This window comes from Aquarana catesbeiana, linkage group LG04, assembly GCF_042186555.1.
Source record: "Aquarana catesbeiana isolate 2022-GZ linkage group LG04, ASM4218655v1, whole genome shotgun sequence".
NCBI classification, from domain to species: domain Eukaryota; kingdom Metazoa; phylum Chordata; class Amphibia; order Anura; family Ranidae; genus Aquarana; species Aquarana catesbeiana.
In genome coordinates this window covers 74,820,110-74,964,288 of record NC_133327.1, presented here as the reverse complement: position 1 = coordinate 74,964,288, position 144,179 = coordinate 74,820,110, and positions in this window count along the sequence as shown.

Below are 144,179 nucleotides of genomic sequence, written 5' to 3'. Positions count from 1 at the left end.
TGAGTCAGAATTCATATTTAAAGTGTTACTAAACCCACAACAGTAAAATCAGTCTTTAGTAAAGCATGCTTGTAATACTCACTGTGGGACTGAAGGAGTTAGTCCTCTGTATTGTGTAAAATGGCTGTTTGATCCTGCCTTCTCTGATCCTCCCCTTCCACTGTCCCCAATCTATCTCCTGATAAGACAGAGCCTTTGGAGTCACTTTGCACATGCTCAGTTTGATGTGTATTGCTAGATAGTTTTTTTTTTTTTTCTTGGGAGAGTGCATGTGATCAGCACATGGCCAATCAACACTGTCCAGACAGAGGGTCGGGGGTCATGCAACCTCATAGGACAGTCAGAGGAGAATGTTAACTCCTCCTACAAGCTTTAACCAGATGCTGATAGAAGTCACAAGACTGCTATATACTGCTAATTAGAAAAGGTATTTAGCAGTTTATATTTACTAAAACAATTGCATTTTCATGTTCTGTGGAGGACAAGATATAGTGAATGTAGGGTCCTGAGTTTGGTAGCACTTGAAATAGTTAAATAGGTATTGCACATAGTAATAATATGCATTTGTAAAAAAAAATAATTAGTATACCTTTTCCAATGCTCTAATCTGCAGGTCACGTGATCGCTCTTCTTTGCTGAGTACATCACGGACCTGCAGGTGGGCTTGTCCGCCTCTGATTACACGTCACTGGTGACTGCAGCTTCCCTTCGAGGCTGACTCGGGAAGCCGATGTTAGAGGAGCAGAGATAGACGAGAGCGAGGGGAAGGGAGGCGGAGCTTCCTACAGAAGACACAGGCAAGCTGTGTGCTTGCATTTCTTGCCTGTATCTCAGAACGCAATGACAGGGAACGCAGACTGACCACGCTAACGCAGATGCTTAGCATGGTTAGTTTTTAGCCATAAAGTGGGGAACCGGTGGGATCAACCAGGTAAGTCAGAGGAATAACAGTAACATCTTTATGTAAAAAGCAAATATGAAACAGAGAAAGGGAAAGATGTATTTAATTAGATTTTTGGGGTTTACAAACACTTTAAGAGCATGCACCACAAGATAGTTAGTTTTACCTTTGCTGGCCTAAAAATTCCTTTGATGTGGTGGCTGCACCAGTTTTTTTTTTCAGGCTTTCTTCCCTTTATGCTCACCTTGTCATTATACCAGTAACATGCTTTCCATGCTAGGGTAACAACTCTCATTCACTGTACTGTATTTATAAAGGATCAACATGTCACCCAATTCCAGGAAGTGTTTTAGGACTATCAAACATCCCATTCTTTTTATTTCCATAACATAGGCAGGAGGTGTTCTATAATTACAGAAATTGCTGGGAACAATGCAACTGATAGTGGTCTGCAGAGGCAGGATCAAGAGAAGCTCATTGTTATGCTGGCCATACACTATACGAAAAATCGGCCAAACCCATTTTCGAAAAACGAACGTTCGGCCGTGAGCGCAAACGATGGTGCCATCATGTAATGACCGATAAATCGTTCAGTGGACATAAATAAATAAATACATTTTTTGTTCGTTTTTTTACATATACCTAGTGCAGGCAGTTCGGACGGGAAACACATTAACCTTTCAATTTATCGTTCGTTCGGCAGAAAATGTCCAAACTTGTCCTTCGTTTTTTTGGCTCAAAAACATCCAAACAATTATCGATTTTGTACCCATTAACTGGCCGAAAAACGAACGAACGGTCTAAATGACCGAATTTCGGACGATTTTTCGTATAGTGTATGGCCAGCATTAGAGCTTACATAGACCTAAAGTGGTCCTAAAGGCAGAAGGTCTATGCTCATTCTATGCATTAAGATAAAAACCTTCTGTGTACAGCAGCCCCTCAGCCCCTATAATACTTGCCTGAGCCCCATCTTGATCCAGCAATGTTACATGGGTGCCTCGGCTGTCCGGGGACTCTCCCTCCTCATTGGCAGAGACAGCAGCAGGCGGCATTGACTCCCACTGCTGTCAATCAAAGGCAGTGAGCCAATGAAGAGAGAGAGGGGGCAGGGCAAAGCTGCGGCTTCGTGTGTGAATGGACACACAGAGCAGCAGCTCGGCCCAGGTGCCCTGATAGCAAGCTGCTTTCTGTGAGTGCACTCAGTGGGAGAGAGGGGCCAAGAGCGCCGGCCAGGGACCCAAGCAGGATCATGGCTGCTCTGTGCAATACCACTGCATAGAGCAGCTAAGTATGACATGTTTGTTATTTTTTACACAAAAACCCCCCATGACTTTAATATCACTTTAAATGAAAAGGTAAACGAACACCCTACATGACCCCCAGTCCCTGCTGCACTTACCCCCATGGGTGATAGTTTCACTGTCCATGCAGCCCAGTGCAATGGTCCTGGTGTTTGTATATTTAAACTGCCCTGTTCTTTTTTTTCTTTTCCAATGGATACCATGACAGACTAGAGCTGTTCTGATTGGTTAGTGCGGTGATGTGCTGGCACTTAACGGCTGTTATCCGTCCTGGCATCCCTAGGGAAAGAGAAAATTATTTAAGAGAAACCTCTGTTGGGAGTCAACGCTGGAAACCCATGCCACATCCCTTAATAGAAATTTGCAAAAGAGGGAAATGCCCCAGGGATTGTGTGGGCATGGGAAGTAAAACCAGATCATGCAGAAGTATATAAAAAGTATACAAAATGTATTGAAAATACACATAAGCATAGAAATATAGAAATACCTATGGAAATAATAGTATATAACACCAAAATATAGTATATAAACAGTACAAAATTTTGCTAACATACACATGAGGTCTAGACCAGTGGTTGACCAAAATGTGTTTGCAGTGTACCCAGGGCTGAACTGGAACACACATGTGGCCCTGGAATTCAACCAGACTGGCCCACTTTAATTTTGAGTGTCCCTATCAGCACCCCCTTACATCAAAGTGTCCCCATCAGCACCCCCTTACATCAAAGTGTCCCCATCAGCACCCCCTTCACATCAGAGTATCCTCAAGAGCACCCCCTTACATCAGAGTGTCCCCATCAGCACCCACTTACATCAGAGTGTCCCCCCCTCTCCTCCACCTCCCATGTGTACTCACAGTTCTGAAGGCAGCCTCTCGTTCCTCTTTCCAGTCATGTGATAAGTGACAAGTGATAAGGGGAGAGAGGAAGGGAAATCTGCCCGCTGTCTATCTCCCCCTGCAGGCTGGAGGGAGCAGAAAGCCTAATCATCTCTCCAGCAAGTGTAGGCAGCTGCTCCTTGGTGACAGGAGTGAAATCCCCATCACTCACTGTCAGTGAGGAGTGGCTCCAGGACTGTGCCTGACTGGCCCACTGAGCCATCGGCCCACCGGGAAACTCCCTGTAGTCCCAATGGCCAGTACATGCCTGAGTGTACCCAACATGTTTCGGATAGATGGTATAGTGTATATTTCCTATTTCAGGGGTTGAACTGGGGTATGCTATTTTGTTCTATTAACAAAAGAAAAAACAAAATAATACAAAATAGATATAGGGAAAAAAGAAGGAGATCAGTGCATTTTTCAAACCCCAGGACCGTTGCATCAGGCTGCGTGGATAGTGAAACTGTATAACCCGTAAATGCAGCAGGAACTAAGAGGGCGGGGAGGGTGTAAGGTGTTAGATATTTTCCTTTTTTTTCTGAAACGATGAACTGACCTTTTAAATTATGTTATCTGTCTATTGGTAAAAGAGAAGTAGGGTCAATGCTCGCCATGTCGCCATCTATTGTCTTGTACAAGAGGATGAGGTCTTTGCAATATGCATATGCCACTTAAAATATACAAGCAGCTATATTTTGTACTTCATGATCTGTGGTGTTTGGATCCTAACCACTTCTTTGCCCTACCAACCACCATGCCACTAGGAATAGGTGAAATCATGAGTTTTCATTTCCCCAAAACAACTATGAAAATCTGTAAATTTCAGCCAAAGGAGGAAGCAAATTAGAGCGGTCTTTGGTTTTTAAGGGTGCAATGGTCTTAAATGGCTCCTGATTATAGAAGCTCCTTTCAACCATTCTTAACCTTTTCTTGTGCCAATAAATGGCCCTTCATTTGTCTCATTATTTTACTTTTTCCCACAGAAAGAACAGACAGACAGTAAAAATAAGAATAAAAAACATATAAATTAGTACTCGAATATGGATCAAATATGCACACAAATATGAAAAAAGAAAAAATATAAAGAGTATTATGTTAAATATTCTAAACTTTTTAATCCTTCCAAATCCTTCCAGCCCTGGAAGGATTTGCCCCCTTAATGACCAGGACATTTTTTGCGATACGGCACTGTGTCGCTTTAACTGAAAAACTGCACGGTCGTACGAAGCTGTACCCAAACAAAACTGATGTCCTTTTTTACTCACAAATACAGATTCTTTTGGTGGTATTTGATCACCTCTGCGGTTTTTATTTTTTGCGCTATAAACAAAAAAAGACCAACAATTTAAAAAAAGAAAAAAAAAATTACTTTCTGCTATAATACATATCCAAAAAAATATATATAAAAAAAATGTATTCATCAGTTTAGGCCAATATATATTCTTCTAAATATTTTTGTTAAAAAAAATTGCAATAGGCGTATATAGATTGGTTTGCGCAAAAGTTATCGCGTCTACAAACTGCGGGATAGATTTAGGGACTTTTATACTTTTTAAATTGTTTTTACTGATAATGGTGGCGACAAATCTGACCCCAAATGACACTTTTTGGGGACCAGTGACATTATTACATTGATCAGTGCTATAAAGATGCACTGATCAATGTAAAAATGACACTGGCAGGTAAGGGGTTAACACTAGGGGGCAATCAATGGGTTAACTGTGTTCCCTAGGTGTGTTCTAACTGTAGGGGGGATGGGCTTACTGAAACATGACAGAGATCAGTGTTCCAAATCACTGGGAAAAGTAGATCTCCATACCTCCCAACATTTTGAGATGGGAATGAGGGACACCTACTAGCAAACGTATGTAGGCATAGGACACGCCCTCTGCCACACCCCCCTTAAAGGAGACCTAACCAAAAACAAAAGGTTAATTAAATCCACAAGGGCTTTTTTTTACCACTACTATTCCTTTATATTGGTTTTTAGAATTTACAAATGCAGCCATTTAGAATTTCGATGAAAGGTTTAGCAAGCACTGGGAAACACTTTTTGAAAGATAAAAAGTGCATTTTATATACTAATATATAGATCAGACCAAAATGAGGAGGAATGAGGGACAGAGGGACATTGCTCCAAATCAGGGACAGTCCCTCGAAATCAGGGACAGTTGGGAGCTATGGATCTCCATCATGTCATCTGGCAGAATGAGGAATCGCCTTGTTTACATAGGCAGTTCCCTGTTCTGTCTCTCCTCAACGTGATCGCGGGTTGCCGGCGGACATCGAGTCCTCCTTGCACGAACCGACGTACAGGTATGTCGATTCGCGCAGGAGAGCCGACCTGCCGCAGTTTATCTGTAAACTGAATATCTGTTGTAAATCCGCAGGGCATGCTGTAAAAAAACAAAGGCACCATAATAATGTGCCCGCACATCTAAATGCAATCTATGTCTTTTTCCCTTCAAATTCTTTTTCCCTGCACCTGTTTGAGCCCTGTCAATATCGGAGATCAGTGGGTCTTAATGCTGGAGCTTGGAAGGCAGAGTTGTGACCTCACAGGGCTCTCCTCCCATCTCTACACTACCCCCCGGCAAGCAAAGTCGCTCATCTTAGCCTCACACACGGACATAGTAAAGTGCATGCATGGCAGTCACCACGTCCAATCGAACCTCGGAAGGGTAGCCAGTTGTGGGAGAGCTTGAGGAGAAAGGGGGAGTGATCTGCTGCTGGATTGCTGCACACACTCCTCCTGCTCTCATGCTCCTGCATGAGAGAAATACAACACATGCCAGTCGCAGGGGCGTGGTGACACAAATTTTTCTCATGTGTCAGCTTTTAACTCAGCAAGAAAGCAGAGAGGATTTCTCCGTGCTGGATTCACTGTCTGTGGCAAGACTGGGCACAGATGACTTGTGATCCTTTACTGTACCAGGTAAAAAACTTAATCCATTTTTTTTCAGGTTTACAACCACTTACAAGAAAAAACATATATACATTATATATAAATTATATTAAAAAAAATTCAAGCAAGTTTCACCCAAATGATCAACACCAAATGAGTTGAAATTTTGTAGATGGTGGAATCTATAATTTTGGTGCAAAATAATTCCCCTCATCCCTACATGGCACTCTCATAGAGAAGTTTGCTGGCTTCTTTATATTCTGGGTCGCCAGAGGCAGTAAACCTGAATCTGATCAAATATACTTTGAGGGGAATCTTTGCAATTAGTATGCTGCTAATGGCCAACTTCTATCAGAGCCTTCTATCCTTGGTGCTTTGGTTCATGACAGATTCCCTGCCTATATGCATACTGTTTTTATACCTTCCTTTAATTTCCTTTAAGGTGTATCGGGGGTGAATACTGAGGTTTCATTGTATTGCTGTGTCTAGCAAAAACATCTGGTCTTGTATAGTCTTACACTGAGCGTTTTGTATACATTGGGAGGGTATCACAGTTCATATATTATGTTTTGATAGCAGAGAAGTATTGTATCACATACTTTCATGCAGTAATATAATCATATAATAAACTTGGATAATACAATAACGCTTGCACATAGAATGTTTTAGTTTTCATTTTTTTCAGGTTCTTATAGGTGTTAAAGTTACACTAAAATCAAATGTGAAATATCAAGTTTTAAACCAACTTATGGGTCATAACTCACCTGATGAATGATTCAAATGTGCATCCCAGAATTCACTTTCTGCAGTTGGGACCCTGATAACTAAATCTCTATACTTTTGGTACTTTTTTTTTTTAATTGCCCTGAAATTTTGTCTCCAAAACTACAGTCAATGTAATTACTTGTTCATGGTATATTCACTCTGAGTATACTATGGCCATGGCAAGCGTATCTTTAAAAAAACCTTTTTACTGCAGAGAATTTCTCCCAAGCTACAAGTTTTCCACATCTCTGACACTTGCTGGAGGTGTTGTACACTGGTACTAGCTTTATGGAAATTAGTTTTGAACTAGATAACTCAAAAATGCCCCAACATACAGTATGTCCCAACAGATATCCCTAATATAAATCATTGCAGGCCCTAATACACATTTTTTTCTGCTAGCAGCTCATGCAGTCATCTCAAAACACTGGAAGATAAGGGCCACACCACTTTAAAGGAATGGATTGTGGAACCTACAGTAACAAACTAATGCGTATGGAGGAACTGGCAACCTTCTATGACCAATACCATGTGTTCACTTGGAGGGCATAGGTCCTCTTCTGGAACATTACGCGATTATTGAGTATCTATATTCTCTGTAGGTTGAGAAAAATTTGGAAAATTAGTTTGGTGTTCTTCTCCCTCAACACTCTCTATTTCTTCCCTCCAATACTCTCCCACTTACATTTACCTTTATCTTACACCTCCATACTGCATTATGATAAACAACAGAAATGTGAAAGAATACACGAGCAACATTGGAACATAAATTAGATGGATTTACTATTGTACAACATATCACATACACGTCACACCCTGTGTAGTTGGTGGAGTTGATTTGTACCTCCCATTTATATCTTCTATCTACTTCACCTTGATTGTGTTGTAATTGTTGTAATATTTCTAATAATAATTAGGTTCTTAACGTCTCTGTACATGCAACTATGATCCTTGTGGTTATGCCATTCAGGCCCTGGAGGTATCTCTGTTTCCTACAATTCTAATATTTAGGCTCAGGAGGTAGCTGTGATCCCTATACCTCTGCTAATCTGGCCCCGAAGAAAGCTGTGATCCCTATACTTCTGCTAGACCCTGGGGGTAGTTATAATCCATGTATCATTTCTACCTAGCCCTGGAAATAGTTGTAATTCCTATACTTCTTCTATCCAGTTCCTGAAGGTAGATGTGGTCCCTATACTTCTTCTATCCAGGTCCTGCAGGTTTCTGTGATTCCTATACTTCTTCTATCCAGGCGCTAACTAATTGTAATCCCTGTACTTCTTCTGCAATCCAAGTACTGGAGGTAGCTGAGTTCCCTATACATCAGTAATCCTGAGCTTGGAAGTAGATGTGATACCTCTTTTCTCAAGGACTTGGAGATAGTTGTGATCCCTATACTTCTTTTATCTAGGCCAGCGGTTCTCAACCTCAGTCCTCAAGTACCCCAACGGGCCACATTTTCAGGTTTTCATTTACTTTGCACAGCTGCTTTAAATAAATATCAATGACATTGTATTGATAAGAGCTATTTTATCTAAAGGATGTTCCCAAAACATGGCCTGTTGAGGACTGAGGTTGAGAACCACTGATCTAGGCCACGGAGGTAACTGTGATTCTTGTACCTGTGCTATCCTGGCCTTGGATGTAACAGTGATTCTAATACCCCTGCCATCTAAGCCATGGAGATAGCTTTGATCCCAATACTTCTGCTAGCCTGACCCTGTAGGTAGCTGTGATTCCAATACTCCTGCCATCTAAGTCATGGAGATAGATGTGATCCCTATACTTCTGCTAGCCTGACCCTGAAGGTAGCTGTGAAACCCATGCATCTGCTATTCAGGTCTTGGAGCTAGTTGTGATCCATGTACTATTTCTATCCAGCCCTGGAAGTAGCTGTGATCCATACATGTCTTCTGTCCAAGCCCTGGAGGCAGCTGTATTCTCTTTACTTCTGCAATCCAAGTACTGGAGATAGCTGAGTTCACTATACTTCTGTAATCCTAAGCTTGGAAGTATATGTAATATCTTTTATCCAGGACTTTGCGTTAGTTGTGATCCCTATACTTCTTTTATCTAGGCCCTAGAGGTAACTGTGATTTTTGTACCTGTGCTATCCTGGCCTTGGAGGTAGCTGTGATCCTTTTACTTTCGCTATCTTGAACTTGGAGGTAGTTGTGATCCCTATAATTTTGCTAGCTTGGCCTTAGAGGTAGTTGCGATTCCAATACCCCTGCCATCTAGGTCATGGAGATAGCTGTGGTCCTTATACTACTTCTAGCCTGACCCTGAAGGTAGCTGTGAAACCCATGCTTCTGCTATTTAGGCCTTGGAGCTATTTGTGATCTCTTTACAATTTTTGTCCAGCCCTGGAAGTAGCTGTGATCCATACACTTCTTCGATTTAGGCCCTGGAGGCAGCTGTATTCCCTTTGCTTCTGCAATCCATGTACTGGTAGTAGTTGAGTTCCCTTTATGTCTGCTATCCTGAACTTGGAGTTAGTTGTAATTCCTATACCTCTTTTTTTCCAGGCCTTGGAGGTAGTTGTAATCCCTATATCTCTTTTATCCAGGTCCTGAAGGTAGATATATTTCCTATACCTCTGCAATCCAGGCTATGAGGGTAGTTGTGATCTCTATACCTCTGCTATCCAGGCCTTAAATGTAGCTGTAATCCATTTACTTTTGCTATCCTGAACTTGGAGGTAGCTGTAATCCCTACAATTTTGCTACCCTGGACTTGGAGGTAGCTGTGATTCCTAAACTTTTGCAATCTAGGCTCTGGAGGTAGCTGTGATCCCTTTACTTATTCTAACCTGACACTAAAGGTAGCTGTGATCCCTATAATTGTTCTATCCAGGCCCTGGAGGTAGCTGTAAACCATATACTTCTGTAATCTAGACCCTGAAGGTAGCTGCAATCCCTATATTTCTGCAATCCAAGTGCTGGAGGTATCTGTGTTCCCAATATGTCTGGTATCCTGAGCTTGGAGGTAGTTGTGATCTCTATACCTCTTTATTCCAGGCCTTGCAGGTAGTAGAGATCCCTATAACTCTTTTATCCAAGCCCTAGAAGTAGCTGTGATCCCTATAAATTTCCTATCCAGACCTCAGATGTAGCTTTGATCGCTTTACTTTTGCTATCCTGAACTTGGAGATAGCTGTGATCCCTATTCCTTCTTCTATCTTGGCTCTGGAAATAGTTGTTTTCTCTGGACCTCTGCTAGTTGGACCTTGAGAACAGCTGTGATTCTTGTTAGCATTTCTCACTTTCCAACTGAGAGACCTAGGTTGAGACATTTGTACTCTTACCACCCCTACGATGAACATATAGCCAACATGCAATGGATATAAAAAACACTTATCCAAATTGTTAGTTCTAAGACCTAGCCATAGCGAAGACCACCAATAACTCACTGTAAAGGAATTTTAAGGACATCCCTGACTAGGAAAAGATAACACATTTGTTCCATTCAATTTATATACATTAAGTCTCTTCATTTCCATGAAATAATTTTCTGCAGTAAATCTGCAGAGCACTTGGAAAATGGAAAGAAAAGGAAAAAAAAACAAAAAACATCAGAGATTGATGGCTGAAACCAATCAGCCACTTCTTGTACCTGTAATCCTTACTGGTTTCCCCCCTCCAATACACAATGATTTAATATCGCATAATGGTCTGCTGCATCTCATGCGCAAACTCGGTGCAGACAAGATGATTGATTCCCATTTACACTGGAGGCTTTAAAGAGGAGGAAGCAATGAATTACCTATGTTTCAGTAGCTTTCCTACTTCCCAGTCTGGCAAGGGAATGTGTCCAACAGAACCATTTTATTATGTTTTTAATATCACGTCAGCTTTTGGATGGGGGAACAAAATAACAGTGGAAGGAAATAAACTGACATGATCCCATTTGCACTCACTGGCAGAATTAAGTTGAATTTTATGTCCAGTTATTGGCCAAGCAAAAAACTGTGAGATGTTTGTTACCCTCAGCATTGCTAATTAATAGATTTTTCACCTCCAAATGAACAGAGAGTAATGGCAAGAGTCCCAGTTCTAGCATATACTGTCTACCGAAAACTATGGGGACAAAAAACTATAGAAGGAGGACAGATAGTAACAGATGTGCTAACATACTTTCAAACTACCGAGCGCTTTGCACATCAGCCTGTGAGCTTGTTTGTGTCCACGGCCTTGATCTGATGAAGTGACAGCTAGTAACAAAACTATTATTTTGCTGTTTAATAAACTTAGCTTTTAATAAGAAGCTCATGCTCTCTATGAACTGATCATTATTGTCCATCTGGGTGCCTCTGCCATGAGACAGGTTTATTTATTTATTTTTTTTGCATCTTTTCTCTTACGACTTGACCATTCCAAAGCTTCATCAGGTTACCCAGATTTAGGCTGTTCTAGAGCATTGAGAGTGACTTTCTCCAAGAACTTAAGAACCACATAAGGTTCCGAATACCACACATATGGTCATCCACTACCCCTATTTCTTTATCAAAAGCATATATGATCTCTAGGCAGAAACTGCGTTTATCTCTCTGGCCATTATTTAAAGAAGTGAAGTCCATTACCCAGCAGATCTCAAGAACCAGTTCACTAAGAGCAGAAAATGCAGTGTCTCCCACCTTCCCTCCTATACTGGAATCCTGCACTCACAGCACAGGCTCCCTTCTTCAAAGTCTCACTTGGGTTTGCTTTTTTAAAAGCTCGGTCCACCTTTGTGACAATGTTTCATGCTACCCTGCACAGGGTTCCAGGGATGGGTCTTGGATGAGTGGTATATTTCCCCACTATTTGGGTTATTGTCTTTTTAAGGGGGTCAATGCAAACACATGTTTAGAACTCAGGGATTCTCACCATGCAGAGTGAGGGGTTCCAGGGTAGTCTGTTCAAAGAAGAAAGGACTGATTTGCATTACTCTCTGGAATGGTAAGTCCTCATTTGAGACCCAGAATTGGAACGTTCAGAGAGACTTTGAGTGGAAAATAGCCTCCAAACCCTGATTACAGGGAGTTTGGTCCCAAAAGGGTTAACCTGCCTGCTGTGAAGGACCTGAAAATGAACAGGTAGGGGTTAGCACCTATCTGTGAGGTAGAGTAGAGTGGTTTACAACTGTGAGCAAGTGTGGACTGTAGACGCTGTTTGCTGAACTCCTGCGGCCTTTGCGGTACCCCAAAGCAGATGGGAACCCAAACCCCTGATGTGGGATTGGTGTGCTGGCGGTGAGCCAATGTGTTATTTTTTCATTATACCATGAATAAACCAATAGTCATGGACTATTTTGCTTTTGTTTGTTTGCTAAATAAAGCTGTGTTGTTTGCTGATTTTTGAGGGTACAAAAAAGACTGTTTACTTTTACAAAAGGCTGGCTGGTGATCCCGGGCTCCCCATATTACAACCCATATGTAGGGTGTAACAATAAGCATGGTCACATTCCCCAACCCCACCCTCACCTTACCTTAATCACAGTGTTCTTCGCCTTGCAGCATTCTAGTTTATTTTTAATTCAGTGAGGCTGTGCGTGGTTTCATATGCACATCTGCATCAATCCATTCACAGATCCATTTACAGGGATTTATGAATGAAAGACTACTCCCACCTAAGCAGAGGGACTCATAGATCTCAACAGGACATAAGGGCAGTGACCCCACTAGCAGTTCAATATTTCCTCCAGCCACATAATGGTAGGTCTATACCTTCGTACCCATACCTGATGCAATGTTGGTGCATTTCTTTTTTTTTTTTTCCAAAAAGTAGACTACGTGCTTAACTTTACAGAGTGACACCACTGCCCTAATAAGGAAGCACTATACTTATACCACAAAAAAAAAAAAAAAGCAGACATTGATCTTTAAAAATCCCTGTTTGCCCTGATTCTCTACTGAGGGTGTTGTGAGCTGCCGTGTCCATAGCTAGGTCTTCCAATCTAGCCATTTTGGTTCTAAACACAGCAAGTCTCCTTTATGTTCAGATCTGTTGCAAAAAGTAAAATTTGTAAGGGAAACATTAAATATAACATCCTCCCTCCAAAAAAATGTTTAAAACGAAAAACAGTGGGGCATAGTTCCTGCCACTGATGCCAACAATGGGGCACTATTCCTCCTACTGACACCAATGATGGAGCACTATTCCTCCCACTGACACCAATGATGGGGCACTATTCCTGCCACTGACACCAACGATGGGGCACTATTCCTCCCCCTAATACCAAAGACGGGGCATTGTTTACTGCCACTAACACCAGGACATGTTCTACTCCCGCTGGCCATAGTCTGTGCTTCCTAAAGTTTGAAGGACAGTAAGCTGGCCCTTTGTTTAGAAAGCTATGATATACTTCTGTAATATTAGGATATACTATATATTGTATTTTAATAATATTTTTATTAAAAAGGAAGCTCCAGGTAAATATAAAAACTTTTGTCATGTTATATGTTACTTCTAAATTCATTAAATGTACTGTATGGTACAAACTGTAAGTACAATTGTACACTGTCACATTGATAATGACCACATAAACATGCCATGAGCACTTAAACAGAGTAGTTCACATGAAGTATTTTTAGGTATAATCTGGCTTTGCTTCATCCATAGAATGGTCAATTCACGCAGGCAGTTTGTGTCCAGGGCCGGTCACTCGCATGTGATCGCTGCATGAGCGATTACATGCGAGTGAGCGCAATTAGCTGCAGGAGCTGGCAGCCTCCCATTGTTCTCAATAAGGCTGCCTCTAGCAACTAATCGTGGGAACGTCCGCTGGGATTCTCGCATGTAATTGGACTGCAGGTGCATTTTCCAGTATGAATGCACCCTAAATTTACAAAAGATAACTACAGGGTCCTGTTTTTTTTAAAATTACAATTCAGTCACTACTAATTCATTTTTAGTATAATTACTTCATACTCAGTATCTCATGAAATTGGAAATATTGTCTACTCTTTACTCCCTTTTCTGCGTGTCTGTCTTCTCAGCTGATAAACAGGTCTATAATATCCAAGCAGCTGAAATTCAGTTTCTCACCCCCAAACCACACTGGGATTGCTCAGGGTCCAAAGCCAAGATACAGGCTGTTTTGCTAATACTGGAATCGGAGAGAATTTGGCCAGAGATGTCTACAAGCAGATGTAACCTAGTTGCAGTCATCATAGTGCAAATTTTACAGCAAGATCGCTGCTGCGCTGGGTGTTAAAATGGTTTGCTCCCTACTGTGAATATAGACCTTAAGTGGCTTATCCAGCTGCCACTTCAACAGCTTGACTCCACTAATGAATGTCTAATATTGTTCTGGAACACATGCGCTGTTTGGCCTTCTTGTTGTGGAAGAGTTATGGGGCTCTGGACGTCTGCTTTTAACCCTGTAACTGCCAGAGAGTAAAGAGTGTCATTTTTTTAGGTGATGTAGGTCTAAAAAAAACACACTCACTAAAATCTCATATGCACGTTAACATTTTAATTTCATTTCAAAAGTTGTTTTTAATTGTTTTAAATCTGCAGCTTCCATTAGAAAAATCCTGCAATGAGGGTCCTTATTTAGACACTTCCTGTAATAGGGTAACAACTGTCTTCCAATTGTACTTTTGTGTGGGTTATTTTATTAAACTTTAATTAGACAGTGGCTGACCCAGGCTAGGGGAGGGGTTAAGTTATGTTCTCTGTTCCCAGGCTTTTTGGGCCCAGCCTATCAGCCCTGTACTATAAAAAAGGAGAATTGTAGGTTCCGAGAGTCCCGCTCAAGGAGAAACGATGTGATCGCTGCAGAGACCAAAGAAGGACTGATGCGCCTTGCAGTCCATTGGAAGGCACTGGGATGCCTAAGATCTACCAGTTCTGGAGAACACCAAGCATGGACTACTACCTTGTAAGGTATGCCTGGGCAGCCTTATAGAGATAGTTAGGCACATTCTATAGCCCAGTGTTCTCATTGAATGGTATTATCGAGGTGTTCTAAGTAAAAGTTGCATCAACTGTTCTCAGCCTGGTCTGAAGTTATTTAAAGGGGTGCATGAAGGTTCCTGGCATATGAAAGAACTTGGGTCAGTATAGCACACGTGGGGTATAAAGCAAAGCTGCTACAGAAAGTATAGTCAGCATAACAAGTAGGAGGAGCAATGCAGTTGCTGTGGGTAATCAGAAATAGCGCAAGGTACATTGCAGCCAGCCGCCAGGCGTGGTGCCTGGTGTAAGTAACGTGTCCTCCAGTAGCAGCTTTGAGGATGATAATGCAGGCTCCCTCCCGATCAGTCATTTTTCCAAAGCAACCGGGAACTAACCCACGTTATGGAGACCCATAACCTGGCCGCATGGTACGGGAGTAAAGGAGTTAAAGCATGAGGTCTGTACATGGTGGGACCCTATTCTGTCACTAGTAGGAATGGGCGAACGGTTCGGCCCAAGTATAAATTCAGGCTGAACTTTCGTTGTACGGACGTTCGGCGAACATCCGAACAACCGTGTCGTTCAACCAATTGTTTGGCCCCCTGAACCGACTACAATGCATTGTGGTGCTGAACAGTGCATTGCAAGCCCTGATTGGCTGAAGCAGTGAAAGCTTCAGCCAATCAGGGCACAGAGCACTGTCAGAGTCATGATTGGACACTGTCATCATGACTTTATCCAATCATGGCTCATTCCCTCCCCACAGAATAAAAGTATTCTTTCAATGGCAGCCATTTTCAGTGTGATTTCGGTGTGGAGAGAGATAGAACAGGGCTTTGTTCAGTGCTATTAGTTAGTTAGTGTGCTATACTGTGCTATTTTGCTTCAATTGTGAGTGTAGAATATTAGTTTAGTGTCAATCTAGGGATAGTCTGAGTGTAGTGAGGAGGACTATCATTCAGCTTTGTATAGTGTTAAGCTAGAGTAGGGACAGCTGAGATAGTTTCACTGTAGTGTAGTGAGACCGTGCTCAGTAATCTTTTCATTAGTATATAGCTAGAGTAGGTACAGTTCAGATAGCGTCAGTGTAGTGATGGTTGAACACCGTCTATTTGATTGCGTTACTGCCAGTTTAACGCCATTTACTTCTGTGTGCGTTACTGCCAATTTAACACCATTTATTTCTGTGTACTTTACTGCCAGTTTAACGCCATATATTTCTGTGTGCGTTACTGTCAGTTTAATGCCATATAGTTTTGTGTGCGTTACTGCCAGTTTAACGCCATATAGTTATGTGTGCATTACTGCCAGTTTAACGCCATATAGTTATGTGTGCTTTAAGTTTAACGCCATTTACTTCTGTGCGTGTTACTGCCAGTTTAACGCCATATAGTTTTGTGTGCGTTACTGCCAGTTTAACGCCATATAGTTTTGTGCTTTACTGCCAGTTTAGCGCCATATAGTTTTGTGCGTTACTGCAAGTTTAACGCCATTTACTTCTGTGTGCATTACTGCCAGTTTAACGCCAAATGCCCTGTACTCACGGTCTGATTTTCCAACGGAAAATTTGTGATAGGACCTTGTTGTCGGAAATTCCGACCGTGTGTGGGCTCCATCACACATTTTCCATCGGAATTTCAGACACACAAAGTTTGAGAGTTTGAGAGAGAAATCTGTTGTCGGAAATTCCGATCGTGTGTACACAAATCCAATGCACAAAGTGTCACGCATGCTCAGAATAAATTCAGAGACGAAAGCTATTGGCTACTGCCCCGTTTATAGTCCCGACATACGTGTTTTACGTCACCGCTTTCAGAACGATCAGATTTTCCGACAACTTTGTGTGACTGTGTGTATGCAAGACAAGTTTGAGCCAACATCCGTCGGAAAAAAATCCATGGATTTTGTTGTCGGAATGCCCGATCAATGTCCGACCGTGTGTACAGGGCAATATAGTTTTGTGCGTTACTGCAAGTTTAACGCCATTTACTTCTGTGTGCGTTACTGCCAGTTTAGCGCCATATAGTTCTGTGTGCGTTACTGCCAGTTTAATGCCATATAGTTTTGTGCATTATTGCAAGTTTAACGCCATTTACTTCTGTGTGCGTTGCTGCCAGTTTAACGCCATTTACTTCTGTGTGCGTTGCTGCCAGTTTAACACCATATAGTTTTGTGTGCGTGACTACCAGTTTAACGCCATATAGTTTTTTGTGCGTTACTGCCAGTTTAACGCCATATAGTTCTGTGTGCGTTACTGCCAGTTTAAAGCCATATAGTTTTGTGCATTACTGCAAGTTTAACACCATTTACTTCTGTGTGCGTTACTGCCAGTTTAATGCCATATAGTTCTGTGTGCGTTACTGCAAGTTTAATGCCATATAGTTATGTGCGTCACTGTATGTTTGGCACATTATATTGCCATATATTATAGTGTATCTGTGGAGTGTGTCTGCGTAATGTGAGTACTCAAATTAAAGTGCACCACTTTACATTAAAGTACACCACTTTATATTAATTAAAGTGCATCTACGTACAGATTTTCACGTCTTCTTTTTATTTGCTTATAAGCACCGCACCCTCCCTCCCAATAATGTCTGGGAGGACAACAAGGAGAGGCAAACATTCCCTTGGCACTGTAAGGGGGGCAGCAACAAATGTGTCCACAGGCAAAGGTGGACGTTGTGGTCATCGGTCCTCAGGCAGGGCATCATTTCCTCTGTTTAGTGAGTTTGCCCATGTTATCCAACCACAGCATGCAGAGGAGGTGGTGGACTGGCTTAGTATACCTTCCTCATCCTCCTCATCTTTTGTCATGCAATCAGAGACAAGTGTGCAGTCCCCTGCAGTTGCCAGAGTGGATAAACCTGCCTCCTTGTCCACATCTATTCCTGAGTTATTTGACCACAACGTCAGCCACTTGCTCCTTGATGATGCCCAGCCATTACTGAATTCAGATGTTGGGTCTGAGGTTGACGATTACACGAACATGAGCCTAGAGAGAGGGGAGAACACTGGTAGACAAATTGGCATTCATGTTCCCCTAGCCGCATCATATTGCCATGTTGTCTCCAGTGGTAATGATGATGATGGAGGAGATGAAAATGATGATGATGATGATGAGAAGGAAAGAGAAGGAAACTGAAGGTGAGGTGGCACAACCCCAAGGAGACCAACATCAAGAAAGAGTAGAGAGCAGCCACCCTATTCCATCACATTCTGTACCTGTTATCTCCCGGCCCACTCCCCAAAGCTCAGCTGTCTGGGCCTTTTTCAGCACATTTGTAGCAGATCGCACTGTTGCTATCTGCAAATTGTGTCTCAGGCACATCAAACGTGGCAAAAACACCAGCCATTTGGGTACCACATGCTTAACAAGGCATTTAACGTCCACTCAGCCCGTTGGCAAGAGCATCTAAAAGCCACACAAAAGGGGCACAAATCTGTCCCTCCTCCTCACCCACTTCAGTTTGCCCCTGCTATACAGAGTCATTACCTCTCAGCAGCCTCCACTGGCAGGGATGATGGTATAGCACAGGGTGTCCCAGGTCCTAGCAGCACATCTGCCAGCAGCACACCACCAGCTGTAGACTGTAGCCGTTAAATTTCTCTGCCCCATATACTGCAGCGGAAAAAAAATTCAGTCCCTGCCACCCACATGCCCAGTGTCTATATGCAAGCTTGTCAAAGCTGTTGGCTCTCCAACTCTTGCCTTTCAGCCTGTTGGATTCTGCCCCCTTCTGTGAATTTACACAATGTGCTGTACCACAATGGCAGGTTCCCAGTCACTACTACTTTTCACGTAAGGCCGTTCCATATCTCTACCATCACGTGGAAAGTAATGTTCTGGCATCATTGGGCAAGGCAGTCAGCCGTAAAATCCACCTTACTGCTGACACGTGGTCCAGCAAGCATGGGCAGGTGTCAGAAACCATTAGTCAGAGACAGAAGTACAGTTAAATCTCACTTCTTTAATAATAATAAAAAAAGTTAAACAGAGTAAACGTAGTCAAAACATAGCCAGAGTTCAGGAACCAGGACGAATAGTCAGACAAGCCAAAATGTCAGGGAGCCAGAGATGAGTGTAGTAGAACAGCAAGCAGGATCTGGAGCCAGAAGGAATGTCAGCCAAGCAAGTCTTTAACACGAACACAGGAGAGCGTCTCTACAGATCTGACCAAGGCGAAGGCAAAGATAATCTGGGCTGGACGGCTTAAGTAGGCAGGACTGACAAGCAGGATATCAACAGGGGAGTCACTGTGGAGAGATAGGAGCTGACAATTAGGCAACAGCTGTGCAGCCAGATCAGAGAAAGAAGGGCTGTACCCAGCCCTGACAGCAGGGGCGATATATTTTGTTCACAGCACACTGGGTAACGCTGCTTGCAACTTGAAAGGATGCAGGACAGGGCTTAGTGCTGCAGCTTGTTGTGCCCCCACGTCTCCATACAGCTGGTGGTAATGATGCCAGACCTGTGAGCTCTACCGCTCCTCCTCCTCCGCCACCTCCGTGCCCTCCTCTGCAGAATTGTCCTGTAAACATCAGGTACCCCCTAAGCGTTCAAAGGGCTATTCCATGAGTCAGGCTAAAAGGTGCCATGCAGCGCTTCAGCTGGTGTGTTTAGGGGGCAGTTACCACACCGGAGCAGAGATTCCTGCAGCTCTTTAGGGACAGGCCCTGAGGTGGTTCACACCACACCAGCTGGAGCCAGGAATGGTGGTGTGCGATAATGGCTCAAACCTCCTGTCTGCCCTTAGACAGGGAAAGTTGATACATGTGCCATGCCTGGCACATGTCCTCAATTTGGTGGTGCAGCGTTTCCTAAATACGTACCCAGGGTTACAAGATATCCCTAAAGCTGGGCAGAAGAGTCTGTAGCCATTTCAGGAGGTCATACACAGCCAGTGCTCGGTTGGCTGAAATTCAGTGGGAATTCTACCTGCCCATAGACCGTCTGATTTGTGACATGCCCACCAGGTGGAACTTGACTTTGGCAATGCTGCAGTGGCTATACATGCAGCAGAGGGCCGTCATTGAGCACCTGTGCGAGTACGACACAACGACAGGCTCAGGCCGCCTCAGCTTTTTTTCCCCACGCCAATGGCTGATCATTAAGGATGCATGCAGTGTATTGTCACCATTTGAGGAGGCCACAAGGATGGTGAGCTGTGACAGTACATGCATGAGTGACACAATCCTTGCTGTGTTCCTGCTGGAGCAGACTCTGCATGGCATTATGGACAGGACACTGAAGGAAGAGCAGCAGAGGAAGAGGAGGACTTCCTTTCCTCTCCACATCCCATCGGCAGAGTCTGCATCATATGGTGGACGATTACCTCGAGGCCAAAACAGAGACGGAGAGCTTTCCAGCTGATGATCCACTGACTTACTGGGTCATGAGAATAGACCACTGGCCAGAACTTGCCCAGTATGCTATTTAGTTGTTGGGCTGCTCTGCATCCAGTGTGCTTTCAGATCGGTCATTCATTGCTGCAGGAGGTTTCGTTACTGATCATAGAACGCGTCTGTCCACAGACTCCGTGGACCACCTGACTTTTATAAAAATGAATTAGTTCTGGATTACCAGCTATTAAGCCCCTGATGCCAATGTCACTGATTAAGTCTTTTTGAGATGTGGAATCTCTGCAGGACTTCGAGGCTGCCTAGCTTTGAGGGTGTGCAATCATTTCATCTGGAAGATGTTTTGGTATAGGTTTCATGGGCACAATTAACACCCAAAGACCAATTTTTCAGCACCTGTTTGACAGGTGCATATCACTGAAATTGTTTTTGCCTTCATCAAGAGTACCTCTATAGAGTTACGGTGGGAAGGTGCCCCCGACACCCAAAGAGTAATTTTTCTGCACTTGTTTGACAGGTGCATATCATTGCAATTTTTTTCAGCAAGGCCAATTCTTGCTTTCATCAAGAGTACCTCTACAGGGTTACGGTGGGAAGACGCCACCGACACCCAAAGACGAATTTTTCTGCACCTGTCAAACAGGTGCATATCATTGCAATTTTTTACAGCAAGGCCAATTCTTGCTTTCATTAAGAGTACCTCTATAGGGTTACGGTGGGAAGGTGCCACAGACACCCAAAGACCAATTTTTTTTTTAATTGATACATATCCCCATGGCAGGACCCAGACCCCTATAACCATTGTATGCCAAATTACTTGCATATAAGCCTTCAAAATGGGCACTTTTGATTTTTGACGTTCGGGTCTTATTGACTTTAATGGGGTTTACTATTCGGATCTGAACTTTTGCGGTGTTCGAAGGTTCTGATGCAAACCAAACAGGGGTCCGTTTGGCCCATCCCTAGTCACTAGTAATTAAGTGGTAGTGAAGTGGCAGAGGTACGCCAGACTGGTGGGAAGAGCTTAGGCTCAGCAGTGTCATTCCTAATTGCATTATACCTAAGGAAAGTGTGTGTAGTGACATAGGACGTTACTTTACAGTGGAAATCTGTACATTTATTACTGCACATGGTGTAACACTTATCTCTAAGTCGGGGAACCGTCATAATGTTTGAATCTCACATGATTACACTCCCCGCCTGGTCCCGGGCATTGATGAGCACCAGTGGCGGTGCATTCATAAGGGCGCATGGGCACTTCCCCCTCTCTCCAGCCACCCCCATATGACCAATGGATAGATTCATGCATTGCATTGCATGAATCTATCTATGGCCGCCGCTGCCACCCCCTATTCAGGCGCCCGGCCTCTTTTCAGGCGCCGGGCGTCTGAATTACAGCAGCGGAGGTAGTTTTTGAAGCACCTGATTAGAGCCATAGGCTCTAATAGGTGTCAAAAAAGGTGACCTGCGAGCGCCATGCTTGGCGCTTGCAGTTCACCCAGGTGTGTTAGAAAATCGAATGAATATTCACTTTCCTAACACTCAACCGCCTCTCTACCAATCAGGTGCTTGGGTCTGTTACCCATCACGTGATTGGCTGAAACGACAGGCGCTGTGATTGGACACCTATCAGGTGTCCAATCATAGGAGAGGACGGGAGAAGACATCGAGGACATGGAGGAGCATAGAGGACACCGCTCGCCGCCGTCACCCACTGCCCCACCGAGACAGGGTAGGTGCCAGGCAGACGGCGAGCGGGTGGGGGGGCACAGTGGCAGCATTTGATGGGCACAGCGGCAGCATTTGATGGGCACAGTGGCAGCATTTGATTTCACAGAGGGAGCATTTGATGGCACAGTGGCAGCATTCAATGGGCACAGTGGGAGCATTTGATGGGCACAGTGGGAGCATTTGATGGGCACAGTGGCAGCATTTAATAAGCACAGTGGCAGCGTTTGATGGCACAGTGGCTGCATTTGATGGGCACAGTAGCTGCATTTGATGGCACAGTGAGGCTGCAATTGATGGGGTTTTTTTCAGAATTTTTCAGTTTGTTTGTGCCCTCTCAAAAATTTTGAGCACCAGCCGCCACTGATGAGCACGCTCCGCACGACATGTACCCCGTGTAGGTTGAGTGGGCCACATGCTGATACCTTCGGTTTTACAAGGACTCTGCTGTGCTTCAAACTTTAGTAGAGGGATTTTTAGTTCCTTTCAGACCACTTAACCATAACGTGTTTGGTGATACTGTTTAAATGAATTGTGCAATTTTTGTATTTGACATTAGACTAGAACTTCTTAAAGTGGTAGTAAAGTAATTTTTTTATACTTGTGTCTACAGGTAAGCCTACATAAGGCTTACTTGTGGGTATAGTGAATATATCCTAAACTGTTTAGGAGATATTCTCACGGCGTGCAGCCGGTGATGTCACCAACACATGCACTCTGAAGGGACGGCATACCCGTGCCGTCCCTTCAGAGCTCTGTGCCATGGCTCTGACTCCTGCGCACATGCGCGGGAGTGGCATCATCGCAGCTCAGCCAATCAGAAGGTCGGAGCACACAAACCTGGAAGGAAGACCTGATTGAAGATGGAAGCCCTGTTAACGGTGACAGCACGCTGCTGGAGGACTTCATCCTAAGGTAGGCATTTCATAATGTGCTAGTATGTGATGCATACTAGCACATTATGCCATTGTCTTGCAGGTTTTTTTTTTGTTTTTTTAAAGGCTGTGCTATACTACCGCTTTAACTGGGGTTATGCACTAGGCACCTAGCTCTCATTACACTAAAAGGGAAAGGTTGTCACCTATAGTATGTCCGCAATCTCTGATTGTCACCTGTAGTGTGTCCGCAGTCTCTGATTGTCACCTGTAGCATGTCCAAAGTCTCTGATTGTCACCTGTAGCGTGTCTGCAGTCTCTGATTGTCCCCTGTAGTGTGTTCGCAGTCTCTGATTGTCACCTGTAGCGTGTCCGCAGTCTCTGATTGTCACCTGTAGCGTGTCTGCAGTCTCTGATTGTCACCTGTAGCGTGTGCGCAGTCTCTGATTGTCACCTGTAGTGTGTCCGCAGTCTCTGATTTGTCTCCTGTAGCGTGTCCATAGTCTCTGATTGTCACCTGTAGTGTGTCCACAGTCTCTGATTTGTCTCCTGTAGCGTGTCCACAGTCTCTGATTGTCACCTGTAGTGTGTCCGCAATCTCTGATTGTCACCTGTAGTCTGTCCGCAGTCTCTGATTGTCACCTGTAGTGTGTCCGCAATCTCTGATTGTCACCTGTAGTCTGTCCGCAGTCTCTCATTGTCACCTGTAGTGTGTGCGTAGTCTCTGGTCATCTCCTGCAGTATATTTGCAGTCTCTGACCCTCTCCTGTAGTATGTGTATTATTCTGCCGCTTTACTTGCTCAATTATTTGGGATTGCTCCACTGCTCAGTGAGCGGTAATGATGTGCATTAACCTGTAGCAACCAATCAGTGAACAGTAGTGATCTGCTGTAATCTCTAGCAACCAGTGAGTGGTAATGAAGTGAAGTAACCCCTAGCAACCAATCAGTGAGCGCTAATAATGTGCAGTAACCTCTAGCAACCAATCGGCAAGCAGAAATTATGTGTTGTACCTCTAGAAATCAGCTAGTGATCGGTAAGGATAGGCTGTAACCTCTGCAACCAATTGCAATCGCTGCGTGATCTGCTGCAGTAAACTGATTTTGAGTCCACCTGCTATTTTTTTGTATGTCTCAGAATGTTTGCCCAGGTCCCAATCAATATTAAAGACGACCCTGAGTGTTTTAGAATTAGGGTGAGGCCAGGTTACAGAAAGTCCTGAATAGGGATGGGCTTTATGTTCTGGTCAAACATTGGCTGTTCGCCCCTTCGCCGAACAGCGAACAATTTGGGGTGTTCGCGGCAAATTCGAAAGCCGCGGAACACCCTTTAAAAGTCTATGGGAGAAATCAAAAGTGCTAATTTTAAAGACTTATATGCATGGTATTGTCATAAAAAGTGTTTGGGGACCTGGGTTCTGCCCCAGGGGACATGTATCGATGCAAAAAAAGTTTTAAAAAACGGACGTTTTTTCGGGAGCAGTGCTTTTAATAATGCTTAAAGTGAAACAATAAAAGTGTAATATTCCTTTAAATTTCATACCTGGGGTGTCTATAGTATGCCTGTAAAGGGGCGCATGTTTCCTGTGTTTAGAACAGTCTGACAGCAAAATGACATTTCTAAAGGAAAAAAGTCATGTAAAACTATTATCGCAAGCGCCGGCTATAATGAATTGTCGGTCCGGCAATACACATAACAGTTCATTGATAAAAATGGCATGGAATTTCCCCACAGGAGAACCCGAACCAAAATTTTTTAAAAAATGCGTGGGGGTCCCCCTAAATTCCATACCAGGCCCTTCAGATCTGGTATGGATATTAAGGTGAACCCCGTGCCAAAATTTAAAAAAAATGGTGTGGGGGCCCTTCAGGTCTGGTATGGATTTTAAGCCCCCCAAAGCACCTTGTCCCTATGTTGATGGGGAGAAGGGCCTCATCCCCACAACCCTTGCCCGGTGGTTGTGGGGGTCTGCGGGCGGGGGGCTTATCGGAATCTGGAAGCCCCCTTTAACAAGGGGACCCCCAGATCCCACCTCTCCGTGTGAATTGGTAATGGGGTACAAATGTGCCCCTACCATTTCACAAAAAAAGTGTCAAAAAGGCTACCTAGTTCCCTCCTCTGACACACGGGGACTTCCCGGGGACTTCCCTGTGGCTTTCCCTGTGTTGTCAGAGGGGGGCGGGGTGACCCCACCGCCTCTGACAACACAGGGAAAGCCACAGGGAAGTCCCCGTGAAGTCTCCGTGCGTCAGAGGAGGGCGGGGTCACCGGGTGGCCCCGCCCTCCGTTATATAAGAAGTGTCAGAAGAACCGAAGCGTCACACGGCGGAAGACTCCCACTGAGGTGGATCATGCGGACGGAGAGGAGAAGAAGCCGGAGGAAGATGTGGGACAAGAAGAGCGGAGGAAGAAGAAGATGGAGAAGAAGAAGATGGAGGAAGAAGAACACCGAAGGAAGATCAGAAGAAAGAAGATGGAAGAAAAAGAAATTAATAAAGGACAAGTCTCTTGTGTTTTTTAACCTTTTTGACACTTTTTTTGTGAAATGGTAGGGGTACTTTTGTACCCCATTACCAATTTACCCAGGGGGGCGGGATTTGGGGGTCCCCTTGTGAAAGGGGGCTTCCAGATTTCCATAAGCTCCCCGCCCGCAGACCCCCACAACCACCGGGCAAGGGTTGTGGGGATGAGGCCCTTCTCCCCATCAACATGGGGACAAGGTGCTTTGGGGGGCTACCCCAAAGCACCCTCCCAATGTTGAGGGCATGTGGCCTGGTACGGTTCAGGAGGGGGGGTGCTCTCTCCCCCCCCTCTTTTCCTGCGGCCTGCCAGGTTGCGTACTCGGATAATGGTCTGGTGTGGATTTTTGGGGGGACCCCATGCCATTTTTTTTATTTTGGCGCGGGGTTCCCCTTAATATCCATACCAGACCTGAAGGGCCTGGTATGGAATTTAGGGGGACCCCCAAGCATTTTTTTTTAATTTTGGTTCGGGGTTCTCCTGTGGGGAAATTCCATGCCGTTTTTATCAAAGAACTTTTATGTGTATTGCCGAACCGACAATTCATTATAGCCGGCGCTAGCAATAGTAGTTTTACATGACTTTTTTTCCTGTAGAAATGTCATTTTGCTGTCAGATTGTTCTTAACACGGGAAACATGCGGCCTTTACAGGAATACTATAGACACCCCCTAGGTACGAAATTTAAAGGAATATTACACTTTTATTGTTTCACTTTAAGCATTATTAAAACCACTGCTCCCGAAAAAATGTCCGTTTTTAAAACTTATTTTTGCATTGATACATGTCCCCTGGGGCAGGACCCAGGTCCCCAAACACTTTTTATGACAATAACTTGCATATAAGCTTTTAAAATTAGCATTTTTGATTATGCATGTTCGTGTCCCATAGACTTTGGTGTTCGAGTGTTTGAACACATTTTTGTTGGAACCAGGGGGTATTCGGCCCATCCCTAGTCCTGAATAAGAAAAAAGAGGAAGCTCTAAGGGCATGGGATGGACTGGCATAATTGATGCGGTGGCCGACTGGGTCGCATCGCCAGGTGTAGCAACTGTCTGAATCGCATCACTAGAAAATCCAGAATAAGAAAAAGCAGTAAGCTCAATGGGCATGGGCTGGACTGGCATAATTGATGCAGTAGCTGCCTGGTCCACATCGCCAGGTGTAGCGACTGTCTGAATCGCATCACCAGGTGTAGCAACAGTGGAACTTGTGGACAAGTTAGCCTGGCTGTGTATCCAAAGGAGTTTAGTGACAGACAAAGGTAGGGGCAATCCAGGGGACTTGACTTCTGGGGGCTTAGAGGAAGTTTCCAAACAGGGCTCAAGGCTTCAAGTCAACTGATAAGTTTGGTTTCTAGGAGGAGAGGGTTCAGGCTGTGGCAATTGGCTGGAGAGGTGACCTGCAGAGAATTCAATAGACTTGTCAGCATCTTATGTTATAACAGAGTCATATAAAGGCACATGGTTATGTAAACTGTAGTCACATTTGGAAACATTGTCATGATCAGGATCTGAATAGGACTGTAATAAAGGCATGTGACTGGTACACAAAAGCGTTATAAATGGGCAACTGGTCAGCAATTTTAATGCAATTCTGGATGCAGGTCTGGGACCAGGACCCAATCTCCTCTGCAGCCCAGTCTATGTGCGGGTTGTGAAGTTTAAGCCAGGGATACCCTAAGATAAGGGGATAAGGAGGAGACGAGATCAAGTAAAAGCTGATTGTCTCCCTATGAAATTCTCCAATGGTCAGGGTAATAGGTACAGTGCACAAGGTCACCAGGCCCATGGACAAGGGAGAGTTATCAACGGCTAAGACTGTGAAGGGTCTGTGCACCTTAGTCACCGGAATCTGTAGATGGTGTGCTAGGTCGTTATCAATTAAATTGCTAGCAGGACCAAAATCAATGAAAGCTGAGAGGTGATGAGAAAACTTGGCAGGGCTAAGTTGTGCAGGAACAAATAATTTAGGGAAATGGACACAGTATGATCTATAGAAGCGGAATATTATTTGACAAGGTATGGCAGGAAATGAGGAGAATTACTGGAATAAAGGGATATACGTTATATACTCCAATATGGAACAAAAGTAGCTATATGGAACTGTTGAAACTGGAAGGGTTTTAGATTTGGAGGCAGAGGGGACTAAGGTACATGATATAGTTATTTCAGGAAGATGAGATGAAAACCTTTAGTGAATTAAGAAATGAATATAATATCCCAAACCAAAGATTTTTTCAATTTTTACAGCTCAGGCATGCATTAAAAGCACAGGGTCGATCGCATGAATTGAAGTTTAATAATTCAGTGGAAATAGCCTTGCTTGATAAGATGGAAAGAAAAAAGGGTTTGATATCACAATTATATGATATATTATATGGCACTGTTGGCAATACCCCTAGCCTCTCTAGCTCCAACTCAAAATTTAACACAACTATTCATCCTACATAGGGTACATTATACACCAGAGAAATTATTTAAATGGAAACAGAGGGATACAGACCAATGCCCTAGATGTAAAGGGAGGGCAGCCAACGTAATACACATGATATGAAGATGCCCTAAACTCCATTGCTATTGGTACGGGATGGTATCTATGATTAATAATGTATTTGAGATTGAGATGTCTAGAACCGGGGGGATGTCTCCTGGGTATCCTGGATGAACTAAGAACTCCAAGGGAATACAAGGTATCAATAAATAGAGGTTTATTTCAGGCTCGTAAGCTTATAGCACAAAAATGGTTGTCACCATATCCACCTACAGTAGCAGAATGGAAAATGCAAGTAAGGGAAACCATAATTAAGAAAAATATACCTTTTTACACAGAGGCAGTCTAGGGAAATTTGAAAAAATATGGAGAAGATGGTTTGATATTCTGGATGTATGACGAGAGGGGTCCGGATAGATGCGGGAGCGATGGGGAGAGAGGGGGCGAGCATGGGGGCCAGGGGTGATAGGTTTTCTTTTTCTTTTCTTTTTTTTTTTTTGTTTTGTTCCCTCTCTATACGTGCTTGGGTTGTATGTTGTTATCATTGTCTATGATGTTTGTATATAAAAGAAATAAAAAAATGATTTGATTAAAAGAAGCGGACCCCGCCCGCACTAGACTATTGCCGTTTCTCGGCCTATTAGGACATTCAGAGACAAAGTGGCCGTGGTTGCCACAATATAGGCAGTGTCCCTGAGATCTCTTTCTAGCCTTTTTCCCATGGGATAAATGGGTAGCACCAATTTGCATGAGCTCATCTTTCTGAAGAGGTTGAGAGAGCTCAGAAAATGAAGAAGAGGTGGGCAGCGTACTGGGGGGCATAGAAACAAACCTCTCTGTGCGCCTTTCCTGTAACTGCCTGTCTATACGGATGGCTACTTGCATGGCTTCATTCAATGACTTTGGTTCAGGGTAGTGTACTAAGGAGTCTTTGATGGAGTCTGATAAACCTAACCTGAGCTGACTTCCTAGAGATGGGTCATTCCACCCAGAGTCAGGTGCCTAGCGGCGGAAATCAGAACAGTATTGTTCAGCGGTGCGTTTATCCTGACGTAATAACCTAAGGTTAGCTTCACATGTCAGTTCACAACTTATTGCATAATAAACCAAAATGTGCAAGTATTAATAGTGTACATTGCATACATACTTCTGTACAGTATTCAATCATATCCTATATAGGTTAAAACAACACAATAGAGGGCGAGATTAACAGATCTAGTCAGGAAATTACTCTCACCCGGACCTGTGAGTCTTGGATAAACTTGGGGGGGGGGAGGCAAGAAAGGAGAAGGGGGAGAAAGGACAGGAGATCAGCAAAGGGGGCGGGGGGGGGGGGTACACAGGCGACTCTCAGGTCATGGTCCACCCAGCCCCAGGGAGGATCAAACTAAGGATCCTCATCTAGATCGGGTGGAGCCACGTCCAATTGTAAGGATCCCCAGGAATCTACCCAGGAGGACCAGACCTTGTCAAACTTGCTCAAACAGTTCCTGTTGATGTATGTTATTTTGTACAGGGATAATACAGTATTCAGGGTGTTCCTCCAATCGGTGGCGGTGGGTGGTGCCCCACTCCGCCAGCAAAACAAAATTTCCCTGTGGGCATAGAAGGTAGACTATGCTATAAACAATTTGGTGTACTTTCACACCGTGGGGTCAGCTAATACATTTAGCAGCATGATTTCTGGGGTCTGGGGGAGTGAGGTCCCCGCCGCCTGGTTAATATCCTCCAAGACCTGGTCCCAGAAACCCTGCAGGAGGGGGCAGGACCATGTCATGTGCAAAAAAGAGGCCTCTGGGTCCCCACATCTAGGGCAGGAAGGGGACGTCTCCGGGTAAATGGCAGCCAGCCTGTGTGGTGTATAATAAGCCCGGTGCAAGAATTTTAGTTGTATAAAACGATCTCTAGCAGAAATCATATTGGACACATATGAGGAGACAAAAGTCCTCCAAGGCCTCTTCCGTGAGGGATGGGATGTCCTGCTTTGTAAAGGTTTTAGTTAACTTAGCAGATGAGGATGCTGAGAGGCGGAAGTACAATGCGGATAGGGGGCCTATCAGGACCTTAGAGGACAACAGACTTTCCACCGGGTCCGTCCCGAGGGTGACACCATTGGGGAATTGATGCTGGAAGGCATGTCTCACCTGCAGAAACCTAAAAAACATCCAATTAGGGAGGTTATGTGCTGCCTTGAGTTCTGGGAATGTATGTAACCTGCGTCCTGTCACTAGGTGCTTCAGTCCCACTATACCCCTGGCTGCCCATACCTGCGGGTCAGCCACACTGCGCATATGAGGGAGATTAGGATTGCCCCATAGAGGTGTGTGGGGGGAGAGGGTGTCAGGGGAACAATAAACTGCCCTAGCCCTATGCCAAACCTTGACTGTTGTACGCATCAGTGTTGTCAATTCCGGATGGGCTTTGACTCCGCGGAAAACTAGATTGCTAAGTGCAGCATATGATCCCAGGAGCACTGCCTCCAGGGTCACTGCCAAGTTATCCTTAAGCTGCGAAAACCACCAGTGAACTGTCACCAGGACAGCCGCTCAATAGTACTGTTGGAAATTGGGGGGGCCAGCCCGCCCTGTGCTACCGACAGCTGCAGCGTGTTCAATGCTAGCAGCTGCAACTATTTTTAAAGTTGGAAAACATATGGGGGTCACCAGAAACATGGCCAGACGGGTTAACTTTGGGCTCTGGCTCCAGCGTTACTGCTGGAGGTGCGTTTGGAAGCACAGACAGTTCCTGGACTTGGCGTATCAGTTTGCAAATTTTCCTCAGCAAATAAGTGAGCCTATGTAGAGTCCATCTTAACAGAATTTTTTTTGTTAAAGGCTTGTGATAATGTCACGAATGTCACGTCTACCCGAACGCAGGTGGTCAGACACTATAGCTAGCTACTGTGTGCTTCACCTATAGCAGCCCCCTTTCCCTTAAGGCAAGCAGGCCTACTGGTACTTGGTTGCCCCAGGACTTATACACAATCCTATAGTTCCTGGCCACCACGCCAGGGCAGATGTGAACAGAGTAAACGAACAAACTACTTGCAGTTAGCAAACTGGTAGCGTGGTTCAATGACAGTCCAGGTAAAAGGCAGGCAAAGTTCAGGGAATAGTCCAATATCCGATCCAGGTCATACACAGGGAAATCCAGACTAGCAAAGCAGGGCAGACAAACGGAAGGGTTGAAAAGGAACAATGCAGGTGTAGCACTCTGGGGTTTAGTCAGGGAGCTCCTCACAAATTTACTTGCCAAGAGTAGTCATCTTGGTCAATTGATAGAGATCTATTGATTTCTCCCTAAGTTTGGCCTTGTTGCACTTTTCTCTTCTATCACTAGGTGGCCGGGAACTTGCTGGTACTAGATATGAGAAGGGCACCCCAAGGTCAGGTTATGGGTATATGGGGTATCTCAGCCAATAGGCAGGGGTTTTCTTGAATCCCTTGGCCTGCTGGGAGGTCAGGTGATCGTTATTTTGTGCCATCTGGACGGCTGTCTGGGTGGATGTGTGTCGTATGCCCCGGGCTGCTAGGCCGGAGATTGGGCCTATCCTGGGGGCATCTGGCTGCCAGTCCAACGGAAAGTAATGGTTCTGTGGCCAGAGAACCTGTCAGTGGTCGGAGGTAGAAGGGAAGCTGTCGCCACAAAGAGACAAACCACCTTTAACAGGGACCACAGTAACTGAAGAAAGTACCGGAACCATATTCTCACCGAACGGGCATGGTGGAGAATTGGGAAACTTCAGGCGGTGATCAAGTCAGGGATCCAACCCGCAGAGGAAACGCTTGTAGGGCAGCCTTGTGAGTCAAGCCAAGGACCTTGCCGGTTAGCAGGGGTGAAGCTTGAAAAGTATCTGGAGTGCCAAGCTAGGGACCCAGCAGGAAAGCGTGGGTGACGCTTGAGGGAGATACCACCGCTAACCTTGGAGGAGCTTAAGTGATTCAGAGTCAGTAAATCAGTGGGTCTACCTAGAGACCGGGAGCTCAGTGTTTAAGAACTACAAGAGGCAGTTGTAGTGGAGCTGAAAGGACTGGTACGTTTGAGTTAGGAACTGTTAAAGGACTATTGCCACAGGAGACAGCATTCCTGCATGTGTAGATGTGACGCCTTGCTGGGGCCTTTTCCTGTACGGATGTCCTCCTATTGGATACTGTCTCTATCACAAGCAAGCGATAGAGCATTCGGTTTGCCTATAACAGGTGACTGACCATATCAATCACCTTGCAGGTGAACACAGACAGGGAGAATGCAACAGCCAACACCCGGATGCTGGAATAAGGAGCAGGAGCAAAAAAGTGATCCTGACACCAGACCTTTCACTAATTGAAAATATTTGGCACATCGTGAAATGAAAAATACGACAAAAGAAAACCCAGAAGTATGTAATTCACAGAATGCAGGGGACAAGATTGTTCCATGCATAGTAGGAGTACAGAGTACAAGACAAAAAAGTGCAGGGGTCAGGAGAGTGCCAAATCCCCCCTCATGAAATATTCTTCTCTATTTTATCCTTTCAGCAAAAGTCCCCTCTCCCTCCCCTCCAAAAACAAAACAAAACACTTCCCTCCTGCACAAATCCGTAGCTCTGTCACAAATCATCCCACCCAGATCCCCCCTCCAGAGATGCTGGCTGCAACAGATCAGGAAATATAAGGTGGGGGCCCTTAGATTTCCTGATCTGTTGCAGCCAGCATCTCTTTGATTTGGGGAAGAAAAGAAAAAAAGTGTACTAAGTGTACTATTTAGGTGCAATTTATTATGGCCCCCATAATGGGTTACTCACAAAAAGTAGGTAGTATACAGGCTCTTCAATATAGGTACTGTCGGGGAGGTCTGTCTGTCTAATCCTCATGCGCTGGGCATCTGTGTATCTCAAGCTGTGGGTGAGAAGAGCTGTAACCGGATAGTAGCCACAGAAGCCCTCGAGCGGTTCTGGGATCCGGGGTGGACTGCAGTGTGGAGCGAGTGGTGAGGAGGATGCTGACGTCACAGTTCCCAGGATGCTGTGCAACACGTTTCGGAGCATGCACCGTGCTGAGTTCGAGCATGCACACTCCTTTTTCAAGCTTGAAAAAGGAGCTCCGCTCCCCCACAGCATGGGATACACAGCTGTCCAGCGCACGAGGATTCGACGGACAGACCTCCCAGAGAGTACCTATATTGAAGAGCATCTATACTACCTACTTTTTGTGAGTAACCCATTATGGGGGCCATAATAAATTGCACCTAAATACTAAACTTAGTGGCGCTTTTTTCTTTTCTTCCTGTCTGTTTACTACAGAGTGAGCTGGATGGACTTCCTTTATGAGACTAATGCCACGTACAGGCGATCGGACATTCCGACAACAAAACCGTGGATTTTTTTCCAACGGATGTTGGCTCAAACTTGTCTTGCATACACATGGTCACACAAATGTTGTCGGAAATTCCGAACGTCAAGAACGCAGTGACGTACAACACGTACGACGAGCCAAGAAAAATTAAGTTGAATAGCCAGTGCGGGTCTTCTGCTTGATTCCGAGCATGCGTGGACTTTTGTGCGTCGGAATTGTGTAACACATTCTCGGAATTTCCGACAACAGGTTTTGTTGTCGGAAAATTTGAGAGTCAGCTCTCAAACATTTGTTGTCGGAAATTCCGACAGCAAATGTCGGTTTGAGCATACACACGGTCGGAATTTCCGACAACAAGCTCATATCGAACATTTGTTGTCTGAAATTCAGACCGTGTGTACGGGGCATTATACTACGAACATCACTGATTAATATTTGTGTGTTTGACTTTGTGCCTATTACCCAGTTTAATTGTTACATGTCTTTGATTTGGGGGATGGGGAAGAGGATGTGCTTGAGGGGGGTGGGGGTGCTATGGGAGGGGAAAGGTGCAATATCCCACATCCCTGGCTCCTCCTCCTCCTGTCTGTGTGTATATGAGAATATCAAAGCTGGGCTGGAGGAAGTGGCTTCAGTCTGCTGTGCTGTGAGTTGTGCAGGCAGCTGGAAAAGAGAGACGCTGGCTGGCTTCAAGAGATGTTGGGTAGGTGTCCCGGTGCCCACACTAATGCTCCTCTGCCAGGCCAGTTACTGGTATGCAGTGCCAGCACAAGTGCCGGCACTGGGCTCGAGGGTTCATCACAGATGCGCAGGGACACCAGGATTTAAATCAAATCTTAGGACAGTCTCAGCAAATATGGGATGGTTGGGAGATATGCACTAGAGGAGAATGTAAAGAGGAAATGCTTCCTCTTTCCTGCAACAGATTGATGACATTATCTCAGCCTAGGTAAAGTTGATGAGCTGGAATTCAAAAGCTAAAAGGTAGAGCTTTTTGAACCATGATACTGTTGCTGTAATTATGGATGACCTTGGGTTTGGCCTGAACTAGAAGGGAAGCTGTCAATTCTGGCCCAATCAGTTGCAGCCATAGCATTTGCCACGCTGCAGCTGCACCTATGCAATGGGGCGAGGATGCTCGTGACATCATTGACCTAATATGGACACAGTAGGTCAGTGATGTCATGAGCATCCCCTACTTTTTGTGTACATGCAGCTACGGGACAGGGAATGCCTCGCCTACAGCTGATTGAGCCAAGACTGTTAGCTTCATTCTGGATTGGGACAAAACCCAAGCTTATCTCTAATTGTATTATGCCAGGAATGTATTTATGCAGACATTGGCTAAAAAGCTCTCTTATAGACTGATCATTTTTGTATTAAATTCATGCGCATTGCATTATGAGTCTCCAGCAGCTAAGACTATTTGCGACTGCATTGTGCACCTTTCACATAGTGATTGCGCATTGAGCTGGCCCTTTGAAGCTGATGGGTGACTGTTGAGTCATGTCAACTGCACCCAGACCTAAGGGAGTGCAGCTACAGTCCTGAGCGGTAGACACTGCATGAGATCCCTCTCCATTTACTCCTCTCCTCCTCTCCTCCATCACATGTGTGGCTGGACTGAAAATACATAGAAAATAGGAACAGAAAAGTGCAATGTGAAAAAGCCATAAAGAGGGGATCAAAGGATAACATCCATATGTGAGGGAGCAATTTACAAAGCAAACAATCCGGTAAAAGTGATTGCTCCACTTTGCCTCATATCCCCACTGTTTTTACAGAGGCAGCGTGCACTCTGCTACAGGGAGCTGCGTGTGTCTGAACTCCCGAAACCGTACAAGCAGATGAGTTTGTTTTTCTTGGCCAACTTCATCCCCGAGCAACATGTCACAGCACTTATCAGCTATATTTCTTCCACTCTGGAAAACTGCAATCCTTATTGCTCATCTGGCTTTAATATTTCTATACAGGTTCATCAATTCCCATTAAATGGAAGGATTACTATGTTTCTCTAATACTTCTGTACAGGCGAGTAGAAATAAGATTAGTTAAAAAAGGCAAAAAATATTTTAAAAGCTAAGCCCATTTTGGATTGGTATTTAAGTTTTCAGCAGATGTACGTGAATTCAAGCAGTTGCCAGCTTCTTAGGAAGAAAAGGGGAGTGTCAGGGGCTACTCCATAATAATGCCCCACGACAACAGAGATTGTTATGGACTATCTCGGTACCCAGGGAATGGACAAGGTAAGTATAAAATTATTAATTTATTGAAAAGAACATTGCCTATTATTACAAATAGTACAAACGATGTGAACCCCACAATATAGTGGGGAAACAAGAGATGTAGGTCCAAGCGTGACCCTCAACATGTTTTGCGCAAAAAATCTGCTTCTTCAGGAGGAGTTGACCTTAAACATCTATAAAGAGATACAATCTTATAGTTATATGGTCACATATAGTGAAAAAAGGTACAATTTACATCAATATGAATAGTCTGGTATATATCTTTTATATAACCTTCAGATTGAGGCATCATTCTAGCTTCTTAGGAAGGTCCACTTCCCTGCCAGCCCCCTACCGCCCAAACAAATAGGCTGTAAATGAAAGGGTAACAATAACGATTTCACAAGCAATAAGATAAAAACACGACTCACTTCGGCTCCAGGCTTGGGGTGACATAACTGTTCCTCGGTGTTGTCAACTCAAAATCCAGAGAGAATGTAATCTTGCAATGGGTTGGGAGGATTTCAAGTTTCCAGCAATCCCGGAAGTCAGCGGTCTGCAACAGTGACATCACACATGCTTTTCAGAAGCCAGGAGGGAGATTTTTAAAGTTTTTTTTAATTATTATTTTTACTGCAAGTTTTGCAGTGGGGGGGGGGGGCAGATCTTCTGTTATTCATTTAAGGTCTGCTTCAAAGCCCAACTCTGGGCACAAAAAATATTTTAGCAGTGCCCAACCCCTGCACTGCATGGGATAAATGTCTGCCTGTGTGCAGGGTGAGTAGGCCCCACCCACAAGCTCACAAGCTTTCGCACAGAGCGCGCTCATTAATGCCTGGGATCAGGTGGAGACTGCGGTCCTGTGACAAAGCGAACATTAAGGCAGTTCCTCGACTTAGGGATGAGCCTTCACACTGTGTGCAGTAATAATACAGAGTTCCTCTGAAAAGCATCTTGTTCCATGTCACTACACACTGTAACTTAATGTATGTTGCATTAGAAGGGACGTACTAAGCTTTCACCCACTCCACCAGTCCAAAGCACTTCTGTTACCTCACTCCAAGTAACAGAATGGGGTCCTGTCGTGCGCCTAGCACAGATCTCATGCATGCACTCATTCACGCCTTCACTTCCCGTACCTCATGACCAGGCCATAAAGCTCCGTAACGTGGGTTCAGATTCAGTTGCTATTGGATACCGACTTCTAGGGAGGGAGCCAGAACATCAAACTCCTCATTACTGGAGGACCTATCACCTTACCAGGTACCATGTCTAACAACTGGTTGCTTGTAGCTTGTTCCTTCACTTGGTTACCTATAGCAGCTACACTCCTCAGCTACACTCCTCTTCTTGTCTTGCTGAGTTAACCCTTTTTTGTAATGATGTTACTTCATACCCCATAGTGTTTTACAGACCCTGGTTCTTTAGAAATGCCAGAACCAACATGCACTGCTTTGAATAACTTCAGACCAGTCTTAAGACAATTAATATAACTTTACTGAACAGGTGTAGAATAACAGTTCAATATGCACAACGTCCTTCTCCCTAAATAAACTAATGGAGTGTGGCTGCCCAGGCATACCTCTGTGAGGTGAGAGTCTGATATGGCATTATCCTTGGCTTGGATGTCTTTGAAAATCCCATTGTCTTCAGCAAACTGCAAGACGCAGCAGTCCCGATACCACAAGCAGAACAGAGCCAACCAGTTCAGCTAGGAAAAGCCCTGGACCTCAGCCTTCCCCCTTTTTATAGCACAGGTGGGCTGGCTAGAACCAAACATCTGGGAACTGAGCTTACAACAGTTAACCCTTTCCCCAGCCTGGGCTAGCAACAAAATTGCTAGAACCAACACATTTCAATCTGCCTACATGCTCATTATATCTGAAGAAATACTTTCCTTATTCCATACTCCAGCATGATGTCTCCAGTAGTGAGACTGAAACCCTGCAGCCTCCTCTCAGTACAGGAACCCCCCACACAGTACAGAGTTCTCCCACTACTCACCTAAAGTTCCATTCACACCTAAGTGTATCGATTTACTGGTGTTTTTTGGGCCTTTTTTTAAGCTTTTTTGCAACTTTTTTCAAGCTTTTTTAAAGCATTTTAGAAGTATATTACAAGCATTTTACAGCTTCAGGCATTTTTGTTTAGCCAATAGAAAGCACTAGGGGGAGGAAAGGGAGAGGGAATTATGGGTGGAGAGCTGCTATTTAAGCATTTTACGAGCGTTTTACAAGCGTTTTTCTGCTTAAGTCAGGTGTTTCTATTGAAGTCTATGGGGCCAAAAAACGCTTGTACTCTGCACTAGGGGGAGGAAAGGGAGAGGAAATTAGGGGTGGAGAGCTGCTATTTAAGCATTTTATGAGCATTTTACGAGCGTTTTTCTGCTTAAGTCAGGTGTTTCTATTGAAGTCTATGGGACCAAAAAACTATTCTAATCTGCCACAAAGAATCTCATGTAATTTTTTGAGCTTCAGGCATTTTGCTTCAGGTGACAGAATGCTCAGATATGAACAGGGGCCATTGAAATTAATGGAATTTTACAAGCTGAAAATCGCTCAGGTGTGAACGGGGCCTAAGAGTGCCAGGGAGAAGTCTGCAGGTGAAGCGGAGGTGGCGGAACGAAGTTCTGCCACATTTAAGCTGGAAAACAGCCTGCATTTAACTACTGCAATTTAGTACAATGAACTGGCAATAAAGCATGCGCCAGTTGAAGTCAGAACTCCTAATCTGTATGCCTATGTAAGGTCAGTAACTCAGGCAGTATTGACGTTTGATGACAGCTAAGCAACTATTATTTTCAGAAGAGGATATCAGCAATGGTAGCCCCAATAGACAGATTTTTTATTTTTATTTTCTTTCTCTTATAAGGCAGTATAACATGTTCCTGTTAGGTTTGTAACATATCATTACCCCTATGTGTTTTTGAAAATACAGAAAGCATGCACTGAATTTTATTTTTTTCAGTCGTGTAGCGACAATAAAGCCCAAAATCAACAGGATGGTACATTTCCACGTGTGCCCTTTCCTCAACTTTCCTGTTTTATTCCTTTTATTCTTTCAGAATTTGTTGTAAAAATATTTATTTTGAAGTAAACACAATCAATTATATTGGTATGTACTTTGGACTCACAGCCCCTCCGGTTTCCTTTTTGCCTCCCTCTACCAGATTTTTTTTTTTTTCGCTATTGACATCCTCTTGCTGCTTTCCAAAATACGCATCTGTGCTGTGTGATCCTTGGGTGTGAACTTGACTAGTGCTGGAGTGTGCCCAATGCCAACATCTCACAGAGAGTTCCTGGTGCTCACTCCATCCATCCCTCTCCCTACACACTCTTCAAGTGACCTCAGGGAAGTATGAAAAATGGCTCAGCTATGCTGAACGCACGACCCACCAGAGTCACAAAGACATGTTACCGCTGGACTTTCCAGTCCAAAGCCTGCATTTGATTTCAGCAAACCTAAAGTGGTATGCTGAGCAAATATAAGTAACATATCCTTAAAATTTGCTATGTATTGATTTAAAACTCATCAGATGTATTCAAAATATTACTAGAATAACATCCTGAAGTGTAAAATAAATATGACCCATAAACTCAGGCAGCATTAAAGCAATAAGGGCTCATTTACACTGGTGTCACTCTCTGAAGAATGATCTGCAGTGGATTGCTTTTCATAGGGCATTTGACTGGCTGTGGCAGTTATGCCAAATCCTCACTGCCAGTTTTAACCCAAAGCATGTACATTGGAAGCAGTTATTGGGTGGTTGTGGCACAGCCCTATTCAGTTGCATGGGTCACCTACAGAGTTTGGTACTGCTGACAGTTTGCTCGGCCTGGCGTGTCCTTCTTACCATCCTCAATCCAATGGACAGACTGAGAGGAGTTAAACAGGAGTTAGAAGTCTTTCTCCGTACATTAGTTTTGGCTCATCATGATGATTGGTCATCACTACTCCCGTGGGCAGAGTTCTCTCACAATAATCATGGTAACTAGGGATGAGCCGAACACCCCACTGTTCGTTTCGCACCAGAACCTGCGAACGGACCGAAAATTTGCACGAACGTTAGAACCCCATTGACGTCTATGGGACTCGAACGTTCGAAATCAAAAGTGCTCATTTTAAAGGCTAATTTTCATGGTATTGTCCTAAAAAGGGTTTGGGGACCTGGGTCCTGCCCCAGGGGACATGTATCAATGCAAAAAAAAGTTGTAAAAACTGACGTTTTTTCGGGAGCAGTGATTTTAATGATTCTTAAAGTGAAAAAAAGTGAAATATTCCTTTAAATATCGTACCTGGGGGGTGTCTATAGTATGCCTGTAAAGTGGCGCGTGTTTCACGTGCTTAGAACAGTCCCTGCACAAAATGTCTTTTTTTAAAGGAAAAAAAGTCATTTAAAACTGCTTGCGGCTTTAATGTAATGTCGGGTCCTGGCAATACGGATGAAAATCAGTGAGACAAATGGCATGGGTACCCCCCAGTCCATTACCAGGTCCTTTGGGTCTTGTATGCATATTAAGGGAAACACCGCACCCAAATTAAAAAAAGGCAAGGTGTGGGGCCACCAGGCCCTATATACTCTGAACAGCAGTATACAGGCGGTGCAAACAAGACAGGGACTGTAGGTTTGTTGTTAAGTAGAATCTGTTTGTAATTTTGAACGGGTACATTTTTAACGTGTTTAGCTCCAACCAAAAAATCTTTTTTAAGCATTTTGGAAAACATAGGGACATTTGTTTTGCTGTCTGTGCTCCTCTTCAGAAGATTTCACCTCACTTTTTGTCCCAATGACAAATGTTTTTTGAAAATTTGGGGTTTTTTGTGAAACAAGGATTGGTGATAAAGCATCAGTGGAAAGGAGAAATGTTTTTCCCATATTAACTCTTAATGCCCCATACACACGGTCGGATTTTCCGATGGAAAATGTCCGATCGGAGCGTGTTGTCGGAAATTCCGACCGTGTGTGGGCTCCACCGGACATTTTCCATCGGATTTTCCGACACACAAAGTTTCAGAGCGGGCTATAAAATTTTCCGACAACAAAATCCGAATGCGTCAATTCCGACCGTGTGTGTGTGGCCTGTTCCGACGCACAAAGTGCCATGCATGCTCAGAAGAAATTCCGACACAGAACAGCTCAGTCTGGTAAACTTAGCGTTCGCAATAAATATATATGAAATCGCTGCGCTTAGGACAGAAGGTAAGGTATGCAGCCCCCCTAAAGAAGCTTCCCTAAGGAAACTCCACAAAATGTTTGAAATATATAATGGGGTATGGCACTCCCTATAGGATAAATGGGATGGTATAATGGGAGAGAGGTTTTATTGTATAGTCCCTTATTTTTCTGGCATAGGCTGAGCTGGAAGCACTTTTTACCTCCAACTGTGCCCCTAGTGGTGGTACAAAATACCAACACCCTATTATGTGCAAGAGGGTTCTAATGTGCAAAAAGTGCAATCTTCAGTGAGAAGTTTAACGGTTCCAAAAATCATAAAACATACATGTGACCACACTAAAAAAAGGGGGGTTATATACTAAACCCCTAATTAATGATAAATCTTCACCAACAGGCCACCACTAATAGTGATGACTTATTACCAAAGATATACAATGCACCTTGGAACAAATACACAAATTAACTAATAAAATAAAATAAAAAAACAGTGATCTTAATCCTTAGTGTACTAAATCATTGACATTCACCAAATCCCTATAACACATAAACCTCCAAATTGCACCTTAACTCAATTAGTGCAAATATGTGCAAAGCAATAGATAATTAATGATCATAGTCCGTGTAGTAATATAAATCTTCAAAACCAATGTTCAAAATTATTTCCAGAAGAACTGTGACTGGAGTGCTCTCAGATGATATTGGCGACTTTAGTGTGCTCCCCCTCAAGGGTCCCCACTCACCGAATCCCACAACCCCAAAAGGGGCAAACAGCATAGGGTGTCATGGCCACAAGCTCCTCTCCACCACGATCATACGAGGTATCCGAATTGGTCTCCGCTCACCGTGTTGTGTTTAAAGTATATTCCCATTGGTTCCCTCATGGAAAAAGGAAAAGAAGGCTCCCATCGTGTAGTAGGTAAAAAGTTTTATTTAACTCTCCATATTATTACACCATAAGAATAATTAAAATAGCTACAATAAAAAACTAAAAACTAAATAAAATCCAGCACTGATAAGTCCAAGCACCATCCCAGGGTACATAAGCCAGATGGAACGTGCCTGAAATCAGGCTAATGTGGATGCAGCAGCGTGCGCTAGTACCAAGGTGTTTGCACTCCACCTGCGTTCCAAACAAAGTCCGTACCCGGAAGTGACGTAGCATGCGTGGCGGCACGCCGGCTTCACCAACTCCAGCAGTTTCTCCAGCGCTGCCTGCCTCTTTTGTTTATGATTATAATGGGGATGTCTCACCTGCCACAGACAGGGCAGCTCCCTGTATTTTTCTATGAACAGGGGGAGGAAGTTGTGGTCATTGAAGCCATCCATTTTCTCTGCAAGACACAACACAAGAAAAACCCTAAGGTCAGGCTAAACTCTCCTAATCTTGTTACAATATAGGCTTCAATTTCGAAGCAGTATAGGCCCAAGTTTAGATCTTACCTTCGTTATCACGATTGGCGCCTCCGATGCTCCTTCCTCCGCTCACAGATCGTACGTAATACGCGTGTTACGCTTTATACACACTGCGCATGGGGAGATGTTGGAGATGGTCGACATCCTGAAGAAGGCCGACTATGATGGAAAGTATGGACCTTACCCCAACCACAATGTCAGAAAGGCCAAGATCATGGCGAAAGTGGTCAGGAGTCTGCATCGGCATTTCGGGGTACGTCGATCGAAAGATCAGCTCAGGAAACGGTGGTCGGACCTCAAATTAAGAGAACATGAGCAGTACAGAAAGATCCGGAGAGTGCTGCAAAAAAGTAAGTAGTTGTCCTGTGTTCCTATTCTTTATGTTTATTACATTTGTGCTGCTCCATGTGCTTTTCTTACAAGTGTACATTTTTAAATGGCAACTTTCATGTTCATGGGCACATTATTCGTTCGTATCAAACATTTTTCTTTCGGCCTATAAAACACCATTGTTTTGGCCATATGCATTTGGCCACAATTTTTACGCCCTACTTGTATGAAACTAATTTGGTTGTGCAGATGGCTTTGTTACTAGAATGAAATTCAAACTAGATTCTGTGTAAGGAGAGGACACAGAGCAGCTGTTTTCACATCTGGACACGTCGATGTGTGGGACACAAGAACACCCTTTTTATTAGGGGGCCACACAGGTGCTCCAGTGTATACTATAGGGGGGTCTCCATCTGTGAAGCTTGTACAAGACAGGTAAAGTATTGAAGCTTGACAAAGAACACTGAAAATGCTCCATTTTGGAAATCGGCCAAAATAGACAATTGTACCCCACTTCCAAGCAATGTTTCCTATTTATAGTTCTGCCATCAAATATCTGTGTGCTAAGTATACCATTTTTGTTTTACATAGGGGAGAAAAGACTCGGAGGACACCCCTCATCCGAGGAGACCACAGACCCCCCACCTCTGGAAGAAGGAGAAATACCCCAAACACAAGAAGGGCAGGAGGAGGAAGAAGATGTGGTGGAAATTGTCACCACAACAGGTGAGTGTCTGCGACCACAGACTCAGGTAAAAGATGGATGCCGGCATATTTTTGATACCTGTTTTTTTTTGTTTCTTTTTAGGTGATCGTGATGTTGTGGATCCAGATCCTTTCACATCAGAAAGTGCCCAGATCCTGATCGGGGAGATTATGGGCTGTAATTTACAATTGGAAAACCTCAAGAAAAATATCAATGATGTTATTAAAAAAAATAAAAACATCATTGATGTTTTGGGGCGAGTTTAAAACCCCTCCAAATCCCTTTGTTTTTTTGTGTGCTACAATGTTAAAAATCTTTTAGCAATTTTTCAAAAAGCCAAAATTGGAGGATGCACACAGTGTGCCAACATGTGCTATCTGCCATCACGGGAGATCAATGGATGCGTTTTGGGGGTGCAACCCCTTCCTCAATAATAAAGTAGCTGAGAGGAAGGGGTTGCTCCCCCAAAACACGTCCCTTGATCCTCCGTGATGGCAGCTAGCACATGTTGACATTGGTAAATTTGTGTGCATCTTCCAAATTTGGCTTTTCCTGGGGTGAATTCACCCCATCTGAATGCAATATCAAGCACAGTTCATGTCTGATATTGACTTCAAGTTCTACCAAATGTGAACTTTGTAAGTTCAAGATTTGTGTCTTTCTTGTTGGTTTGACACATGCCTGTTTTATCTTAAATGGACATTTCTATTTTTTATAATGCTACCCCAAAAATTGTTATACAACAAACATGTTGGTTTGTTTGAAAAACCTTTTCTAAATGCACATGTGATTGTGCAGGTATTAAAAAGATTGTGAATCAAGAATGTGTGGATTATTGTCTCAACGCTACAACATTTTTGTGGTGATGTAATTGCTGCTTTCTGTGAAAATGGGGGTTATTTCCTAAGGGCAAATCCTCTTTGCACTACAGGTGCAGTTTCAGTGCATTTTCAAGTGCACTTGTAGTGCAAAGTGTATTTGCCTTTAGTAAATAACACCCAACAGTGCTTTGTATAAGGTTACACAATCACGCCATTTTAAGGACTCACCACATTTCGGTAAGCTAAAACAAACACAAGCAGTAAATGTCAACAAAGATTTGCTTTTTTTTTTATAAAGGCTTCACAAATTTGCTGGCATATTGATGGCCCCCCTACCCGCAAAGATCTCAGCATAGTTGGCCGAATGTTGGCATAAAAAGTTATGTAGAACACAGCACGCCAGGATTATATGATTAAGTTTATACTCCGCCATATGAATGTGTTCTCCACCACTCTTCTGGCTCTGGCCAGTCGGTAATTAAAAACCCTCTGTTCCGGGGTGAGGGTCCTCATTGGGAATTGCCGCATAAGATGGTCCCCCAGCACAAATGCTTCATCCGCAACGAAGACGAATGGGAGTCCTTCCACATTGTCTTCTGGAGGTGGCAAGTCCAAGCTGCCATTCTGGAGATGCCTGCAAAACTCCGTCTGGGTGATGACTCCACCATCGGACATCCGGCCATTCTTCCCCACGTCCACATACAGGAAGTCGTAATTAGCCGACACCACCGCCAACATCACAATACTAATTGAACCCCTTGTAATTATAATAGTACGACCCCGAGTTGGGTGGTGGGATGATGTGGACGTGTTTCCCATCAATTGCCCCTCCGCAGTTAGGAAAGTCCCACCGCTGGGCAAAGTGGGAGGCCACAGTCTGCCGTTCCTGTGGCGTGGAAGGAAACTGTTGAGGAAAACAAAAAAAAAACTTAGTATTTTTGCACATAAACATGGAAAGCAGATTACACACAAACATTCTTGGCCAACATCCAGATAACATTTATTAAGGGGAATTTTACAACACCAAAGTATGAGGTACACCTATAATATTCCCCCCCCCCCCCCTCATGGGCCATTTCTAACATTATAGGGGAGAGATGAATGCCTAAATACAGGGTATTACTTGGAACAGCCCCTCCTTAGTTACACTATTGGCAGACCACTGGACAGGTAAGAAGTGTCATAATACAAAGATATAAATACATACTGTACACATTTGAGCACATTTGGACATTCTGCTATTACCTTAATAGGATACCAAAACTCTAAACAGTACCATTTGAAAGTATACAGGCAGGCCCTTGCACGACATGCTTTGGGGAATTCATCCATAAATCTGACCAGTAAAGAGATGGGTATAGTGTGTATGGGTTTGGCTCAGTCAGCAGATAGATGATTGAGGATAGATAGAGAATTGGAATCAGCTGACTTAGCAGTTGGGGGGAGGGAGGGTTAATAAAAATGATTTGGGGACACTACAAAAAAAAGCCTCTGCCACTCTGCCTGAATTTAAAGCACAAATCACATTTCTAAACATTTTAGGGGTTGTTTGGGGTAAAGCACTACTATGGAGCCGACAAAATACATTGTTAAGTGACTACATGAGGTGAATATAGGGCAGGAGACCATGCCAGGGAGGTTAGTGAAGGCAAATATGTATGAAGGACATAAAAATCCAGCATGCATGAGGACAAAGGGGACATTCACAGCATATTCCAATCATGGTAATTAGGGAATGAGGAAAGAAATACAATATATTATCAAACATTCAATACAATAAAATGTGATATTAAAGGATAAAAATCTTACCTTCATATACTCCTTCTGCAGGACCTGGATGATGGCAGAACAGGTCTCTGGGATAATGATCCCCAGAGCCTGGGGGGAGATGCCTGTCGAGAACTTCAAGTCCTGCAGGCTTCTCCCTGTCGCCAAGTACCGCAGGGTAGCGACCAGCCTCTGCTCCACAGTGATGGCTTGCCTCATGCAGGTATCCTGCCTGCTGATATAGGGGGTCAGCAAAGCCAACAAACGGTGAAATACGGGGTCCGTCATCTGGAGAAGGTTCCTGAAATCATCAGGATTATTCTCACGGATCTCATGGAGCAAAGGCATATGAGAGAACTGATCACGCTGAAGCAACCAATTCTTGGTCCATGAACTCCTCCCCACCCTGTTCATGGACTGGACTTGTGTCAAGGTCAGGACCCCAACACCAAGCCCCCGCACAGCACGAACTCTACGAGGAGTACGTATACGAAACATGGCTAGAAAACGGTCGGCTGCTCAGAACGAAGTAACAGAACGCACTGAAGAACAGCAAGGCCTGTGAAGAGCGACCTGAAAAACAGTAACGAACGAACAAGAACACAATGACTAATTAAAGTCACGCGGAACTTGCTTGCACGCACTGTAGAGCAGATACAAACCCACAAGCACAAACTGAACCGCAGAAAACGATCTAAAAAGCCACGAGTCTGAAAAAGCGCGAATCGTCTCTCACCAAACTTTTACTAACACGAGATTAGCAAAAGGAGCCCAAAGGGTGCCACGCTTGGTTCTGAACTGGCCTTTTCTAGTCTCGTCGTACGTGCTTGACGTCACCTCATTATTGGCGATCAGAAATTCCGACAACTTTGTGCGACCGTGTGTATGCAAAACAAGTTTGAGCCAACATCCGTCGGAAAAAATCCTAGGATTTTGTTGTCGGAATGTCCGATCAATGTCCGATCGTGTGTACGGGGCATTACAGGAGAGAATTTCCCTTCCTAGGGGTAGATTTCATCTCACTTCCTGTTGTCTCTTTCCGTTTGCAAGTAGGAGTCGTTTGTAAGTTGGATGTTTGAAAGTAGGGACCTGCCCTATAAACTCAGCAGAAATTTGGGCCTTAGGTGTTGTTGTGGCCACAACACTGTAAGCCCTCACAGGGCCCTGTTGTGAAATATTAGATCAAGAATTGTAATTACATGCCCCTGTTGAACAGGGGCAGAAAAATTGGGCCTTTGGTGGTAGTGGTGGTGCTGGTGCCACAACACTGTAAGTCCTCACTCGCTCTTGGTGGGCGCAGAAACGGGCCCTGCTATGAAATATTAGATCAAGAATTGTAATTACATGCCCCTGTTGAACAGGGGCTGAAAAATTGGGCCTTAGGCACCGGTGCTGGTGCCACAACACTGCAACCCCTCACAGATACTCTAGTTGGAACGCAGGAACGAGCCCTGCTGCAAAGTATTGCATCAAAAATTGTAATTACATGCCCCTGTTAAACAAGGGCTGAAAAATTAGGCCTTAGGCACTGGTGCTGGTGCCACAACACTGCAACCCCTCACAGATACTCTAGTTGGAACGCAGGAACGAGCCCTGCTGCAAAGTATTGCATCAAAAATTGTAATTACACGCCCCTGTTAAACAGGGGCTGAAAAATTGGGCCTTAGGCACTGGTGCTGGTGCCACAACACTGCAATTTCTCACAGAAACTCTAGTTGGAACGCAGGAACGAGCCCTGCTGCAAAGTATTGCATCAAAAATTGTAATTACACGCCCCTGTTAAACAGGGGCTGAAAAATTAGGCCTTAGGCACTGGTGGCGGCGCCCAGAACCAAAAATGTTCTTACAAGCTATCAGCGTGATCATTGAGGAGGAAGAGGATAATTACTCAGTATAGTCACTCAGCATCAGCATAGGCAGTCTTTGATGGGGTCTGAGATTTCAAAAAAAATTATTCGGTTACATCAGCATCAGGTGCTTGGTAGCTGGTGGTGATCCAAAACTGATTCATCTTTATGAAGGTCAGTCGATCGACCGAGTGGACAGACGCACCCTGTGATCGGTTACAAAGCCTCCAGCAGCATTGAATGTGCGTCCGAAAGAACGCTGGATGCAGGACAGGCCAGTAGCTCAATTGCATACTGTGCAAGCTCTGGCCAGTGATCCATCCTCAAGACCCAGTAACCCAGAGGATTTTCAGTGGGAAAGGTGTCCAAGTCAGATCTTGCCCCTAGGTATTCCTGCACCATGTAAAACAGACGCTGGCGATGGTTGCTGGAACCGATCATACCTTGGGGCTGCGGACTAAAAAATTGTCTGAACGCATCCGTCAGACGGCCACCTTCTCCACCGCTCCTTCTTTGACTGACCGAAGCCTCAGCAACACGTTGTCCAGAAACAGGAGTTTGTAACCTCCCAGTCTCTGGGAACGTGTTGCACAGACTTTTCTGCAAGGCCTCCTGAAGATGTTTCATCCTCTGCTCCCTCTGCAATGGCAAGATAAGGTCCGCAACCTTACCCTTGTAACGTGGATCAAGGAGGGTTGCCAGCCAGTATCGGTCCTTCTCCTTGATACCACGAATACGAGGATCCTTACGCAGGCTTTGCAGGATCAGGGAGGCCATGCAGCGTAGGTTTGCTGAGGCATTCGGTCCGGAGTCCTCTGGGTCACTAAGGACGACATGGTCCACAGCCACCTCCTTACAGCCACGTACAAGTCCATGTGTTTCTTGGGACTGATCCCTTAAAGACTGCTGCTGATGCTGAGTGCCAGGCTCCACCTCCATACTGACACAATCCTTCTCCTCCTCGTCCTCTTCCTGTGTGATCGGCGGGCACGCAGGAACACTGTCTGGATAAAGGGGGCCTTGAGAGCTAAGGAAGTCCTCCTCTTCCTGCCTCTGTTCTGCCTCAAGTGCCCTGTACATTATTCCACGCAGCGTGTGTTCCAACAGGTGGACAAGGGGGACAGTGTCACTGATTCATGCACTGTCACTGCTCAGCATCCTCGTGGCCTCCTCAAATGGTGACAGGACAGTGCATGCATCCCTGATAATGGCCCACTGGCATGGGGAAAAAAAAACAAGCTCCCCTGACCCTATCCTGGTGCCATAGTCGCACACGGGTACTCATTGATGACCCTCTGCTGCGTGTGCAGCCGCTGCAGCATGGCCAACGTTGAGTTCCACCTGGTGGGCATGTCACAGATTAGGTGGTTCTTGGGCAGGTTAAACTCCTTTTGGAGGTCCGCCAGCCGAGCACTGGCATTATATGACCAGCGGAAATGCACACAGACTTTCCTGGTCTGCCTCAGGACATCCTGTAAGCCCGGGTACCTGCCCAAGAACCGCTGCACCACCAAGTTAAGGACGTGAGCCAAACAGGGCACATGGGTCATTTGTCTCTGTCGGAGGGCAGAGAGGAGGTTGGTGCCATTGTCGCAAACCACCATTCCTGCCTTAAGTTGGCGTGGTGTCAACCACCTCTGAACCTGCCCCTGCAGAGCTGACAGAACCTCTGCTCCAGTGTGGCTCCTGTCCCCCAAGCACACCAGCTCAAGCACCGCATGGCATCTTTTGGCCTGCGTACTTGTGTAGCCCCTTGAACGCCTACAGAGCACCGCTGGTTCTGAGGACAAATCACAGGAAGAGGCCATGGAGGAAGAAGAAGAGGAGGGGGTGGAGGAGAGAGGTGTGTCACAATCATTAGTAGTGGCATTTTGGAGGCGTGGTGGAGGAACAACCTCCAACACTACTGCGCCTTGTCCTGCATCCTTCCCAGCTGCCAGCAGAGTCACCCAATGCGCAGTGAAACTTAAGTAATGTCCCTGTCCATGCCTGCTGGACCATGAGTCAGCGGTAATATGCACCTTACCGCTGACCGCCCTGTCCAGCGAGGCATGGACATTGCCTTCCACATGCCGGTAGAGAGACCCGCAATCGCCTTCAATGAGAAAAAGTGGCGTTTGGGTACCTGCCACTGAGGAACCGCACATTCCACAAACTCGCGGAAGGGGGCAGAGTCTACCAACTGAAAAGGCAGCAGTTGTGCTAGCAATTTTGCCAAGCTAGCATTCAACCGCTAGGCATGTGGATGGCTGGGAGCGAACTTCTTTCGGCGGCGCAGCAGCTGAGGCAAGGAAATTTGCCTGGTACAATCTGACGTCGGAGTACCGAAAGCAGATTGCCCACAAGTACTTGGCTGTGACACACCTAATTCTACACCTTCATTCCTCTCAGTGCAGGTCTCAGAGAGGACTGAAGGTATAGTGGGGTTGGAGATCTCAGCTGATGAGGAGCAAAGAGAGGTCCTCTTTGTTCTTTGGTGTGGGTCTTTTAGATACGCTTGCCAACGAACTGCATGGCAGGTCAACATAAGTCTGGCCAAGCATGTGGTGCCCAAGCGGGAGATGTTTTGGCCACGCGAGATACGCTTGAGACATATGTTGCAAATAGCAGCGGTGCGATCTGATGCACTCGTCAAAAAAGGCCCACACCAAAGAACTTTTTGAATAACTTGCAGAGACTGCAGCGCCCTGCACATGCGGAGCTTTGGGGTGTGATGCAGTCAGTGTGCTGCCCTTAGGCTGGCCCCTGGAGGGCATCCTGCCTCGTTGGTGATGTACCTCCTCCTCTCTCCTATCAGGCACCCACGTTGAGTCAGTGACCTCATCATCCCCTCCCTCCTCATCACTGGAGCAAACCTGGTAGTATGCTGCAGCAGGGGGAGCATGACTGCCAGATTGCTGTCCTTCTTGGGCACCCCCTCTGTCCATGCTCACGTTACTGCCTTCATCTAGCTCAGTATCTTCATCAGAGCCTTCCAAACGCTGGGCATCCTCCTGGAGCATGTACCCAACACTGTGGTCAAACAGTTCGAGGGACTCCTCAGGAGGACATGGTGGGGCTAGGGAAGGAGTCACTGATGACATTGAGCCGAGGGAAGAGGCCGCTGCTTTGCCAGACAAAGTACCCTGAGCATGGGTGAGAGACGATGAGGAGGATGAGGACGGCTTGGTCATCCACTCGACCAAGTCTTCCGCATGTTGCGGCTCAACACGGCCAGCTGCCGAAAAAAAGACCAAGCGTGTCCCACGGCCACGTGCTGATGAGGATGTACCGTCTCCACAACCAGCACTGTTGCCTCTAGGCACAGAGCCTGCTTGCCCTCTTTTATTGGCTTGTGACTGTCTGCCTCTCCTTGTTGGCCTTCCAGACATACTAATGGCCTGTAGCTGCACTAAGCTGGGATATATATATATATATAATATGTACTGATACTGCAGCTAGCAAAATCAACTGCCTGCCTGTAGTATGAGAACACCGCCAACCATTTACAGGTAGCTTTAGCTGAACACTGTGCAGAGCTCACAAAAAAATAACTTGTAGCTTATTTAGTTGCCTGCGGTAGTGATAGGATCAGGAAAACACCACCAACCTTCTACAGGTAGCTTTAGCTGAACACTGTGCAGAGCTCACACTACACTAACTTGTAGCTAACTTGCAGCTTATTTAGCTGCCTGCGGTAGTAATAGGATCAGGAAAACACCACCAACCTTCTACAGGTAGCTTTAGCTGAACACTGTGCAGAGCTCGCACTACACTAACTTGTAGCTTATTTAGCTGCCTGCGGTAGTAATAGGATCAGGAAAACACCACCAACCTTCTACAGGTAGCTTTAGGTGAACACTGTGCAGAGCTCGCACTACACTAACTTGTAGCTTATTTAGCTGCCTGCGGTAGTGATAGGATCAGGAAAACACCACCAACCTTCTACAGGTAGCTTTAGGTGAACACTGTGCAGAGCTCGCACTACACAAACTTGTAGATTATTTAGCTGCCTGCGGTAGTGATAGGATCAGGAAAACACCACAAACCTTCTACAGGTAGCTTTAGGTGAACACTGTGCAGAGCTCGCCAAAAAATAACTTGTAGCTTATTTAGCTGCCTGTGGTAGTGATAGGATCAGGAAAACACCACCAACCTTCTACAGGTAGGTTTAGCGGAACACTGTGCAGAGCTTGCAAAAAATAACTTGTAGGTTTAGCTGAACACTGGACGCACTACACTAACTTGTAGCTTTAACTGAACACTGTGCAGAGGTCGCACTACACTAACTTGTAGTTTTAGCTGAACACTGTGAGGAGGACGCACTACACTAACTTGTAGCTTTAGCTGAATACTGTGCAGAGGTCGCACTACACTAACTTGTAGTTTTAGCTGAACACTGTGAGGAGGACGCACTACACTAACTTGTAGCTTTAACTGAACACTGTGCAGAGGTCGCACTACACTAACTTGTAGTTTTAGCTGAACACTGTGAGGAGGACGCACTACACTAACTTGTAGCTTTAGCTGAATACTGTGCAGAGGTCGCACTACACTAACTTGTAGTTTTCGCCGAACACTGTGAGGAGGACACACTACACCAACTTGTAGCTTTAGCTGAACACTATGAGGAGGACGCACTACCCTAACTTGTAGCTTTAGCTGAACATTGTACAGAGGTCACACTAAACTAACTTGTAGCTTTAGCTGAACACTGTGAGGAGGACGCACTACACTAACTTGTAGCTTTAGCTGAACACTGTGCAGAGGTCTCACTACACTAACTTGTAGTTTTGGCTGAACACTGTGAGGAGGATGCACTACGCTAACTTGTAGCTTTAGTTGAACACTGTGCAGAGGTCGTACTACACTAACTTGTAGTTTTCGCTGAACACTGTGAGGAGGACACACTACACCAACTTGTAGCTTTAGCTGAACACTGTGAGGAGGACGCACTACCCTAACTTGTAGCTTTAGCTGAACACTGTGCAGAGGTCACACTAAACTAACTTGTAGCTTTAGCTGAACACTGTGAGGAGGACGCACTACACTAACTTGTAGCTTTAGATGAACACTGTGCAGAGGTCTCACTACACCAACTTGTAGTTTTAGCTGAACACTGTGAGGAGGACGCACTACACTAACTTGTAGCTTTAGCTGAACACTGTGCAGAGGTCGCACTACACTAACTTGTAGTTTTAGCTGAACACTGTGAGGAGGACGCACTACACTAACTTGTAGCTTTAGCTGAACACTGCGCAGAGGTCTCACTGCACTAACTTGTAGTTTTAGCTGAACACTGTGAGGAGTACGCACTACCCTAACTTGTAGCTTTAGCTGAACACTGTGCAGAGGTTACACTAAACTAACTTGTAGCTTTAGCTGAACACTGAGAGGAAGATGCATTACACTAACTTGTTGCTTTAGCTGAACACTATGCAGAGGTCTCACTACACTAACTTGTAGTTTTAGCTGAACACTGTGAGGAGGACGCACTACACTAACTTGTAGCTTTAGCTGAACACTGTGCAGATGTCGCACTACACTAACTTGTAGTTTTCGCTGAACACTGTGAGGAGGACACACTACACCAACTTGTAGCTTTAGCTGAACACTGTGAGGAGGATGCACTACCCTAACTTGTAGCTTTAGAAGAACTCTGTGCAGAGGTCACACTAAACTAACTTATAGCTTAAATGAACACTGTGAGGAGGATGCACTACACTAACTTGTAGCTTTAGCTGAACACTGTGCAGAGGTCTCACTACACTAACTTGTAGTTTTAGCTGAACATTGTGAGGAGGACGCACTACACTAACTTGTAGCTTTAGCTGAACACTGTGCAGAGGTCGCACTACACTAACATGTAGTTTTCGCTGAACACTGTGAGGAGGACACACTACACCAACTTGTAGCTTTAGCTGAACACTGTGAGGAGGACGCACTACCCTAACTTGTAGCTTTAGCTGAACACTGTGCAGAGGTCACACTAAACTAACTTGTAGCTTTAGCTGAACACTGTGAGGAGGACGCACTACCCTAACTTGTAGCTTTAGCTGAACACTGTGCACTACACTAACTTGTAGCTTTAGCTGAACACTGTGCAGAGGTCACACTAAACTAACTTGTAGCTTTAACTGAACACTGTGAGGAGGACGCACTACACTAACTGTAAATAGTCTAGCTGCCTGACTGTGGTACTAATAGGATCAAAAGAACACCAGCAATTTTCTTCAGGTAGCTGTAAATACTGTTACAAGACAAGCCTGCCTGTCAGTAGGAAGATAACACTAACGGATCTAGCTAAATTGAATACAGTGTATATATATATATATATATATATATATATATATATATATATATATATATATATATATATGCAACACCTGGGATGCATATATATACACAATACACTGTAAGTGCAGCTAACTCACTGACTGTCCTGCCTAAACTAGCTAATTCAAATGAAATGACAATGTCTCTCTTTCTCTCTAAGCACGCCGGAACACACTACACAGGGCCGCCATGCAGGCGGCCTTATATAGTGTGGGGCATGTTCTAAACCCCCTGAGCCATAATTGTCCAAAGCCACCCTGGCTTTGGCCAATTACAGCTCTCTCTACCGACGGCGCTGTGATTGGCCAAGCATGCGGGTCATAGTGCATGCTTGGCCAATCATCGGCCAGCAATGCACTGCGATGATGCAGTGAATTATGGGCCACACAAATTTGGCGCAAACGGCCCATATCGTTCGCAATTCGACGAACGATCGAACAGCCGATGTTCGAGTCGAACATGCGTTCGACTCGAACACGAAGCTCATCCCTAATGGTAACATCAGTTCTCAGAAGATACCCTTTGTCACAGTTTATGGAAGACATCATCAACTCCCTCTTCCTATGACCTGTTCTCCTGACATCCCAGCTTTGGCTATCGTTCGGGAATCATTCAATTCCATTTGGGCTTTCATGATTTCCTCCAGGCAGCTGCTAACAAATTCAAGGGTTTTGCTGACCGTCGCAGGCGTAAGCCGCCTCTTCTACAGCCAGGAGACAAAGTTTGGCTTTCCACCAGAAACATTGAACTCCGGGTTCCTTCTCTGAAATTTGCCCCAAGATTCATTGGTCCTTACACTATAATTTCTAAGCTGAATCCCGTTTGTTTTAAACTGCAGATCCCTAAAGGCCTCAAGATCCCAAACTCCTTTCATGTATCCCTTCTGAAACCTTTAGTTCTCAATAAACTCTCTCGTCCTCACCCTACCACGGCTCCGGTCCCTGAGGATGATCAAGAGTACGAGGTTAGTCAAATTTTGGATTCTTGCTTCTGTAAAGGTGTTCTTCAATATCTTGTGGATTGGAACGGTTTTGGTCCTGAGGTCTTGGATTCCTGCATCTGATGTCTTTGCGCCTTGTCTTCTGCGGAAGTTTCATTTGAAGTTCCCCTCCAAGCCTGGTCCCAAGCAGGGGAGGGGGAGGCCTCGTAAGAGAGGGGAGGGGGGTTACTGTCATGAATCTGCAGTAATGTTTTATGCTCTATCTGCTTACCTCTCAGGTCTGTGTCTCAGCTTTAGAGAGCATGCCCCCACACCTGGCCGTTTAAGTATGAGCTCTCAGCATGGCTCCACCCCAGCCACTCAACAGGAAACACTATTTAACCCTGTGCACTGCAAGCCAGCCTTGCTGAGCAAAGTTGCAATTAGTCTTCTGGTGTGGTGTCCTGCTGTATGTTTATCTCTGACTCCTAACCCCAGCGGTGTGCATCTGTCACCTGGTCTCAGGTGACCTGACACAAACAGAGCCAACAATTAGATAGTTACAATGCAGAACAGTCGTGTAACGACCGGAAAGACGTGCGTAATCAAATTTCAACACCTAACGTTATTTGGAACTATATATATATATACAATATCTCACAAAAGTGAGTACACCCCTTACATTTTTGTAAATATTTTATTCTCTTTTCATGTGACAACACTGAAGAAATGACACTTTGCTACAATGTAAAGTAGTGAGTGTGCAGCTTGTATAACAGTGTAAATTTGCTGTCCCCTCAAAATAACTCAACACACAGCCATTAATGTCTAAACCGCTGGCAACAAAAGTGAGTACACCCCTAAGTGAAAATGTCCAAATTGGGCCCAGAGGGTCAATATTTTGTGTGGCCACCGTTAGTTTCCAGCAGTGCCTTAACCCTCTTGGGCATTGAGTTCACCAGAGCTTCAAAGGTTGCCACTGAAGTCCTCCTCCATGACAACATCACAGAGCTAGTGAATGTTAGAGACCTTGCGCTCCTCCACCTTCCATTTGAGGATGCCCCACAGATGCTCAATAGGGTTTAGGTCTGGAGACATACTTGGCCAGTTTATCACCTTTACCCTCAGCTTCTTTAGCAAGGCAGTGGTCGTCTTGGAGGTGTATTTGGGGTCATTATCATGTTGGAATACTACCCTGAGGCCCAGTCTCTGGAGGGAGGGGATCATGCTCTGCTTCAGTATGTCACAGTACATGTAGGCATTCGTGAACTGTGGCTCCCCAGTGCCGGCAGCACTCATGCAGCCCCAGATCATTACACTCCCACCATCATGCTTGACTTTAGGCAAGACACACTTGTCTTTGTACTCCTCACCTGGTTGCTGCCACACATGCTTGACACAATCTGAACCAAATAAGTTTATCTTGGTCTTATCAGATCACAGGACATGGTTCCAGTAATCCATGTCCTTAGTCTGCTTGTCTTCAGCAAACTGTTTGCATGCTTTCTTGTGCGTCATCTTTAAAATAGGCTTCCTTCTGGGACAACAGCCATGCAGACCAATTTGATGCAGTGTAGGCGTGTGGTCTGAGCACTGACAGGCTGACTGCCCACCTATTCAATCTCTGCAGCAATGCTGGCAGCACTCATACATCTATTTCCCAAAGACAACCTCTGGATATGATGCCGAGCACATGCACTCAACTTCTTTGGTCGACCATGGCAATGCCTGTTCTGAGTGGAACCTGTCCTGTTAAAATGCTGTATGGTCTTGGCCACAGTACTGCAACTCAGTTTCAGTGTCTTGGCAATCTTCTTATGGCCTAGGCCATCTTTATGTAGAGCAACAATTCTTTTATTCAGCTCCTCAGAGAGTTGTTTGCCATGAGGTGCCATGTTGAACTTCCAGTGACCAGTATAAGTGAGTGAGAGCGATAACACCAAATTTAACACACCTACTCCCATTCGCATTCACACCTGAGACACTAATGAGTCACATGACACCGGGGAGGGAAAATGCTTAATTGGGCCCAGTTTGGACATTTTCACTTAGGGGTGTACTCACTTTTGTTGCCAGCGGTTTAGACATTAATGGATGTGGGTTGAGTTATTTTGGGGGGACAGCAAATTTACACTCTTATATAAGCTGTACACCCATTACTTTACATTGTAGCAAAGTGTCATTTCTTCAGTGTTGTCATATGAAAAGATATAATAAAATATTTCCAAAAATGTGAAGGGTATACTCACTTTTGTGAGATACTGTATGTATGTATATATATATATATATTTAGAAAAAAAACGGTGGGAGGGGGGCAGAATGCAGGGAAAATAAATGGCCGAGACAATTCTGGGTTCATGTTTTAACATGGAAATGAACATTGTAAAAACATCCGGCCTTAAGACGGGATGCACATACGCAGGATCCTACTAATTTATAAACAGAGGCGAAGAAATCACAAACATTGCAACCATCCAGATAGACCAGGGCAACGTCTGGTGGCCAGATAAGCATATAAAATAACCAGAAAAAGAAGGGCAGAAGCAGCGGAAAAGTAGAAACAGAAAAAAAAAAAAAGAATAAAGAGGGAGGAGCAGGAAAAAAGAGTCTCACAGGGTCCACGATGGAGGATCACTAAATTAACAGAAGGGTATTGTGGAAGCTAGAGAGCTGACTGTTTTTGACAGCTTCAAAACTGACTACAGGGGTTTTCCAAGCCTTCGCAATAGTTAATTTGGTAACAGTGAACATATGCAGAGCCAATTGTCACTCCGGACGAAGCAATTCGGTAATCAAGAAGAGAAGAGCTTCATAGGGATCTCTCTTGAGGTCAGTATGAAGTAAAGTGAGAAGTGCATAGACCCTAACCCAGAGTCTGCACACCCTCGGACAAGACCATCAGATATGTGCCATTGTGCCTATCTGTGAACATCCCCGGGAGCAAAACGGAGAATGAGCAGTAATGAAGGAAGCCAGTCTAGCCGACATATAATACCATTTGTATAAGATTTTGTAAGCATTTTCCAATATAAGTAAATTTTTAGAACTTTTAGAAAGTGCCAGGGTCATGATCTGCCAGTCCTCCGGATCCAGTATTTTTCCCAAGTCACTTTCCCATTGGAGATAATAGGGCCGCAACAATGGCCTTCTGGAGGATATTATAGAAGAATAAATCAGTGAAATTAGGCCAGGGGAGTGGGGCCGGGCTCTACAGAGGCTCTCAAATGGAATGGACTATTTATTTTTTATCTTGTTATTGCTGGTTGAAATTCTGTGAGTGAGGCCCGGTTCACACTGATGCTTTGTGAATTTAGCACAATTTTGACCCGATTGCGTTGCAAATCTTCTATGCGAATTAATTACGTGTTTGTTGCGAATTTACTGCGATTCTACTGGAATGAGTTGTCATTTTGGGAGGTGACTGCAATTCCTGTCTGGCCAATGGAACCGAAACTTCCTGTTCTCTTCTTGGTTTTTGTGGAGCATGTGAAGAGTGTGGAGGAGGAGCTGGAGGTGACGAATTTGTGAACCGGGCCTGAATGTTGTCACCTGAGAACAGGAAGTGGCAATCCCTAAGCCATAAGTACCTGAATCTGAAGATAATACTGAATTTATCAGCAGAAAAAAAAATAAAATAAAAGCAATAGGTCATAACAGTCCAGGTGCATAAACAGCCACATATTCTGGTTGTTGAGGTTTAATTTTTTGGTTCCCATACAATTTAAACCTGGAACTAGAATTGTCCTCTGCTAAGTCTTGCTGAGTACCACCCAGACTGCCTTGTCAGACCTGTATTATAGCAGACAAGATAATGGAGCCTGATATATGTTTTCTCTTCTCCAACTCTACAAGTGCACTGCTGGCCTAGCCCTTGAGATTGTGAAGTCATGTCAGTATGAGTCCCCCAGGTCTTTGTGCCTTTGGTTTGCCTCCAGTCCCTTTCCATATTATTTCTGACACACCGACAGGCCATAATTTACACAACCTTTTTACTTATCTGTCTCTGATCAGAATATGGCAGAGATTTCAAGCCCTGATTGAGGCAAAGCTTCAGCTGTTTTTCTAGCTAAATGAGCGTATTGATTTAATATGGTATCCTTGTGATTTACAAGCATCCCTCATGTAACAACATCTTAGATTCTCTGCAAAAATCTTTTTTTTTTTTTGAAGCACGGTTCCATAGGCTCTGGATTGATCTTGTACAGTTGTTATTCCTGGCACAAGATCCATTTATGTTCCAGCCGTTCACAAACTGCATTTAGGTGCAAACTATTTTATGCAGCGTCCATAAAGGGGGTGCTGCTGGATGGATATCAGCTGATGCCCTGGAGCATCTCCAAAAACATCAAACCCTTGATTTAATGTTGTTTGGGGTATTCTCTAAGGAGAACTAGGTAAATAGATTGCAAAACTGTCATAACTAGCCCAAGCAGAATAAGATATTAAAGTAAACCTGTCATTAGAATAAAATCCTAAATCCATGCTGCAATAGGCACCTCCTCTCACTCACTGATCGCCACTGATCCCATGCCGAATAGTCACCAGAAACTACCAAAAATAACTAATTAAAAGGGTAATCTTGCGAACCACAAATGGACTAGTGCCTACAGAATAAGATTGATGATAATAATAACCAGCTGCAAACGCAGATCACGTTTCATAACCGTGCAGTGGTAAGATAAATAAATAAATGCGTTGCGCTAGAAAAAAATTATAATAAATAGTATCCAAAGTGCATAATTTAAATATAAATCTATAGGTGAATAATAAAATAAATACCCATGAATATTTGAATTTCATAAGTAATAATCTGTGATGAAAAACTGATTAATAAAGTGCGGCGTGCATAAATAACGCTGGAACCAAAGTGCATTCATAAACTACAAAAGTGCACGCTATTTCCAAAAAAATAAATAAAATGAATGAAAATTCATAAGCGATGAATGTAAAATATCAAACATATAACACAGTGTCCATCAATGGTGTCATCCAGCATGCTCTTTCAAAGTGTGTAACCGAAAAACCATGCTTCGGTGCACTTCAGTGACCCCCCAAAAGCTTATGCGCTCACCTCAGGGCGTGTGACACAGTAACTAAACTATGTCCAAACACGCTTTGGAGCCACTCCTGGGCTCTATAATGAAGTGCAGGTGCCGATCTCCAGCGTGAGAAAATCGGACGAAAAATACAGTTTTCGAAGCGATCGGACCATAATCTGATCTTTAGTACAAAGCTTTCGGGAGCCGATCACACCAGTTTATGCAAAATTATCAGAAGGGACAAACATTTTTCTCATACGATACCAGAACGAATGGTTTTCATTTAATCAGTAACAGTATTCATCTCTTCTTATGCCCCGTACACACGGTCGGACTTTGTTCGGACATTCCGACAACAAAATCCTAGGATTTTTTCCGACGGATGTTGGCTCAAACTTGTTTTGCGTACACACGGTCGCACAAAGTTGTCGGAATTTCCGATCGCCAAGAACGCGGTGACGTACACCACGTACGACGAGACTAGAAAAGGCCGGTTCAGAACCAAGCGCGGCACCCTTTGGGCTCCTTTTGCTAATCTCGTGTTAGTAAAAGTTTGGTGAGAGACGATTCGCGCTTTTTCAGACTCGTGGCGTTCAGATCGTTTTCTGCCGTTCAGTTTGTGCTTGTGGGTTTGTATCTGCTCTTCAGTGCGTGCAGTCAGTTCGTATCGGAGTTTTCTGTGCGATCTTGCCCGCTCGTTGCTGTTTTTCAGGTCGCTCTTCACAGGCCTTGCTGTTCTTCAGTGCGTTCTGTTACTTCGTTCTGAGCAGCCGACCGTTTTCTAGCCATGTTTCGTATGCGTACTCCTCGTAGAGTTCGTGCTGTGCGGGGGCTTGGTGTTGGGGTCCTGACCTTGACACAAGTCCAGTCCATGAACAGGGTGGGGAGGAGTTCATGGACCAAGAATTGGTTGCTTCAGCGTGACCAGTTCTCTCATATGCCTTTGCTCCGTGAGATCCGTGAGAATAATCCTGATGATTTCAGGAACTTTCTCAGGATGACGGACCCCGTATTTCACCGTTTGTTGGCTTCGCTGACCCCCTATATTAGCAGGCAGGATACCTGCATGAGGCAAGCCATCACTCCGGAGCAGAGGTTGGTCGCTACCTTGCGGTATTTGGCCACAGGGAGAAGTCTGCAGGACTTGAAGTTCTCGACAGGCATCTCCCCCCAGGCTCTGGGGATCATTATCCCAGAGACCTGTTCTGCCATCATCCAGGTCCTGCAAAAGGAGTATATGAAGGTAAGATTTTTATCCTTTTATATCACATTTTATTGTATTCAATGTTTGATAATATATTGTATTTCTTCCCTCATTCCCTAATTACCATGATTGTAATATGCTGTGAATGTCCCCTTTGTTCTCATGCATGCTGGATTTTTAGGTAATTATTATTTTATGTCCTTCATACATATTTGCCCTTCACTAACCTCCCCAGCATGGTCTTTCCTGGCCTATATTCACCTCATGTAGTCACTTAACAATGTATTTTATCAGCTCCATAGTAGTGCTTTACCCCAAACACCCCCTAAAATGTTTGGAATGTTATTTTTGATTTAAATTCAGGCAGAGTGCCAGAGGCTTTTTTTTGTGGTGTCCCCAAATTTTTTTTAACCCTCCCCCCAACTGCTAAGTCAGCTGATCCCAATTCTCTATCCTCAATCATCTATCTGCTGACTTTGCCAAACCCATACACACTATACCCATCTCTTCACTGGTCAGATTTATGGATGAATTCCCCAAAGCATGTAGTGCAAGGGCCTGCCTGTATACTTTCCAATGGTACTGTTTAAAGTTTTTGTATCGTATTATTATCTTGATAGGTAATAGCAGAATGTTCAAATGTCCTCAAATGTGTACAGTGTGTATTTATATCTTTGTATTATGACACTTCTTACCTGTCCAGTGGTCTGCCAATAGTGTAACTAAGGAGGGGCTGTTCCAAGTAATACCCTGTATTTAGGCATTCATCTCTCAATGAAGTGAAGAGGGTTACCTGTCCAAGAGTTCCCCCCCCCTATAATGTTAGAAATGGCCCATGAGAGGGGGGGAGGGGGAATATGATAGGTGTACCTTATACTTTGTTGTTGTTAAATTCCCCTTAGTAAATGCTATCTGGAGGTTGCCCCATAATGTTTGTGTCTAATCTGCTTGCCATGTTTCTGTGAAAAAATAGTAATGTTTATTTTTTTTTCCTCAACAGTTTCCTTCAACGCCACAGGAATGGCAGACTGTGGCCTCCCACTTTGCCCAGCGGTGGGACTTTCCTAACTGCGGAGGGGCAATTGATGGGAAACACGTCCACATCGTCCCACCACCCAACTCGGGGTCGTACTATTATAATTACAAGGGGTTTAATAGTATAGTGATGTTGGCGGTGGTGTCGGCTAATTACGAGTTCTTGTATGTGGACGTGGGGAAGAATGGCCGGATGTCCGATGGTGGAGTGATCGCCCAGACGGAGTTCTACAGGCGTCTCCAGAATGGCAGCTTGGACTTGCCACCTCCAGAGGACAATGTTGAAGGTCTCCCATTTGTGTTTGTTGCTGATGAAGCATTTGCGCTGGGGGACCACCTGATGCGGCCATTCCCGATGAGGACCCTCACCCCGGAACAGAGGGTTTTTAATTACCGGCTGGCCAGAGCCCGAAGAGTGGTGGAGAACACATTTGGAATCCTGGCCAGCCGGTTCCGATTATTTCTGACACCCATCCATATGGCGGAGTATAAACTGAACCATATAATACTTGCCTGCTGTGTTCTCCATAATTTTTTAAGAAAACATTCAGCCAACTATGCTGGCTCAGTTGGGCCTGAGGCCGGAATCCCTAATCCATCAACACTGACGGCGCTTGAAAGTGGCCGTCCTGGCTTGCCCTCCCAGAATGCCCGTGATGTCCGGTTACGCTACCTGGAGTTCTTTGTGGGTAGGGGGGCTATCAATATGCCAGACAATCTGTGACACCTTTTTCAAATAAAAAACAACCAAAAGAAATTCTTGGTGGACATTTACTGCTTGTGTTTGTTTTAGCTGACCCTGACAGAAATGTGTTGAGTGCAGAAAATGTCGTGATTGGGTAACCTTATAAAAAACAGTGTTGGCTGGTACTTCCTAAATGCAAAAACACATTTCACTACAAGTGCACTTGCAACTGCACTGAACCTGCACTTGTAGTGCAAAGTGGATTTGCCCTTAGGAAATAACCCCCATTTTTGCATAAAACAGCAATTACATCACCCCAAAAGTGTTATAGTGTTGAGACAATAATCCACACATTCTTGAGTAAGGCACTTTTTTATACCTGCACAATCACATGTGCATTTCCCAAAGGTTTTTAAAACAAACCAACATGTTTGTTGTATAACAATGTTTGCAGTAGCATTATCAAAAATCGAAATATCCATTTCAGATAAAACAGGCCTGTGTAAAACCAACAAGAAAGCCAAAAAACTTGAACTTACAAAGTTCACATATGGTAAAACCTGAAGGCTATATCAGACATGAGTATTTATGAACTGTGTTTGATATAGCGTTCAGATGGGGGAAAATCACCCCTGGAAAAGCCAAATTTGGAAGATGCACACCAATTTACAAATGTCAACATGTGCTATCTGCCATCAGGGGGGATCAAGGGACGTGTTTTGGGGGAGCAAGCCCTTCCTCAACGCTACTTTATAAATGAGGAAGGGGTTGCACCCCCAAAACGCGTCCATTGATCTCCCGTGATGGCAGATAGCACATGTTGGCACACTGTGTGCATCCTCCAAATTTGGCTTTTCTAAACATTGAAAAAATTTTGGTACGCTAAAACAGGTGATTTTGTGGGGTTTAAATTCGCCCCAAAACATCAATGATGTTATTATTTTTTTTAATAACATCACTGATTTGTTGCTGGATGTTTTGCAATTGGAGATTACACCCCATGATCTCCCCGATCAGTATCTGGGCACTTTCAGATGTAAAGCGTTCTGGATCACGATCACCTAAAAAGAGATAAAGAACAAAAAAAAAGTCTCAAAAATCTGCCACCATCCATCTCTTTTACCTGAGCCTGTGGTCGCAGACACTCACCTGTTGTGGTGCCAATCTCCACCACGTCTTCTTCTTCCTCCTGCTCTTCTTCTTGTGTTGGTATTTCCCCTTCTTCCAGGGGGGGGGTCTCTGGTCTCCCGGGATGAGGGGTGTCCGAGTCTTTTCTCCCCTATGTAAAACAAAAATGGTATAATTAGCACACAGATATTTGATGGCAGAACTAGAAATAGGAAACATTGCTCGGAAGTGGGGTACAATTGTCTATTTTAGCAGAGTTCCAAGATGTATATTTTTTATTGCCCTTTGTCAAGCTGCAATACTTTACCTGTTTGGTACAAGCTTCACAGATGTAGCCCCCCCTATAGTATACACTGGAGCACCTGTGTGCCCCCCCTAATAAAAATGGTGTTCTTGTGTCCCACACTAGTGCTCCAGTGTCCAGATGTGAAAACAGCTGCTCAGTGTCCTCTCCTTACACACAATCTAGTTTGCATTTCATTCTAGTAACAAACCCATCTACACAAACAAATATTTGGCATCCAAGTAGGCCCCCAAAAATGTGTGAAAATGCATATGGCCTAAACAATGGTGTTCTAGAGGCCGAAAGAAAAATGTTTGATACGAACGAATAATGTGCCCATGAACATTAAAGTTGACCTTTTTAAACGTTACAACTAATAAAAGCATATGGAGCAGAACGAACGTAATAAAGACAGAAAGAATAGGAACACAGCACAACTACTTACTTTTTTGCAGCACTCTCCGGATCTTTCGGTACTGCTCTGGCTCTCTCAACTTCAGGTCCGACCACCGCTTCCTGAGCTGATCTTTAGACCTTCGTACCCCGAAATTCCGCTCTAGACTCCTGACCACTTTCGCCATGATCTTGGCCTTTCGGATGTTCGTGTTGGGGTAAGGCCCATATTTTCCATCATAGTCGGACTTCCTCATGATGTCGACCATCTCCAACATCTCCCCAAACGACATATTTGTGGCCTTAAAACGTCTCCTTCTGGATCGGGACGTGCCTGGATCCGCCCTTTCCTCCTCCTCCTCCTCGTTGCTACAATTAGCCCGCACCTGCTGTATGTCCGCCATCATGCTCTTCCCCCACTGCGCCGAACGAAAAGGGGCGGGGAATACACTAGAAAGAACGTCAGGGGCGGGCGGAGTTACACGCATGCGCAGTGTGTATAAAGCGTAACACGCGTGCGTATTACGTTTGATCTGTGAGCGGAGGAAGGAGCATTGGACGCGCCGATCGTAAGAACGAAGGTAAGAGACAAACTTGTGCCTATACTGCTTCTAGATTGAGGCCTATATTGTAACAAGATTAGGAGAGTTTTGTCTGACATTAGGCTTTGTCTTGTGTTGTGTCTTGCAGTGAACATGGATATCTTAATGAAAGATAATGACTTCATTTCAGTATTCATAGAGATGCTAAGGGAGCTGCCCTGTCTGTGGGAGATTAAACACCCCCATTACAAGAACCAAGCAAAGAGGAAGGCAGCACTGGAGCAATTGTGTGAAATTGTGAAGCAGGTGATCCCCACGGCAGACATCACTTATTTAAAGATTTTCATTGGTGGCCTGAGGAGCACATATCTGAGGGAGCGCAATAAAGTCCTGGATTCACAGAGATCCGGAGCAGCAGGTGACATCTATGTCCCCAGGATGTTGTACTACGACAGGCTGCACTTTCTGGTAGGCCAGACTGAACCCAGGCCATCCCTCTCCAGTCTTCCTTCCACGCTTCCTTCCCCCCCGGCTGAGGCTTCTGACGCCCAACCTGGGCCTTCCAGGCCACATGTGGAGGAGCCCAGATTGAGCCAGGTATAGCATTCCTCTAAATATTTCTGCTTGTCCAATCAATGATGTGAACTAGATGTTAGTTGGGAGTACTAATTAAGGATTGTGATTGATGATGCAAAAACTAAAACTATGTCCCTTTTTCATACACAGGGAAGTCTCAGCCAGGAGGTGGCTGATATCAAGGTCCCTCCACCCCCCCTGAAAACAGAAAGTGACAGTAGGAGGAGTGCCCTAGAAGAGGCGGCTATAGCATTCTTTTGGAGGGCTACAGAGGTCCTGGGAGCACCACACACCAGGCAGGAGAACATTGCTGCGTTCATAGCCTATAAAATGCAGAGGATGGAGGAGGGCCAAAAAGCCATGTGTGAGGCCCTCATATCGGAGGCTCTGGAGAAAGGTATGAGGGGCCAAATTACACCTCACACACAGCTTTGGGATGGTCCTCCTCCTGCAGGTCCTACTCCTCCTCCAGGTCCTACTCCTCCTCCTGCCACATCTCCAACTGCACAGCCACAGCCGGGAATGAAGCGTGAAAGGAAGACCAGACAGTGAGGATCCTGGATCCAGTCTGTTGGGCAAAAAAATGCAGCCTCTTGTGGTACCACAGCCTGCGGACACACATGTCATCTGCTGCTATCCAAGTCTCTGTGAATCCCGGACCAGACTGCCCTCCCTTACATATGGACTCCTCAGGCCACCAATTTTGATGTTGAAGAATTGATGTCTGCCGTGGGGGTCCCAGGCTTCGCTAATTTCTCTTGTTGATCCAGTGTTGCCTTCCTCTTTGTTTGGTTCTGATCCCTTAATAAAGGATTTTTGTTTGGAATTATACTCTCCTATGTGTTTTACTTCAAAAAGGACAGTTTGTTTGTGAGGATTCAGGTACATTTCAAATATACAATGTGAAATGAACAAGGGACACCAACAACAAACAATCTCCTTGAGATTAAATAATAAAAGATATCAATGGTGTTGGGGTAACTTGACACACAAAACACACTCAAAAATATTCTGGAGTAAAAATAAAAATAACATTGAACAAAGATCAGCCTTGGAAAAAATCCAAACATTAAAGAAAAAAAAAGGCTTAAAATCCAAAATAAAAAAAAATTAAAAAATATCAAACTGTCAGATGTGACAACTAATAACAATATATTCAGGGAATCCCACTAAAAAAACACAAATAAAAGTTTGTGAGAAGTGTGTGTGAATACGAGCAGCAAAACTACTTAATTCTTGTCACATTATAAAGAAGAAGAGAGTGCGCTGTATTAAACCATTTTTAACATTGCAGCGTGACGAAAGTGCTGTATCCATTGCGAACGCTAAGTTTACCAGAACGAGCTGTCCCATGTTGGAATTTCTTCTGAGCATGCGTGGCACTTTGTGCGTCGGAACAGGCCACACACGGTCGGAATTGACGCGATCGGATTTTGTTGTCGGAAAATTTTATCTCCTGCTGTCCAACTTTGTGTGTCGGAAAATCCGATGGAAAATGTCCGATGGCGCCCACACACGGTCGGAATTTCCGACAACACGCTCCGATCGGACATTGTCCATTGGAAAATCTGACCGTGTGTACGGGGCATTAGGCAAAATTCCCAGCAGATTCGCCCACTCATCGACTTCCCATAAGCTAAGGGTGTCAAGACTCTACCTGTGCTCTGGACTCATAGGAAAATGCTTCAGAGAGCAGCAACACATCATTGCATGGCACCTTTTTCTAAAGCAATTAGGATCTGAGGATGTGACTGAAGCTGCACAAATATTCACAGTAAGTCCCAAAACCAGCACCAGGTAGTTCCAAAGACCACAGACTTTCCAATGTGACTAGTAGACTACTAAAATAAAAGTAAAATTTAGCAAATTAGTAATTTTTCTTCATACATTTTGGCCACAATTTATACTGCTACAAATCTTTGGTAAAAATAACCCAAATTAGTGGATATTATTTGGTTTGTGAAAATTATAGAGTCTACAAGCTGTGGTTCTAATCATTAAAAATTGATCACACCTGATGTACTGACGGTCTCATTTCTTGAGACCCTAAGTGCCGGTTCACACAGGGGCGACTTGTCAGGCGACTTGGCCGCCTGACAAGTCGCGTCCCGTTCTGTACTACGGAACCGTTCTAATAGGAGCGACGCAAGTCGCTCTGACTTAGAAAAAGGTTCCTGTACCATTTTTGGGGCGACTTCAGGCGAATTGCATTGACTTCTATACAGAAGTCGTTTTGCAAGTCGCCGCTAAAGTCGTGTGCAGGTCGCCTCTGTGAGCGGCCTGCAAGTCGTGTTGCCCCTGTGTGAACCGGTAGTTACAAGCCAGGAAAGTAAAAACGGCCTCCAAATGACACCTTTTTGGAAAGTAGACATTCCACGGTATTTAGTAAGAGGCATGGTGAGTTTTTTTGAAGTTGTCACTTTTCACCACAATTCCTTGCAAAATGGTTTATTTATTTTTTCAGGAAATTGTCATTGTAATAGGTTATTTCTCACACATGGCATATGCATACTTGCAACTACACCCCAAAACACATTCTGCTACTCCTCCTGAGTAAGGGGATACCACATGTGTGAGACTTTTACACAGCCTGGCCACATACAGAGGCCAAACATTGAAGTATTCTAGGAGCATACACTACACATCTCATTTCTCAACCTCCTATTACATTTGTGAAGGCCCTGGAGCACCAGGACAATGGAAACGCCCACAAAATGTTCCCATTTTTGAAAGCTAACACCTCAACGTATAACCTATGAGGCATAATGAGTCTTTTGAACATGTCATTTTTTTCCAGAAGTTTTTGGAAAATGTGGAAAAAAAATTAAAACTATTTATTTTTTTTACAAAGTTTCCATTTATAAGATATTTCCAACACATAGCATGTACATTGCAAAAATGACACCTCAAAATACATTCTGCTACTCCTCCTGAGTATGGCAATACCACATGTGTGAGACTTTTACACAGCCTGGCCACATACAGAGGCCCGACATGCAAGGAACACTGTCAGGGACACATAGCATGCATATACCAAGAATTACACTCCAAAATACATTCTGTTGAGCAAAGGGTAAACAAAAGATTACCTGTGGTTTTAGTAGCGTGGTTGTCCACAGGAGGATAGCACTGGTCCAGGCAGCAGGCAGGGACTTGATCAGCAAATTGTCCAATTGTCCAGGCAACAGGCAGGAATACTGTTCACAGTCAGTAGAGGCAGTAGGCAGGGATACTGTCCATATACAGTCCAGGGTCAGTGCAGGCAGAGATATTGTCAGCAGTGCCAAAACATTGGTCCTGGTAGTAGGCAGGAACATGGTCCATAGAACAGGTAGCAGGCAGAGGTGTGGTCAGTTCATGCGACAGGCATAGGCATGATGGCAGTAAGTCCTACAGGCAGCAGGGAGAAGTAGGGCCTCATTCAGGATAGAATGGGGACAGGGGTAGAGGCTTCTCCCACCAAAAATCTCTTTGAAGCTTCCGGTCTCCAGACACTAATCTGGGAATGAAAAAGCAAAAAAAATTGTTTTCTTCATCCCGAAAAACAATTCTGGAGCCCCTCACATATGTGAGACCCCTGTGTTATGAATCCCACTACTCCAGTAGCAGGGTACAAGATCAGTCCAAGAGGCAGGCAAAAAACATGGTCAAACAGTATAGGGTCAGTTCCAGATCAGGCAGAGGTATGTACAGAAGCTGTAGGCAGAAGTGTGGTCGAATAACAGTTCAGTGTCAGTTCCAGATCAGGCAGAGGTATGTACAGAAGTGGCAGGCAAAGGCGTGGTTGAATAACAGGCCAGGGTCAGTTGAGGAGCATGCAATGGCATAAGGGGTGTGAAGGTAAATGGCAGGAACTGAGGGTTACGTTTACCATACTTCACTAATAATGTAGTGAAGTATGGTAATGGCAGAAATAGTCACCTATGCAGAGGCCTGGTTGGGAAGGACACTGGGGACAATAATAAGAGTTGGCTCTTCTAACTCCTCCACTGATACACACCTTACATTTTTTCTGACGTCTTAGGCCTGTTGGCCTGGGAGGGATTTTATTGGGAAAATGGCGTTCGAAGAGTCTAATAATAACATCAGATCGAATGTTTTCTGGTGGGCTGTTCGGGAATATAAGAGCCGTGATAATTTCCTCCTGGTAGCCAAGGAAGGGTTGAGGGCTTTCGGCGGAGTTGCGGTAGATTATATAGGAGTTGTATATGGCCAAATGAAAAAAATAAATTGATACTTTTTTATGCCAATGGTGTGTTCGTCTTGTGGCAAGGTAGGGTTCAAGCATTTGGTCGTTGAAGTCGACTCCCCCCATGAAAAAATTGTATTTGTTGACACATGTTGGCTTTTGAATGGTGCCATTCCTTTTGGGGATTTCCACGTAGGTGTTATTGTGGATCAAAGACAGCATGTAGACATCCCTTCTGTCCCTCCACTTCACTGCCAGCGTTTTCTCGTTTCGTAGACTCGCAGTCTCCCCTCTTCTTGACTTCATATTGAGGAGCCTTTGAGGAAAGCCCTTCCTGTTCTTTCTTACAGTGCCACTTGCTGGCATCTTCCTCCGTTGAAGGTTGCGGAACAGGGGCAGACTCGTGTAGAAGTTATCTAAATACCAGTGATAGTCTTTCCCCAGTAGTGGGTATATGAGGTCCCAAACAACTTTCCCGCTTGATCCTAAGTAGTCTGGGTGTCACGGGCATGGCCAGAGCGGAGGCTGTTGGAGAGGACTGTGTGCAAGCCTGTTGCCCACCGATTATGGGCCCTAGCATTTGAGGTGAATGAGAAATCCAGTCTGAACTGTATTAATCGGACTCAGTCATGTATATATTGTATGGGGACTCCTTACTGTATATTTGTGTCCCTGAAGAGGGAGGGGGGAATTCCTCCAGCAGCCCCCTGCTGATAAGACTGATTCATTCTGCTGGGACACATCCTGTGAGGAGATGCTGGTGTTATCAACATGTGTTTATGTTAAGAGAGATCACATTAGCCACCAGCCCTGGCTAATAGACGAATGGTCTAGGCTGAGGAGGGGGGAGATTGTTGTTTGTATTGTTAATTGTATTAATGTGTGAAGCTCGGTGCCCACAAGACTGTCATCTGGTCTGGGTACATTTTGTAGTAAATTAGGTCATGTTAATTAGGTTAGCTTTGAGTCATCCCTGCTGTATAAAGGTCTGTGAGATCTCAAAATAAAGGCAGTTCTGATGTACTCCAAGACTGGTGTTGTCTAGTTCTTGGGGTTCCTATAGCCAGATCCATTGGACTCGTGTTCCAGAACTTAGGAAGCGGTATATGACGGAAGCACTCAAGCGGAGTGTGGGGCGTTCCGTGACATTGGTGGCAAGCAGCGGGAAAGCTTCCTGAAGTCTGAAGTCTGGGACATCCAAACCTCCAACTGGATCCAAGATCAGCATAGCAGACTTCAGTCACCCCAGCGGAGATATGGACCTGGCATCAGAATTCCCGGGGCTGCTGCGGATCATCCTTTCAACGTACACCAGGACTGTGTCTGAGGATGAATACCTGGAGCTCAGGCAGCTGATTCGGGTGGAGCTCTGGATTGCATCCCTCCGTCTCGCTGGTATAAAACAGGGCAAGTGCTTTCCAACCCAAGAGCAACGGGCCAGTGACCAACGGGCATTGCGGATGGCATTCCTGGGAGAGCAGCCCCAGGAGCAATGGGTGACTGAGTTGGACAGGTTGGTCCAGCAGGAGATAGAGCTGGACAATCGATATCGGGCTCTGCAATGGCACGCAGAGGAGGGATATTTAGGGGAGACAACAGAATGCTCTCCGGAGGGATATGACTTTGGCGGCCCTGGATTGCTGTGGGAGAACCTTACAGATCTTTTTATGTTTGGCGATGAAGGGGAACCTGACCTTGAGGACATGAGAGACTATAGAGAGTCTATGCTCGGTCTTGCAGGGGTCTCAGAGCTCAAACCTGATCTGGACCATTTGCTAAGGAAGGAGCAGCATCTGGAAAGGGCATACAGGAAACTGCTAGAACAAGTTCAGCAGCATGCCAGAGAATCGGCAGTGGAAAATCCGGAGATTGCCGTCCCCAAACCTGAAATGCTGACAACAGGGCAGAGCTCTGCTAACCTCTGTCCAGAAATGATAACATCTTCTGGGTTCCATGGACAGGAGATGGTGAACCCCTATTCCCCGACATCAGTTGCAGAGACATGGGATTTGATAGACTTTTCTGCTGAGGAAGAACAACCTGATGAGCCTCCAGCAGAAGAGCTGCTATCAGGGCCAAAGTTCACTGTGTTCTGCCCAGCACCAACAGTGGCTTCGGCCTTCCTGAGAGAAGAGGTAGTCGGCCTTTCTCCCACAACACTGACAGGGACATGTGATTTTCTGCCAGCAGCATCTATGGAGTTAAAACAAACTTCTCCAGCTGAAGATCTGGTAACTGAACAGAGGGTCCAAGACCTCTGTCCCACACTTTTACCACTTCCAGAGACTGGGGATTTAATAGACATTTCTGTAGAGGAGGAACCACCTAGCAAACCCCCAGCAGAAGTGCTGGCAACCGGACAGAGGGTCCAAGACCTCTGCCCCACACCTGCAGCAATTGTGGAGGCTCAGGGTGAGAAGATGGCAATCACTTCCCAGCAGCAGATACAGGGGGAGAAGGGAGAGGAGGTGTGTGTTGTCCCTCCCCAACAGTTGGCCAGGGTGGAGGAAGTGGGCTTTCCTCCCCAGCAAAGATCCGTGTACCTGGGAGACAGTACCATCGACATGTCGTCCCAGCAGCCAGATGAGGGAATGGAAAAGGAAGCAGCCGGCTCACCTCCCCAATGGCAGCTACACAGTTTGGGAGTGGAGGAAGCCAGCTGCCTGCCCCAACAGTTAGCCGGAGCAGAGGATGCGGAGTCCCCAGCAGAAGTGCTGGCAACAGGGCAGAGTGCTACCAACCTCTGCCCAGCACCGGCAACAACTACAGAGTTCCAGGGAGGCGGGGCAGTCGGCCTCCCTCTCCAACAGTTAGCCGGAACAGATGGTGTGGGGTTTCCAGCAGAAGGGCTGGCAACAGGGCCGAGGACTGCTGGACTCTGCCCTCAACTAACAGAGGATGGATTTCCTGTGAAGGTGGATGGGACTTCAGTCTCCACCTGTATACCCCAGGGATGCTGGGCAGTGGGCCCAGATCCCCAACAGCATGACAGAGTGAGCCCAGTCACCCTGTCTTCTCTCCAGCGGCAGATATGTTCTCTGAGAGAGGCAGAGGATGGCTGGGTGAATAATGCACTGTTTGGGATAATTTGTTTGGGGTACTGTGTGGGTACAGGCAGTAGAGGACTGGAGCTGTTTACTAACTTCGGAGTCAACCCGTCTGGGGTCTCCTCCTGTGTTAGTCTCCTGCCGAAAGGGGAGAAATGTCACGGGCATGGCCAGAGCGGAGGCTGTTGGAGAGGACTGTGTGCAAGCCTGTTGCCCACCGATTATGGGCCCTAGCATTTGAGGTGAATGAGAAATCCAGTCTGAACTGTATTAATCGGACTCAGTCATGTATATATTGTATGGGGACTCCTTACTGTATATTTGTGTCCCTGAAGAGGGAGGGGGGATTCCTCCAGCAGCCCCCTGCTGATAAGACTGATTCATTCTGCTGGGACACATCCTGTGAGGAGATGCTGGTGTTATCAACATGTGTTTATGTTAATTGAGAGAGCTGATCACATTAGCCACCAGCCCTGGCTAATAGACGAATGGTCTAGGCTGAGGAGGGGGGAGATTGTTGTTTGTATTGTTAATTGTATTAATGTGTGAAGCTCGGTGCCCACAAGACTGTCATCTGGTCTGGGTACATTTTGTAGTAAATTAGGTCATGTTAATTAGGTTAGCTTTGAGTCATCCCTGCTGTATAAAGGTCTGTGAGATCTCAAAATAAAGGCAGTTCTGATGTACTCCAAGACTGGTGTTGTCTAGTTCTTGGGGTTCCTATAGCCAGATCCATTGGACTCGTGTTCCAGAACTTAGGAAGCGGTATATGACGGAAGCACTCAAGCGGAGTGTGGGGCGTTCCGTGACACTGGGCAATTAGGGGGATGCAGCTGGGTGTCCTTCCCTTCGTACACTATAAAGGCATATGTATACCCTGTGGCTGGGCCACATAATTTATACACTTTCACCCCATAGCTGGCCCTTTTGCTGGGGATAAGTTGCTTGATTCCCAGCCTGCCGCTAAATTTGACAATTGACTCATCCACAGGGGGGAAGGGGGGGGATTTTTCTGAAAAAATAATTTAGAAGTGGCCGAATTTTATAAAACTTGTCATAATTTGGGTCATTTCGAGGAGGGCACTGGGCAGTGGCGGCCCATCCATTAGGGGCACCCAGGCGCCGCCCTCTCTATCCACGGCGTTTACATTTGAGATCATCTCTCATTGAACACACCGCTCATGTGGTAAATGGCCACTGTAATTGGCCATTTACCACTATCTGTGATTAGCTGTGTCCAAGGGACATGGCCATCACAAACTTTCACCGATGCACGCCCGCGAGGGTGCTTCGGGAGCATGCAAAGGGGAGGACGTCTATTGACGGCCTCCTGGCAATTAAGGCCTGCGCTGTAGCCGTCATTTGGCTATAGCATGGGCGTGAGGTGGTTAAGGTCATTACAGAGGACAAGGGGGCACTCTTTTAGTCTGGAGGAAAAGAGATTTAATCTCCACATATGGAAAGGATTCTTCACAGCAAGAGCTGTGAAAATGTGGAATTGACGCCTTCAAGAGCTGGTTCTGGCCAGCTCAGTAGATTGGATTCTTTCCTAAATGTACATAATATAACTGAATACTAACATTTATAGGTAAAATTGATCCAGGGAATATCCGATCGCCTCTCGGGGGATCAGGGAGGAATTTTCTCCCCTGCTGTAGCAAATTGGAGCATGCTTTGAAGGCTAGGGTTTCGCCTTCCTCTGGATCAACTGTGGGTATAGGACTGTATATATGGGATTGTATGATTTTTTTTTTCTTTTTCTCTTATTGGTTGAACTAGATGGACTTGTGTCTTTTTTCATCCTGACTAACTATGCAACTATTTAGGAGATGTTCATTTTACTTACAGGTAAGCTTTATTATAAACTTACCTGTAGGGAAAAGTTGCAAAGTGGAGTTTACTACCGCTTTAGAGTGATATTTAAGGCAATTTTTTTCTTTTAAAAAAATGACAGACATGTTATACTTACCTGTTCTCTACAGCAGTTTTACAAAGAGCAGCCCCACTCCTCCTCCTCTTGGGTACCCTGCCAGCACTCCTGGCTCCTGCGAAAGCCCCCAGAGCAAGCAGCTTGCTATAGTGTGTACCCAAGCAGGCTCGTGTTCATTCACAAACAGAATCGCGGCTTGGCCCCACCCGCTTTCTCTCCTCAATTGGCTCACTGGCTAAGATTGTCTCATTGGCTCAATGTCTCAGCCAATGAGGTGGAAGAGTCCCAGGAGAGGCGAGGCTCTCGTGCACATCGCTGGATCATGATGGGGCTCAGGTAAGTATTAGTGGGGAGCTGCTGCACAGAATAGGTTTTTTACCTTCATGCATTGAATACATGAAGGTAAAAAACCTTGAGCCTGTAGAACCATGTTTTACCACACCAGGTGACACCAACCCTAGTGACGCCACTGCTTGGACACCCTTTAGACGTGTATGTTTCAGGGTGGAAGCTGGACACTGCATGGTGCAAACTTTGACTATACCATCTGCTCATTAATTCCGTGATTACATTCTCAGGCCTACTTCTGGAATGGTAATCAAGCAACTAATTATTACAGCTAAAGTCTGCACCATCCAGTGGTCATCAGAGAGGAACATGGTTGTGTAAAGGGTTGCCAGATATGTGCTCTATCACTCGGGCTCATCACGTGCACTATTTTCTCCCAGTGCTTCTTAGTGTCCATGCACACTAGGCAGCAGGAAAAATGCCAGAACTACTGGCAGAAAAAAGCAGCATAAAATATGCTCATATGGAGCATATTGTGAACACGTTTAGGCGCGTTTAAACGCATTTGCGTTTATAAGTGTTTTTCCTCAAAACACTAGAAAAAAATGTACACTTAAAAATGCTTGACACACCTAAATGCCATGTTTAGGTGCACAAAGCGTTTTTTCTGCCCAAAAGCTCCTCTCAAAAACGCACATGTGGTGGGGTTTTTTTTTTGAGCCTGTAAACGCTTATACAGACCGTTCAGTCGATGGCAACCCCCTCCCCAGGAGGACGGTAGGGACATCAAAGCCCCACACTTACCCCATCTAGGAAGCAGGCGAGCAGCGTGTCCGGCGAGCGACAGCTTTCTTTCTTCCTCCTCCTGAGGATCACAGCAACCTCCGCCGTGCATCTCCTTCCTCCTTCTAGGCTTCCAAAAGGATCATCTATCCTTTCAGCCAATTGGGAAACGGTTATCAGACCCGAGCTTCCTGATTGGCAAAGAGGCGATTCAGTGTTAGAAAAGCGAATATTCATTTGCTTTTCTAACACACCTGGGTGGGCTCTGAACGCAATGCTCTGCGCCACAAGCCCACCCTATTTTGAAGCATATTAGCACCTCTGACTCTAATCAGGTGCTTCAAAAAAACTCCCCTGCCGCTGTAATTCATGCGCCCGGCATCCTAAAAGGGGCTGGACACATGGATAGGGGGTGGCAGCAGCGATGGAAAGGGGAGACGGCGCCCGTGTGTCCTTAATGGCCTCTGCAAATGGGGATCTTTGGAAGGATTTATGGGCATTTTTGGGGACTAAACACAGAATTTTAAAGAAACAGGGTAAAACAATTGAGAATTTAAACTTAGAGAATATATAATTTTTTATTTTATTTTTTATTTTTTTACATGAGTTATTGTTTAAATTTATGGGATTGTTGGACAGTAAATGTAAAAGGGTTGATTGGGACTAAAAAACCACCTAGAGCTAGTTGAATTTTTAAGGGCTACTCACCTACAGTGGTAGCACCAGAAATGTTTTATTGCTGGAAGATTTAGAAATGTTCTGCTTTCTTTAAAGTTCCTGTCACAGACAGGCCCGGACTGAGACAAAAAATAGGCCTAGGCATTTTAGATTGGGCAGCCCCTCCGGGGACTCCTGATTGGCTTTTGGCAGCAGCGGGAGCCATTGGCTTCCGCTGCTGTAAATCACAGCCAGTGAGCCAATCAGAAGACGGAGGGGGTGAGCCGAGCTGCGGCTCTGTGTGTGAGGCTTGAGAGCGTGTCTGCTTGGGTGCCCCCGGAGCAAACTGCTTGCTGTGGGGGCACCTGGCAGGAGGGAGGAGCCAGGAACGCTGGCTTGGGACCCAAAAAGAGTAGGATCGAGGCTGCTCTGTGCAAAACCACTGCGTAGAGCAGGTAAGTATAACATGTTTGTTATTTAAGAAAAAAAAAGTCATGGCCAATATTCAGTGCAATGGAAACCACACCCAATTCTTTCTTTCTTTCTTTCTTTCTTTCTTTCTTTCTTTCTTTCTTTCTTTCTTTCTTTCTTTCTTTCTTTCTTTCTTTCTTTCTTTCTTTCTTTCTTTCTTTCTTTCTTTCCCCAACTTATGATTTCACACATAGGTTCACTGCTTCAGAAAATGTCCCTGCTTCCAGCTCTAAGGTTTGCCTGCAGACCTCCCCCTGGGGGATTGTGTGACTGTCCAGTGCTGGATCCTGATTGGCTTTCTGTATGGACCAATTATAAGGCAGAATTAAACTATTGGTTGGAGAAAAGGCTGCTACTAAACTTATGAGCCCAAGAAGATTATAGGCAAATCTCCTGCTGTATTTCAAATGCCCTTTCTGGGGCAAATAGGTTTTAAAAATGTTAAATGAGCCACAATGGAAAAGCAGACTTTGTGGGGGTACTGTGCTTATGATAGGCTCAGATCTAACCTTTTTGGCCAATTTCATCCAATGTTACAGTGTGATGCAATGATAGTTACAGTCTCTATACAGAAAAGGGAACAATCAGTTTCAGTCATTTTCACATGCTATTTGTACTTGAGCATTTATCATACTAGGGGGTATATGTTATCATTCCTTCCTTCAAACCTGTCACATCAAGTTTTTTTTTTTTTATTCAGCTGTCTACTGTATAATCAGCCTCATAATGTATATTGATGTTTCATTGCTTTATTACCTGATCCTTAAAAATGTATTAAAAAAAAGTCATTTGATGTCATTCTCCAGTGTTATTAATGTAATTTCCGTGAAACAAGGCTTTCTGCAGCCAATTTGGAAGGGTAATAGTATATGGCACTACTCCATGGATGTTGTCATTTGTTTGTGCACATTTTGACCAATTTGTCTGTGACAGAAAAGAAACGGCTTGGAAGGTCAAGATAAATTTTTTATTGGTTCACCTTGATTCACAAGGTTTATCTGTACTTTTTCCCGAAAGGCCATCTGAAAAATATCCAGCAACAGGTCGGTTATTAGTCATTATACAAATAACATCCCACACTGTTTAATAAGGTTCTTGTGAGTAAATACAGGTTTGTATCAGTTTTTTTTTTTTTTTAACTCTTAGTAGTCTGTTTATGAATGTTTTTACACGATTTAAAAAATTTCCACCTAAGATTTATGCCCTGTACACACGATAGGATTTTCCGATAGAAAATGTGTGATAGGACCTTGTTGTTGGAAATTCCGACCGTGTGTAGGCTCCATCACACATTTTCCATAGGAATTTCCGACACACAAAGTTTGAGAGCTTGCTATAAAATTTTCCGACAACAAAATCCGTTGTCGGAAATTCCGATTGTGTGTACACAAATCCGACACACAAAGTGCCACGGATGCTCAGAATAACTTAAGAGACAAAAGCTATTGGCTACTGCCCCATTTATAGTCCTGACGTACGTGTTTTAGTCACCACGTTCAGGACGATCGGATTTTCCGACAACTTTGTGTGACCGTGTGTATGCAAGACAAGTTTGAGCCAACATCCATCGGAAAAAATCCATGGATTTTGTTGTCAGAATGTCCGATCAATGTCCGATCGTGTGTACGGGGCATTACACTTTTTCAGATTTGTATCAATTGGAAAAATGTGTGAATACTGGGTAAGCACCCATCCACACTGGGTGTGACTTCAATGTAGTGCAATTTGGTCCGATTTAAGCACGACTTCAGTGGGACTTCAATGCAATTTCCATTGCAATTTTAATGTGATTTCTAACTATGTCAATGTACTGCAGCTTGGCTATGTCCAATCAAAAAAGTAAAGTGTGTAACATGATTCCAAAAACGAGAATATAAACTGCATGGGGCCCCCCCCCAATCCATGCCAAGACCTTCGGATCTGGATCTGGTGAGCACCCCCTCCTTAACTATACCAGGCCACATGCCCTCAACATGGGGGAGTGCTTTGGGGTAGGGGGCTCCCCCCCCAGCACCTTGTCCCCATGTTGGTGAGGACAAGAGCCTCTTCCCCGAGGGCACCAGACCGCCGCACGCCGATATACATCCTAACTTTGAAGAGGAATATCTTTGTTATGGCAGCAGCTAGCTGCCATAATCCCGGTATCCCCTTCTTCGCCGGCGGTCCGCTTTCCGATAATAGTGGTCTCTGTGGCGGATTTGCCACGAGATCACTTTTATCGGCGGTGGGAGAGGGCGATCAGATCTCCTCTCTTGCTGGGTATGGAGACGAGTGAGGAGAAGATGGCCCCCCACACGTCAAAACGTCACTTCTGCCCATAGTTCTTAAAAGGCCTTTTTTTTTTTTTTTTTTTAATGACAACATTTTTTTTTATTGCATTTTAGTGTAAATATGAGATCTGAGGTCTTTTTGACCCCAGATCTCATATTTAAGAGGTCCTTTTTCTATTACAAGGGATGTTTACAATAAGAATAAAAGTGACACAATTTTTTTTTTTTAAAGAACAGTGTAAAAAATAAAAAATAAATGGTAAAATAAATAAGAAAAAAAAATGTTTAAACGTGCCCCGTCCCACCGAGCTCTCGTGCAAAAGCGAACGCATACTTCAGTAGTGCCCGCATATGAAAACTGTGTTCAAACCACACATGTGAGGTATCGCCGTGATTGGTAGAGCGAGAGCAATAATTATAGCCCTAGACCTCCTCTGTAACTCAAAACATGCAACCTGTAGAATTTTTTAAACGTCGCCTATGGAGATTTTTACGGGTAAAAATTTGTCGCAATTCCACGAGCGGGCGCAATTTTGAAGCGTGACATGTTGATGCGGGTATCAATTTACTCGGTGTAACATTATCTTTCACAATATGAAAAAAATTGGGCTAACTTTACTGTTGTCTTATTTTTTAATTCAAAAAAGTATTTTTCCCCAAAAAAGTGTGCTTGTAAGACCGCTGCACAAATACGGTGTGACAGAAAGTAGTGCAACAACCGCCATTTTATTCTCTAGGGTGTTAGAAAAAAAATGTATAATGTTTGGGGGTTCTAAGTAACTTTCTAGCAAAAAAAAATGTTTTTACCTTTGTAAACAACAAATCTCAAAAAGAGGCTCTATAAATGTAGGTAAGCAAATGAAAAATGTATAATAGTAAATGGTAAATGGTTTCCTGTGAAGGGGAAATGAAAAGAAAATCTTAAAGAGGCAAAAGGTCTGATACTTAGAAGTCAGCTTAAAAAGTTGGCCCAGCTATTAAAAGGGGAATGGGGGTGTCAGATGCATTGTCTGACCCGGGGCAAGAAAAACCCATCCAACAGCCAAGGAGCAAGCCAGGTTTCCAAAGTGTAGTCCGACACATTTAGCTCAACTGAATCTTTAGCAAAACAGGTTTTTGCAAACACACGCTGCTTTCTCTCTGCAGTTAAAAGGTCAACAAAACCAACCTATAATCTAAATCAGTACTTTGTTAATGCTCTCTAAGAAGTACTAGAACTATGCTTAAGCATCCTTAGCAGTCACTGTCATCAGCCTCTGCCATTTAACTAAACATAGGGTGGCAATCTGTATTACTTACTGCCTCCTGCAGCAATATGAGAACCCTAAGAAAATATATCAGGCCCAACAACTCAGCCAAAAAATTAACACTTCTAGGAGCGTCAGTGTAAAATGTTTGACAAAGAGTGACTAACTTTCCTAGGTTACAGGAGGCCGTGCCACATCCAATAAAGCATAAAAAACAAAGAAAGGGGTTCCCCTAAATGGATTTTCCCGGAACTTGCATACAAATAACATATAGTAGAAGAGTACAGACTTGTGTAGAGAATAAAAAAGTATTTTTATTTATTTAAAGAATCTCATATTTTAAAAGAGAACATTGTGGACATTCTGAACAACAAAAACATATTACATGATCAACATAGTTCAAATAAGATAATAACCAGTGATATTGTATATAAGAACTCTTTTCAAGTCCGACGCGTTTCGGGGTACAAAATATTTCAATCCTTCTTCAGGGGCATGACAGAAAAGAGGAATTCATCTAAATTGGTTAAAAGAAATTGTGATAGATCAATTGCCATATGGAATTATCAGCAAATATCTACTTTTAGGTTAAATGATCAATTGATCACCTACCTGGAATGTTTTGTTGGTTACTCTGAGGGAGAAGTTAAAAACCACAAGGAAGAGCAAGACGTGCTAAATGGGATGATGGTTGGGTATGTTTTTGTGGGTGCAAATGCTGTTCCTTAGATACTGCAATTATCGTTGGGTGTCAATTGACAGTAGTTCCCCACAGGGAGGTATGTAGTTTCACCTACCCTTGTCCCTCCCGGACGCGTGCAGGCCAAAGCGGTATACTGGGGCTACAAGAGGTGACCCTATAAATAAAAGAATCAAATAAGTTTCATAAATAATAAAACTTTGTTTTGTGTTAGCATTGGAAATAGTTAATGGGCGGGCTAGTGAGAATGGTTGTTGTATGTATACTATCAGTTGCTGATCAACTTGGAGATTCTGTGGCATATGTCATTATAGTATACATTTGTTTGGAATTTTATTGGGTGCTATTATAGGATCATTCTAGAAAGACATATGTAATTCATACAAAAATGCATAGATTTCATACGGGTTGTAAATAGCTAGTAATGTAATCTTAATAAATATTTGACTGGTGCTGACTATTAAACTATAGTGGCACTGATGGTGTTTTGCCCCCATATATAGAACCTTGGATGGATAACAAGGAAATAAGAGGGTGGAAAGATTTTACATAGTCTACACAGATAGGCTTAATGTTTGGGCCAGCAATGTATACAAGCCCTGGTTTCAGAAGATAGTTATGTTTAAATGTCAGAAGCACCAGAGGAGCAGCAACCATTAAAGCAGTATTCGTATAAGATAAAAATCACTTTGAAGGGAAAAGAGAGTAGCCTGATCCAAAGTTTAAATAACAAAAAGAATCAATCAATACCTTAGTTAGGCAGTATATAAGATTAGCCAAACACGCATCCCAGCATCCGGTCAGTAGAACGCCTTAGCTGGGAATGAGAAAGGCCTAATTATATATTAGATGAGCTCCCATCAGCTGGCGCGATTATCGCGTTCAGCTGTGTTGTGGAGCTCATCAGCTGGGAGACCTGCCCCCTGAGACGTGGATGCGCGGCGCCGCTCCTACCGCGCAATTACGTTGGAGCGGCGTCGCGCACACCCATCCCACCGACACGAATGCCTCTCCGGCGGACTGCGCATGTCCGCCGGAGTGGCAATATGGAGGTGGTGGGCATAGATGTAACATCGCCTTGACAACCTCCTGTAACGCCGCCCAGGTGAAAAACCTGAGCGGCGTTTTCCGTGCCGGGCAACCGCTGGGGTCAGATGCACCCCGGAAAGGGCAAGCAAAAGGCGAACAAGGGGGAGATGTTTACATTATAAAGGCTTAGTTAAAGAATTTAAAGAAAGTTGTAACAGCTAATAAAAGATGCCAACTCTCTGTATATTGTATATTGCAGAATCTTAAAAGGTTCTGCATAATAACTAATGAAATCAGGTTTACTATGGAGCAGAGTATATGTAGGAGTGAGGAATGAGTAAACACTGTGGGCTGCATGGAAATTGGACAATTAGACATTCACAGAAGAACAATTTTCTGACTGAACTGTAGGAAAGCAGGCAACACTTCTATAAAGGCCTGGTGCTCACTGGAGTAAAACATGTTGTATTTTTACTGATCTGAAATGAGATACATTGTTGTCTATGGTACATTACACACAGCTGAATAAAGATCAATAATACAGCACTGAGTACAGATCAGTACAACAAAAATAGAAACATTTTCATTTCAGTGCAGTAATCTACTCGCATACAAGTTTACTTGTCTATAAGCATGTTTACATGAGTGTACATGAGTATATTACAATACTGGCATTAAAGAAGAATTTTACTCGTCTATACACACAGTTTTTGAACCCTTGCACACGAGCGTCACAAGTTCTTGAGTAAACATCAGTAAACTATGATCCCTGCGTGCAAGGGGCCTAAGTACACAGTGCATTCGGAAAGTATTCACAGCGCTTCAATTTTTCCATATCTTGTTATGTTACAGCCTAATAGGGCGTACACACGGTCGGACTTTGTTCGGACATTCCGACAACAAAATCCTAGGATTTTTCAGACGGATGTTGGCTCAAACTTGTTTTGCCTACACACGGTCGCACAAAGTTGTCGGAATTTCCGATCGACAACCACGCGGTCACGTACACCACGTGCGACGAGACTAGAAAAGGCCGGTTCAGAACCAAGCGCGGCACCCTTTGGGCTCCTTTTGCTAATCTCGTGTTAGTAAAAGTTTGGTGAGAGACGATTCTCGCTTTTTCAGACTCGTGGCTTTCAGATCGTTTTCTGCCGTTCAGTTTGTGCTTGTGGGTTTGTATCTGCTCTTCAGTGCGTGCAAGCAAGTTCCGCGTGACTTTAAGTAGTCATTGTATTCTTGTTCGTTCGTTAATGGTTTTCAGGTCGCTCTTCACAGGCCTTGCTGTTCTTCAGTGCGTTCTGTTACTTCGTTCTGAGCAGCCGACCGTTTTCTAGCCATGTTTCGTATGCGTACTCCTCGTAGAGTTCGTGCTGTGCAGGGGCTTGGTGTTGGGGTCCTGACCTTGACACAAGTCCAGTCCATGAACAGGGTGGGGAGGAGTTCATGGACCAAGAATTGGTTGCTTCAGCGTGACCAGTTCTCTCATATGCCTTTGCTCCGTGAGATCCGTGAGAATAATCCTGATGATTTCAGGAACTTTCTCAGGATGACGGACCCCGTATTTCACCGTTTGTTGGCTTCGCTGACCCCCTATATCAGCAGGCAGGATACCTGCATGAGGCAAGCCATCACTCTGGAGCAGAGGTTGGTTGCTACCCTGCAGTATTTGGCGACAGGGAGAAGCCTGCAGGACCTCAAGTTCTCGACAGGCATCTCCCCCCAGGCTCTTCTTTGTGGACATTTACTGCTTGTGTTTGTTTGAGCTGACCCTGACAGAAATGTGTGGAGTGCAGAAAATGTCGTGATTGTGTAACCTTACAAAGCACTGTTGGCTGTTATTTACTAAATGCAAAGACACTTTTCACTACAAGTGCACTTGCAACTGCACTGAAACTGCACTTGTAGTGCAAAGAGGATTTGCCCTTAGGAAATTACCCCCATTTTCTCATAAAACAACAATTACATCACCCCAAAAGTGTTGTAGCGTTGAGACAATAATCCACACATTCTTGATGAACAATCTTTTTAATACCAGCACAATCACATGTGCATTTACCAAAGGTTTTTCTGACAAACCGACATGTTTGTTGTATAACAATTTTTGTGGTGTCATTATCCAAAATCAAAATGTGCATTTTATAGAAAACAGGCCTGTGTAAAACCCACAAGAAAGACACAAGTCTTGATCTTACAAAGTTCACATTTGGTAGAACTGGAAGGCAATATCAGACATGAGTATTTAGGAACTGTGTTTGATATTGCGTTCAGATGGGGGGAAATCACCCCAGGAAAAGCCAAATTTGGAAGATGCACACAAATTTCACAATGTCAACATGTGCTACCTGCCATCACAGGGGATCAAGGGACGTGTTTTGGGGGAGAAAGCCCTTCCTCACCACTACTTTATTATTGAGGAAGGGGTTGCACCCCCAAAACGCGTCCATTGATCTCCCGTGATGGCAGATAACACATGTTGACACACTGTGTGCATTCTCCAAATTTGGCTTTGGGAAAAATCACAAAAACATTTCGCACATTGTAGCACACAAAAGAAGAAAGTGATTTGGAGGGGTTTTAAACTCGCCCCAAAACATCAATGATGTTTTTATATTTTGGAATAACATCATTGATCTTTTGCTTGATGTTTTCCAATTGTAAATTACACCCCATGATCTCCCCGATCAGGATCTGGGCACTTTCGGATGTGAAAGGATCTTCATCCACAACCTCACGATCACCTAAAAAGAGAGGAACCCCAAAATAAATTAGGTTTCCCAAAAAATGCCGCCATCCATCTCTTACCTGAGCCTGTGGTCGCAGACACTCACCTGTTGTGGTGACTAGTTCCACCACGTCTTCTTCCTCCTACTCATCTTGTGTTGGGTGGATTTCCCCTTCTTCCAGAGGGGGGGGGGGCCTCTGGTCTCCTCGGATGAGGGGTGTCCTCCGAGTCTTTTCTCCCCTATGTAAAACAAAAATGGTATACTTAGCACACAGATATTTGATGGCAGAACTATAAAGATGAAACATTGCTTGGAAGTGGGGTACAATTATCTATTTTAGCAGAGTTCCAAGATGTAGCTTTTTTAGTGTCCTTTGTCAAGCTGCAATACTTTACCTGTTTAGTACAAGCTTCACAGATGTAGCCCCCCCTATAGTATACACTGGAGCACCTGTGTGGCCCCCCTAATAAAAATGGTGTTCTGGGGTCCCACACTAGTGCTCCAGTGTCCAGATGTGAAAACAGCTGCTGAATGTCCTCTCCTTACACAGAATCTAGTTTGCATTTCATTCTAGTAACAAAGCCATCTACACAACCCAATTCTTTGAAGACAAGTATAGGGCGTCAAAATGGTGGCCAAATGCATATGGCCTAAACAATGGTATTTTATCGTCCGAAATAAAAATGTGTGATCCGAACGAATAATGTGCCCATGAACATGAAAGTTGCCATTTTAAACTGTACAACAGTTCCTAAAAGCACATGGAGCAGCACGAACGTAATAAACATAAAGAATATGAACACAGCACAACTACTTACTTTTTTGCAGCACTCTCCGGATCTTTCTGTACTGCTCATGTTCTCGTAATTTCAGGTCCAACCACCACTTCCTGAGCTGATCTTTCGATCGTCGTAACCCGAATTTCCGGTGCAGACTCCTGACCACTTTCGCCATGATCTTGGCCTTTCAGACATTGTGGTTGGGGTAAGGCCCATACTTTCCATCATAGTCGGCCTTCTTCAGGATGTCCACCATCTCCAACATCTCCCCAAAGGACATATTTGAGTCCTTTAATCTCCTTCTGGATCGGGACGTTTCAGGCTCCGGCCTTTCCTCCTCCTCCTCGTTGCTGTAATTAGCACGATCCTGCTGTCTATACGCCATGTGCTCTTCCTCCACTGCGCCGAACGAAAAGGGGCGGGGAATAGACTAGAAAGAACGTCAGGGGCGGGCGGAGTTATACGCATGCGCAGTGTGTATAAATCGTAACGCGCGCGTCTTACGTACGATCTGTGAGCGGAGGAAGGAGCATCGGAGACGCCGATCGTGCTAACGAAGGTAGGATCTAAACTTGGGCCTATACTGCTTCGAAATGGAAGTCTATATTGTAACAAGATTAGGGGAGTTTGGCCTGACATTAGGGTTTGTCTTGTGTTGTGTCTTGCAGAGAAAATGGATGGGTTCAACAACCACAATTTCCTGCCCCTGTTCATTGACAAGTACAGGGAGCTGCCCTGTCTGTGGCAAGTGAGACACCCCCACTATAATCACAAACAGAAGAGGCAGGCAGCGCTGGAGAAACTGCTGGAGTTGGTGAAGCCGGTGGTCCCCACGGCAACCATCCCCTATTTAAAAGCAAAAATTGGTGGCCTGAGGAGCACGTATCTTAGGGAGCGCAAGAAGGTCACAGATTCCCAGAGGTCCGGTGCTGCAGCAGATGACATTTATGTCCCCAGGCTGTGGTACTATGAGAGACTGCGATTTCTGTCAGACCACACTGAAGTCAGGGAATCCCTTTCCACTCTTCCTTCCACTCTTCCTTCCATCCCAGCTGAGGCTTCCGATGTCCAACCTGGGCCTTCCAGCCAGGAAGAAGTGGAGGAGCCCAGCTGGAGTCAGGTATAGCATTCTTCTACAGATTTCTGGGCAATAAATAAATGATGTTTACTAGATGTTATTATTGATCACTAATTGCTGATTTCATAAAGTGTTTTACATATCAATAGACAGTAGTGGGCACCCAAAATTGGGACAAGAATGCAAAATGCTGGGCTCAGAAGGATAGTCTGTTATATTTGTTAACATTCAATTTGCAGCAGTCAGGAGGTGAAAATTGTGTGTGATTGATGTAAAAAATACTAAAACTATGTCCCTTTTTCATACACAGGAAGACCTCAGCCAGGAGGAGGCTGTGGAATGTGTCAGCCAGGAGGAGGCGGGGATTAGTGTCAGCCAGGAGGAGGCGGGGATTAGTGGCAGCCAGGAGGAGGCGGGGCTAAGTGTCAGCCAAGAGAAGCCTGGGACCAGTCGCAGCCTGACTGAGTCTCAGGTTCCTCCCCTCCGCCTGCCACATAAACGAGCCAGGAAGATGACTCCCAGTCCTGTGCAGGATTCAGCATACAGGCTGATCCAGGAGGCTTCGGCGTCCCTCAGAGCCTTCCCCAGTCCTGAAGAGGCCTTTGCCTGCATGGCTGCCACCAAATTGCAGGGCATGCAGGAGGGCCAACGCAAGATCTCTGAGGACCTGATTTATAAAGTCCTACGTAAGGGGGAGAGTGGGGAACTGACACACAAGACGGATGTCATTGAGATCGACGATCCTCCTCCTCCTCCTCCTGCTGCCACAACTCCACCACCACAGCCAAAGCCTGGAAGGAAGCGTGGAAGGAAGACCTGAGAGTGATTGCCCTTGGTTCAGTCTGGTCTGACAGAAGATGCAGTCTCTCGTATGACCACAGCCTGGGGACATAGATGTCATCTGCTGCTTTCTGGATCTCTGGGACTTCTGGACCAGACTGCCCTCCCTTAGATATGGACTCCTCAGGCCACCAATTTTGCTTTTAAATAATTGATGTCTGCCCTGGGGGTCCATGGCTTCGCCAATTTCTGCAGTTTCTCCAGCATTGCCTCCCTCTTTGTTTATAGTTGTGACCCCTTAATAAAATTTTTTTCAGTAAATTCTACTCTCCTGTGTGTGTTTTCATCCAAAAAGGACAGTTTGTTGGTGAGGATTCAGGTACATTTCTAAAAACATAAAATGTGAAATTAACAAGGGACAACAACACCAAACAATCTCCTACAGATTAAATAGAACAACATATTAGTGGTGTTGTGGGAACTTGTCACAAAAAACACACAAACATTTTCGGGAGTACAAATCAAAATCACCAAAAAAAACAATTAAAAAAGAGAAACACAAAAAAAGAATCTACATTAAAGTCAAAAAAAAAAAAAAAAAATATGTTGTCAGATGTGAGAAATCAAAATATATTGAGGGAATCCCGATAAATAGTAACGAAAGAAGTTTGTGAGAAGTGTGTGTGAATATGAGCATTAAAACTACTTAATTCTTGTCACATTATAAAGAAGAAGAGAGTGCGCTGTATTAAACCATTTTGAACATTGCAGCGTGAGGAAAGTGCTGTATCCATTGCGAACGCTAAGTTTACCAGAACGAGCTGTCCCGTGTCGGAATTTCTTCTGAGCATGCGTGGCACTTTGTGCGTCGGAACAGGCCACACACGGTCGGAATTGACGCGATTGGATTTTGTTGTCGGAAAATTTTATCTCCTGCTGTCCAACTTTGTGTGTCAGAAAATCCGATGGAAAATGTCCGATGGAGCCCACACACGGTTGGAATTTCCGACAACACGCTCCGATCGGACATTGTCCATCGGAAAATCCGACCGTGTGTACGGGGCATTATTCCAAAATGGATTCAATTAATGATTTTTCTCAAAATTCTACAGACAATACCCCATAACAACAATGTGAAAGAAGTTCGTTTGAAATCTTTGCAAACTTATTAAAAATAAAAAACGAAAAAAATCACATACAGTAAGTATTCACAGCCTTTGTCATGACACTCAAAATTTAGACAACTTGATTGGAGTCCACCTGTGGTAAATTCAGTTGATTGGACATGATTTGGAAGGGCACACACCTATCTATATAAGGTCCTACAGTTAACAGTGCATGTCAGAGCACAAACCAAAAAGAAAAAAAAAGATACTGTTCCTTTAAAGCATGTTATACAGCACAATGCTTGTGCTGTGTCATTTGGCCCCCTGTATACCCTTAAAAACCTGGCTGATCCTGCCTGACTATACCCTCCCCTCTGCAAACAGACCACGATAATCATGTCTGCTGAGCCCTGACATCGTGGTCTGTTTGCGTGATTCTGTCAGCTGCAGCCCTGCTCTCTGCAGCTCTCCCTGTGTCTGTGTCCTCTGTCCTCCTCCCCTCTCCCCTCTATGCTTAATAAGATGTGTCCTTGTGCCTGTTTAATGTAAAACATCCACTGATCTGTACCTTGTATGAGTGCGGCTCCAGGTGCTCAGCTGATTGTCTCTTCTCTCCCCCTCCTCCCCGGTTGACGTCAGTGGGACGGCTCAGCCCCGCCCACTGCAGCTGTAAGCCGGAGAGAGAAGAAGGAGAGGAATCAGCTGTGCGCCCAGAGCGGAGCTTATATCAGTACAAATCGGCTGATTTTTTACAGAACACAGGCACGGGGACACATGTTATTAAGGTACAGAGTGGATAAGTAGATTTCATAGAAGTGGGTTAACAACCACTTGAATAAATTTGCAAAGATTTCAAACAAACTTCTTAAAGTTGTCATTATGGGTTATTGTTTGAGGAAAATACTGAATTTAATCCATTTTGGAATAAGGCTGTAACATAACAAAATGTGGAAAAAGTGAAGCGCTGTGAATACTTTCCAGATGTACTGTATATAATACAGATTGCCATCCTGTGTTTAGTTGTGAGGGTAAAAGGTGGTGACAGGGTCTCGCTAAAGTAAGAAATCCAAACTAAATCAATGATATCTTTTGCTACAATCTGTTGCATTCAGATTTACTGTTAATTTCACATTGTTTCCAGTTGGCACTGCTGCAAATGCATGTAATGTTTTTGTTCCACAGAACCATTCAATGCTCCAATTTATGGGAATAAGCCTGCAGAGATGACAGTGCTTGAACCATGGAACACCTTGCCTGTATATTTGCCACCTGGGATTTAGGTTTGTTCACACATACTGTAATATTTTCAACTATAGTGATGAACTTATGAGAGTAGTCATGTTCAGGAGATGCATTCCAATATAAAGATTGGAGTCAACTAATGGGCATGTTGCATCCCATTTGTTAGTTTAATGCAAAATGTTGGTTTTACTGGAGTGTTCCTTTGGAATCCCAATGTGTGAACTCATGTCCACCTGCATAGGTTTGGCCATTCAGGTGCACAATGGCACACCAAGTGCCATCTATTGTAGGATGGCCTTTTTTTGTTTTCTTTTAACTAGCCCCATTCTGTGGGGACTTTTCTTTTGCGCATTATGGAAACACATCTGATAGGACAAAGACCCTTCCAGGATATTGACATAATTCCCAGAGAAACCTGAAATAGGGAAGTGCATAGGGAGCTGTCCAGCAGCTGCAGCTCCCATGATTTAGCGGTATGATGAAGCTGCCAGTTGCATTCCCACCTGGGCTGTTACGACCCAATAATAGACAGTGCTGACAGTTGCTGTTCTAGTAAGTGCTGATAACTTAAGTGCTGTGTCGTAACAAGTGTTATGCTGTATTAATCTAGTGTTTAGCGTTTGCTATGAACGCGTGTTCAATTCCTGTGGGTTACTCTGCGGTCACTAACATTGTTTACGTTAAACAATTCAAGATGAACCCTGATAAAAGTTAGACCATGTTGTACATTGGCCTGTATTAATCCACTGGGTATATGCAATTGGACAGTCGTGAGTTTTAGAAAAAAATCAAAATGCGTTCAACTGAATAACTAAACAGCTGCATTTAAACAAGATTAGTTTGCGAATGGGCTCTCTTTAATGGTTATGATAGTGCAACCTTTCAGATCAGGGATAGCTATTTATCCAATTGTTTACTTCACCCTAAAAGCAGGCTATAAGCCCAATAAAAAATAGAGAGAGAGAATTTAGGGGTCGTATTGTGATGTAGTCCAGATACAAGTGTTTTCCAATGTGAAATCAGATGGCACCTGTAAATAAGTCCAACTTACTGTATTTAAGGTGCTAAGCCTTCATCAGGGCTTGAAAGATTGCTGATAGTGTGTATGGACTTGATAACAAATGGTTGGTATTTTGAGAAATTATTTGAAAGAACACGCTTGCCAGCAGCTGGTTGATGAAGCCCTAAGCCAACAGAGTAGCTGCCTTACCTCCTGTCTGATTTGAGATGCCCTCTCCGGGCTGCTGCAGTAGAGTGAGGTCTATAAAACTACATAAAACAGAAAGGTTCATTGAAACTTCCTGGCCTCTATGAGGCTTTCCACATAACTTGGTACTCCTTGAAGAGTCAGGCGAGGTAGGCAGCATACTTCAGAAAGAGATGGAAACAGTGCCTAGGTGGAGCTGACCATTTTTCACCATGAGTCAGCCTGACACAAATTTCACCTCCCAAATTTTCAAAGTGTGCTGTCCACCCCTACCGACATACCGAATTTCCTGAGATTTCCTTACCTAACAATGTTGCAGATCTACTGGCTTGAATTGTCACGGCAACCAGCTAGGCTGCAAAGGGTCCGCTGTGTCTGTGCAATGACAGAGGTCTCCAACCGCCCTCATAGGAGTCCTGCACAGAGGGACTGTGAGCCTGCTGCTCACAGTTTAATGTATCTGCCTTCGCAGAATCCTCCTTTCTCCACCAGCCCTCTGGTATGTGAAGTTCAGCCAGCACTCCAGAAAACAGTATCTATTGGCAGCAGGACTACAGATCCCAAGATCCTCTGCTGTCTCTCATGAGATTTTCTCTGCTAACAGGAAGTGATGTAGTTAACTGAGCACTGGGCACTAAAGAGAAAAGGCTTAACCCATAGTCCCACTTATCAGTGTTTCTTAAATTTATTATAATATAGCCAACACCTGGTTACATATATACAGTGCTGTGAAAAAGTATTTGCCCCCTTCTTGACACAAACTTCACCCCCAAAATTTTCAAAGTGTGCTGTCCGCCACTACCGACATACTGAATTTCCTGAGATGGAAAGGAGGGACCATTTTTTAGTATAAAGTACAAAGTATGCAGCCAAAGGCTACTCCTGCCTTGCCACCAGTTATATGGACTATAAGGTATTATTTTACCTAACGAGTAGTTGATACTTGGAATATTGGAGTTCCAGCAAAGGTAAAGGGGCAGATGTGGCCCTGGGGCTGCAATTTGCCCAGGTCTGATTTAGATGTTGTGTAAAAGCTTTAGTATAACATAGCATTTTTGTTAATAAAGCAATACTTTTGTAGTACATACTGTATAATATAAAGTGCATTGGCCCCATGCAGAGCAGTTGAGATAAACATTTCTAGTTTTATATGTATACTATATGTAGCGCTACCCCCGTAGTGGCTGCTTAATGATGGTTGCCCCCAGTTTTTGCCCTGACCTTGCAAGCCTTTTGACCCTACTGACACTCTAGGTTCAAACATATTTCAGCAATAAGAGATAACACAGCAGCAGACACAATTCTTTAGTAACTCTTCTGTATTATATTTTGGTCAGTAAGAACTTAAATTAGTATTTCGATCAGCATACTCATTCTATTATAGAAAATAGAACAGTAAACTTTAAATACAGTGTCAACCATTAAATAGCAATGTTTATCTGATTAGTGTCAGGGCTGGGCTCCTGCTATTTACTAGCAGCTCTTTCTTTCAGTGCACAGAGGCTGCTCAGCTGTCGGTTAATTACCAGCCATTCATTGTTTCCACAGTGACTCACCTGGTTACCATTACCTGCCTCAATAGTCCAGCCTACAGCCAACCCCTTTTGGCTATTCAAACAGCTTTGCTTATTCCTTTCGTGCCCTCGCGTGGTCTACATCTCCAGTGTGTTCTTGTGTATTACTTGGCCTGGCTGACTTCTCATCTGATTCCTGCTCCTGATTTTTGGCTCCTGACTACACTGACTTGTGGTTCCCTGATCCTGGCTCATCTGATTTTCTTTAGTAGTCATCTGATTACCCGCTTTGGCTTCCAAACCCTGGTTTCTGTTTTTGACTACGTTACTGAACTGTTATTATTTTTCCTATTACATTAAAGGTGTGATTTTACCTGCATTTTCTGTCTCTGCCTGGTTTATGGTTCCTGACATTTTAGACAGTTAAGTGCAATTAGTAACAACCATTCGAATGCAATATTGGCAAAAGGAGAAAAGACATAAATATGATGTCGATCCCTCTGGGCCACTGAGCTATATAGTTATAACTGGAATACAGTTATTGCTTTAATAATGGGCCACAGGAGTAGAGTGCCTCCTTAACTACAGAGATTATGTTTGAGAATCCTGTGTAATAGATAGTTCCAGTATGATGATATAAGTTGTCTTCTGCTAGCAATGGTGGGGCCCGTAGACAGTGTTGAATACTTGTAGACCAATGAAGTTAAACAGATAAATGATTGGGGTGCTTACGGCAAAGGTTTCTCTGTGACTAAGGGATAAAGATTTCTGCATGCAGTGTCTCTAAACAGTTGGATGACAGAAAGAGGTTGGGCATCCGCCTGCTCACCAATCTTGATGATAATACAGCCTCCAAGGAAAGAGAGCGTATTGGGCAGGCTCTTGAATCTCCACAGTGAGAGATGAAGAATCACCACCCAGCAGATTGCCAATGTGGTGGAACAGTAACAGATGTGTGTAGATAGATGGTGGGAGTCCCAAAACAAGAATCAGCAGCTGCAGTCCCCACCAAGTAAACTGTGCCACAATGTTGCAGATCTACTGGCTTGAATTGTCACAGCAACCTGCTAGGCTGCAAAGGGTCCGCTGTGTCTGTGCAATGACAGTGATCTCCAACCGCCCTCATAGGAGTCCTGCACAGAGAGACTGTGAGCCTGCCGCTCACAGTTTAATGTATCTGCCTTCGCAGAATCCTCCTTTCTCCACCAGCCCTCTGGTATGTGAAGTTCAGCCAGCACTCCAGAAAACAGTATCTATCGGCAGCAGGACTACAGATCCCAAGATCCTCTGCTGTCTCTCGGGAGATTTGTTCTGCTAACAGGAAGTGATGCAGTTAACTGAGCACTGGGCACTAAAGAGAAAAGGCTTAACCCACAGTCCCACTTATCAGTGTTTCTTGAAATTCATTATAATATAGCCGACACCTGGTTACATATATACAGTGCTGTGAAAAAGTATTTGCCCCCTTCCTGATTTTTGCATACTTCTCATACTTAAATGATCCAGATCATCAAACAAATTTTAATATAACACAAAGATAACCTGAGTAAATCCAAGATGCAGTTTTTAAATTATTATGTCATTTATTAAGGGAAAAAAGCTGTTCAAACCTGCCTGGCCCTATGTGAAAAAGTAATTGCCCCCTCCCATGCTGAATCATGAATGAACTGTGATTAACCACAATTTTTTGGAAAGCTGAGTTAAATGTCACTTGCCACACCCAGGCCTGATTACTGCCAGACCTGTTGAATCAAGAAATCACATAAATAGAAGCTGTCTGACAAAGTGAAGCATGCTAATAGATCACAAAAAGCCACACATCATATCACAATCTAAAAAAAATTCAAGAACATATTAGAAACAAAGTAATATACATGTATCGGTCTAGGAAGGGTTTCAAAGCCATTTCTAAGGCTTTGAAACTCCAGTGAATGACGGGGAGTGCCATTATCCACAAATGGAGATAACTTGGAACAGTGGTGAACCTTCCCAGGAGTGCCCGGCCTTCAAAAATTACTCCAAGAGCATGACGACGACTCATCCAGGAGGTCATAAAAGAACCCAGAACAACATCTAAAGAACTGCATGCCTCACTTGCCTCAGGTAAGATCATGATTCAACAATAAGAAAGAGACTGGGAAAAATGGCATCCATGGGAGAGTTCCAAGGCCAAAGCCACTGCTAACCAAAAAGAACACAAAGGCTTATCTCACATTTGCCAAAAAACATCTTGATTATCCCCAAAACTTTTAGGCAAATACTCTGTGGACTGATGAGACAAAAATTTAACTTTTTGAAAGGTGTGCGTCCTGTTACATCTGGCATAAAACTGATACAGCATTTCATAACAAGAACATCATATCAACAGTCAGACATGGTGGGGGTAGCGCGATGGTCTGGGGCTGCTTTGCAGCTTCAGGACCTGGATGACTTACCATAATTGATGGAACCATGAATTCTGAGCTCTACTAGAAAATCCTAAAGGAGAATGTCCTGCCATCAGTTTGTGACCTCAAGCTCAAGTGCACTTGGGTTATGCAGCAAGACAATGATCTGAAACACAACAGCAAGTCCACATCCAAATGGTTCAACCAATGCAAAATTTAGGTTTTGGAGTGGCCTTGTCAAAGTCTGGACTTAAATCCAATTGAGATGCTGTATCGTGACCTTACACAGGCCATTCATGCTGGAAAAACCTCCAATGTGACAGAATTAAAACAATTCTGCAAAGAAGAGTGGGCCAAAATTGCTCGACAGCAATGTGAAAGACTCATTGCCAGTTATCGCAAACGTTTAGTTATATCCGCCAAGGGTGGCAAAACCAGTTATTAGGTTTAGGGAGCAATAACTTTTTCACATAAAGCCAGGCACGTTTGGACAGCTTTTTTGCCTTAATAAATGAAACCATCATTTAAAAACTGCATTTTGTATTTACTTGGGTTATCTTTGTGTAATAATACAATTTGTTTGATGATCTGAGTCATTTAAGTGTGACAAATATGCAAAAAAAATATCAGAAAGGGGGCAAGTGCTTTTTTCGCAGCACTGTATAATTATTCTTTGGTACCAAGTCTGCTCCTCCACTGTCTGTGTTGCCAAATGTTGCTCTGTTAAAGATATGTTTTCATGTGAAGTCTTCTAGAAGTGTCATTTTCTGTGGTAGGAACCACTCAAAACAGGGCACACAAGGGAACCACACTGCTACTAGGTGCTATTGGTGTAGCTCTTAGTGATTAATGTAGTACTAAATCCTCATCAAGTAATGCAAAGTTCCCTTTAGACCCACTTTACCGGGGTGCACTAGTTTTTTTTTTTTTGTCAAATATTACTTCCAAATGCTTACTCTTTTACTTTCTTAATCTTGGCCTGTCACTATCTTTAATTTTCTGTGGTTCTCTAAACTTCAGGTCAGGGGGATCTCACTTCACACAGACCACCCAACCCTATCTCATGCAGCTGTAGTTAAAGTCAGGAGTGTGCACATAGGGGTGGCTTCACTAGGGTTCCATGGAGACCCCAAAATGCAGCATAGCTACCCCATAGATGGAAGTGTACTTTTCCAGATTTCCAAGTTCATATTCTGCAGAATAGATAAGCCCCAAGAGAAAAAAATACAATAGCAATCACCAAAAAAAAAAAAATTTAATTGTCGCTAACACATTATAATGAATGCCTAACAGGTTCAATAACACTAGTGCTTCTGCACTAAATATTGAAAAGCATCTCTGCTTCTATAGTTAGTGTAAATAGGACTACTATTAACCCCCTGACAAGGTGATGTTATGTTTGAAAGAAATGAAGGGTGCAATTAAATTGCATTTTAGGATTTGAACACCTGTCAGGTTTAAAAATGATGAAAAATTCTATATGTTACATTTGTTAATAGAGGGACACCTCTTCCATTGTCAACTGTCTAAGGTGGGAAAATCCTTCACTTTTTAAAGATTCACTGTCACTTCCTGTATCATTTTTGGGATAGGAAGTAAATTGGAAATAATCCCAATAGGACACAGACAGCAAAAGTTAAACTGAGATCCATAATCAAGGAAAATACTTTTGGCTGGACATACACTTTAATAGACAAGTTCCAGAAAGAGAACTCAAAGAGGAAAACGATTGACAAGCCATAACAATCTGTTTTTCTCTATTAAAGTATGCTGGGCCTTGAAGTTGTCCAGCAACTGGACCCACACAGATAGAAGGACCTACCTTGCATAGATTAACTCGAGCCAAAAACATCAAATAAAAGGAAAATCTGTATGTAAACAGAGTTTGTGTAAAAAGAAGTCACTGTTGTGAAATCTCACTTTGCGCACCAGTTTTCCTTCGAGCTTTCCCAGCAGACCTGTTAACTTATCTAAAAGAGCGTTGCACCTGAATGTATTTACTTTTCGATCCTTCTATCCCCTTGCCAAACATCTGCCAGTGGCCCGGCCTAGAAGCTGAATGTGATTTCTCAATATTTTCTACCTTCCGCATGACTGTATTTCCTCTGTTAAAAAAAAAAAAAAATCTGCTTCTATAATATTCCTCCATAGTCTGGCATCTTTTCTGGACGCCTCCCAGTAAACTGTGACTTAAAAGGATGTTTTTTTTCGCTCATTTCTTTTTAGTTCAGCAGGAAGTGTGTGAAGTTCCATCCAGATGCAAATTAGATCATGAAAGAAGTAGGGGAAACAGGATGAGTCCTTATGAAATACCTTTAATTAAGAACTTTAGTTTAATTAAAAAAAATATATATAGTAAGTTTTACCTAACCACTTATTTTAATAGGAATAATCTCTATTGTCTCATAATGACCATTCAGATTTAACGTGACCCTGTCAGATTTGCAAAAAAATCCTAAAAAGGTGCCCTGAAAGAGAAAAACTCATACACATTTATTTGGCAGACCATGCCTTCTATCTCTGTCCCAGCACTGCACCCTGTATCGTTTTTTTTGCAATTCAGTACTTCTAGAAGTGTTGGATGCCTGTGTCCCATGCCCTGCACTGTGCATTCATATTTCGACTCCTAGGTCACTACAGGACAAAGCAGCACTTGACTCTACCATTCTCCTACCCAAATATCATAAAGACATTAAAATTCAGTATATTCCTTTGTGTTCTTTTCCAATACAAGTTTCTAATTCCACAAAAAATGGCTACAATGTCAGAAGAAGCGTATCAATAATGGATTAGAAGAAGAATTAAAGGGAAGCACCTACTGGGTGCAGAGGTAAAAAAACAATCTTTAACTACTTCAATACCAGGCACTTTCCACTCTTCCTGCCCAGGCCAATTTTCAGCTTTCAGCACTGTCACTTTATAAATGACAATTGTGCGGTCATGCTACACTCTACCCAAACAACATATTTATCATTTGTTCCCACAAATAGAGCTTTCTTTTTGTGGTATTTGATCACTTCTGCATTTTTTTTGCTAAACAAATAAAAAAAGCCCCAAAATTTTGGAAAAAAATAAAGTTTTTCTTTGTTTCTGTTATAAAATGTTGTAAATAAGTAAGTTTTCTACTTCACTGATGGGCACTGATGAGGCTGCACTGACGGGCACTGATAAGGCAGCACTGATGGGCACAGATGAGGTGGCACTGATGAGGTGGCACTGATGAGCACTAATGGGCACTGATAGGCAGCACTGATAGGCATTGATGGGCACTGATAGGTGGCACTGATATGCAGCACTGATGGGCATTGATAGGCGGCACTAATGGGCACTCATAGGAGGCACTGATGGAAACTGAAAGTCTGCACTGATGGGTAATTATGGATGGTACTGATTGGTGGCACTGATGGGCACTGATAGGCAGCACTGATGGGCACTGATGAACACTGATGGGTGTCACTGATCGACATTGATAGATGGCACTGATAGGCATCACTGATGGCAGTGGCACTGGCAGGCATTGTTGATGGGCACTGATTGGCATCATTTCTGGACACTGATTGGCATCATGTCTGGGCACTGACTGGCATCTCTGGTGGTCCAGGGTGGCATACCTGGTGGCCATCCATGATCAGCATCCCTGGTGGTCCTAGCGGCATCCCTGGTGGTCCTGGGCGGGCATCCACAGGGGGCTGCTTGGATAATCAATCATTGCAGACCCCCCCTGTCAGGGTGGCAGCCGATTGGCTTGCCTCTACTCACGTCTGCCAGATGCGAGTAGGAAAAGCCGATAAATGGCTTTTCCTGTTTACACTGTGATCAGCCGTGATTGGACACAGCTAATTATGTGGTAAATAGCCTCCGTTATCTGTTTTTCAGTGTGTCAGTCAGGCGCACGCCGGCTGTTATCCTGAAAGAAATCATATGACGTCCAGTCAGGATAACTGAACCACTGACCGGCCGTCATTTTGCTATAGGCCGAGCGGGAAGTGGTTAATTACAATGGTAATAAAAACTTACAAGATTTAAGGTAATGAAGTGTAGCACCCTCTAGGCTGCTAGAAGTATGTATATAGGTTTTTAACAGAATAGGTAAATTTAGGCAGGTCTGGCTGGCAGCCAGGCTTGTTTGTTTTGGGCTGGGCTGGGAGTGGCTCGGGGTAGTGCTGGGTGACTCACAGGCACCATCACCAGGACCTCCTACTTCTTTCAAGAACATTCTGGTGTTTTCTGGAAAGAGAGGTGGAAAGGGGAGGTGGAGTTGCCTGGGGTATTCTGAGGAGCCCTGACCAATCCCAAATCTGGATTAGCAGGGGGCAGGCATCCTTAAATACCCAGGGTTAGCCCAGCTGGGGAGGAGTTGTTTGGGTGAAAGTTGGAGGTGGAGTGCTAGGCTGTCAGGGGCTTTTGGGGGAGCTCTCTAGTCTGGGGGGGGTGACCTCGGGCCCAGGCCAGGTGCGGACAGGACCCTCCTACAACACTCAGAAGTGTCCTGGCCAAGAGGAGCAAGGAGAGGACAGCCGGAGAGAAGAGAGCACTGCCAGGCAAATCTCCAAGGAGCATAGAAAATAATTCATCTTAGGCAGAGTCTATGGTGGTAATATCCATGATTGGCATCTTCAGGGTGGACTGCAGGTCCCAGGAATCCCTCTAGGCTGTAGAGGGATCCTGAAGACAGATGTACATTAACTGGCACACCGATCTCGGCATATTCAGCAGGCTAGCAGGATCGACCCCGGAAACTGTAACCACTCTATTTAATTCTCAGACCCCCCTCGGGTCTGAACTCTTGTCCCTTTTATAATACACAGAACCAGTGGGTTGGACCCAGAAAAGCCCGCCAAGAAAGCCGGGAACCGGGAACATTATTAACACTAACCCTTCCGGCTGGGGCAGCATCTCTACCTGACCACTTTGCTGCCTAGTGCCATGAATACTTCCTATTGCAAACAGTGGGGTCTTCACAGGTCCTGAAGACCCCAACAGTGGTGTCGTAACACAACAATAAAGGATGGTGACAGGATCAGTCACAGCAAACCCAGACTGCAGCAGTGGATGACCAGTTAGATGGATTAGGTTAGAGAGTTTTGTGAACAGGTGGTAGGGGAATGAGAGGAGGAACAGATCTGCCCTGTGATTTGCTTCAAATGCTCAAAGCTGAAATGTTAAAGTATTTCATTTTCAACATCTAACAGCTAAAATTGATTTCTAGTGCTAAGTCACGTGATGCACTGGTCAAGATCTTGCAAGAACTCCCTTGGACACGCATGTAATTCATTGGGCTGCATCAATCTGAAAAATTCTGAGTACACTTTACAATTACACATTGCAACTGGGGTAGAGCTCCAGTGCAAGATTCCTAGTTACAGTTTTATAACTAATTTAGCATTTTTTTCTTTTGCCATGGTGTAAAAGGTTTTGTCAAATTAGCAATGTAGCAAAAGTCTCATTATTCACTAATCTCTTTTCAAGGAGCAATCTTTGGTTCATATTGAGAATAATTTCTGCCGAGCATTTCCGTATGTCTATGAAAATCCAAACAAAGGATGGTTATAAACCCCCAAGTTTATATAGAAAGTGTACAAAGTGATAATATAAAACAGCAGTAACATAAAGCATTCTCCAGAATTATATCTTACTCTTTACTGAAGAAAATTAGACAAAGAACATTTCTGAAGTTTCTGTGACTAAAGTTTGTTAACAGAAAACAGAGATGTATTCAGGTGGACACAATAGAACTGGGAAATAATGCACCCAAGCTGATGGTACAGAGACAGTTAAACCACATCTAGCTCGGGTAAAGCTGGGTCTTTAGTTATACACACAATGACTCACATGTGAAAAGAAAGAGGTGGATAATTAGGAGGATAAAATGAGATGCTTCAGTGGCATCCCATCATAAAACCCACCATTTTATACTCTTTCAAGAAATGGGAAAATCTGGTGTGACGTCTCCGTGCTAGAACAATGCCTCTAATTAAGGAAATGTGTGCCAGCCGGATGTTGGATGCCAGCTGGTGGTAACTACTTGCACATTGGGTTTTATGGTTTGTAGATGTGATTGGCTAACTCATTCCACTCAATGTAATTCAGAACTCTTAAAATGATATAAAGTTTTAGACTTTTGTAATAAAGTTAGACTGATAATAAATTCCTGCATTTGCTGGCTTTGAAGCCTTTTCTAGGGATATCTAAGCTCATTGGTGGCTTTTTTGCCCCAGCTGTACCACCTATCTTCCTGCTGGCCATGGCATATAAGTATACTTTGGTGCAGAATGCTCAATGGGAACACAGACAATGTTACAAACCTGGCAGTTGTTCTATCACTTACCGACAAAACATAAATAAATAAGATTAAAAAAACTGGCCTGGATATGGCTTAAAGTATTAAGTGCAATTGTTTGTGAACTCCTGGCACAAGGATAGAATAGCCTGCATAATTGTAAATAAATTTGTGTTAATTAACTCTGCTGTTGTGTGAAGGAGTTCTGTGTTGATATTTATGATAATGTGTATTGTATAGTCCGTGAGCTAGGAGGCGACAAGGCTAGGACCTGAAAGGTCTTATCTTGGAGTTACCTCGTCTGGTTTAAGGATTAGTAATTAGCTCATGTTAATTAGGTTTCTGGTTACAGTTTGTATTGTCATCCTGGTGTATATATTTGTGTGATTTCTCAAATAAAGGAGCTATTACTGAAATACTCTAATGCCCTGTACACACAATAGGATTTTCCGATGGAAAATGTGTGATAGGACTTTGTTGACGGAAATTCCGACCGTGTGTAGGCTCCATCACACATTTTCCATAGGAATTTCTGACACACAAAGTTTGAGTGCTGGCTATAAACTTTTCCGACAACAAAATCCGTTGTTGGAAATTCCGATCGTGTGTACACAATTCCGACGCACGCATGCTCGGAATCAAGCAGAAGAGCAGCACTGGCTATTGAATTTCAATTTTCTCGGCTCTTCGTACGTGTTGTACGTCACCGCATTCTTGACGTTCGGAATTTCCGACCAACTTTGTGTGACCGTGTGTATGCAAGACAAGTTTGAGCCAACATCCGTAGGAGAAAATCCAATGGATTTTGTTGTCGGAATGTCCGATCAATGTCCGATCATGTGTACGGGGCAATAGAGTGAAGAGGGATTAGAAGTCTTGTCAGTTTTTGGGGATGTCTCCACCCCTCCACCTCCCAAATTTTGGCACTCTATCCTTCAAATGTATTCACTTCCTGTCACATAGCCAAACAGAAAGTGAGGGTAAAACCCTACCAATGTCTTTCCTTGGGGACAAACAGTTCAATCTAAATAGCTTCCACATTAGATAAATTGCACTCTAGCATTGTGCTCTGTACACCCCAAATTATTAGGTATCTTGGACTTTGGGGTTTATTTACTAAAGGCTAATCCACTTTGCACTACAAGTACACTTGGGAGTGCAGTTGCTGGAGATCTGCGGGGGACATGCAAGGAAAATAAAAAAAAAAAAATCTTTGCTTCTACATGATTGGATGACAAAATCAGCAGTGCTTTCCCTCAGATTTACAGCGAGTACACTTGTATTGCAGAGTGGATTTGCCTTTAATAAACCCCAAAATACCTAATAATTCGGGGTGTACACAAGAAAGTGCTAGCGCGCGATTTGCCTAATGGGGACACTATTGAAAAAAATATATACTAAATATATATACTCGCACTAATGATGTGACAAAAATAATTCAGTGAAATAAAAAAGTTGCAGCTGCTATACACAAAGTGCTAATCACTTGGAAAACATGAAAAATATAAATATAGCGCTCGCAAACACAATATATAAGTGAAATAGAAACTGAATAATAAGACGGCGCAAAGTCCAAAACAAGTGACTCAAGGTGCTCCAATCCATAGTGAAGGAAAGAAAGGCACTTCAGAAGATTCAAGTGCACAACACCCCCTTATGTATCCACACTCACCAGTTCCACATGACCCCCCTGCTTTTCAGTCTGGTGGGTCACTTAAGGCTTGGTGTGGATGTCTTTGAGATGGTGAATAAGACGTAAGGTCATCAGATCCAGGGTTTCTTGGTGAAGAGTTTCAGCCAGACAAACACGTACCCAGAAGTAAAAAAAATGGAACTAATAGTGAAGTACCATAAAAAAGGGTTTATTTGAACAAAGGATGGGTACTTACAAAAAATAGGATTAAAACAAGCAAATAAACAAGCAAACGTCACTAATCACGGAAATAGCACTACAAACAATAGCTGTTTCTGGGATTACTGACATCACTTCTGGTTGTTTGGAACGCACATTTGGAACGCACGCCAGAAACGGCGGTTTTATATGATCTGCTCCATGCTTGATGCTTGTTTTAATCCCATTTTTTGTAAGTACCCATCCTTTGTTCAAATAAACCCTTTTTTATGGTACTTCACTATTAGTTTCATTTTTTTACTTCTGGGTACGTGTTTGTCTGGCTGAATCTCTTCACCAAGGAACCCTGGATCTGATGACCTGACGTCTTATTCACCATCTCAAAGACATCCATACCAAGCCTTAAGTGACCCACCAAACTGAAAAGCTGGGGATCATGTGGATCTGGTGAGTGGGGATACATAAGGGGGTGTTGTGCACCTGAATCTTCTGAAGCACCTTCCTTCCCTTCACTTTGGATTGGAGCACCTTGAGTCACTTGTTTTGGACTTTGTGTCATTTTATTATTCAGTTTCTATTTCACTTATATATTGTGTTTGTGAGCGCTATATTTATATTTTTCACATTTAATGGGGACACTAGTTAGATTGACCTGTGTGTCCCCAAGGAAAGACATTGGTAGGGTTTTACCCTCACTTCCTGTTTGGCTGTGAAAGGAAGTGAAGCCAATTTTCAGAAAAGAGACACAAAGCCCAACCTAAAAAAGACAAGCAGGGGTTCTAACAATCACTTGGTTTCCCTTAAATGCCCACAATTATAATAGGATTGTCTTGAGCTAGATTTTAGCGCAGTGCTCTAAATCATTGGTTCTCAACCCTGTCCTCAAGTCCCCCCAATTGGCCATGTTTGCAGGTTTTCCTTCATCTTGCACAGGTGCTTCAAATCATGATCAATGGCTTGGTATTTTGGACAGCTATTTTAGCTAAGATAAATTCCCAAAACATGTCCTGTCTGGGGTACTTGAGGACTGAGGCTGAGAACTACTGCGCTAAAATGGAAAATTGAATACTTACCTCTCTGTAATTTTCCTTCCCTGGTGCCTATCTATGGCAACATACGCAGAATCCATGTATATGCTACCATGAAGGAACCAGGAAAGTAGCTTTTAGACAAATCACACCTTTTTTTGTTTTGCCATGCCAATCAGCCTAGTTAAGCTGCAGCTGGGAAATCTGTTGCATGAAAATTAACAAAACACATAAAACATAAAAATTTGCTACAAATTTTATTGGTCAACAAAACAGGACTTGGAAAAGAGCAAGGAAAGCAAAAAACACATGTATGTTAATTTGAGACACTAACAGAATATGGTTTTGAAGTTGTCAGAAACCATGAATCAGACTGAGACAGAAGTACAGTTAAATCACACTTGTTTAATAATAATAATAAAAAAAAATGTAAACAGAGTAAACGTAGTCAAAACATAGCTAGAGTTCAGGAACTGGAACGGATAGTCAGACAAGCCAAAACGTCAGGGAGCCAGAGAACAGCGTAGTAGAACACCAAGCAGGATCTGGAGCCAGAAGGATTGTCAGCCAAGTAAGTCTTTAACAGGACCACAGGAGAGTGTCTCTAGAGATGTGACCAATGCGAAGGCAGAGATCATCTGGACTGGATGGCTTAAGTAGGCAGGACTGACGAGCAGGATATCATCAACAGGTGAGTCACTGTGGAGAGATAGGAGCTTGCAATTAGCTGACAGCTGAGCGATCAGCTCAGAGAATGAAGGGCTGAGCCCAGCCCTGACAGTACCCCCTCCTCAATGACCCCTCCCCCTCGGAGGACCACCAGGCTTGAGGGGAAAACATCTATGGAAATCACCGAGGAGGACAGAGGCATGTACGTCCGAGGATGAGACCCAAGAGTGTTCCTCCGGACAGTACCCTTTCCAATGCACCAGGTACTATATGTGCCCACGGAACCTACGGGAGTCAACAATGGACTGTACTTCATACTCCTCATGATTCTCAACCTGTACAGGGTGAGGACGAGGCACCGAGGTTTAATTAAGGAGACATGAAATACATTTGAGATACGCATATTAGAAGGAAGGTCTAATGCGTAAGCCACTGAGTTAATACGGAAAGGCCCAATAAACTGAGGTGCGAACTTCAGAGAGGGAACACGAAGTCGGAGGTTGCGAGATGACAGCCAGACCTTTTCCCCAACCTGGTAGGAAGGTGCAGGCAGGCGTCTGCGGTCAGCTTGAAATCTGTACCTTTCATTATCATGTCACTAAGCCTCCTGGACTTGTGCTCAAGTGGAACAAAGACCACAGAGATGCTCCTTTAACGCAGGAATACTCTGCGGAATAAATGATTCAGGCAACATAAAAGGTTGGAAACCATAGTTTGCCAAAAAGGGGACAATCAGGAAGCAGAATTCAAGGCACTATTGTGAGCAAACTCTGCCCACGTTAAGAGGTCTGACGAGGTGTTATGATGGTCAGAAATATAGCAACGTAGGAATTGCTCCAAGGTCTGATTGGCTCATGGTACGCAGAGGAGAAAGCAAGCTGAATTTCCAGCTGTGCATAAAAGGCTCACAAGAACCGGGACACAAACTGACTACCCCTGTCCGAGACAATCATTTTGAGAAGCCCATGTAAGCGAAAGATCTCCCGAGCAAAAATGGAAGCCAGTGCCTTAGAAGAGGGCAACTTCTTATGTGGAACACAATGAGATATTTTCACGAATCGGTCAACCACCATAAGGATAACTGTGTTGCCCTGGGAGTTGGGTAATTCCACAATGAAATCCATAGACAGGTGGGTCCAGGGCCTCTCTCCATTGGGTATGGGTTGTAGGAGGCCCACTGGATGGTGTCGTGGAGTCTTACTCTGAGCACACACGGAACAGGTAGCTACGAAGGCGGTTACATCAGCACATACACTAGGCCACCAGAATTGTTGGGAAATGACCCAAAAGAGTTGATTGTTCCCAGGGTGGCCAGCAGCCTTGGGAGAATGGTAAGTCTGGAGCATGGCAGTACGGAGACTCTCTGGGACAAAGCAGCGGTCACAAGGTTTCTCAGAAGGAGCATGGACCTGAACAGCAAGAATTTTGTCACCCAAAAGAGAAGTGAGACTGGTGAGAACCGTAGCCAGAATACAATCAGGAGGAATCACAGGAACCGGAACTGACTCCATCTTGGAAGTGGAGGAAAATTGTCGTGACAAAGTGTCAGCCCTTACATTTATAGTAATGGGTAAGAATGAGACAATGTAATTAAAACTAGACAAGAAAAGAGCCCATCGCGCCCTTCTGGGAGAGAGGCGTTTAGCCTCAGACAAGAATGTGAGATTCTTATGGTCAGTAAGAATGAGAACCGGCACAGTGGTACCTTCGAGGAGATGTCTCCATTCTTTCAGTGCTAAAATGATCGCTAACAGCTCTCTGTCACCAATCTCGTAATTGCATTCTGCAGGTGACAATTTCTTGGAAAGGTAGCCACAAGGATGCATAGCACTCTCAGAGGTAGGGCGTTGAGACAGAAGGTCGCCAACTCCAGTCTCAGAAGCATCAACCTCAAGGATAAAAGGTAATGTAGGATCAGGATGTGCCAATACAGGAGCAGAAACAAAGGCAGCCTTGAGACTCTCAAAGGCCTTAATGGACTCCGGAGACCAACTCTGTGGGTTACCGTCCTTTCTGGTCATATCAGTCAGGGGCTTGATCAGAGACAAGAAGTTATGAATAAACTTCCGATAATAGTTGGCAAAGCCAAGAAAACACTGCAGAGGACATAAACCCACGGGTCGGGGCCACTGTAGGACTACTGAAAATTTCTCTGGGTCCATCGAAAAACCAGCAGTGGAAATGACATAACCCAGGAATTTAACCTGTTCACGATGGAATTCACACTTCTCCAATTTACAATAGATGTTGTTCTCTCTTAGTTTCTGAAGCACACGACTGACATCTGTGTGGTGGCTCTCCAGGGACTTGGAAAATATAAGGATATAGTTGAGATAAACCGCCACACATGACTGCAACAAATCTTGGAGGACATCGTTAATAAATTCCTGGAAAGTTGCCGGGGCATTACAAAGGCCAAAAGGCATTACGAGGTACTCATAATGTCCTGTTCTGGTATTAAACACAAGTTTTCCACTCGACGCCTTCCTTAATCCTCACAAGATTATATGCCCCTCTCAAATCAAGCTTTGTGAAAACTGTTGCTCCCTTGAGGCGGTCAAATAACCCTGTAATCAACTAAATCGGATAGGCATTCTTAATCGTGAAACGATTCAGACCCCTATAATCAATACAAGGTCTCAGTTCACCACTCTTCTTCTTCACAAAAAAGAAACCAGCACCAGCAGGAGACGAGGATTTGCGGTTGAAACCTCGAGAAAGTGCGTCTGCAACATACTTTTCCATGGCCTTATCCTCCAAGACCAACAAAGGGTAAACCCAGCCACGAGGGGGTATGGCACCAGGTTAAAGGTCAATTGCTCAATCATATGACTGGTGTGGAGGCAAACTACCGGCTTGACCTTTGTCAAAGACATCGCTAAAATCGCGGTACTCCTCCGGCAGGAAGGAGAGTGAAGAGGTGCACAGGACCTTGGCTACCTTCTGGAAGCATGTCTTACTGCATTGTGGTGACCGGGAGAGAATCTCAGCATGGAGCCAATCAAAAGAGGGGTTGTGCCTCTGTAACCAAGGATAACCAGCGGAAACTTAGGTGAGGAAAAAACTTGGATTATCTCATGCTGAAGAGCCCCTACAGCCATGGACAAAGGAAAAGTCTCATGAGTCACATGGGCAGGCTGTAGAGGTCTCCCATCAAGAGCCTCAATGGAAAGTAGAGTGTCACGCAGCTGCAGCGGAATAGAGTGCTTTAATACAAAGGCAGCATCAATGAACAGGCCTCCAGCTCCAGAGTCGATTAGAGCCTGTATCTCGATGGACGACTCAGCCCAAGAAAGGGTAACTGAAACCAGGGGCTTATCCTTCAGGATAACTGGGGACAAAACAACGCCACCTAAGGCCTGTCCGTGACAGGAGCTCAAGGTTCGGGCATTCCCTGGACGTGTAGGACAAGACGTCAAAAAGTGACCTGCTTGGCCACAATAAAGGCACAAGCTCTCCCTCCTCCTAAGGGTTCTCTCATCCGCAGATAGACGCATGAAGCCCAAGTGCATGGGTTCATCTTCACTGACTGACTCGGTACCAGGAGGCATAGGAGGTGAGGAAGGCAAGGGTGGGACTGCAATGCTCGGAGACAAATGTACAGGAGGCTTCCGCAAACGCTCCTTAAAAGAGAGTCTTTCTTCGAGTCTGGAGTCAATGAGGATGGCAAACGTGATCAACTTCTCCAGCTCAGTGGGTATATCTTGGGCCGCTATCTCATCCTTGATGGTATCCGAGAGACCATGAGAAAAAGCAGCCACGAGGGCCTCATTGTTTCACGCACTCTCTGCTGCCAGAGTATGGAATTCAATGGCGTAATCGGCAACTGTTCTCGTACTCTGTTTGATGGGCATGAGGCACTTGGCAGCAGAAGCTGAGTGTGCGGGAAAGTCAAATACCCTTTTAAAAGAAGCCGCAAACTCAGGGTACCTCAAGACAACAGGTTTTTGTGTCTCACATAGAGGGTTTTCCCAGGCCAAGGCTCTCTCAGAAAGCAAAGATATCACGAAACCTACTTTGCTTCTATCTGTGGGAAACAGCTGGGGCAGCATCTCAAAACATATCTCAGCCTTGTTGAGAAACCCTCTGCATTGGACTGGATCGCCCCCAAATCGATGGGGAAGCAGAGTGGCACCAGACATACCTCCTATAGAGGTAATACTCGAGGCGGGTGCCTGCACAGAGACTGGAGCAGCAGCAGGGATGGCCTGCAACACAGGTTGTACTGGAGCAGCCACAGTGGGAGATTCCAGGTGAGCTGTGCGACTCAAGAGCGTTTGTAACGCCATGGAAAACTGATCCATGCAGTGATCCTGCTTATCCAATCTGGAAAAAATATTACCAACAAGTGGATTGACTGCATCTTCTGAATTCATAGCCTTCGCTTACTGTCATAAACCATGAATCAGACTGAGACAGAAGTACAGCTAAATCACACTTGTTTAATAATAATAAAAAAAAGATAAACAGAGTAAATGTAGTCAAAACATAGCCAGAGTTCAGGAACCGGAAAGGATAGTCAGACAAGCCAAAACGTCAGGGAGCCAGAGAACAGCATAGTAGAACAGCAAGCCGGATCTGGAGCCAGAAGGAATGTCAGCCAAGCAAGTCTTTACCAGGACCACAGGAGAGCGTCTCTAGAGATGTGACCAAGGCGAAGGCAGAGATCATCTAGACTGGACAGCTTAAGTAGGCAGGACTGACGAGCAGGATATCATCAACAGGTGAGTCACTGTGGAGAGATAGGAGCTTGCAATTAGCCGACAGCTGAGCGGCCGCCTCAGAGAAGGAAGGGCTGAGCCCTGACAAAGGTCTGACTATTTTGCAGAGTAAATTAACAGGAGTTAAAAGGACTTAGCCCACAAACGGACATCTATTAAGGATTTAAACATTAATTAGTCACAACATCTTGAGGAAGATTTTGCTGAATAATGCAGCACAGACAATTAAATCAAAGTGAAACAACCTACAAACGGCACACATTGACAACATCAAAAATATTTCAGGGGAAAATATCCCCCCCCACCCAAAAAATACAATAAACCAAAGTAAAAAAAAACTTGCTCCAAAACAAAAAGCTGAAAAAAAAATCAAAGTCCCTGAGCCTGCCCAGACCAACCCACATGCAGCTAGCACAAAATAAGCCACCCCCCTGTCCAAAATTAAGCACATCATCCAGCATGCTACAAAATTACAGATGGGACAAACATGGAGTCTAACATGGACAAAAGATACCATTGCAGTCTATGGGAACTGACTTATTAATTTTGCTAGTCCCCACTTGGCTGGCTTATCGTCTAGTTATTGGCCTTAAAATGGGTATGGGGGGCCCAGGTCCCACCCTAAGGGACATATATCAATGTCTCCAATTTGGACAACCCCAAAACAAAACAAGGAAAATTTTCCTTTAAATGTGAAAAATTGCTTAAAAGCTAGTAACTTGGGGGGGGGGGGGGGGGGCTTACTCTGCCTGTAAATTGGGGCATCTGTAGCAAAATGTTGCTTCAAACATGTACAGAGAAAACTCAAAAAATCTACATTGCAGCTGCAATATTTTAGCCCAAAACAAAAAATAGCCTGCCCCCCCAATACATACAAGGCCATTTGTTAAGGCTTAAAACGAGAACCCCCACGTAAAAAATCCCACCCCAAACTAAAAAAAGATTGTGCCCCTCCCACAAACGAACAAACCCCTAGCCAAACACACAACAAGCCAGTCCATGAAAGGGGAGTGGATGCTTGGGGGCAGGAGGGGCTTGGGCATCCCAAAAGTCAACCACCTTGTTCCCATATTCAGGGGGACAAGGGGCTCTTCCACACAACCCTAGGCTGGGGTTGTGGGGGGCTGCAGACAGGGGACTTTACAGAATGTGGAAAGCCCCTTTAAACTAGTGAGTACAAGGTGCTTTGTGGTTGGTATTGGGCTGAGCCCAACATGCCCCAAAGGCAGGCAGCTATGTTGAGTGCATGTGGCCTTGTATGGTTCAGGAGGGGGTTGGGCGAGCACACATCTCACACCTTTTCTATCTGGCCCTGTTGTATGCTCAGAAAAAGGATGTGGTTTGGATTGGTGAAGGCAGCTCACAGCCATTTGAGAATTTGAGAGTGTGGAGTTCCCCTTTAAAAGCAAAAGTTAGCCCATGGAAATCCAAAGGGTTAGAGGGGGAGACAAGAGCATTGGAGAATGGAGTGTGGAGTTCCCCTTTAAAAGCAAAAGTTAGCCCAAGGAAATCATATGCATTAAAGGGGGAAGGTTAAATGCCCTTTTACAAGGAGCTAGAGGAGCGAGAGTCTTTTTACATAATTTTAACAAGGTGCATGTCACATGTTGGCAACTTAACATGCTAACATGACCTGTGTGCAAATCTCCTTAAAAAAAACACATAAAGATGAATCAGCGTAAGAAAAAAAATGTCCAGTTTAGAAGTGCGCCCATTCAACCCACGCAATTGCATTTAAGTTGCTTGACATTTACTAAGATTTTGGCCGCACAGTGAATAAACGCATTTGAACGAGCGTAAGAGCCGCTTGCGCATGCGCACTGCTTACATTGATCTCATGCAATTCTAAACGTACTTGTGGGCACAGCAGGCTTTCTCTGAAAAAGTTAATTTCTCATTCTATTTTGGGCATAATTGTTACTTGGGCATACTAAGCTTCCTCACATCACCCCATATTTTGGCACCTCCATCTTCTGTTAATATTGAATTGAAGATGCCGTGCGCCATGTCCATAGTGGCGCACAGATTGCATTCTCCCGTGCGCCGAGATTGCTATAGTAAATGGGGGATTCGCGCTCTGTTCCCGGCGCACTGTTTTGCAGATATGAAAATGTGCGTTGCGTTAATGCCGCACAGCTTTCGTAAATCATCCCCATAGTCTCTGTCTCTTATAGGTGGTGCAGTGCCAGGTGTTACTGTATAATGAGGACCTCAAGGGCCAGGGATAGCTGACGTCCTTCTGTATGTAGTGGGTTGTGAGGCATGGTGGGTACAGAGTAGTTAAGTTATTGGGTGCCAGACACTTCTTGGATGCAAAAGAAAGTTTATTTCTCTTAACAAACCTCTTTTTGGGGGAGAGGGGGTTAGGGCTAGGACACCCTTAGGTAGTTGCAAGATTAATTGGCAGACTCCGAGACTCCGAGGACAGCCATTCAGGGAAAGGCATTTAGCAAGATGCCACATCTGCATGTGTAGGAATGCTGTCTCCTATGGCAATAGTCTTTAACAGTTCCAACACAAGGCTTACAGTTCCTTCACTTTCACTACAAATACCCCTTGCAGTTCTTCAATACAATGAGCTCCCCGTCTCTCACTAGACCCTCTGATTGACTGTCATTGATTCCCTTGTGCTCCTCCAATCTTCAAGGTGGTATCTTCCTCAAGTGTCACCCCTGCTTCTCTGCTGGGTCCCTAGCTTTGCACTCTAGATACCTCTCAAGCTTTACCCATGCTGGCCTGCTCGGCCCCTAGCTTGACACACAAGACTGCTCTGCAAGCGTCACCTCCGCTGGCTGGGTCCCTGGCTTGATTTCTACTGAAGTTTCCCGATTCTTCACCGTCCCCAGTTGGTGACAATACTGCCCCAGTACTTGCTTCAGTTAGTCTCTGTGGTCCCTGGTAATTAGGCGGATAGTCCCTTACTCGCGACAACTTTCCCTCTACCTCCGACCATGACAGGTTCTCCAGTCGACAGAACCGTCACTTCTAATTGGACTGCAAGCCGCAGTCCCAACCCTGCGCTGCTCTCTTGCTTCTGGATAGGCCCTCAGACAGCCTAGCAGCCAGATGTGCCTGGGATAGGCCAATCTCTAGCCTAGCAGCCGGGCAATACGACACATGTCCACCCAGACAGCCGTCCAGGTGGCACAGATCACCTGACTCCATCTGAATATATAGGCTCCCCCAGCAGGCCAAGGGATTCAAGAAAACCCCTGCCCATTGGCTGAGATACCACACATACCCATAACCTGACCTTGGGTTGCCCTTCTCATATCTAGTACCACCAAGTACCCGGCCACCTAGTGATAGAAGAGAAAAGTGCAACAAGGCCAAACTTAGTGAGAAATCAATTGAACTCTAACAATCAACCAGGATAACTACTCCTGGCAAGTAAATTTGCGAGGAGCAACCCTGCCTAAACTCCAGGGTGCTACATGTAGTTAATGGATATACCTGAGAACAATGCTAACCGATTACTGTCCACAAAGGAGGAGGAGAGTCCAGGAAGTTTTCAGCTCATAAGATTTTTGACTGGATGAACATCTATTTTTTTTACACCTGTTGAACAAGTATAAAAAGTGATTTTCAAATATATATTAACAGAACTTAGGGGAGCAAATAAGAGAGACTTGTTATTAGAGTTGGAGAAAGGAAAAAGTATTGGATTTGGGTGTTCCATGATCTCCTCCAGACAAATAACAAACATGTTAGCAATGAATTATTTATTAAAAAATAGAGAAAAAAACACATAAAGACATACAGCATAAAAAATTGGAGAACATACATACTCCTATGTATAAAAACAATGGTGTATACACAACATGTCAAACAAAGATGTTACATAAGCCAACATGTTTTGCGGTATTATGTATTCGCTTCTTCAAGGCTTACTTGCTTCAAGACTAACTCAGAATCTGTGTTTGAACAAAGCATAAACATGCATGTCAACAATTCTATACACTGCAAGCATATAACTGGATGGCTGAAGGCTTTGATTCACTCCCCACAAATACATGGTGGATCCATCATCATCGGCTGGCAATTCCATTCTAAAGGTGTACATATAAGAAAGAGAGATAATGTCTGCCCCCTTTTGGGGAGATCTCTCTTTCTTATACACATACTGTACGTATGTGTTTATTTTTATCTTTCTTCCAAGTGAGGAATATATTCAATCCAGGATTGAGGGTGTTCTTAGGATTTTGAGCTCTTTACCGTAATGTGGGTTCTCTTTGGTCTCCCTTTAATCCGGATGCCCTGGATGGCTTAAATGTACAAGAGACCCTTCCTCTCCCCCTCTCTTTTTTCTTTCTCTCCATTTTTCATCCAGTTATATGCTTACAGTGTATAGAGTTGTTGACATGCATGTTTATCAGATTCTGAGTTAGTCTTGAAGCAAGTAAGCATTGAAGAAGCGGATACATAATACTGCAAAACATGTTGGCTTATGTAACATCTTTGTTTGACATGTTGTATATACACCATTGTTTTTAAAAATAAGGGTATGTATGTTATTCCCCTATTTTTTATGCTGTATGTCTTTATGTGTTTTTTACTCTATTTTTCAATAAATAATTAATTGTTAACATGTTTGTTATTTGTTTGAAGGAGACCATGTAACGCCCAAATCCAATACTTTTTCCTTTCTCCAATATTTTTCAAGGGTTGGCACACAATGACAATATTATATATGGGCCTGATACTATATATTCTTACTATACCTATGACTTGTTGTTAGAGTTTATATACACTTCAACTCTGTCCACACTGCAGGCAGGGAGTGACACATTTCAACATAGAGGAATGTTTTGCAACAGCTAGCAGTCATGATCCTGGCTACATATATAGAGCAATAAAGGTATCCATAGACATGAGTTGAAACGGAAAACTGAAATGAACTCTCCAACTGTCTTTTACAGTCCTCGGCAATCATTGGCCTTCAGCTATAGTCTGTGTTCACCTTTTCCCTTTTCAGGTTAACCACTTGCCGACCGCCTCACGTCTATATACGTCAACAGAGCGGCACGGGCAGGCAAAATCACGTACCTGATACGTGATGCCTTCCCGCGGGCGGGGGGTCCAATCGGACCCCCCCCCCGGTGCCAGCGGCGGTCGGCATTTGTCTGGCAGCGATCAGAGATGAGGGGGAGGCCATCCGATCGTGGCCCCCCCCTCGCGATCGCTCCCAGCCAATGAGAAACATCCCCTGCCTGTGTATAGTACACACAGGCAGAGGATGTGATGTCATCTCTCCTCGGCTTGGCAGTTTCCGTTCCGACGCCGAGGAGAGAAGACATCCGAGTAAGTGTAAAACACTACACAACACAGTAGAACATGCCAGGCACAGTAAACACCCCCGATCGCCCCCCAATCACCCCCCCCCCCCCCCTGTCACAAACTGACACCAAGCTGTTTTTTTTTTTTTTTCCTGATTACTGATTGGTGTCAGTTTGTGACAGTTAGAAGTGGTAGGGCAGTGAGCATTAGCCCCCTGTAGGTCTAGGGTACCCCCCTACCCCCCCTAATAAAGTTTTAACCCCTTGATCACCCCCCATCACCAGTGTCGCTAAGCAATCATTTTTCTGATCGCTGTATTAGTGTCGCTGGTGACGCTAGTTAGTGAGGTAAATATTTAGGTTCGCCGTCAGCGTTTTATAGCGACAGGGACCCCCATATACTACCGAATAAATGTTTTAACCCCTTGATTGCCCCCTAGTTAACCCTTTCACCGCTGATCACTGTATAACCGTTACGGGTGACGCTGGTTAGTTTGTTCATTTTTTATAGTGTCAGGGCACCCGCCGTTTATTACCGAATAAAGGTTTAGCCCCCCGATCGCCCGGCGGTGATATGCGTCGCCCCAGGCAGCGTCAGATTAGCGCCAGTACCGCTAACACCCACGCATGCAGCATACACCTCCCTTAGTGGTATAGTATCTGCACGGATCAATATCTGATCCGATCAGATCTATACTAGCGTCCCCAGCAGTTTAGGGTTCCCAAAAACGCAGTGTTAGCGGGATCAGCCCAGATACCTGCTAGCACCTGCATTTTGCCCCTCCGCCCGGCTCGGCCCACCCAAGTGCAGTATCGATCGATCACTGTCACTTACAAAACACTAAACGCATAACTGCAGCGTTCGCAGAGTCAGGCCTGATCCCTGCGATCGCTAACAGTTTTTTTGGTAGCTTTTTGGTGAAATGGCAAGCACCAGCCCCAGGCAGCGTCAGGTTAGTGCCAGTAGCGCTAACACCCACGCACCGTACACCTCCCTTAGTGGTATAGTATCTGAACGCATCAATATCTGATCCAATCAGATCTATACTAGCATCCCCAGCAGTTTAGGATTCCCAAAAATGCAGTGTTAGCAGGATCAGCCCAGATGCCTGCTAGCACCTGCGTTTTGCCCCTCCGCCCGGCCCAGCCCAGACCACCCAAGTGCAGTATCGATCGATCACTGTCACTTACAAAACACTAAACGCATAACTGCAGCGTTCGCAGAGTCAGGCCTGATCCCTGCGATCGCTAACAGTTTTTTTGGTAGCGTTTTGGTGAACTGGCAAGCGCCAGCGGCCTAGTACACCCCGGTCGTAGTCAAACCAGCACTGCAGTAACACTTGGTGACGTGGCGAGTCCCATAAGTGCAGTTCAAGCTGGTGAGGTGGCAAGCACAAGTAGTGTCCCGCTGCCACCAAGAAGACAAACACAGGCCCGTCGTGCCCATAGTGCCCTTCCTGCTGCATTCGCCAATCCTAATTGGGAAACCACCGCTTCTGCAGCGCCCGTACTTCCCCCATTCACATCCCCAACCAAATGCAGTCGGCTGCATGAGAGGCATTTTCTTTATGTCCTCCCGAGTACCCCTACCCAACGAACCCCCCCAAAAAAGATATTGTGTCTGCAGCAAGCGCGGATATAGGCGTGACACCCGCTATTATTGTCCCTCCTGTCCTGACAATCCTGGTCTTTGCATTGATGAATGTTTTGAACGCTACCATTCACTAGTTGAGTATTAGCGTAGGGTACAGCATTGCACAGACTAGGCACACTTTCACAGGGTCTGCCAAGATGCCATCGCATTTTGAGAGACCCGAACCTGGAACCGGTTACAGTTATAAAAGTTAGTTACAAAAAAAAGTGTAAAAAAAAAAAAAAAAAAAAACACAAACAAAAATAAAAAAAAATAAATAGTTGTCGTTTTATTGTTCTCTCTCTCTCTATTCTCTCTCTCTATGGTTCTGCTCTTTTTTACTGTATTCTATTCTGAAATGTTTTATTGTTATTATGTTTTATCATGTTTGCTTTTCAGGTATGCAATTTTTTATACTTTACTGTTCACTGTGCTTTATTGTTAACCATTTTTTTGTCTTCAGGTACGCCATTCACGACTTTGAGTGGTTATACCAGAATGATGCCTGCAGGTTTAGGTATCATCTTGGTATCATTCTTTTCAGCCAGCGGTCAGCTTTCATGTAAAAGCAATCCTAGCAGCTAATTAGCCTCTAGACTGCTTTTACAAGCAGTGGGAGGGAATGCCCCCCCCCACCGTCTTCCATGTTTTTCTCTGGCTCTCCTGTCTCAACAGGGAACCTGATAATGCAGCCGGTGATTCAGCCAGCTGACCATAGAGCTGATTAGAGACCAGAGTGGCTCTAAACATCTCTATGGCCTAAGAAACCGGAAGCTACGAGCATTTTATGACTTAGATTTCGCCGGATGTAAACAGCGCCATTGGGAAATTGGGGAAGCATTTTTTCACACCGATCTTGGTGTGGTCAGATGCTTTGAGGGCAGAGGAGAGATCTAGGGTCTAATAGACCCCAATTTTTTCAAAAAAGAGTACCTGTCACTACCTATTGCTATCATAGGGGATATTTACATTCCCTGAGATAACAATAAAAATGATTAAAAAAAAAAAAAAAATGAAAGGAACAGTTTAAAAATAAGATAAAAAAGCAAAAAAATAATAAAGAAAAAAAAAAAAAAAAAGCACCCCTGTCCCCCCTGCTCTCGCACTAAGGTGAACGCAAGCGTCGGTCTGGCGTCAAATGTAAACAGCAATTGCAACATGCATGTGAGGTGTCACTACGAACGTCAGATCGAGGGCAGTAATTTTAGCAGTAGACCTCCTCTGTAAATCTAAAGTGGTAACCTGTAAAGGCTTTTAAAGGCTTTTAAAAATGTATTAATTTTGTTGCCACTGCACGTTTGTGTGCAATTTTAAAGCATGTCATGTTTGGTATCCATGTACTCGGCCTAAGATCATCTTTTTTATTTCATCAAACATTTGGGCAATATAGTGTGTTTTAGTGTATTAAAATTTAAAAAAGTGTGTTTTTTCCACAAAAAATGCGTTTGAAAAATCGCTGCGCAAATACTGTGTGAAAAAAAAAATGAAACACCCACCATTTTAATCTGTAGGGAATTTGCTTTAAAAAAATATATAATGTTTGGGGGTTCAAAGTAATTTTCTTGCAAAAAAAAATAATTATTTCATGTAATCAAAAAGTGTCAGAAAGGGCTTTGTATTCAAGTGGTTAGAAGAGTGGGTGATGTGTGACATAAGCTTCTAAATGTTGTGCATAAAATGCCAAGACAGTTCAAAACCCCCCCAAATAACCCCATTTTGGAAAGTAGACACCCCAAGCTATTTGCTGAGAGGCATGTCGAGTCCATGGAATATTTTATATTGTGACACAAGTTGCAGGAAAGAGACAAATTTTTTTTTTTTTTTTGCACAAAGTTGTCACTAAATGATATATTGCTCAAACATGCCATGGGAATATGTAAAATTACACCCCAAAATACATTCTGTTGCTTCTCCTGAGTATGGGGATACCACATGTGTGGGACTTTTTGGGAGCCTAGCCGCGCACGGGACCCCGAAATCCAAGCACCGCCTTCAGGCTTTCTAAGGGCGTAAATTTTTGAATTCACTCTTCACTGCCTGTCACAGTTTCGGAGGCCATGGAAAGCCCAGGTGGCACAAAACCCCCTCAAATGACCCCATTTTGGAAAGTAGACACCCCAAGCTATTTGCTGAGAGGTATAGTGAGTATTTTGCAGACCTCACTTTTTGTCACAAAGTTTTGAAAATTGAAAAAAGAAAAAAAAAAATTTTCTGGTCTTTCTTCATTTTCAAAAACAAATGAGAGCTGCAAAATACTCACCATGCCTCTCAGCAAATAGCTTGGGGTGTCTACTTTCCAAAATGGGGTCATTTGGGGGGGGGGTTTGTGCCATCATGGCATTTTATGGCCTTCAAAACTGTGATAGGCAGCGAGGAGTGAAATAAAAAATTTATGCCCTTAGAAATCCTGAAGGCGGTGCTTGGTTTTTGAGGCCCCGTACGCGGCTAGGCTCCCAAAAAGTCCCACACATGTGGTATCCCCATACTCAGGAGAAGCAGCTGAATGTATTTTGGGGTGCAATTCCACATATGCCCATGGCCTGTGTGAGCAATATATCATTTAGTGACAACTTTTTGTAAATTTTTTTTTTTTTTTTTTTTTTTGTCATTATTCAATCACTTGGGACAAAAAAAATAAATATTCAATGGGCTCAACATGCCTCTCAGCAATTTCCTTGGGGTGTCTACTTTCCAAAATGGGGTCATTTGGGGGGTTTTGTACTGCCCTGCCATTTTAGCACCTCAAAAAATGACATAGGCAGTCATAAACTAAAAGCTGTGCAAATTCCAGAAAATGTACCCTAGTTTGTAGACGCTATAACTTTTGCGCAAACCAATAAATATACACTTATTGACATTTTTTTTACCAAAGACATGTGGCCGAATACATTTTGGCCTAAATGTATGACTAAAATTGAGTTTATTGGATTTTTTTTTATAACAAAAAGTAGAAAATATCATTTTTTTTCAAAATTTTCGGTCTTTTTCCGTTTATAGCGCAAAAAATAAAAACGGCAGAGGTGATCAAATACCATCAAAAGAAAGCTCTATTTGTGGGAAGAAAAGGATGCAAATTTTGTTTGGGTACAGCATTGCAATTAGCAGTTAAAGCGACGCAGTGCCGAATTGTAAAAAGTGCTCTGGTCAGGAAGGGGGTAAATCCTTCCGGGGCTGAAGTGGTTAAAGGGGATTGTACGGTCTAGTTGAATGTTCTTGTTTAGGAATGCAGGTAGTCCGATCATCATAGAGGGTTCTTTACTGTAGTAGGGCGTACACACGGTCGGACTTTGTTCGGACATTCCGACAACAAAATCCTAGGATTTTTTCCGACGGATGTTGGCTCAAACTTGTCTTGCATACACACGGTCACACAAAGTTGTCGGAAAATCCGATCATTTTAAACGCGGTGACGTAAAACACGTACGTTGGGACTATAAACGGGGCAGTAGCCAATAGCTTTCATCTCTTTATTTATTCTGAGCATGCGTGGCACTTTGTCCGTCGGATTTGTGTACACACGATCGGAATTTCCGACAACGGATTTTATTGTCGGAAAATTTTATATCCTGCTCTCCAACTTTGTGTGTCGGAAAATCCGATGGAAAATGTCCGATGGAGCCCACACACGGTCGCAATTTCCGACAACACGCTCCGATCGGACATTTTCCATTGGAAAATCCGACCGTGTGTACGGGGCATAAGAGCAGCAAGAATGTGGAATTCCCTTCCACAGGCGGTGGTCTCAGTGGGGGGCATTGATAGTTTCAAGAAACTATTAGATAAGCACCTGAACGACTGCAACATACAGGGATATACAGTGTATTACTGACATATAATCACACACATAAGTTGGACTTGATGGACTTGTGTCTTTTTTAAACCTCACCTACTATGTAACTATCATAGTATGCCCAAATGCCCTGTAGTGTCTATTTGCAGATGAAAGTGTATCTAAACACAAGTACAAAAACGTAATATATTGCAGACTGTCAGTCCTTAAAGCGGAACTAAACCCTCCTATACTTTTCAGCCAAGGAAGCTGCCATCTTAGCCTCTATTATTTGATCTGCAATTGCCATGGTACTGCACATGTGATCAGTTATGGCACCAGCCATTTGATGGTTTGACAGTTTGGTTGAGAACACAAGCAAATGTGACAGTTAGTATTCCTGGCAAACCGGGAATGTAACAGTTTTTTTAAACCATTAAATCGATGGGTTTAGTTCTGCTTTGATGTGGTGGCTGAATGATTTTTAGTTTTGCAGGCTTTTTTTTTTTATTCACCTGATGATCCTCTCTGTACTTTACTATGGAGAAACGGATTTGTCAAGTAAGCCTCAGTTCACACTATAATACGCATGTGAATCACGCGGGAACCACACCGCATTCCTGTGCAATTCACATGCGATTCAGTGCAATGTGATCTGAACCTGTGCATGGAAAATGAAAATCGCACCACATCACATGTGTTTGGGGTGTCGTTAACTTTGTATTTACATCCACAGTGGATCGCAAACACAGTGAGATTGCCATGCAGTGTGGGAAACACGCAGGGATCGCTGCATTTCCCACACCGCATATGTGTGAACCTAGGCTAGAGATAGGAAGCATGTTAGGACTACATCTCATCTCCCCACTCATCATCTGCAAAACAAAGGTATGAGGTGTTCTTTGATTCACAGAGGAAAGCTGATAACATTGTTTGACAGTTCGGTGCAGAGAAGTTAAAAGGACAACAGATTTCTTACAGGATCAACAGGCTTTTTTCTTTCTGGCCATTGAAAATCTACTTAGCCTGAAGAAAACTCATACATTTTTGTTTATTGGTTTACAATTCCTCTAATTTAGAATTTTAACATCTTAGAACTCTGTCTCTGATGTCATGATAATACTGAGACAGTGGTGAAAATTAGTTTAGACAGAGGTCCAATGCAATAGGTCTCATAGTACACAGGAATACTAAGCCAGTCACCTCTAGTGAAACCTCTCTAAAAATGATAGATATGTAGTACAAGGAAATACAATACTGCCTTATTAATAAACTAATGGCACAGGTGATGAAAAATCTTGCCCAGCAGCCTAAAGAGAATCTGTGCTATTTCTACAACAAACCCATCAAAACAAATTGCCAAAATGGCAATAACTATGAACAAGTGACCATGAACAGATACCAATATTGTATAACACTCTAAATAACCGGAGAACCGAATGTCTTTGCACCTAAAAACAATGAGAGCTTAAGCAATAGGTGGTCCTGGGAACTAAAAGTTAGTCTCTCCAAACCCACTCCCTCTGGCCAGTGTTTTGGTAATTGTGGGGGCCAAAAGTTCCAGCATTGGAGTGCTCAGACTTGAATAAATCCCACAATGCCAAACTGTATCTGAAGAAAAGGTGACACTATCTCTTTAATTAGAGGACAGGACCTTGTTGCCAGCGGCCTCTTACCGCCAAATGATCAGGAGTTTCGCTTCCACTCTCCATTTGGACCCGGTAATGTCAGTTGTGACTCAGGACTTAGCGATGATGATCTCCCACAGACAAATGATTATATACTGTATGTGGAACAGCCACAGTACCTACATCTGTATACATATACAAAAACCCAAGAAAGAAACAGACAATGTTTCTCTCATGAACTCAGACCTTACAGATACATAAAGAGACAGTAATAGAGAGCTCTTAATATTAAAAACAATGCATCTATTCACAAAATATTAAAATAAACCCATCCAGGTATACATTAAGCTTAAAAGTGCATGTAAAGCATAAAAAATACAATCATCAGATACTGTACATGGAAAGGACATTATATCAAATTCCTTGACTAGGCCATTCCAATCTTTTTATGTAGCGTTACATAAAATATGCACTAAAACTGTACAATGAGACACCTTTTCAGTGTCTGTTGAAGTGTTTCAGGGCCAAAGCCGCTTCCTCAGGACAAGACCGCTTCCTCAGGACAAAACCAGGTGATGTCAGCAGTGACTCATGATGTCCCACAGACCTAGTGATGCTAGCAATGAAGTCTCTCTTTATTTCTGACACCATGGTGAGCCCTCCAGCTGGCAGCTCTCTGACACAGTTTTATGTTCACCTCTCACTGTCCTCCACTCAACTGCCCCACTGCCCTGAAACTCTCCCTTTTTCATCCTTACAGCTCCTTGTCCTGCTGGGGCTTGTAGTCTTTCCAGTCCAGTTAAATAGAAAATTCTCTCTGGGTACTAAATTCCCTGCAATTCCAGGCAGTTTCCATCAGTCCTCTTCATCTTAGACTGCACAGCAACCAATCAGTACCCTCTAATGTCCTGGGGAGGTGTTGGCTGTGGGCTCTCCTCTGGCTCACAGTGGCTACAGCACAGCCCTACAAAACATCCTGTGATTGTCTATCTCTCTCCTCCTCTCCCTGCACTACAGCTTCTATATTCACAGGTGGCTGATGAGAGGAAGAGACACTTGTACTGGTGGCTGTGCTAACGGCTGCATGGGTACTGACAGCCTGGAAGTTAGCACCGTAGACTTGAGGCTACAGTTGTGTAAGCTACAACTTTACAAAGCTGTGTAAGCAAAAACTCTGGCAACTTGCAGCTTAAACAGGCCTATCCTTCATTTAAGTCACCTGACAGCACCCGCAAGTAAACAAATGAATACAGTATACTGTATGCTGCTAGGGAGGGAGTAATTCAAGTAAATCTGTTTTGTGCTTGTATGGAGGGTAGACAAGTCCTCCATGTTTACCTCTCTCCTTGGGTGCCAGGCAAGGGCCACATGAGAAGCTTCCCCTCGGGTGGGTTCTTTGGACTACACCAGGCATTGAACTGGATCATTAACCCTTGCATGTGGGGTAATACTTTGCCCCGAAGGTGTGCTCATCAATGTCCAGGGACCAGACCGGAGCCGCAATCGTGTGAAATGTCAAACATTAAGGCAGTCTCCTAACTCAGAGATGAGCCACATATGTGCAGTACCCAAGATATGAAGTTCCTCCCTAAGCTTCTTTGTCCCACGTGTTACACACTTGTGCTGATGTATGTGTTGCATTCGGAGGGACAGGCTGAGTCTCTGCCTTCTCCACCAGTCAGCGTACCTCCTGTTACCTCACTCGCAGTAACAGAATGGGATCCTGTCTAGCACATCTCATACATACTCTCACTTGACTCTTCTCTTTCTGTACCAAGTGACCAGGCCATAGATCTTCGTAATGCTAGTCCACTCCCAGTGACTGACAGAGACGGACTGCTAGGGAGGGAGTCAGAGCTCCGACCCCCTTGCTGTCACCTAACCAGGTACCACGCCAACGACCGGTTGCTGTTTCTCCTTGCAGTTACTCATGAACCTCTCCCATATTGACGTTACACATACCCCATAATGTGGTTAAGGACCCAAGTTCAGCAATTATATGCAAAAGCTTCACATGCACCCCTTGAATAACTTCAGACCAGGCTTTGAGCAGTTGAATCAATGTTTTCTGTAAACTTGGCACAACATAACATTCTGTTCCTAACTGAACCTAACTGTGGCTCTCACAGGTTACCTGCACAGGTGAAGTATCTAAGAGGAAAGTCCAAGTTAGTCAGTGCTCTAACAGAAATCCATATTCCAGGGTTCTTCTGGCGATACGGCGTTCCAGAGCGGACCATAGGTCCCAACAAGTCTTTAGCGTAGGTTCCCAGTGCATTTCCCAAGTCTTCCCCCGAAAGGCCCCTCCAGGATCTGGCTGGACCCCAGTGAAAGCCTGTGCACACACTAGGGAAAAGATGGCAAAACAACCCCTTGCTTCTGACCTGTTAACTACACATATAGTAGGCTACCTGCCTACATGCTGCTTGGGCAAAGCATAGAATCCCATTAAAATCAGGATCTCCAATAGACCCTGCTGAAAAAAAGCAAAAACACACTGTAGAGTGCTGTCACTTTGCAAGCTGCAAGTGAGCTAGTAAGTTGTTTGTGTTTCTAGTTCCCTTGGAATGAATTGCAGAATGCAAAATGCAGAATTTATTCTTCCTTTTAAACCATGCCTCAGACTTAACCAGATCCCATGTGAATTCTAAATTATTCTTTCAGGGCTCTGATATTTTATTATTTGATTATTTCAGAGTTCTGTTTTCATTTTAGTTGTCCCCTGGGGCTTGTTGGTGGTGATTGTTTTTTTTTTTTTTGTCGTAATTGGTCTCTGCTGGTGATATTTAATGTCACAGACTACGCTCCTCACCTCAGTGTTCAATGGATACTAGTAAAATCTTGACCATGGTAGTTGAGATGTAACCAGCTATAATTACCACACTGCATGACCCCTCCCCAGCTGTACCTTAAACCTAACAGACCAAGTCTGAATGGAATTAAATGGCTATCCCAGACTTTAACTATAACATACTTATATACATTTCAGTGTATTTGATCTACTGGAACCAGGGAAGATAAATTTTGCTCCAATTGGTTCTATTGAAACAATTTCAAATGAAAAGTGAACAATTATCTAAACATCTCCCACCAATGGTATATATCCAGGAGGGTATCTGCTGGAACTCCTCATTCAACTAGAATTAAGGAACATAGAGACTACATTATGTTCTTTGCACAAAAGTCCCCCATTTAGAGTAGGATCCAGGATTCCAGGAAGATAAATTTCAGTCTATATGGTTCTATTGAAAAATTTTCATTCCATGCATGAATATCACCTATTTATTTGTACCTAAGCCCCTACCACCAATGCGAAATACCTGATTGGATTTCTATTGCAACTCCCTATCCAACTGCCCACCGTTGCCCATTTGAGAGAGAGAGAGGACAAATATATAACCCCTTTCAAAATTACTCACTCTTTAATTTCTTCTACTTTATTCTCCTGTTTTTCCAGTTAGCTTTTCCATCATGCCACCTCACCAATCTTATAGATGCAAAGCATTCTCCAATGGGAGAAGGTGGGGAGATGGGAAGGCTATGTCACAATCTCCACATCGTCTAAGCAGAGAACACTTTACATTCATTGAGAAAATACAAAGAGTTTCCAGGATGGCACCCATTCCGAGCAGCTGACCTCCTGTATTCATAAGTAACAGGGCAGCCACTCATAGGACCAGATTTATACTTTGGAATCCCAGGGCACTTCAGGTTCTGCAGGCCCCTCATACAAAGTGTTGGTTTACACTCTCCATGACAGTCACACATTTTTAGAATGCATGGCACAGAGTTATTCTGAGGTCACGTGTACACACACATACACATGCAGTCATAGCACTCTATGTGCGGTTTGCTCAAACTGCCAAAATTCATTTTTAAAAAGTATACAACATACTAGTCCAGAATAAAAACTTTTACAGGTGATGGCCGGCAAATATTATTTCCCAAGATACATTTATTAAAAGAAAGTATTTTTTTATTACTATATATTCTATATTATTTTATTATCGTTTCTTTTTTTATATATATTTTTATATTAATTTATATTATATTTGTTCAGAGGGGGGCTGTCAGGAAAGACGTCTGCATAGTACAGCTGCCATTCCCAGACATACAGATGTGCGCAGGTGCCAACAAGGAACAAGCAGAACAGTTACTGGCACATATGCGAACGCGTACGCGCGCCTGTCACCAAACAGCCTATTTAAACGGAGCTTCAGTGCTATCTAATTGTTGCTTGGTCTACAGCATTTGTGTATGTTCTGATTCCTGTGTTTGACTTCTGATCCTGATCTGACTTACTCACGACTATCCTTGTCTGCTACCTGCTCCGACCCCTGGCTTATCCCGGACTCTGTCTCTGCCTGCTGCTCCTGTTTATCCTGCATCTGTTGCCATCCCTGCCAGTGACCCGACTACACTTCTGCCTGCGCTTTATGTCTGATCTGCCTTCCAGTTACCGACCTGGCTCGCCTGACCCTGCTTCCAGTTCCTCCAGCCTGCTACAGCTCCTTCAGTCCAGCTCAGCACTTCCAGGCTCCTTCTTCCTGTTCGTGCATCCACAGTCTGTCATCAGCCAAGCCGGCCAGCCTGTCTACTGTCTCATCTGCCTGCTACCAGCCAAACCTGGCTTCCTGCCTGTGGGTTCCTGGCTACTATCCGCACAGACTTATGGACTGATCCTAGGCACTCTTACCCCACCGTTCTCCAGTGGCTGCTGTCTCACCATCAGTGGTCCTCGAGCCGGAGCTGTACAAGAGGGCTTCCTCTGCATGTCAGGCTCACCAACCAGGTACGTGACAGTACCAAGCAGCCACGACTGAGCCTGCAGGGGTAACCTCTTCTCCTTTACACAAAATCTGCCAGAGTCTCACAGGCCTTACACAAGCAGTCAAGACCCTGAAGGAGAAATACGCTCAACTGGAGAAACATATGCAAGTTCTGCCTTCTGCGTAACCCTGCTGATTCTACTTCTGTGACTGCTCAAACAATGACCAGTGCTAGTCCTGTAACATTAATGACATTTCTTGAGCCACGAGTATCAAGTCCTGAAAGATTCTCTGGAGACCGGACTAAATTTAGGGCATTCCGCAATGCCTGTCAGCTCTATTTTTCACTTCAACCACAGACTTTTGCCATAGAAACTATAAAGGTGAGATTCACCATATCCTTGCTCCAGGGTGAACCCCAAACCTAGGCTCATCGTCTGTTGGAAGAAAAGGATGCACAGCTAAATACCATGTCCTTTTTCAGGCAATATCCCAATTGTATGAGGACCCACAACGAACTGCTACTGCCGAGTCCTCTCTCCATGCACTCCAGCAAGGCCGCAGAGTGGTCGAGGACTATGTTACGGACTTAAGACGCTAGAGTGCAGACACCGGCTGGAACAACGCAGCTCTGCAACATCAATTCCACCTGAGGTTATCAGAAAGTCTGAAGGATGAATTAGCTCGTGTAGGTGTGCCAAGTTCTCTGGAAGATCTAATTGCACTATAGATCCAGATCGATCGTCGCCTACGAGAACAAAGGTGGGAAAGATCAGCATTACCGTCCCGGACTGTATGGATTATGCCCAAAGTTCCAGTTCCTGCCCATCCAACACCTGTCAAGTTGGTTCATCCCGCACATTTGCGTACGTTTGCCTGTCACCAGAACTGGAGCCAAACGGCCTATTTAAATGGAGCTTCAGTGCTGTCTAATTGCTGCTTGGTCTACAGTATGTGTATGTTCCGATTTCTGTGTTTGACTGCTGATCCGGCTTGCTCATGACTATCCTTGTCTGCTACATGCTCCAGCCCCTGGCTTATCCCGGACTCTGTCTCTGCCTGCTGCTCCTGTTTATCCTGCATCTGTTGCCAACCCTGCCTCTGACCCGACTACACTTCTGCCTGCTGTTTATGTCTAATCTGCCTTCCAGTTACCGACCCAGCTTGCCTGACCCTGCTTCCAGTTCCTCCAGCCTGCTACAGCTCCTTCAGTCCAGCTCAGCACCTCCAGGCTCCTGCTTCCTGTTCATGCATCCACAGTCTGTCATCAGCCAAGCCTGCAAGCCTGTCTGCTGTCTCATCTGCCTGCTACCAGCCAAACCTGGCTTCCTGCCTGTGGGTTCCTGGCTACTATCTGCACAGACTTCTGGACTGATCCTAGGCACTCTTACCCCACCGTGCTCCAGTGGCTGCTGTCTCACCATCAGTGGTCCTCGAGCCGGAGCTGTACGAGAGGCCTTCCTCTGCACATCAGGCTCACCAACCAGGTACGTGACAGGGGCTCGCCCCTTCTGTCAGGGAGCCCAAGGCAGTTGCTTCTTTTGCTTCCTTATGAATCTAAATTGGCTGCTTGGAATGGGATTCAGATGCTAGAGAAAATAACTGTAAAAGCAGTGCCTACTACAGTGATTTCCAACTTCCACAGCAATCCCATAGGTATGGCACATTCATACTTACATTGATTCCAGCTGGACCAATGGCACTATGTAAAAATTGCCATGGCTAAACTTTACCAGTGAGCACAGATGTATATTGATTGATTGTCCATGCAGTGTTTCAAAAGCCATGTGGCTGGACATACACTTTAAGAAGGAAATATTCTGAAAAAGTCCTCATTTACCGTACTTCAAGTCCTGTCACTTTGGCAGATGAATTTGGAAGAGAATACATTCCGTATTAAGCAAAATAGTTGCTCAACTCCCTCCAAGCAACGCCTTTGTGCCAATAATGTCCTATTTGTGGAGAATTGTTTACATCAGTTTCATTAGGATGTGAATAATCACTAGCAATGCCTTGATTTTTAATTACAGTACATTCAGACATTCATTTGGTCCTTCTCAGGAAACAAAGAAACAGATGCGTTTCACATTTGTGCTTCTGGGAAGCATGCAAGTGGTAACAATGTGTTTAAGGTATGAATCACCAGAAACAGGTTATTGTGTATTAATTATGCGATTGGCAAAACAATAACTTTGCTCTCTACTTTTTTTTTTCTTGGCTAGACAAATGGAATTTTTTCATTTTTGTACTTTTTTTTGTTATGAACATTTTTCTGTTACCCGACGGCTGACGGCGGCCCAGGATCATGGCAAGGAGATGCAGAACCGGGAACTGCCTATGTAAACAAAGCATTTCCCCGTTCTGCCTAGTGACATGACAGCGATCTACTGCTCCCAGTGATTGGGAGCAGTGATCTCTGTCATGTTTTAGTAAGCCTATCCCCACTACTGTTAGAACACTCTGAGGGAACACACTTAACCCCTTGAGCCCCCCCTAGTGTTAACCCCTTCCCTCCCAGTGTCATTTTAACAGCACTGATCAATGTAATAATGTAACTGGTCCCCAAAAAGTGTAATTTGGGGTCAGATTTGTCCGCTGCAATGCCGCAATGTTGCAGTCCTGCTAAAAATCGCAGATCGCCACCATTACCAATAAAAACATTAAAAAATAAATAAAAGTCCCTAAATCTATCCCATAGATTGTAGACGCAATAACTTTTGTGCAAACCAATCAATATACGCCTATTGCCATTTTTTTTTACCAAAAATATGTAAAAGAATATATCGGCCCAAACTGATGAATAAATTAGTTTTTTTTATATATTTTTTTTAGATATGTATTATAGCAGAAAGTAAAAAAAATAATGTGTTTTTTTTTCATTTTTCAAAATTGTCGCTCTTTTTTTGTTAATAGCACAAAAATGAAAAACTGCAGAGGTGATCAAATATCACCAAAAGAAAGCTCTATTTGTGAGGAAAAAAGGACGTCAATTTTGTTTGGGTACAGCGTTGCATGACCACGCAATTGTCTGTTAAAATGACGCAATGCCGTTTTGCAAAAAATGCTCTGGTCATTAAGGGGGCAAATCCTTCTGGGGCTGAAGTGGTTAAAATATTCCCTGGTGATCCTGCCGTAGAGGTCCTTGTTCTGGCACTTCCGGTAAGCAGTGACAATACTCTGTCCTTGTCCCCCTCCATACTCCTGTACTGTCACCTTGTCAGAGGTAAAAGGGGCCTGTTTTAACACACATTGTGCAATTGTAGGCCACTGCTGTTACCATTAAAAGCCATTGCTGGAGTATATGTAGACAGGAAATGGCACAAAAAAAAAATGGCTGAAGCAGATCTACATCACTGAGATGCAGAAAGGATGCAGGCTTTTTGCAAGCTAAATGTAATTCAGTTAGAGTTTATGTCTACTTTAATTTTCCCAGCATCCATCTTTTGCTCCTTGCTGCCCTGCTCTCTAAATACCTATAGCTGTTCCTTATTGTAAGCGCCACTCAACCTTGCCCATGCGTACACTGGAGCATGGGATGAAGGTTGCATACATAGGCGTGCGCACAGGGTGTGCCAGGTGTGCCCAGGCACACCCTAATCACCCTGTAAAGCACAGATTCTCTCTACTGCCCTGGCCCCCCCCTTCCCCCCACAGTGCTTCCGGCTTCCCTCCTCTCCCACCGGCTGCTGCTACGGGCATACACAGGGGGATGTTTTAGGATGAGTGGGGAAGGGGCCGGTAAATATATGATTTACCGGCCCCTTCCCTTTCTGAGTGAACACAGTGAGTGATCGGTAGCGTGTGTTTGAGCTTTGAGGTGCACACTCTAATCCAATAGGCTGCGCACACCTATGGTTGCATAGCACATAATTATTCAGATGTAATCTAAGAGAAGCATGTGTTCTCTTAGATTAGTTGGTAGCATAGGGCAGTGTTTCTCAACTCCAGTCCTCAAGGCGCACCAACAGGTCATGTTTTCAGGATTTCCCTCAGGTTCAAACAACTGTGGTAATTACTAAGGCAGTGAAACTGATTAAATCCCCTGTGCAAAATAATGGAAAGCCTGAAAACATGACCTGTTGGGGCGCCTTGAGGACTGGAGTTGAGAAACACTGGCATAGGGAAACCAGCATGCTACGACCACATAATAATTTTTAGTATTTGCATTCTGATACCATTTATTGTGTGAGCCCCACTGAGCCCCACATCAGAAGGATAAAATCTTTTCTCCCACCAGTGACACCTGCACTGGTACTGACTAGTTTGAAGGAGATAAAATGGAACATTGATCTTCCTCCACCAGTTCTTTAACACATGCTGCACTTCACACGTTACTCTTCAACCCAAAAAACATGTAGGGAAACTGCAAGATACCTCATGAGGCGTTGCAAGCTCGTGGTCCATGTCTAGTTCATAGGAGATTTCTACTGCGCAGTAAGCCCTGACTTTGGGTCCTTGCCACTGAGAAGGGTACACCATACAGTCACCAATCTATCCCTGCAATAGAACCTTCATCATCAGCCTCCACTGTCCCCTCTCCTGAACTGGATACTTCTCCTTCTTTCACTTGTCTTTCTGTTACTTAGAAAATAGGCATACGCTTTGTTCCTCATTCCCATTCACTCAGTATTCCTAGTAAATCAGACCATACGATTTACTTAATCGGCAACTTTATTTACCGAATAAAGTTGGCAAAATGTTCATAATATTTTCAGACAGTTCAGTTTTAGCGTTCACATGGCAACTCAACAGTTTACCATGTGGTCAGCATTCCTCTTTAAGTTTAGGCATGATTTGGTCTATGCCCTAGTGTCTCATACCTTTAGCTTGTAGTAGTTTCCGTCTATTGGTGGTTCACTCACTAATAGTCTCATTCAGGGTCCCGCCAAGGGTTGACCCACTTCAGTGCAACACTACATCTCTCTGTGTATGGTCCCTCTCCTTCCAGTGACCAACATTCCAAGGGGAGTCGCAGAGACCCACCACTCTATGCTTAAATACCCCAGCTAGGGGAACCTCAATAGGCCAAATGGCAGACACCACAGTAAGTTAACCCCAATGATACCAGAAACATATCTAGTATATACATGCTATCCATACAGTGCATCATTAATACAGTTGGTACCTGCCTACAATCAAAAGCATTTGTAATGATAGTTTAGTCCACGTGTGTCAAATACAAGGCCCAGGAGCCAAATCTGGTCCTCTAGGCCATTTTATGTGGCCTTCACACCTCTCTTGCAGCTGTGACACCCCCCTTTTCTCTGCCCCACCTTTTCTCAGCAGTCGGCAGCAGAGGGAAGGACAGAAGTCCTCCTACAGATCTTGCGCCTCTGTCCAGTTGCAGCACTCTCTCATCCCCGTCTTCCCTGGTCTCACCATTTAGCAGAATCCAGCAGCTGACTCCAGCCCTCCTCTGCTCCTCCTCCTGACCCTACACTTTCTGCTTTCCAGTTCTGCCCCAGCTTATTCCCAGTAGCAGCACAAGGTAAAGGGGGGGGGGTGCACTGGATATCTAGTCTTTCAGATACAACTGATCCTTTGAGGGCAACCATAATGCTGATGCAGCACCTCTGGTTTAGTCATTTGATATAATAAATAAACCTGCAAAATCTGGATTTACTGTATTTTTAAAAACTCAGGTTAAAGCCTGTCATTGGAGAAACAGGTTGCAGTTGCTGACCTCCTTCTTAAAATTCTAGTTTCCGGGCTGTTATGCTGACCCCATGCTTCAGCGCTTGCTAAGTTACTGAACCAAAAGATGTCTGGAGATCAGGAAAGCTGGTCAAAGTTCTTTATCTATAAACCTGTTGTGGGTCACAGACTCAGAAGATTAATGCCAAAACATCAGCATTACAGCCAGATATAACATTTTAGGCATCTATTTACTCGGTGTAACATCATCTTTTATATTTTACCCAAAAAAATGATATTATAGTGTGTTTATGTGTGCTAAAATTCAATAAAGTATATTTTTTTCACAAGGGCCCCTGCTTAAAAATAGGAAGTAATAAAAAAAAATATATATATTTTATATATATATATATATATATATATATATATATATATATATATATATATATATATATATCATTTTGATATGTAGGAGAGAAATGTCAAAATTGGCCTGGGTGGCAAGTAGTTAATTGGGCTGGGCCTTATGCCACATTACCACAAAAATGTAAGGTGTCACTTTATTTTGATTGGAAGTGTACTCAATTGTTAGTCTCCAGCATATAGACTGAGCTGTCGCCGACAGCTCCTAATTGTAGAATAACAATTGGGAGCTGAGAGCACTGGTTCCTGATCAAGTGATCACTGCGATAGCCAATCACAGTGATCATGTGTTTGAGAGGCCTTCACTTTATCTCTTTCTCCTTTGTGAGCAGAAAAACATACAATGTATCTTTGCAGAAGCTCTCTAGTAGAGTTAAAAAGTTAAAAAATATTAAAGTGATTGCAAAGGTTCATTTTTATTTTTTTAAAAATAACAAACATGTTATACTTACCTGCTCTGTGCAAGGGTTTTGCACAGAGTGGCCCTAATCCTCCTCCCCAGCGGCACTTGTGGCTCCTCCTCTTCCATGGGGGCACTCGTGCGGGCGCGCTCCCGAGTCCTGCTGCTGCATCTATTGACACAGACAACAGGATTCAGCCCTGCCGCCCGGCTCCCATGTCACTGGATTTGATTGGCAGCAGTGGGAGCCAATGGCCCCTGCTGTGATCAGTCTATCCAATGAGAACCTGACACAGCGGCTGGAGCTGGTTTGCGCGTCCTCAATGCTGGAACAATCAGGTTCAGGTAAGAAAAAGGGGGACTCTGGGGGGTTGCTGCAGCACAGAAGATTTTAGATGCATTAAGGTGAAAAACTTTGAGACTTTACAACTCCTATAAAATAAAATATATAGATCAGTGCCTAAACCAGGTTAGTTAGTGTCAGTTTGTTTATGTAAGGGTCAGAGTCAGTGCTAGTATCAGTGCTTTAGTGTTATGCCCCGTACACACGGTCGGACTTTGTTCGGACATTCCGACAACAAAGTCCTAGGATTTTTTCCGACGGATGTTGGCTCAAACTTGTCTTGCATACACACGGTCACACAAAGTTGTCGGAAAATCCGATCGTTCTGAGCGGTGACGTAAAACACGTACGTCAGGACTATAAACGGGGCAGTGGCCAATAGCTTTCATCTCTGTATTTATTCTGAGCATGCGTGGCACTTTGTCCGTCGGATTTGTACATACACGATCGGAATTTCCGACAACGGATTTTGTTGTCGGAAAATTTTATATCCTGCTCTCAAACTTTGTGTGTCAGAAAATCCGATGGAAAATGTGTGATGGAGCCCACACACGGTCGGAATTTCCGACAACAAGGTCCTATCACACATTTTCCGTCGGAAAATCCGACCGTGTGTACGGGGCATAAGAATAACCATCAGTGTTATGCCACGTACACACGATCGCACATTCCGACAACAAAATCCCTGTTTTTTTTCCAACGGATGTTGGCTCAAACTTGTCTTGTATACACACGGTCACACAAATCTTGTCGGAAATTCTGAACGTCAAGAACGCGGTGACGTACAACATGTACGACGAGCCGAGAAAAATGAAGTTCAATAGCCAGTGCGGCTCTTCTGCTTGATTCAGAGCATGCGTGGAACTTTGTGCGTCGGAATTGTGTACACACGATCGTAATTTACGAAAGCGGATTTTGTTGTCGGAAAATTTGAGATCTAGATCTCAAATTTTGTTTGTCGGAAATCCTGACGGAAAATGTCCAATGTTTGTTGTCAGAAAATCGGATTGTGTGTATGCGGCGTTAATGTGTTAGCATTAGGGCCAGCATCAGTTTTAGTATCAGTGTGTTAGCATTAGGGTCAGTATCAGTGTTAGTGTCAAAGTGTTAGCATTAGGGTCAGTGTTTACTATTAGGGTCAGTGTCAGTGCATTATTGTTAGGGTCAGTGTTAGTGTCAGTGTGTTAGTGTTAGGCTAACCCTCAATGTTAGTGTGTTAGCATTAGGGTCAGCATCAGTTTTAGTGTCAGTGTGTTAGCATTATGGTCAGTGTCAGTGTCCGTGTTAGTGTCAGTGTCCGTCTTAATGTCAGTGTGTTGATAAATGGTAATAGGGTTATACCTCTGCGCTACCACTGTGCAAGATACTAAAGTGTCCTAAATGTTTTGTGCTAAAAAATTGTAAACAAACAAAAAAGTGAAAAAAAAACAAAAAACTGTGAATCAAGTTGCCGCAGGTGGCCCCTGATGAAGTCACGTGGGGGAAACGAACTGCGCACGCTATGATGCATTTTGATATGAACTATTATGCACCTTTAAATAGGAAAGAATATCTCTGCGCTAGCAGAACAACAATAAACAACGTAACACTAGCTGCAGCAGACACCGAACTGGTCAAACTACACCAAGAATAATCAATATATGGTGTTGTGCTCTAGTGAAAAAATTGGTACCGTAAATAAAGTGCTAAATTAGTTAAAGTGCTATATAAAGTGACATTGCATGTGCAAAATTGCACAAAAAGCATATATAGTGACAACGTATGTGCAAAAGAAACGCATAAAAATGGCTAAATAATCGCATAACCTTCAAGTTGCAAAAAAACGAATAGAAAGTGACATTGCATGTGCAAAATTGCATAGAAACGCATACAATTGCTACATAAGTGCATAACCTTCAAAGTGCAAAGAGTATAAAGGTGCTAAAGCTGACAAAATACAAGGTAGAGTCCAACAGTGCACATGAACAGAGAAAAATAAAGAAAATTAAATATAAACGCATAAAATCGCTACATAATCGCATAACCTTCAAATTGCATAGAATAAAAAAAGAGGCTAATGCTGGCAAAATATGAGGTAGAGTCCAACAGTGTACATGAATAGAAAAAATGAAAAAATAAAATGAAAATAAGATGCGGGGAAGTGCTGTGCTCCAAGTGACAGTCAGTGAAAATACAGTCTTTCAGTGCATAGGTGATGTGAATCCTCTTCAGTGTATAAACACCTCAGGTGTGCAGTGGCTACCTTACCTTACCGCTGTAAGGTAACAGCGTGTTGTAACAAATGGTGGTGGTCAGTAAATCCTCCAATGGCTCGCATTCGATGTTCCTCTTGTGTGGTAGTGGCCAGGGGAAGCGTCAATAGACTAGATATCCTAATATGCCTTGGTAGCCTGATGTATAGTCTTCATATATAATGATAGGTTATCTCTATATGCTTTAGTGACAATGGACAGCCTCCCAGGTCCGTGAACATAGAGCAAAAAGGAGAGGGGGGACCCAAATCGAGAAGTATGTGATCACAGATATTGTTTTGAGTTTGCAGGTTTAAAAGTACTCACATAATGAAACAGGTAAAAAACTAGATAAAAACGAGCAGCAAGCTTGTGGCCTGACCTCACTTCCAGTGCCCGTGTATGCCAATCCAACGCGTATTGTCGCGATCACGTGACTTCATCAGACCAGTGATCGCGATGATACGTGTTGAATTGGCTTACACGGGCACTGGAAGTGAGGTCAGGCCACGAGCTTGCTGCTCGTTTTTATCTCGTTTTGCACATTTACAAGTTTGCACATATGTTGTCACTATATATGCCTTTTATGCAATTTTGCACATGCAATGTCACTTTTTTTTCACTATACCCCGACACCATATATTGATTTTTATTTATTTTATTATGCACCTTTAACACATGTGCACTATATTATGGACTGCACTAATGATATGTAAATTTTGTGATTTCATTTTGGACATTTATTATTTATAATTTTAAGTCAAGCATTTTGATGTTATGTATGCATTGTTATATCATGAGTTTGCGCAACACCAATTTTAATAACACATTAACAGTGTCATTGTGTCACGTACCTGGTCAGTGAGCCTGATGTGTAGAGGAGAGCCTCTCGTACAACACCAACTCGAGGGTTACTGATAGTGAGACAGCAGCCACAAGAGCCTGGTGATGTAGGAGCGCATGTAATCTGTCCAGAAATCTGCGAGGCAGCAGTCAGCAGGTAAATGTGCAGCAGGCAGGCTGGTGGTAGATGAGCTGGCACAGAACTTGGCAGACTGTAGTAAGCAGCTGAAGCAGGAACCAGATGAGGCTTGCTGAGCTGAAGCTGTAGCAGACTGGATGAGCAGATGCAAGGTCAGATGAGCCGGGTTGGTAATGTTCAGGTAGATCAAGCATAGACAGCGAGTCAGCAACGGAAGATCAATCAAAGACAGGAGGCAGAAGTGGAATCCAAAACAAGCCAAGGTTGGGGTATCAAGCAGACAAACGTAAGTCAGACTAAGCCGGATCGGGATCAGAGGTCAGCACAGGAAACTGGAGCAACACACAGAAGCTGCAGACCAAACAGCAATGAGTATATTCTACAGCCGGTTTAAATAGCCTTCTTGGCGCCAGCAATAATGACAGGTGTGTGTGCCCGTGCGCACCGATGCGTTAGTGCGCCGAGGTGCAAGTGCGCCAACGCACGTTCCCTGGTCCACAGCTATGTACATCTGTCTGAACAGTTGCTGGTCTGAGCATGCGCATATATATGTGCTGCAAAATTCTACCTGCATGGACATGCCTTCCCTGACACATTGTGTTAACATTAGGGTCAGAGTCAGTGTTAGTGTCAGTGTGTTAACATTAGGGGCAGAGTTAGTGTGTTGTTGTTAGGGTCAGTGTTAGTGTCAGTGTGACGTCATTTCCGGTCAGCTGGAACGCAAGTGGGGCGCAAACCAGCATTTCCAATACCATACATACCGATCTTTTTTCTTCTTAGATGTGTGTGCAATAGAACATTTTAAAATAAATGATTTTTAATACTACACTGTGAGAGCGATTTTTTCCTCTCCCTCTTTATCTTTATATGGCATCTTTGTAGTGTTGAATATATGTTTTATCTGCACACTGAATGAATGATAGCAACTTGGGTTCCATTCTCATGATCTCATGTGTGATACCCTGGGATTTCTGCCCACCCCTGCCTTCCCTGCTGTGCTGCGATTGGCTGTAGCACCAACCAATCAGTGAGCTCTGGCCGCTGTTGGTTGCCGGCACCCGCTGATCAGTTCTGGTCATTACCGAAGAGAGCCCTGTGTAGGTAAACAAACACAGGGCTCTCTTCTGACAGCAGGAATATGCTGTTTGTTTTCTTCCTGCAAATGGCAAGTGCTTGAAGTCCAAATCTGGACATTTTTTTTTAATTTATAAAAGTGTTTAGAATTAAAACAAAGCACTCCTGGCTGTAATACTCAGTTTATCTCAGACAAATTTTACCACTAGATGTCCTCAGTGTACTGTGAGAGCCCTGGGGGGGAGTCACCATGGTGCTGTGCACTCACAGCATAATGTAGCAATATGTTTGAAACACCTAAGATTATTATAGCAGAATATACTTTGCTCATGCAGCACTAGAGGAAAGTCAGTCATTTACCGCTTGCCGACTGACATACTTATATAAATGTCCTGTTGGTAAGCAATTAATACCTGGACAGGGGCGGACTGACCATTGAGCCACTCGGGCACTGCCCGAGGGCCCTGGGCCACTAGGGGGCCCCATCAGGGTTGCCAGCCTCAGTAAAATCAGAGACAGTATGTATAAATCTGTGTTTTTTTAACATCTGTCTGTGTATACTGTGTGTACATGCATGTGAATACTGTGTGATTGTATACTGTGTGTGTGTTTACTGTGTGGCCCCATAATCTCTGACTGCCTGGGGGCCCCATAATCTCCTATTGCCCGGGGGCCCCATGAGTTATCAGTCCGCCCCTGTACCTGGATACCTGGTATTGTTTCTTTTCAGCAAGCGACTTGCTTTCTTGCACAAGTGATCCAGGTGGCTTTACACCAGATCACTTTTACAGCACTCCAAAGTCACCCCCCCCCCCGCCACAGAGGAGATTGAGGGACATTGGTTCCCTGATCTCCTCTGATAAATGATCCTGGAAGCAACAAGGAAGCAACAAGGATTTCCTCACTTCCATTTTCAAAGTCATCATTTCCTGGCTGTTACAGTCGGGGAACCATTCAACCAAGCATGATCTCTGCTTGGTTAGTTGCTTTGGAGAGCAGGGGAGACATCTGGGTCTAATAGACCCTTGATGTCTCCATAAAGGGTACATGTCACTCGTCCAATGCTGTCACAAGGGGGCTTGTTAGACCCTTGTGATAACAATAAAGTGAAATGAAAAAAAAAAAAAGTGTATAAAAAGAAATGTAATAAAATAAATGCAAATAATAAAAAAAAAATAAAAGCACCCACCCCCCCATGCATGCATACATACAAATGCAAATGCACACATGCACGCATATGTAAACAGTGATTGCACCACACACACACACACACACACTGGAGTGAGAACAATAAATCCAGGGACATCATTCATGATTAAATCTAATCTAAATGTCACTTATGGATAATTTTAGGTACTGTAGTTGGTGCCACTTCACAGCCATGCACATTTTTAAATTGTAACATGTTTGGTATTTATTTACTCAATGCAACATCATCTTTTATATTTTACCATAAAATTGGGTATTATATTGTGTTTGTGTAGCAGCCCCTGTAACATTCAAAATCGGCACGGCAGTGAGGGGCTCTGCCCACACAGATGTGTCAGTCATTTAAAGGGATCTGTTAATGAATAAACTACAAGTCCCATTTTCCACTGTGGCAACGAAGCATGTAGTTCTAAATAGACTACGACTGTGCTCATCAATATGCTCATAGTCCATTCACTTTTCTTTAGCTTTCTAACTGAATGCCCGTATAGAGGTACAGGGAGAAAGCTGTAGGGAGAGTGGGCAGGAGCCTGGCATTGGATCAATGGATCACTAGTGCAATACTTTGCAGGCTCCTGTCGGAAAAATAATAAGTGCCCCCTTTTGTATCTGCAAAAATATGTGCATTTGTTATTTTTTTCTAGAAGATGAACTTATTCTTTAATGTGTGCAAAAATGTAATAATTTCCCTGTTAGGAAGCCGTTAAATAAAGAATAAAATTAACTGTAAACAAAACTATTACACAAATAAAATAACATTTTTTAACAAGTTAACATGTTAAGTTTCTACTTCTAACAGAATTTTATATATGGCTATCTACAAATTAAAAACATGGTGTGTTTATGTATATCCTGGAAATGTCCTCTGTTAGTTTTTTTTTTTGTTTCATAAAAATGTTAGTTATTTAACCGCTTGCCAACCAGCCGACGCAGTTGTACTGCGGCAACATGGTTTGGCAGCGCGAATCTCCGTCATGTTATGTTGCTTCTTCTGGTGGCCACTAGGGGCACGCGCGCACGCCCGCTGCTCGCCCCCAGAGCCGATGCAAGTGCCCAGCGGTCTCGATGACCGACAGGCTCCCGCACTCGTTTGTGACACGGCAAGAACCGGCATCTCTCTGGGTGAACACAGAGATCCCGGTTCTCTGAGGGGAGAAGAGACAGATCGTGTGTTCATACAAGGTATGAACACCGATCTATCTCTTCCCCTAGCAAGTCCTTTCGCCCCTTCAGTTAGAACACACACTAGGGAACACAGTTAACCCCTTGATCGCCCCCTAGTGTTAACCCCTTCACTGTCACTGCCAGTGACATTTTCACAGTAATCAATGCATTTTTACAGCACTGATCGCTGTATAAAAGCCAATGGTCCCAAATGTGTCAAAATTGTCCAATGTGTCCGCCATAATGTCGCAGTCATGATAAAAAAAAATCGCAGATCACCGCCATCACTAGTAAAAAAATAAAAATAAAATAAAAATATAAAAATAAATCTATCCCCTATTTTGTAGACGCTATAACCTTTGCGCAAAACTAATCAATATACACTTATTTCAATTTTTATTACCAAAAATATGTAGAAGAATACATATCGCCTAAACTGAGAAAAAATTAGCTTTTTTTAAAAAAAAAATGGGGGTATTTATTATAGCAAAAAGTACAAAATATTGTGTTTTTTTTTCAAAATTGTCGCTTTTTTTTGTTTAGAGCGCTTAAAATAAAAACCGCAGAGATGATCAAATACCACCAAAAGAAAGCTCTATTTGTGGGAAAAAAAGGACGTCAATTTTGTTTGGGTACAACGTCGCACGAACGCGCAATTGTCAGTTAAAGCGATGCAGTGCCAAATCACAAAAAATGGCCTGGTCATTCAGCAGCCAAATTTTCCGGGGCTGAAGTGGTTAATGTATATATATATATATATATATATATTGGCAGTTGCAATATTTTATTTCTTATGTATTTGTTTCTTTACTAACATGATATCATTTTGTTTGGTTGTATTGCTTATTATTTAATTAAATTTTCTATCTTAATATTCCGTAGAATTAGCTGAATTGTAGTGTAAGAATTCCAGCTATTTAAATCCATTACACATTTTGAAATTCTTTCTTGCCCTATGCCTGACCACAGAAAAGCTCTATCCAGATTTGTTTATAATTATTGTACTATCTATAGCATTCAGCCTGTGTTCTTATTTACACAGGTTTGAATAGTTTTCCAGATTTTATAAGACTCATAAATTGTAGGTTATATCCGGTATTTCGATATTTAGGTTGGATAGAGACCATGTCTTCCATAAGGGGACATTGCTGTAAGTATGAATATTAAGCTGTTTTCATGCTAAACCTGCATTTTTATTCAGTCAAGATTTTCTCCTTTTTGTTGAAAGAGTTATATATTTGTTCTGACCCTTTAATTTAAAAGATGTTGCTTTAATTTTTATATCCTTAGTTGCTTAGAAAGTCAGTCTTCATTTAGGCACAGCTAACCATTTTACAGACACCCAAGGGCAGGTGTACGCAGAGCCTAGTGTAGCCTTTCTCAGTCAGGGTTTTGTGGAGCCCTAGGATTCCTCCAGGGTTTGCTAGGAGCAGTGGCGTAGCGTGGGTTGTCAGAACCTGGGGCAAGGCAAGTAATTTGCGCCCCCTAACCTGCGGACTTTTAGCACTCCCCGAGTCCCTTCAAATACAATAGTACTGACCTACCTGATTCCTATACTGACCACTACAGTAACCTACTTGATTTCAACACTGACCAACCTGATTCCTTTACTGACCATTACACACTACACTGACCACTATACTGTCCACTACACTACACTGTCCACTATACTATACTGTCCACTACACTGAGAACTACACTGACCACTATACTGTCCACTATACTGTCCACTACACTACATTGACCACTATACTGTCTACTACACTACATTGACCACTATACTGTCCACACCACTACACTGACCACTACACTATACTGTCCACTACACTGACCACTATACTGTCCACCACACTGTCCACTACACTATACTTACCACTACACTGTCCACTACACTACACTGACCACTATATTGTCCACTACACTGGCCATTATACTGTCCACTACACTGACCACTATACTAACCACTATACTATACTGTCCACTACACTGAGAACTACACTGACCACTATACTGTCCACTACACTACACTGACCACTATACTGTCCACACCACTACACTGACCACTAAACTGACCACTACACTCTCCACTACACTGTCCACTACACTGACCACTATACTGTCCACTACACTATACTGTCCACTACACTATACTGACCACTACACCGTCCACTACATTACACTGACCACTATATTGTCCACTACACTGACCACTACACTGAGAACTACACTGACCACTATACTGTCCACTACACTACACTGACCACTATACTGTCCACACCACTACACTGACCACTAAACTGACCACTACACTGTCCACTACACTGTCCACTACACTGACCACTATACTGTCCACTAAACTATACTGTCCACTACACTATACTGACCACTACACCGTCCACTACATTACACTGACCACTATATTGTCCACTACACTGACCACTATACTGTCCACTACACTACACTGACCACTATACTGTCCACTACAGTACACTGACCACTATACTGTCCACTACACTATACCGTCCACTACACTGACCACTACACTGTCCACTACACTATACCGTCCACTACACTGACCACTATACTGTCCACTACACTATACTGTCCACTACACTACACTGTCCACTATACTGACCACTACACTGAGAACTACACTGTCCACTACACTGCACTGACCACTATACTGTCCACTACACTGACCACTATACTGTCCACTACACTACACTCACCACTACACTATACTGACCACTACACTACACTGACCACTATACTGTCCACTACACTGACCACTCTACTATACTGTCCACTACACTGACCACTATACTACATTGTCCACTACACTGACCACTATACTATACTGTCCACTACACTATACTGACCACTATACTACACTAACCACTATATTATACTGTCCACTATACTATACTGTCCACTATACTGTCCACTATACTGACCACTATACTGTCCACTGCACTATACTGACCACTACACTGTCCACTACACTACACTGACCACTATACTGTCCACTACACTAACCACTATATTATACTGTCCACTATACTATACTGTCCACTATACTGTCCACTATACTGACCACTATACTGTCCACTGCACTATACTGACCACTACACTGTCCACTAAACTACACTGACCACTATACTGTCCACTACACTATACTGTCCACTACACTATACTGTCCACTACACTATGCTACACTGACCACTATACTGTCCACTACACTGACCACTACACTGAACACTATACTGTTCACTACACTAACCACTATACTGTCTACTACACTATACTGCCCACTACACTATACTGTCCACTACACTGTCCACTTTGCTGTCCACTACACTGTGCTGTCCACTACACTACACTGACCACTATACTGTCCACTACACTGACCACTACACTATACTACACTGACCACTATACTGTCTACTACACTGACCACTACACTATACTGTCCACTACACTGACCAATACACTATACTGTCCACTACACTACACTGACCACTATACTGTCCACTACACTGACCATTACACTGATCACTACACTATACTGTCCACTACACTACACTGACCACTATACTGTCCACTACACTGACCATTACTCTATTCTGTCCACACCACTACACTAAGCAATATATTGTCCAATACACTGACCACTATACTGTCCACTGCACTGTCCACTATACTGTCCACTACACTATACCGTCCACTACACTGACCACTATACTGTCCACTACACTATACTGTCCACTACACTGTCCACTATACTGACCACTACACTGAGAACTACACTGTCCACTACACTGCACTGACCACTATACTGTCCACTACACTACACTGACCACTATACTGTCCACTACACTATACTGACCACTACACTACACTGACCACTATACTGTCCACTACACTGACCACTCTACTATACTGTTCACTACACTGACCACTATACTACATTGTCCACTACACTGACCACTATACTATACTGTCCACTACACTATACTGACCACTATACTACTCTAACCACTATATTATACTGTCCACTATACTATACTGTCCACTATACTGTCCACTATACTGACCACTATACTGTCCACTGCACTATACTGACCACTACACTGTCCACTACACTACACTGATCACTATACTGTCCACTACACTACACTGACCACTATACTATACTGACCACTACACTATACTGTCCACTACACTATACTGTCCACTACACTATGCTACACTGACCACTATACTGTCCACTACACTGACCACTACACTGAACACTATACTGTCCACTACACTACACTGA